Source organism: Gasterosteus aculeatus, chromosome 20, assembly GCF_964276395.1.
Source record: "Gasterosteus aculeatus chromosome 20, fGasAcu3.hap1.1, whole genome shotgun sequence".
In the NCBI taxonomy this organism is placed as follows: Eukaryota; Metazoa; Chordata; class Actinopteri; order Perciformes; family Gasterosteidae; genus Gasterosteus; species Gasterosteus aculeatus.
The window spans coordinates 14352727-14469803 of NC_135707.1; the positions used below are offsets into that span (position 1 = coordinate 14352727).

The 117077-nt window shown below is 45.0% G+C and overlaps 6 protein-coding genes across 8 annotated transcripts; 3 read left to right on the top strand and 3 right to left on the bottom strand.

The window, feature by feature from the left end:
* Positions 1–7031: 7031 nt before the first annotated feature.
* LOC120810671 (eukaryotic translation initiation factor 3 subunit H) lies at positions 7032–49589 on the bottom strand. Its single transcript, XM_040165431.2, has 8 exons — positions 49312–49589; positions 43266–43422; positions 25838–26005; positions 22416–22515; positions 19890–20039; positions 12248–12368; positions 7669–7801; positions 7032–7289 (listed from the first exon to the last, which is right to left on the bottom strand). The coding sequence occupies exons 1-8, from the start codon at positions 49411–49413 to the stop codon at positions 7195–7197; spliced, it is 1026 nt and encodes a 341-aa protein (XP_040021365.1). The 5' UTR covers positions 49414–49589; the 3' UTR covers positions 7032–7194.
* A 321-nt stretch (positions 49590–49910) lies between these two features.
* Positions 49911–58388, bottom strand: LOC120810588 (double-strand-break repair protein rad21 homolog A). Its single transcript, XM_040165253.2, has 14 exons — positions 58054–58388; positions 56530–56720; positions 56088–56217; positions 55684–55783; positions 55456–55562; positions 54516–54713; positions 54305–54430; positions 53909–54034; positions 53287–53510; positions 52542–52695; positions 52302–52447; positions 51783–51962; positions 51441–51524; positions 49911–50881 (listed from the first exon to the last, which is right to left on the bottom strand). Exons 2-14 carry the CDS (start codon positions 56671–56673, stop codon positions 50690–50692), a joined length of 1911 nt encoding a protein of 636 aa, XP_040021187.1. The 5' UTR covers positions 56674–56720; positions 58054–58388; the 3' UTR covers positions 49911–50689.
* Positions 58389–60420: 2032 nt separating this feature from the next.
* On the bottom strand, positions 60421–87411 carry LOC120810156 (exostosin-1b). Its single transcript, XM_040164469.2, has 11 exons — positions 85464–87411; positions 69877–69970; positions 67785–67892; positions 67384–67503; positions 65890–66022; positions 65144–65262; positions 64398–64493; positions 63944–64033; positions 63620–63780; positions 63342–63513; positions 60421–62852 (listed from the first exon to the last, which is right to left on the bottom strand). Exons 1-11 carry the CDS (start codon positions 86411–86413, stop codon positions 62667–62669), a joined length of 2229 nt encoding a protein of 742 aa, XP_040020403.1. The 5' UTR covers positions 86414–87411; the 3' UTR covers positions 60421–62666.
* A 6043-nt stretch (positions 87412–93454) lies between these two features.
* washc5 (WASH complex subunit 5) lies at positions 93455–104643 on the top strand. 3 transcript variants are annotated; one of them, XM_040164466.2, is made up of 29 exons: positions 93455–93640; positions 94247–94482; positions 94706–94851; positions 95060–95144; positions 95253–95353; positions 95805–95997; positions 96208–96360; positions 96480–96593; positions 96825–96996; positions 97164–97291; positions 97892–98021; positions 98333–98445; positions 98973–99139; positions 99338–99413; positions 99676–99786; positions 100237–100377; positions 100872–100952; positions 101109–101210; positions 101503–101682; positions 101791–101915; positions 101991–102153; positions 102325–102427; positions 102509–102588; positions 102707–102810; positions 102975–103104; positions 103222–103318; positions 103434–103587; positions 103735–103822; positions 104096–104643. In XM_040164466.2, exons 2-29 carry the CDS (start codon positions 94297–94299, stop codon positions 104150–104152), a joined length of 3480 nt encoding a protein of 1159 aa, XP_040020400.2. In that variant the 5' UTR covers positions 93455–93640; positions 94247–94296; the 3' UTR covers positions 104153–104643. The 3 variants fall into 3 exon arrangements, with proteins under 3 accessions (XP_040020400.2, XP_040020401.2, XP_040020402.2); XM_040164467.2 differs by having other exon boundaries at positions 93575–93719; XM_040164468.2 differs by having other exon boundaries at positions 93606–93739.
* A 16-nt stretch (positions 104644–104659) lies between these two features.
* Positions 104660–108196, top strand: nsmce2 (NSE2 SUMO ligase component of SMC5/6 complex). Its single transcript, XM_040164472.2, has 6 exons — positions 104660–105122; positions 105619–105731; positions 105982–106135; positions 107010–107098; positions 107217–107323; positions 107794–108196. The coding sequence occupies exons 1-6, from the start codon at positions 105008–105010 to the stop codon at positions 107903–107905; spliced, it is 690 nt and encodes a 229-aa protein (XP_040020406.1). The 5' UTR covers positions 104660–105007; the 3' UTR covers positions 107906–108196.
* Positions 108197–108319: 123 nt separating this feature from the next.
* Positions 108320–112168, top strand: lratd2b (LRAT domain containing 2b). Its single transcript, XM_040164470.2, has 2 exons — positions 108320–110325; positions 110474–112168. The coding sequence occupies exon 2, from the start codon at positions 110669–110671 to the stop codon at positions 111488–111490; it is 822 nt and encodes a 273-aa protein (XP_040020404.1). The 5' UTR covers positions 108320–110325; positions 110474–110668; the 3' UTR covers positions 111491–112168.
* The last annotated feature ends 4909 nt before the right edge of the window (positions 112169–117077 follow it).

Below are 117077 nucleotides of genomic sequence, written 5' to 3' on the forward strand. Positions count from 1 at the left end.
CTGCGAAATACGTTGTCAGACTGACGTAGAAGCATCAAGTGAACTCAGAACACCCCAGAAGAGTCCTTTCAGGTTCCACTCTACCCGGGAACATGAAACCTTCTGGTTCACGACCAAACAATTAAGCTGGGAGACGAATCTTTTATATTTTATGGGTTAAGGCGCATCGTGTATCTCAGTGCCAGAGTGAAAAGCAGGCAGTGGTCAAAGCTTTGTGCCCCCCTGCAGATAGAAGAAAAATAAGGGAAGTTTCAAAGTCCAAGACAAGGTAAAAGGGACGGAGGCAAGTTGAAGTAGAAAACAAAGAAAAACATTAATAATTACAAAGTAAAAGGATGTTCAGTACATTTTTATTAGGTGCTGGTCTTCCGTGAGAATGACTGTGTGTAACAGGCGGGCTACATTAAAGCTGGAAGGAGGAGAAGTTAGTGAATATGTGAACGGAATGTTAAGGTTTACCTGCAAGAGAGAAATATTCAAATGCACATCACTCACTCTCAGGACACGAGCTGAGATCGTGGCGTGGAGTGCATGATTAAACATCAAACCTTCAGGCGGCCATCAGCATTTATCTTAAGATTCACAGCTGGGATATAAGGTGCTCTTTAATTGTCTATTGCAGGTCACAAGCATCTCATCAATCACTGTGCCGGAGGAAACCTGGCACCTTCCATATTAAAAGGGAACAGAAAATCAAGAACTATAATTAATATGATAAGCCGGGCAAATATAAAAGGTGTGTATGAGATGCAATGCTGAATAATTCTGAATAAAAAAAACAGCTGGCACATAAAAACAGCATCAGGAGAAGCTGGAGGTCACAAACAGCACGTGTGCAAGTCTTACTTTTACAAAGCTGGAGAATTATGTTTAACTAAAGGTTTCAGGGTCCTGTTCAAGTAGCAGAGCAACACTATAAGCCTGTGAAGCCCCGAGGTACTGAATCCGTATGAGATCCACTCATATCCTTGTTCTTCGGAGTTTCTACCCCTATGGTTGAATGCACTTATTGTGAGTCGCTTTGGATAAAAGCGTCAGCTAAATGACATGTAATGTAATATCCAGCTGAAGTCACAGACCACACGATTGATATCGGTTTGATCCTGTGTATTCGCAGTAGAAATGTCATAAAACTGGGGCTACAGATGCATTTTTTAAACCTGCAATAACGGATGTTTTTATCCACTTGGGGCAGTGGGAACAAGCTGCAGGAATTCACTGACAAAAAATATGAGTCCCTTTAAAGTTGACATGGGGAACTTGTTATGCCTGTCGACACCCTGCAGACACAGAGCACAATTAGCATTCACACTGGGCTCGTGCTTGTTTCCAAAGTCCAATATTCACCCTCCTTTTAAGCTCTGTATTTGTTTCCATCAGCTCCTGAGCTTGTAAATGCACCATCTGGAGGAAACGATGCTGTTGAAAAGTAAAGTTTAGAAAAACAACAACAACATGCCAAAAGGGGGCTGTGTGGAGCTGAGGAGAGCCGAGTGATCATTCTACTCTATTCATCACTGAGATTGACTCCTTTTTCATTAAAAAAATGTTATTTCAGCCACTATATATTTTAAAAATGAATTATAGCTGCTTCAAATGAGCTGCCAATCTAGAAAATAAATGCATTAGCTTTCCTGTCGCTAACGATACCGATCTGTATGCTTACATATCGGCTATAGAGACCCAGTAGTTGATTAACTTAGCTTGGCATAAAGACAGTTCATCAATTATGTCTAGCTGTAGCTTTATTGTTCACTTTTTATACATTATGTATATTATTGACATACTGAAATATTGGCTTAACAATAGTTGAATAAAATGGACTTCATACAAAAATGTTGATTGTGAGTTGATTTTTTTTAAACTAAGCTAATTGACTTCAGGCTAAACGTCAATATTTATCGTACAGACAAAAGAGTGGGTATTTGTCTTGTCATATAAATCTGAAGTTCTTAAAATGTAAAAAGAGCTAAATATAATACAAGAGTATGCACGATCAAAATTCACATGACAACTTCAGGGACAATTAATAAGAGAAAATATTCATCAAAAAGATCAGGGTACTTATTCCAGTAAAACAAACCTTGAATCACAAACCACAAGCAAACAAATAACCAAGACATTGAATAAAAGAACCCATCTGGACGTGCAAAAACAAGATATCAGAAAAAAAGTATATATATATTCTGTGCAACAGACCGTGCCAAATGAGTGTCAATAGCAGTGAAACAAAGCCCCGCTGAAGATTACATGCAACATGTGATTGATCTTCAGCAGGAGGACATCCACTACATTTTTCTTCCTGGCTGGGGGGGATAAGAGGAGACATAAATGATAGAGTGGGATGACAACAATGCACCTGACCTTGCCTCAAGCCCACGGAGGCAAGTGACAGACAGGGTATCATGCTTCGAAACCCTCCTTGTAAGGCTTCCGTGGCGGCTCGTCGTGGGGATTAAACCAGCCTTATAATGGCCTGTGGGATTTGTGCCTCCGCCGGGTGACAGCCCTCAAGTTGGGTGGCAGGCAGAGACGGACTACAGCTCCAACACGCCACTCGATCTACGCAGTCGCCAATCACAGTGCAGATCAATCGACCTCGATGGAGAGAAAAAGATGCATGAGGAATATATATAGAATTTTAATGGCGGGTAGTGTGTTGTTACGCGGAGGACTGTTTTCACTGGTTGGTTACTTGGACTCTTATGGATAATCCCATAAAGGCTAAATTCCACGTGCCTACCCACACCTCTTTCCCACAACTGCATTTGCCTTCCATTCCTGCCCTTGTTATGGGGATTTGCAAGATTATTTTTCTGCGGGAACTAATTTACATCATCAGCAGCCAGTCCATACAGGATCCACAGTTGCCATGGCAATATCTGTGGCAGAAAAGAGACAAGAGAGCGAAAGAGAGAAAGGAAAAGTAGTCAAAGCTGACAGGAAAATAACTGGTTTCATTAGATTTAGCCAGCTGATTGTTTCCAACACCAATGAAAGGCGACGGACAGAGCTTCTGTTTGCATTTGAGCGGTAATGAATGACTGCTGGGGTCGGGGCTGTGCAGGCCGCACTTCCCGATTAAATGAGACCGAGCGTATATCCCTAATATCTCCCGGCATCCTTCTCGGCAATCTGAAGGTCCAAAAACAAATTCCATAATCCTAATGAAGTTTTTCCTCCTATAGCTTTGCACAAAAGGCCCGGCTGTTTACGCAGGCGAAGCTCTCATCGGGTTCCCGGCTCAGTTCAAACACATAGTTTAGGGTAATCTCTGCAGAAGTGACATCACAGGAAGTGGTACAAAAAATGAATAAAAAGATAATTGGGAGAGCAAATAAAATCAATTTGGAGGAAGCTGTGAAAAGTTGAATCGCTAGTATTACATCAGAAGACCACAGACTGAGCTTTGGCGCCGTGGGGGAAAAAAACAAAATCTTGCCTGGTATTTGAGGATCCTCATTTCCCCCGATTCACAGCAGTCTCACGGTCAATTAAGCAGGACAGTGAGGGGGGGGGAGGGGGCAGCAGTGCAGCTGCTGGTTTCTGCGCGCTTCTTTCTTCCGAGCAGTTTAACATTTCAGAACAAGTAGCACACACGCACAGAGCACATCCAAATGCCATCAATACCTTGAGTCGGAACAAAAGGCTGTCTGGACGTATGCGGGGAAGTGTGTTGCAACAGAGTTCCTCTATTGCATTTAAAAAGCAAGGGCGGCATGGACATCTCATTGACTTCCATTCAATGTCCGCTGACATAAGTTACAAGGTCGTCAGGCCAGAAATGTTCTGTAATCCCGTCTTCAGCACTCGCAAAATAAACAATAGTTATAAGATGATCACACCATGAACAGCATTCTGTAATCTATCAATGAACGTCCAATATGCTGCATTCACATGGTGGTGGAACAAGACACACATACAATACAGAGCACATACACATGTATTAACTTTAAATGTTTTTTTTAACGCGTTGAGGGTTCAGGATCATTCATTTAATGATCCTGAGAAATTATGAGGCGGCTTCCAACTGCACGTGTTGAAAAACACCAGTAAGTATTTTATATGTTGCGCTGGTGTTAACGGCACGAAAACGCCACTTGATTTAAACCTTACACCCCATCTTTCTGCTTCTCATTGGACTGTGATTTCCTGGTTTGACTCGTAAGTAATCCATCCTCCCTATCTGGGCTCAAACAACACAGTCAACAGTTAAATGTCACGATTTATTTAGTGCGAAGGACTGTGCACCTCCAGCCTGTCGCCCTTGAGCCCCGCTGGGACTGCGTGATTCAATCCGAGCCGCTTTCCACTCCAACCAGACGCTGTCACTTGAGATGCGAGCTGAACCGCCGTCACCGCGGCTGCACTCTGCGGTGACCGGCGGCTCCACACAGCGCTCGTGGATCCGTGGAGGGGGCGGGTTACAAATTCCTCGCACGGCCCCGGATCGGGGACACGGGAGGCCTCGGCCCCGGATCGGGGACACGGGAGGCCTCGGCCCCGGATCGGGGTCACGGGAGGCCTCGGCCCCGGATCGGGGACACGGGAGGCCTCGGCCCCGGATCGGGGTCACGGGAGGCCTCGGCCCCGGATCGGGGTCACGGGAGGCCTCGGCCCCGGATCGGGGACACGGGAGGCCTCGGCCCCGGATCGGGGTCACGGGAGGCCTCGGCTCCGGTCGACCCTCAAGGGCAACGTCAGCGCGCGCCGCTTCAGCAGCAACAACACCGGTTCAGCCCAAAGCCGCTCCACCGGCGGAGAGCCAGCCGATAGCTGCCGGAGGGAGAAAAGCCCTGACGTCATCCAACGTGGTCAAATCACAAGCACAGGTGCACACCAGTGCTGTGAAGAAACAGGTGGCGAATGCGAGGAGGCCTCTGTTGGGAGTGAAAGTGTCTCGTAGTTCCAGCCTGTCAGGGACACGTGTTTATGATTCGGAGAAGAAATCATTTCCGGCTCGAGTGTCACCGTTGCAATAAGCGTTCATCATGTTGGTCGACTTGTAATTATTGTTAATGACACGGTGGCGATGACAGGCGGGAGCAATGAGAGTTATTACTCGACGAGGCGATGCTGATGACAAGTTGAATAACATCAGCCCGCCGAACGAGATAATGATGTTTAAGCACAGGTCGAAGGAAGAACAACGCGGCGCACAACAAGATAGAGCCGCGGTGTCATTACTCCGCAGTGACGCGCGGGCCGGCGGCTGGAGGAGAGCCGTCGCTCAGCGTCCTCCCGTCGGGGGAAGTGGACACTGGTGACGAGCTCCGCAAAATGGGCTGATCATCACAAAATACGCTCTCAGATCCAGACGCAAACGTTTGTGATGGGATGAACGGCACAGAACTACCTGAATATCCTCCTTGGGTTCAATATGTTATTGTAGGATAACAAGTAGAAAGGTTATTTCTGTTGTAATTATACTTCAGCTGCGGCTGGTTGACCTTGCTGGTGAGATTTGACTCTTCATGGAAAGGTCAATATCTTATTGTAAGCATAAGCAGGACTAACGCTTTTTTTTTTTGTTAAGGGCAATAGTACTAAAGTTCGCCTCAGGTCAACTAACTTACAATTTAAAAAAAACAGCACACACATGTAGAAGAATCCGGCACTTATAAAAAGACATCCACCAAACATCCACAGCGAATAAGGTCATTGTGACTAGTATGATTATTTAGCATAAATGGGGGAAAACTCTTCCTCAAGCAGAGAAAAGCTATTAAATATGTAAAGTCGTTGCAATGCAAGGTCTGTGAGCTGAGTGGGTACTTGTGGGTGGGCCAAGTGGAGAATCATTATAGCACATAATCATTGGTGGAGCATATTCAGAGCAAAGCCCATATCTGGAGAACGGTTTTCATTCGATGGTGTGTCACTCGGATCACTTGAATAGACCCGTTTTGTACACTACAGGCAAGCGATTCCCATTGGCGTCACTTTCTTATTCTACATGTATTCCCATACAGTCTCTGCCACGGGACGCTTGTCGATTGGGAGGCTGGTTGACAAAGCGCTGTCGGGAGAGCAGATACCAAGTGGATTATTGTGGTTGAAATAACCCCACTAAAGCAAACCAACGAAGCATAAAGGCTTGAGAAGTGAGGCAGCCGACGGGGTTAAGATTACATTAACAGGCAGGTAGAGAATAACATTCATGCTCATTGACGAATCCCTCAGTTTGACTTTCATCATTATTGAACAGATCATAACTGCTCAGGCCGTGCGCGGCCTTCTCTGGTAAGCTGGCGAATACACTAAAACCCGGACCCAGGAATGGATAAATGCAAAAGCAACAGATTAAAAACAACGTTTTTGAAGTAGGTGCACTGATAAACCCCCCCCCACGAATAATGCTTTGTGTGATGTTCTTTAACCAAGGCTCACATTTCTCTCTGTGTGTTTAAACAATTTGTCTCCCATTATCCTCGTGTAAAACACTTCATCTCTAATTGGCATTGACGGAGAAAATATTTAAACAGAATAGATTTTCCACTAAGAGCAGATGACAAATTCAGTGTGTAATTCATTTGACCTCCATTTCATTCTTTAAATGTCGTCTTCACAGCAACAACAAAAATTGAGGTTTCAAGCCAAACTTTAGCAGTGGGAGTGCTAATTGCTGGCATCCTGATCAAACTTATTATTTCAAGAAATAAAAAATAAAAGTTGGTTGACTAGTTGGTGCAGTGAGACATTGTGAGCAGAGTCTCGTCACCATACTTCTCCTGCAGCTCCAATTACAAGTGTATCATTGTTCCCACCACGCAAAGCGACACTTCAGCAAATCCACGAGTAATTGGTTCCACTGGCTTGATGTTTGAACTGCGAGATGAAAAGCACGTAGCAATAAAATGATATGCAAGTAGTGTTGTGTAATTATTTAGTATTTGATGCAAACTGTTTTGTGCATATATGCATACCATTTTTTGTACAGCAAAACACGGTTTACAATCAAAACATGCTGCAATATCCATCAAGATCCAAATTCAGATCAACTGTGAAAACATAACGACACGGGCAGGAAGTGGAGATGTCAGACTTTTATTCAAATCAAATCATCTCCAAAGACAAAGATGGAGCTCGGCATAAAAACAATGAATAAATTCTAAAGAAAAAACAACATGTCTGTTTCCTTTCTCCATCGCCCCTATGGACACCGTTCCCCTCCTTCACCTCGGGTTGTCTCCTCTAGTTGTGGCCTTGGAGAGCCTCTGCCATGAACAGCTTCCCGAGGTTCTGCGAGGTGAATTCCTTCACATTCTGGCAGTAGTTGTTGACTTGCCCTGTTGGAGGGTAGCCGCATGCATCCGCGCGCCCACACAGAAATACACACACACACACACACACACACACGCGAGAGGGGGGGGAGAGGGAGAGAAACGCAGCAAAACATCAAATTAGTGGGGAACAGAGTCAACGTTGGCAATCAGAATGTTGTCAGACGGCGGGGGAGAGCTGAACAGCAGGCGAAGGGGCGGCGGAGCTGGAGATCAAGTCAATAAACTTTGAATTAATGTAATTTCAAGATAATGGCAAAGATAATTACAAAACAGAACCTGAGCTCCTGTGAGGGAGCCGAGGCGGCTGATGGAGTTTGGGGAGGGGGGAGGGCGTCGTGTGTGTGTGTGTGTGTTGTGTGTGTGGGTGAACGTGCGTGCGTACCTGCAATAAGCAGCGTGTCCATGCGCGGTGGAGGCTGAGGGGGCTTGAACATTTTGCTGATGTCCTCTTCGGGCAGCGGGGGCTCGCCCCGGCTCTGCCGCTGGGTGTTCTCCTGCGTGCGCCTCTGCACATACTGGAGGGGGGGAGACACACAGAAAAAGAGGGATGGGACATTAGAGGAGGGCTGCGGGGACAATAAAAGCAAATATAAACTAAATAGCACGGAGATTAGTAATGTGAAATGTAATAGACTGTTGTGCGTTTGGAGAAAAAGGACAGAAAGGGAAAAGGGCGAAGCGAGAGAGGAAAGAAAAAATACAAGAGAAAGCGAAATATTTACTGTAGGAAGTTTTGGAGAGAGAGTAAAGAGAAAGCGAGGAAAAAGGTCTTTAATACCTCAGGAACATGAAGAAATATATTGAGAGATAAAAGAAAAAATAAAGCAGCAGCACATAGTGAGGAGAAAATAAGACAATGGGAACCGTAACAGGGAGGAAGTGAGCCGTAGAGAAACACGGCGATGAAGAGGGGAGAAGCGCTGACAGGGAGACGGAGTGATTTGTGGAGGGCGGGCGCTCGGTAAATCAGACAGGTGGAGATCCTAAAAGCCTCGTTAATTCGGCAGGGTGGAGGAGGGACTGACGGCGCCGACCAGCGGAAGAGGAGGTTGCGGCAGGTGACGAAAAACAGCGTGGGACAACTTGAGCACTCTCAACCACACGCGCCACCTGTGCGGGCGACTGAAGATGACTGAAATTGCTTCAGATAAGCAATAAACAAAAGACGACTGTTTATTCAAATAAAGTTACTTATCCGGTGTTTCTTTTCGTATCTCAGCGTGACTCCGCATAATCAAAAAGTTAATACATGCTAATTCCCCAAAAAAGCAAACAAAACAGTATCGCACTTCCACCTCCTATAAATAAATATACACCTACAATGCCTCAAAAGTGTTTACCTTTCTTCATTAGAAGTCAAAGTAAACAAAGCATTTGCATTGATCTAAATTAATGCAAATAAAACCCCAGTCAATACAGCATCAAGCAGAGGGGCCGCAGACATTTTCCCAAATCTTTTTCAAACTGCTCAGGCTCTGTCGCGTTTTCAACTCTGGGTAGAAAGTCTACCCATCTGGTCCTGGCTGGATTGGAATAGTCCAAAGATTACCTCCTACGGTCCGTTGCTAACTGCTTTCCCGTGGCTTCTGTGGAAAACGTCACAGGGAATCAGACTCCATTTATTCATTCGACCCTCCGCAATCTGCAGGGAAGCGTCCCTGCAGCGTGCTGCTGGAGACACCAGGACTCCTGCAGGGGATGGTGTGTTTTTGGGGGGGAATGGGCGCAGTCCTTTGCTTTAGTATGACGGTTAAAAACCATAAACAATGAGTAGAGCAGTGATTTTCAACCTGAGTGCTGTGGGAAAGGGTCCCATCTCACCTAATCCGTCAAGAGAAATGCGATTTAGTTGCCGCAAATACTTGTCCATCTGAGGCTCGGTAGAAGTAAATGATGCGCAGAAGAGGTTGACGTGAAAAGAACAAGGAGAAATATTTTAGAAGGAAAAATGCGGACTCTAAACTGGACCCCGAGCAAAAAGAAAAAGGAAAAAAAAGGCGAGCTTGAACACTGGATTTACTTCAACTGAAGATGACACCGACCACACCGTTAAACCAGGAAATGTTTCATCTTGTACCTTTTTTGAGTTGTTGGTTTGCATCTTTTTGATGTACAGAAAAGGTTGAGAAATAAAGTCCAGGAGATCTGACTGGGTCCAAAGTACGATCAGTCAACAAACCTCGACATTATCAAAAGCTTATATTAAGCAAAAAATATTTGAACATTCAAATGATTGTGGCAAAGGATTTCTCTATAGAGTAACCCTAAAGAATTCTTTGTAGCACTTTACGGAATCCAAACCGTAAGTATGATCCGTTGACCTTCAAACCCTGGAACCAGAGCACCAGCAATGCAGCCGTTATGTTCCTTACGTAAATCCTAGTCAGTGGTTGCAGTTCAGATTCTGGATCTTTCATGGAGGTAAATCTTAATTTCCACGAGTGTAAATATTTTTAGGAAATTTTAAAAAAGGTGCCGTTTTGAATGTCAAGTACATTCAGTTTGATTCATCAAAACTAAATTATTGAGATTTTTATTTCATGTCCCTATGTGTGAAAGCGGTTGAATCATGAGGTTAACGGGATTAACACGTCGCCCCACACCTAATCTTCTGCAGGTACCGTTTCCATTGATAAGACAAGATGAGAAAGGGTCAATTGAAAACGTAGAAAGAGACATAAATTCCCAGGTACAAAGACAAAGCTGGCCACATACCGGCCCGGCAACCTGCTGTTTGCCAAACGTAGAGCACTATAAATGAAAAACGGAGCCCTCTGAACAATGCACCTCTCTGCAACGTTCTATGATGATTAATCGGGTTCCATTTGTCCAGGAAGCTGCTGGGTCAATAACACAAGATTACATGGAGCAAGTACTGTAGATGTGCGTAATAGAGGCTCCCATTCTTTGTGTGCGCCGTTTGGCCATTGTGCGAAACGCGGTGAAACCATTAAAAGGGGCCGCCTGTGATATTGTGTGTGACGTGTGTGTTTGTGGGGGTTAGGCCTGCGGACGGATGATGAGAAGGTCTGTAGGAGAGGATGATGGATCATAATAGCTGGAGGACGTGTCTCCAAGCATTTGTGTGGGTTCTTTAGTTGCCCCCGTTGTGAATTCCTCGTGTTCGTGCAGCAGACTACTTGTAGTCACAGATGCATGTTTGCTGAAACTCTGTGTGTGTGTGTGTGAGTGTGAGAGAGAGAGAGAGAGAGAGAGAGAGAGAGGACTTAGCCACGGCTGTCAGCGGAGGCCGCGGTGAGTCAGCCTGGATTATCAGACACTTCAGACTCATTTCCACTCCAAAGAACGATGAACGAATAATGTGGTTGTTTGAACGTAGGTGTCTGTTTGTGCGCACGTAGGCGCAGATCAGTGACGAGCAGTGTGCCTCAGCACAGTGTGCGTGTGTGTGTGTGAGGCCCGTCTCATTTGCATAGGTTGGCAAATGTTTATGATGCATCTGGCTGAGGTTACAGTTGCAGATGGTACGTAGCTGACTTCATCTGTGTGTGTGGATTTTTCTGGTGTTTAAGGTGCTCCTGGCCAAGTTTGTGTGTGTGTGTGTGTGTGTTTAGAGTCTTTGGGCACAGAGCATCTGTGTGACTCAACGTGCTGCTGCGGCTTTTAAATGGAGTTAGTGCGGCGTCACACTGGTACAGAGAAAGAATAAAACCAGAGTACTTTCACTTACTCGTTAGAATAATAATAAGCTTTTATAAAAGTCCGTGTGAAACAGCTCTCAGGTGGTTTTTGAAGGTCAGTGTCCGAGCTTGACTATCTAACCTCCTCAACCTACTCTTCTTATGGGTAACGATAAGTAAATGACTATAGCAGAAGTAGCCCTTCTAGGGCTGCAAATTATTATTTCATTGAGCAGAAACAAAAGGCGGCAGGTGATTTTCTGTGGGCGGATGGAAGCACCTGCAGTGAGGAGAGGAATGAGCAACATGACAGATATTTGAGGGTTGGGATTCATAAAGCTCATGTCCCATCAGTGTGTGACATGACAGGAATAACCTTTGAACCCCCGTCTGTGTTTCACACTATCGAGCCGATGGTGGGATCACAGCTTGTATTTCTTCCTTGTTTTGACGATATATATAACGAAGTGATTGGAATCCAAAACTTTGATGCAAACACAAGGAGTAACAATACAATAGACCGGCCATTCAAGTCACTATTGTGATTTTCATCAAATAGGTTTGATAATCTCAAGTTTTGCATTTTTTACACTGCCAAACTGCCCATTTCTGTCCTTGGACAAGGATTTTTTCCCAGATACTTCTACGAGCCCATTCGACAGTTGCAGACTCCGAGCCGGGAAAAAGTTGAGAAAAGTAACTTATAATAAAGAGTTGAGAGTGGAATGCGCTCCTTTTAAGGCAGAAACAGAAGCACAGTTCTTTACAACTCCACCAGCGGGGAAATCAACTGTCGTCCGTAGCAACGGGCCGAGCCGGCCTGCTGCTCTGAATAAGTGTGCATGAACAATGTTACAAGCAGAGAAGCGTCTCTGCATTAATGTGGATTGCTTATTGCCGCCGGTAGATATCGTTTACCTTTGTTTGCTTTGGGTGGTCCTCAGTGGGTACATGTATGTATAAACCTGAAGTACCGTATTTTAATTGGTGTGTGTGTGTGTGTTACCCAGAGCTTGCAGCTTGCCTGCTGCGATACGAGATGCAGTTGGTTGTGTCTACAGCTGAGAGAAATACACCTGCTGCTTTCCTGCTGACTTTGTGTCTGCAAGAGCATCTGTGTGGGAACACCTCTGTGTGTGTGTGTGTGTGTGTGTGTGTGTCCTTTTCCCATGTATACATGCTGGTAAGCTGATGTTTCTGCTGCCGTCTGCGCTTTGTGTCAGTCGGTGGTGTGAGCGCTTCAGTTCATGAAAGCGCGCGCGCGTGCGCGCGTGCGTGCGTGCGTGCGTGCGTGTGTGTGTGTGTGTGCTCGAGAGTTACCTGGTGCTTCTGCTGCTGCTGCTTACTCATGTTGCGACTGTAGGTGTTGTACTTGACAATGTCTTGGCTCATGTCATCCACCCTGTCCATCAGGAGCTGAAGGCTCTTCTCGAGATGATTGCTAAAAGAAATATAGGAAAGAAAGTCAATCCCACGGTCGTGTGCAGCCGCCAGCACTTGTGTTCAGCATTGACATTTGTCCACCCAGCAGCCAGTTAGTTTTTTCTCTTCAATTGAAATCTATTTTAATGTTGCTTTTCAGTCTACACACAATATGCTGCATTTAAATCAAGCATTCATGGAAAAAAGTGGCAGCAAACCACCATCGGGAAAAATAAAGGTTAAAGGTCTCGTCGAACTCCTGGTAGACAGGAACTCTGGGATTTGTGGATTATAAACGGGTTCCAGAGCACTCCGACCCGAGGAGCCTTGCTCTCGTCCCTGGGCTTCATCGCTCCGCTCCGGTATCACATGACTCTTTGCCTCATCTCTTCTCCCAACGGTGCCCGGCGGACAACGCTCAACACAAGTCCTCCAGCACGCCTCTACTCCCATGAGGAGGAGCGCACAATGTCGCACTGCTGCCTTACGGTCAACCTTGACGAGGCTGCGGCGCTCTACTTCAACCCCCCCTCACACTTTCCTCTGAGGAATTGTATGGTTTCGTACGAATGTTTGGGAGCTACATGATGCAGAATGTACTATAAGAAAACAGATTCTTAATGTTTATTTTAATAGCAACTGCACCCGCAAGGACTGCCAGCACTGTGTATATATTGGCTGTGTGTACACTTGAGCTGGTAACTGTTTCTAGTGTGTGTGTGTTTGTTATTTCTATGAATTTTTAGAGGCTGAGGCTAAGCATTTTGGGTCATTTTAGTTGCTTTCCTCTTTGCCGCTAGATTTTTCAATTACCAATTTTATAAACGAATGGCCCTCTCGCTCTCGGCTCCTCACACTCGTCTGTTGCGAAAAAAACAAAAACTGAATATAAATCAGAATTGACCCGAGAAAAACACTCCTTTTTTTGTTTGAGTTTGTTCTTTCATTTCAATGAGACTCTCCCGCTGTTTGAGGTGCCGTTGAACACCAGTCGTCATGGTTTCTTCACGTTGTCGCTATGCTGCTGATAAGGAGAACTTAACTGAATGTCCTCATGTGTCATTTGAAACCTTTACAGGTTCCACATATTTAAAAGGTTTTAAGGGCCCGTATGAGTATGACATGCATACCATTAATTTCACCAGCTATAAATGGTCCCTGGGACTATGAAGATAATGATAGAAATTAAAATACGCAATTGATGGAATTATATAATCCAGGAGTCAAACTTGCTGCCGTACTTCAAAAAAGGTTCTGTATCTCATGCTATTTTTGTTATTAGTACCTACATAGGAACGGCCAGTATTGAAGTGCAGGAAGTGCCAAGAGGTGTGAAGTCATTCATTTTTGAACATGCGTGTGCATAAAATTAAGCATCCATTATCCAAAATATATGCACACTCTGAAGCCACCCATCCTTATCCGTCATCGTCACCTCAGCATTTCGCTGCCATCAAACACCTTCGACTGATAAAAGATAGATAAATGATAATGCTATTTAAATGAACGTACACACACACACACACATACACAAAGTCCATCAAACTCCGCCTCCATAGCCAGAGCAAGTTAACGTAACCACACACACCCAGATCATTTTATGAACATGACCAGCCGTAACAGCGCCCTCATCATGGCCCGGCTCCAGTAGGGGGCGTGGTCAGCCTCGAGGCCGGCCGCTGCCCTGCTACTGCACGATGTCAGGCTCACTTTTGAAAACTGAAATTAAAATAAAAAGAGTGAGACTCCCGGTCCCTCAGTGTAGCCCGCTGAACCGTATTGTATTTTGTCATCAGTCTATCAAGTCAGAGCTGTAAACATGAAATGGCCCAAGACCACATCCTGCCACAGCACTCCCCTGCAGAGTCCCTCTCACTGTGTCAAAATTGATTCTGCCTGACGAAAGCCGTTTAAAACTATTTCCTCGAGCAATATGGTGGCTAATTTGTGTGCTGTGCATTCATAATATATGCTGAGGAAAACATTTAGTCAGAGTGGGATGCTTCCAAACATCTGTCGTTTATGCATGCGTCAAATGCTTCAGCTGTGTGTGTCAGTGCATGAGATTGTGTTGACCAGATTTTAATTTAGAATTTTGGACAGTCTTCCTGAGTCCTTGACACGCTTGGTGATAAGAGGGTGCTGCTGCTAATATTGGTATTACTACCCTTACTGCTGCTCCCCCTAATACAGCTACTACTACTACTACTGCTAATACAACTACTACTGCTGCTGCTAATACAACTACTACTGCTGCAGCTAATACAACTACTACTGCTGCAGCTAATACAACTACTACTACTGCTGCAGCTAATACAACTACTACTACTGCTGCAGCTAATACAACTACTACTACTGCTGCAGCTAATACAACTACTACTACTGCTGCTGCTAATACAACTACTACTACTGCTGCTGCTAATACAACTACTACTGCTGCTGCTAATACAACTACTACTGCTGCTGCTAATACAACTACTACTGCTGCTGCTAATACAACTACTACTACTGCTGCTAATACAACTACTACTGCTGCTAATACAACTACTACTGCTGCTAATACAACTACTACTGCTGCTAATACAACTACTACTGCTGCTGCTGCTAATACAACTACTACTGCTGCTAATACAACTACTACTGCTGCTAATACAACTACTACTGCTGCTAATACAACTACTACTGCTGCTAATACAACTACTACTGCTGCTAATACAACTACTACTGCTGCTAATACAACTACTACTGCTGCTGCTGCTAATACAACTACTACTGCTGCTAATACAACTACTACTGCTGCTAATACAACTACTGCTGCTGCTAATACAACTACTACTACTGCTGCTAATACAACTACTACTGCTGCTAATACAACTACTACTGCTGCTAATACAACTACTGCTGCTGCTAATACAACTACTACTACTGCTGCTGCTGCTAATACAACTACTACTACTGCTGCTGCTGCTAATACAACTACTACTACTACTGCTGCTAATACAACTACTACTACTACTGCTGCTAATACAACTACTACTGCTGCTAATACAACTACTACTGCTGCTAATACAACTACTACTGCTGCTAATACAACTACTACTACTACTGCTGCTAATACAACTACTACTGCTGCTAATACAACTACTACTGCTGCTAATACAACTACTACTGCTGCTAATACAACTACTACTGCTGCTAATACAACTACTACTGCTGCTAATACAACTACTACTGCTGCTAATACAACTACTACTGCTGCTAATACAACTACTACTGCTGCTAATACAACTACTACTGCTGCTAATACAACTACTACTGCTGCTAATACTACTACTACTGCTGCTAATACTACTACTACTGCTGCTAATACAACTACTACTACTACTACTGCTGCTAATACAACTACTACTACTACTACTGCTGCTAATACAACTACTACTACTACTACTGCTGCTAATACAACTACTACTACTACTACTGCTGCTAATACAACTACTACTACTACTACTGCTGCTAATACAACTACTACTACTACTACTGCTGCTAATACAACTACTACTACTACTACTGCTGCTAATACAACTACTACTACTACTACTGCTGCTAATACAACTACTACTACTACTACTGCTGCTAATACAACTACTACTACTACTACTGCTGCTAATACAACTACTACTACTACTACTGCTGCTAATACAACTACTACTACTACTACTGCTGCTAATACAACTACTACTACTACTGCTGCTAATACAACTACTACTACTACTACTAATACAACGAATACTTTCAATCACATTGAGTTTGCACTGCTCTTAACAGTTTCTTTTGAGCTGAACTGGTTGTCAATGCATGTCTAAAAAAGCTCAAATATTAACAGAAAACACTACCGTTTCTAATTGTTGACAAATTGATTGGTAATTCAAAATAGCCAAAAGCACAGTTAAATGTGGTTGGAGAAACCACACGCTGGATACATTGTACACTACTGGTTATAGGCTCAGAATCATTGAATTATTCAGTCAGGTCAGAAAGTCCTCCGATCAACCCTGAATAAAAAAATCAAAGTCTACGGCGGAACTTCCCATCATCCCGTATTCTATTTTAAGGTCAGGTTCAATGCCAGCCAGTGTAGTGTAGTGTAGTGTAGTGTAGTGTGTGTGTGTGTGTGTACAACAGAAGACAAATTCTAAAGTTGAAATGATCAAAAAATTAGCGGTGATTCGGCAAATCGAAAGTTCAGAGTAGAGTTCCTTAAAGCTGACAAGGAAGTGACTTCCATTTTTAGTGCTTTACACTGACGGAGCCTTTTTCACTGACTGACTAAGGCACAATATGGATTTCTGGATTGCTCTAGTAGAATAATGACTTTTTTTAAAAGGACATACATGAGTCTTGAGCCAATTTAAGATTATAGTATTACCTCGCTGAAAATGTAGTGCACAAAAATGATATTTGGCTTAGTCGTGGGACTGACACAAATTCATCATCCCAGTTGCCCTTGATCATTATTTCATTGCCACAAAGACCTGTACAAACACATCATGGATGCTCATAGATGAAGTGAGTGCGTTTAGGATCATTTTTCCAGAATGCATCTCCATCAAGGCAACATTTCTCTTTGTTGCCGAGGTTCCAGTTCTGCCACATTCCCATTACAGCTGCAGCTCGAACAACGCCTCACATTAGTCGTCTTTTCTCCCTGCACTCAACAATGCCCTTCAATTACTGAATACGTATCACAAGGTTAGTCCTGTAGAGCAGGGATCGGTGGACCTATTCTGCCGTCGTCCACGAGTTCTGTGTGCAAGGCCAATTACACCAAGCAGGCAGGAGATGCTGGACTGAGGAGCTGCTCACAGAACAGAAAGCCAATATGAGGTGTAAAGGGGGACTTACTGAAAGCTTTGGCTCACATGACTATAAGCTGCTTTGTAACTTTGCAAATATTCAAGCATTTCAGATGGTTTTTTGGGGGGGGTGGCTAGATGAATGAATTTACATTGGTGCAATCCATCACCACGATCAACATCATCATCTGTGGTAAGAACAACGCTGCGTGCTGGAGTGAAACTGCATTCACTCAGCCTTAGACCCACATGACATTGACAAATGGGCCTGCAGATTGGAAAATGAGACAAAGGGGAAAAACATTAAATAAAACCCATTATGGTTGTCTTTTTTTTGAAGGGGTGGAAATGAGGAGAAAAGGGCGGGGCTGTCAGTAGAAGATGTAGGGAGACAAAACACTACAATCCAATACAAGGACGGAGCCGCGCCGCAATCTGACAACTTCAGGAAACAATTTCATCTTGCCAGACATCCCACCGGCAGTCACGCCGGAAAACCCACGGGGAGAGCCAGGCTGCTTTTGCCCCATTTCGGGTCATATCATGAGCCATGTTTCAACTTCAGAGTAGTCCTTTGCAAAAATGGAACCACATGCAATTTTCTCCTTCGGTCTGTTTGACAATTCTAACAAATGACTGTGCCGGTGCCACACATCCCTCCCAGCGCTGTACATCCGAGCGCTTTTCTAATTCGTGACGACTTTTGTGGTACGGGACACAGATGAGGAGAATCACAACAACTGCTGATGTGCTGCACTGCAGCGTGCGAGTGCTCCGCGAGCTAACGGAGTATAAATCAGCACTTTGAGTCATTACTGTGCTGATTTCTCACACCTGCCCCTGGGAGGCTTCACAGCTGCTGCTCCAATCGCAGCGGTTTATCTCCATAAATGATTGCTGATAAATTCCTGTGAGACCGATGCCGAGAGCCGCTGAGATCTAAATGAGAGTGCCAGCCTGTGAGTTAATATGGTGGGGTGATATTTGGTCATATTGTGCTCATTAGTGATGGAAGACAAAGTTTGATGGCAGGTCCGGTCTTTTGGAGGCAATTGTGAATAGTTATGTTTTGACATTTAGACGTGGCATTTACTGTACCTAGTGTTGCACTCAACACTCCAATCAAACAGCTGATACCAACCAATAAGTTCCTAAAGTAAGATAAGCAGTTGGGAGTCAGATTTTAGTGTGAAGTATGTCCAAACAACAAATACGTGTCGAGGTTTGTTTCATTCCCCTGCGATGCACAATGCAAAACTGTGAAAGACATGATCATGACTGACAACTAACACAATTTGGGATGTCACGATGCAGAACGCCTCGCCCGTCTGGTACCGTAACCCAGGCAGGTTAACATGGGTTCTGAAGGAGTGGGCAGGTGTCATCATCAACAAAGACAATCCAGAGCTATTCCTACTAACAAGGAGCGTCTCTGAAGCCACATGTCGACAAAGTGGACGAAGAAGTCCCTCGTGAGTGCCAGAGACTTTCACTGGGTGACATATTCCTTCAGTGTAGGTCGTGTAATTCAGCTAATTGTTTGTACTTTTCACAGTTTATGACATTGCAGCTCCACAAAATCAGACCCTGCCTTCATTAGTGTTGTCAGCAGTGACAGTGACCCACACATTGTACATCCCTAATGAAAATGGATGAAGTAAACGGTGAAGCAGGTCACCCAATGCAGTAATACGAAAAGGCTACACAAACTATGCCTCATCACTAAGAACAACATCGGGAGATTTAGTCTTTTCATAAGATTTTTGTAATAATATAAGGATAAAAATGTATGGAGGCCCTACTTAGAAGCACTTGAATTTCCAAAAAGGCAATCAGTAAATCAATAAAACCATGGCGGATACGATTAGGCCTAAAACATCTGTAGACCAAGACAAATTCCTTGTATGTTTGACATATTTTGGCAATAAATGTTTCCTAATTCTTTCGATAAATCTACCTTAGAACAGAGCAGAAGACGTGGACTAAAGCCCAGGAGTTACCTAATGTCAAATCAATTTTAATTTAGCACTGGCTTTAACTCATGTCTGTGAAGGCACCCTGTACATTTAGAGTGACATTGTATCGTGTTTGAAGTGCTGTTATTTACATATTTACGCCATTTCCCTTGATTTGATTGTGGCAATATTTTACAAAAAGGAAGATTAGATCCCTCGGGGTCCATTGACAAAATACTGATATGACAGTATTTTTCCTATATTGCTGAGGAGCTTACAAAACAAGTCTGTGTGCTGTCGCAGATTTTGAAAAGGAATCAAATTCAAAGGGATGATAAATTGAATTTTTAGAGATTTAGGTCCTGAGAATGACGCGCTTCCTGCCATTACGATCTTAAAACACATCTCTACAACGGCAATATGTACACGGGAGCTTTGTATTTCAACAACAAACAGAGCAAAGAACCTGGAAATTATAGTCGAGGGAGAAACCAAAAGTTTCTACAGCAGTGAGCGTTTTATCTGCGAGATCCCCCACCCCTTCTCTATTCAATTTACAGAAAGATTTCCTCTACTTTATGCAGGACAGACATTGATAAACCAACTTAATACACCACAACACTATGCAGTCACCTGAGACAAAACATGTTAGAAAATAGTTGTTCCAAAAAGTAAACCAGGTGCACACTTTCCCAACCACAGCTTCTGGCCTAAGGCCTTCCAACGACTGACCTGCTGGAGAGGTTGAGCAGTTCATGCTTGTCGGCCACCGTGGACTTGTCCTCCAGATCCCACATCAGTGCGTTGATGAGGTGGGAGTTTTTGATGATAATTGGCACCTCTTCGAACATATGCTCAAAGCCAATGTTAGCCTTCTTCAAGCTGGAGAGGGAAGAGAAGATGGAAAGGAAGAGATAACTTGAGTTAGAACTTGTCATTTCCCTCCAAAGAAATAGCATCATTATTATTTTTGGACCACATTTGCATTACACACTGCATACAGTCAATGCTTTTAACTAGCAGTAATAATCAAACAAAAAACATATTTCAAAAGGGGATAACTTGTTCTTTCATGCAAAAACTACACATGGGACTCGGCACAAGAGTGAGTGCGAATCCGTGGTGGAAATTAGCCTGTGGCAAGCAAAACCCATTTCAAGACGCAGTGGATCTGAACACATTGTTCATGAACAAAGGCCCGGCGGGGTTAACAGTTGTCTAACCTCCAGCTCCGATGCAACGCCACGCTTTAAACATCTGTTTTGCTGGAGGCAGAGATCTTCTACGGTTTCATTCGCATTGCGTACTTACAATAAGAGGTTGCAAATGGAGCATTGTACCGTAGCCACTTTGCTTGTAGATTTAGGTAAAATGGACCCAACCAAATGAATATTAATAGCCAGGTTACACCTGCTGCATTCCAATATCTGAAGAGGTTGTGATCTGAGAGGATGTCCACAGTGTGCAGCCTGAGCGATGTTACAGCCAGTCGTCTAAATGACTATTTTATGGGCTCTGCTGACAAAACCGCTTCTTTGTCCGGACAAATAGTGAATCTCTTTTTCTCTGACATAGGCCTGTTAACACAAAATGAAACTTCTCAAATAAATAGTATAACCTTGTGCGCAGTGCATGAGCTCCAAACTAGTGTCTGTATACGTCCAACGTCGGCTTGTTAGGGGAATCATTACACTCGGCGCATGGATTCAACATGTGCACGGCATTTGTGTATTGAAAATATCCATGTGATAAATATATGCGTCGCACCATCTGATTTTGATAAGGTCATTCCAAAAAATGACAATCAGCTCAGGCCAACCTTAAGAGGACGCTGTTAAAGGTAGGGGACAATTCTGCCTCGGGCTCTGAGTGGGAGGAAGATGAGGACGGCTAGCAGAAAGTCTACCAGTAAAATGTATAATAATTTACCACGAATACGGTGTGTAATAAATATTGGCACAGCTATCCATCTACAGGTCCTTGAAAATATTTCCTGCAAACGGTGACCTTTTCGAAGGCTTTCAGAGTGGTATGAAAAGTTGTCTATGAGGGGAAACAAGGACACCGCATTGCGGGCAGGACAAAATGGTTAGCCCTACCGGACTTAGACACACTTAATGCCATGCTCTTTCTGAGTCGGGCCCCATCGGACGAAGCCAAAGGTCGACTCCGCAGGCCGACTAATTTGATGCTTCATATTGCGTGCTGAAGTGGAGGCTATTGACCACTGCCTCCGTGGCCCCAGCGGACTTGGAGGGCAGTTCAAAGGGATCGGGCTATTCAGAACTCATCCATCCAGCCTTTCCTTTCAGGAAGGTACACAATATATGTCAGCTTACGTGACATCAAATACACAGACATGAAAGGACTTTCTGTTGTACAAAGTGTTGTGTGAGGGAAATTAAACATTTCTGAAGCTCCGAATCTGAATCCATATTACGGATATCCAGATTTCCTGTCTTTTCATAAAATAATAGCGTTGAGGCAAGATTGTTATGTGGCAATATTTACCTTTCCTGCCCCGCCCTCTCAATTACAGGCTTATTGGGAACACCGATTGGGGCTGTAATAAACCATGTGAACCAAGGAAAAGCTAAAGAAATGAGGGATTCTGATCCTGGGCCAAACACACTGGGCCAATAACAAGAGTCCCTGGCAACAGAGACAAAGGTGGAGAGATACAGAGGAAATGGAAAGGGAAATTAAATGATGCCATAAAATTGTCCCCTCAAGTACACTTAGTGAATTCAAAGATTTATATCGGGAGGCCCTGAACGGACAGCAATGCGATCTCCCCCAGGACGTCTTCCTGATGCCGTTAGCTTGCATATTTTCAGTGCGTGTCTCTCCAAGCGCCCGTTTGTGCATGTGTGAGTTGGCGCACTTTGACTACCCTGAACTGCCTGGGACATCGTCCCCCTCATTACATTTAGCTGCGCTCTGAAAGCAATTACCATAAGCCTCACGGTCAGAAAAAGTGTAATCATGGTACATTTGTTGGACAGGCAAGGACGATCTGATAAATCTTCATCACCACCAGCATCAATCCGCAACTGCTTCTTAATGCCTCCCCTGTGGATGCAAAAGCCTTTATTTTCATTTGATGGATAAGTAGAGTCAAAAAAGAAGCAAACAGGCAAACCCGAACAGCGATGTTAAGACTACCAGGCTATGTGTGCACATATTATAACTAAACCCATGTGTGCATGTTTCCTTCCATCAAGTGTCTTGTTGTGTGATTCGCTGTGAGCTACTCACCACTCAGGTGTGAAATCTTTCTCTTTGCAGATCTCCATGAGTTTGGGGGTGAGCCTGTAGGCCTTGAGGGACAGGGAGCCTTGCGCAGTCTTTATGGGGTCTAGAATGACAAGGAGAGCGATAGAGTTGAAAAACATACTGTACCGCGTCCCCATGGCGAAGGAAGACTCCAGAGAACACAAGCGTCTTGATGAATTGAAGCAAGACTGGTAGCATTTCACAGCAGGAAAACCGAGTCGGAACATCTGTTCACACAACTCAGTCTCATTCATCGGGCGTGTTTTTTTTAAAGGTTTGCTGAGCGTTTGTAAACTGATGTTTGTGTCATTAAACCCGGTCTCCCTTTTTTTTCATCAAAACTTTGGACTCTTATTGGATATTTGTTTAGCATGGAGGCTTGTGAGAATAGCCTGCCAGGTTTTATTTGGGACTCAATCACTTCCATAGAAAATATCCTTGACTAAAAACAACAAGTTGTAGCACTTTAATTGCACTTATAATGGCTATCTATGGGCTGATCTATAGAAAGTTGTAAATCGGCTTATTTGATGAAATTGCACATTGTTAAAACCCACAACATCCTTGGACAATGATTTAAGAGTGAGGAGGATTCCAGAAGCAGAAACTATGTACCTCTGCAACTATACCGTTCCGTGATACTGTGCACACTGAGCTGTGTGGGTTTGCATTTTGCACACCATCATAGGCCAAAGCCACAATCCAGAATGCATGTTGTTCTTACTAAAGTCAAGCAGCGAAGAGTATTTATAACGCACTACATTTGTATTCATGTTTACACATCTCAGAAGTGTAAAGTTACTAATTATTGCAAACATTGAAAGACGTCTAACTGATCAGAGCATCCAGTGTCTTGAGCACAGAAAAGTAAAAAAAGTTCTAGCAGGAGAGGAGCTGCCCTAAAAAGAATCAGGTGAGATCCAGTCTCTCCCCATTAGATAGCTTACTGGTTTTGTTTTGACATTTAACTGGAATTCTTTTCTATCCATTCTACAGCTGGAAAACCCACGTGTCTGTGTAGGCGTCCTAATGTGAGCAGCGAGGAAAGGAGTGGAGGAGCTAGTGGTCCGTCCATCGCAAAATGACATTTACACAGCAGGCTCTACGACATTAAACCAATTCAACCAACTGAATGCAAGTTAAAGTAACACTTAAAAAGACAGCAAAATGTCAAGTTTCTAGAGCGACTCGGAGGAAGGGCTCGGTCGCCCAATTTTATTCCACATCACTTCCACATCCCGACTGAGTCACCAAAACAGCGCGAAGTGAGCGGCGAGCTAATGACTAGCAGAGGAAAACCAAAATCAATTATTTCCCTTTGTCTTTAAAGAGCGATGATGTCAATTCCTCTGAGGGGCTTTGATCCATTAAGCGCTGCATTATTGACTGACACTAACAGGGGGCCTCATTTCGAATGAGAAAGGGCCGACTGCCCGCCTCGTTGGCCAGCTGGCTGGCGGGACCAGATCAGAGGGGTTCAGATGTCTGCTGGTTAAAATTAATCTTTGCCCGTCGAGGATTTGTACAATTTGAGAAGATGACAACCCTGAAGTTTGGAGGCAAAGAACAGGGCCGTGAGGAGTTCCTTCACACCAGCGGTTGCCCACGCTGCTTTGGCTGGCGAGCGACTTTTTAAAAAGCAACCAAGTCATGACAATCTACTTTTTTAAAAGGGGGATTTGGGGTTTCTGCCTCATTCGTGACTGGAAGGAAATGTGGATAAACACTAAGACATTTAAACGGGAGACTGATTTCAGGTCAGTGAGCATCTGACTATATGGCCATCCGCACCTTTCAGTACGTGAGCCTGAAAGGAGGAAGACGCGCCACATTGTGTCGTATACAATATTGGGCATTTAGACCACGACTATATTAGAATGCACTAATATACTGCCTTAGAAGTCAATGAGCAGCAATTGTACGTAGTAGTGAATCAGCACGTATTTAGACACAGAGGAGTTAAATGCAGTGTTTAGCGCTGACAGCTCTTTTTCGCGGTCAGGTCGGTTTTTATATCGTTGTACTTTGAAAGACAGCTTTATCCATCCGGGACGGCATCCGTGGTGCAGCAATTACAGGCAGCTCTTAAAGGTCTTTACTGCTGAGCAGGTGGAGGCACACGATGCCAATACGTGACCTTTTAGTGCCGCGGTTCCCAAACTCAAGAATGCCGCGGCCCACTTTGAAATCTGAAAATCTTTTGCGGCCCACCCAAACCTTTAATCACAACTCTGATCAAAACATAAACTAGGGATGATTAAATGACCGTAAGAATTTAACCGATAAATGTATTAACCGACGATGTATGTTTTGTATACCGTTTTCTCCGGAGCTCATGTGCCGTGTTTTCCGCACAATAAGGCGCACCTTCAATGAATGACCCATTTTAGAACATTTTTCATATATAGCGCGCATCGGATTATAATGCGCATAAGATACTGCAGTCAGGCGTTTGACGTCGAGGCGGGTGGATGGGGGGGGGGGTGTGGAGACGGGGCTTGGTGGTTCAGCTACTGTAAAGAAAAGGGCACCGTCTCTCGCTCTTTAATCTCATGAAGTGCTCGGCAAGAACGAGAAGAACGCTTTGTTTCTCCGACGCGCCCTGAAACAAGCTCCATATCTCACGCGCTTGAGCGCCCGCTCAGCATCTCGCCATCGTAGACCGAGCTTTGGCATGTTTGGCAGAGCGCCTTGAGCGCCGTGTACAACCAGTATGGATCAACCGGTTAACCAATTTATCCATATATATAAGGCGCTCCGGATTATAAGGTGTACTGTCGTTTGAGAAAATGAAAGCTTTTTAAGTGCGCCTTGGAGTGCGGTATATTTACTTTAATACTACAAGAGGGTGCCCCGTTTGACATTGTTTTGTTTGGCGGCGCCTTTTGTTGAATAACGACAGGCGGACAAGAGCAGCAGTTTCGAGCGAGAGCCTTATTGTTTTATTTATCTGTTTGTTTAAATTGACCTCTCGCGGCCCACCTGCAGTACCTGCGCGGCCCACCAGTGGGCCCACACTTTGGGAATCGCTGTTTTAGTGGATACCGTGTTAATCTTGACCCGGTTTCCCTGCCCCGTCGGTGGGACCCTCCAGCTCTCTGGGCCGGACACCACTCTACCAAAGCAACATTGAAACACACGGTTTGTGTTTTTTCAAAAAGGTATTGTAAACCTCGAATTCAAAGACTTTGGCCAAAGCCCGACTTGTTTATGTACTGTGACAATTAGGAATTCCCTTTTCTTCCAGCTATTAACAATGTATTGGATTTACCTGTAGATATTTCGGTGCAGTTATCTTGTGACCTACCAATCTCGTATACAGTTCCTACATTACTTTGACTATGAAGTTGGGCTGAGGGGAAAGAAGTCCAGTTGTTGTCCTCCTTCCGTCCGGGTCAACTTACCATAAATGAGCACGACGGACTCTTCGATGGCGTGCTGATAGCTGAACTGAGAGTCGAGCAGCGCTCGGCTGACAAAGGAGCCATAGTAGGTGGACTGGTACCAGCCCACATGCAGATGGTCAATGTTGACGTGGCGCAGAGAACGCATCATCTCCATCTGGTACTGGACTACAGGCAGAGAGAGGAGTACAAACAGAGGAGTGAGACGGAAAAAGAGAAAGAAAACATTTCATTCAAAATTAAACTTCACTAAAAAAAAAATTGGAGGAATCCGAATATCTGGTCTCCATCTGGAACTGGACATGGTGCAAGAACAGACGGCAGGGAGAAAAACAAAATTCAACAAACAAGTGGTTGAGAATCCTAAAACAAAACCTCAACCTGGACATCATTCACTCTTTCATTCCTTGTGTCAGAAAATATTTCACGACAGAAAAAAAAAAAGAAAAAAAAAAAAAAAATAGATGGATAGACACACAGATGGGCTTTAGCTACTGCAGAAAAGACTCGATACATCACAGGGAGAACCATTTCATTACACCAGACACATCCTGAGGACGGGCAGCCAGAAATACAAGCAACCAAAGCACCAAAGCAAAACAACATCTCCATGCAGGCTAGCTGCAGGACGTTGATAAATCAGGTATTATTGGGCAGCTGTGGTCCCCGAGACCCCAGCCTGTAGAGCACATCCATCTCCTACTGGGGCTGTTAACAAGAACAACATGGAGAGGCGGGAAGCAGACAAACAGAAACCGAGCAAAGAGAATGGCAAGGGGGAGGATAGTGGAGAGAGAGGAAGACGTCCATGTTGCAGAGGGAGGAGGAAGGGGATGAGATGAGGAAGAGGGTGGTGAGGCGTCTAGAAAAAAGGAAGAAGCGGGAATGAGTGAGTGTCAAAAACGTGTTCTTCTCCTCAGGGTCCTCTCTAATTGTCTGAATTTGACCGCTGGGGATGCTGCTATGTAAAGCAGGGCGTGAATTCAGTCAAAATACATCAACGCGTGGTCACCTGAAGCGATCTGACATCTGCAAGTACAGGCGGCACTCACGACAAGAGCAGCCACACACGCAAAACCTACAGGTTTATTTGCATTATCTTATCCAGTCGTTAGCCAGCCTGCCACAAGCACCTCATTTGTTGCGCTGCCTCTGCTGTACTGCAGAGAATAAATTGCACCGGTCTGCCCACATTTACACATTTTTCCCCACCCCCCCAGAGCAGGAGAGCGTCCCGAGGAGACGGGCAACTCCAGACAATCAAACAAGGAACATGTGGATCGGAACATCGATGACGGACGGACAAAGAGGCCTCATTCACGGGCGGTCCTGCCGGGATGGACCGGCTGCACTAGGCCGGCCTTATCTGGCCTTTTTAATCCACGATGGACATTGACAGTGAGATAAAAAGCAAGCAGCCTGGATTCACTGGATAATAGGGTGGAGAGACGGCAAGCAGGGAAAGGCATTCGGGAAGATTGGGTATCATCAGGCGGAAGACACGAGATTGGGGATCGTGTAGAAACTCAGTGACAAACCACCGAGGGAGAGGTGTCACGTGGTGTCACACGTGTGTGTGTGTGTGTGTGTGTGTGTGTGTGTGTGTCTGCAGAGAGTGTGATTGATTGTCAAGCGTAGTAGCAAACCCAATAGAGAATGTGTGTAGACTATAATTTGGAAAGGGGGGCGATTCGTCCCGCAGCTCTCCACTGTATTGTTACCCTACACATTGCAAGAGGGGCGCTTCATTTAGCCACGAGTGCGACTACAAACAGAGTTCACCCGGGCCGTCAAAGGAGGAGGACAGAGCGGGGGCCCAGACTGGAGCTGGGCCAGCGTTTGTGCCATGCAGGGTCAGTGTGTCGGAGAGCAGCTCTGCCTCGGGGAACGCTAGCAGCAGACTTCAGGACACGTAGAGCCCGGTGGAGAGGGGAGGCCTCCTCCCACCTCGCCGCTGTACCGGTCTCTGCTCTTTGATGCCAAATCCGTACCAGTGCTTACCTCTCAAGCTACGCTGGTGCGCGTGCATGCCGCGACGCCCTGTCAATAGCTGGGAAATGGTCCAGAGTGATCCGTCTCCGAAGAGAAAGCTGGAGGATTGACGAGAGGCGCGCGGTCACCGATCGGCTTTCGCGTGTGTCTAATCTAACCGCCAGCTCCCCTCCTGGTTCTTGGTGACCCGCCCGTGGGTGCAGTCTTTATATGCCCAGTCACTGTTTTACATAGTTAGTCATCACTACTTGCATCGACGGCCAAACCGTAGGCTCTGCCATCTTTTCCTCTCCTGTTCCTGTTATCGAGTGCGGAGACAGGAGGAGATGCCAAAGAAATCCAAAGAACTGGGACTCCAGCGAGTTTTCTCTAAGCCAGGAGGTCAACGGGGGGCTGAAAGCTACCAAGCGCCCACCCAAAGAGACAAAGACCGGTTGGCTGAAATGCTGCAGAGACACCAACATAGTTGGTAGTGAAAGAAACTGTTTATTGAGCCAAATGGTTGGGCCAATGCTTGAGCTTCTCCTGAATTACTAATGGATATTTGAATAGCAGTATCTCCAACAGGGATTTGGTCCAAGGCTAGCAGCTAATGCAAACAATTTACTGGCTTTACATCAATATGGTTAACTCTTGCCCATGATCCAAATGTTACTATTTGATATTGTTTTTCACTTCCTATTTCCATCACCAAAATATACATATATTAAACTACTGCATCCTGATACTATCTGTTTATGTTCTGATTACAGCACAAATACAGAACAGAGAGCCTTGTAAAGGACACAAAATCACCTTGTTTGTCCAGCCGCCGTGAAAGGAGACGAGAAGAGATTGAAGATCAACATGAAAGTAACTATGGTCTTGCCAAAAGGTACAAAGGGTGATCTGAATGGTGGCACATGAAGGAACCAGGTTCTCTGCTGGCTTTGAGGTGGAGGTGAAGGGTTTAGCCTCGACTTCAAAACATCTGCTTCGTCCAACTATAGAAGAATCCAGTGCGGTAGCTCACAGATGTCCAAGTTAAAGATAGCAGCGCACTGATGATCAAATTCAGAAGAAATCCTTTTAGTACAAAGCAGGATGTTGACTTGCCGTTCACAAAAATCAGCTAGAAATGTGTGCTTCCTTCCCTCGCCCATTCTTTAAGCACATGAGCAGCCATTATGCGTACTACCTTTGCTATCTGGATCCTTTCCACAATGAGACTTAACAGTCCTAAAAAGAATCCCAGCATGACCACCTCTCTGCATTTTCTATGGAGAGAATCCCCCCCCCCCCCCCCCCAAAACCCATCTTGCTCCCCATTGTTGCATTACCGAGACAGCATTTAACATTCTGTGGACATTAACGCCAGAATAAGCCAGAGAACAGCCAATTTCAGAATATCATCAAGGCACAGAGGTGGGAGCATGCGCCACTGTTTGCTATTCCTCATTCATTTTGGCTGTCCGGCCTCCTCTCCTAAAATCAATCAATCTGGGTCCCGAGGCCAGTCGGGGAATGAGTCTGCCCGTTCCCTTCGTGCGTGTGTGTGAGTGAGTACGGGTGTGGGTGTGCGAGCGAGAAAGAGGAAAGGGAGGGCAGGGGGAGGTGTAAGACAAAGAAAGGAAAGTCTATAAAAAAAATTAAAAAAAAGAAAGAAAATAGTATGGGTAAGCGAGAGAATGGTGAACAGGATGCGATTCTGATTGACTGGAAAAATTTGGGAGAGCAGGACTGTGTTTGTGAACACGAGTGTGTGTGGAAAGCGCAACGTCAAATACAAAGCGTGAGACGTGCGAAGCACGAGGACGCCGTGTATGGCGAGCCGACCATGTGAAGCCAGCATGTGTGTAGGGTAGAGTGGAGGCATCAGCTGAGAGTGGGGTTGTCACGATACCAAAATTATGACTTCGATACTATACCTGCTAAAATATTACAGTACCCGATACTTACGATACCACAAATAGGATACTAGAATATTCATCTGTGATAGTAATAAATAAAAAATCTGTAAGGTTTCCTTTTTTACCAGCCATCGGTTTGACTGCCTGTGGGATAAACAATGCTTAATTTACTGCATATAGAGTTTGATATTTTCACATTGATATTTCTTAATTCATGGAATAATTATCTTTTCTTAACTAAAAATAAAAACAATTGGGTCAAGATCCACCAGCCTGTCGTTCTTTTGAACTCTCTGAAAAGTTCGGGGTGTCTGTCTGAAAGGTGCTTGGCCATATTCGAAGCGTTCCCTCCCTTTGCCTGGGTGGGGTTTAAGCAGGTTTTACCGACGGGTCTGTGTGTGTCTCCCCTTATAACTCGCTGTGAATGACGGCTGCCTGTTGCGCGTGTTAAAGCCTCGCAGTCAATGCGTGCAGGCAGCCTGACAGGGAGCAGAACAGTGAGTGCGCTATGATTGCGTGCTTTTTTTTTTTTTTTTTTAAGTACCTGTACTAATTTTTTTTTTATAGTTTTCAACGTCAGGGTACCGTGGTAACTTTCTAGTACCGGTACACCGTGCGACACTAGCTGGGAGATGAACGCATCACCCTGGGCAATAAGGTGAAGCGTCATAATCAGGCAAGACCAGTGTGTGATTGGGAGAGCACGTCTTACCAATGAAGCGGACAGATAGTCTATTCTCTAATGTTCAATGACACGAGAGGTGAACTGCATCAGACCTCGCATGCTGCTGCAGGCCACAACACGTCAGCGGGCGCAGCGGGATGCGTGCGAGTTAGTTTGTGTCTGAACGTGAAGAGCTGTGAGTCACAGCACATTGTAATCAACACCTCGACTGGCTGCCTGGAAATAAGTAGGCACGAGTCTATGCTTTTAATCTACTTATTAGAGAGGAAGTGGAGCAGATGAATTTAATTTCAAAAAGCTTAAAATGAAGTTTGACGGTCCAATCAGACCTCGATCCAAAAATGAAACCATAATATTTTTCTTAAAAATACCCTTTTAGTTGCAATTAAAAAAAAGGGTAGAATAATAAACTCTTTAAAAAGGTTTGGTTTCCGAACAGAAAAGTACAGCTGCTATCTGAGCAGCGCAAGTGTTCAGCATGGAAAAATCCACACGGGTTTGCTTTCTCACCTCGCATACAAAATACATTTTGACTTTGCATTGACCCATCAATTTCCTCACAAAGTCCACATTGAAAAACACAAAACAATGTCCATTCTGATGATTGATGGGAGTGCTGGCGTCGCAGGCTGCGCTGAATGACCAATTCCCCATATGTTGCCAGCGGTGCTCCGTGGCGACAGCGAAGCGTGCTCATCTTGGCATGTCATAAATACTTGAGAGCAGAGAGGAAAAACGAAAAATCCGAAAAAGGATCCGGCGCATTAAAGTCTAAAGCCACCATCGCCATAGAAGCGTGTAGTTTTCATCCAACCCTCAGGACGGCGACTTACTTAATGAGTCCACGTTCTCGACCGATGAGGGACAAACAGACCCAGAGCGGTGCACTGAGACATAAGCAGAAAGTGGTTCACACCATCCCCCACTTATACATGCATTTTTATTCCTCACTTTGCTTCAAAAAGGTCTGTCACAATCCTGTTAAGTATTCTACAAAGCGCCTCTAGCCAGACTTTCCGCCTTTGTACAACAATACATCTGGTATTGTCGAGTTTGGAGAACAAAGTCAATCTTGACGATGGAAGGCCTTGAGAGGAGCTGCCCGTTGTGCCTCGTTGTTCCACGTCTGCTTGACGGTTTACCCAGCCCCCCGCTAACATTGCTACTCCTCCAAGTCACTAAATAAGAGCGCAGAATACCTGATGAAATTATTGCATTTTCCTCCTCTGCAGAGTCCCTTCACTATGGCCCGCAGGCCGGACCTGGTCCGTTGGGCGTTTTGATCCGGCCCACCGAGTATTATGAATTATAAATTATAGTAACGACCGCTGTAACTCTTCTCCGTTCCCGACTTGAGTTTCCCAAAGCTCGATGATGGCAAAAGACCAGCATTGATGTTTCTTAACTCAAGTCGGGAACGGAGAAGCGTTACAGCGGTATTTACGTGCCGTGCGGCAGAAGATGCTTTCTGCAGCGCATCAGGCTGCGAGTCCAGCTGCTGCTGTCTGCGCTGCTCACCTGTGTTGAGAATTGCCACAACAAAGCTGACACCAAACTATCATGCACTGGGGAAAAAAGGGGGACCAACAACATTGTTCCCACTGAAATGCAATGTAATGTAAAGTTCACTTTACTTTTTAGTTATTGGCTTTTACTTATAATTTATATTTGTTGACATAAACACTGTCTATCCATCTGATACCGGCCGGCCCGTCAGTCAAATTTTAACAGTCAAGGTGGCCCCTGAGCTAAAAAGTTTGCCTACCCCTGCCCTAAACTGACCCCGCTCCACCCCCCCGGATGGTTTGTTACACTGAAACGTCCTGAAGGCAGCTCCTGGAATAAGTTTGGAATAGAGCAGGCACCTTCAAAATATATTGACAGATTGTTCGTTCACTCACCAATGAAACTCTTCCCAAAGCCAGACGGGCAAGAAGTGTAAGAAGCATAAAGCAAAGCCTCACTGCGGCCATTGTCGCTCGGTCATCTTCGTAGATGCGACCTACCCATCTCCCTACATCTGCCAGTAGCTCCTCACAATACGCTGATTGATCCGGTCACTGACTGGCTGCTCATCTGACTAACATTACACGGAGGCTGAAAAGACGGATCATCACACGCTGTGTGATCCAGTGGCTCGCCAGTGACATTTGCGAGAATCCCGCTAACGTGACGGGTAAGCAAAATCCCATTTAAAAAAACAGATAGTAGAACCATGCATGTCCAGAGGTTATTATAGTGCAGACCTGGGACTGTTGAACAATGGTACAAAAGGAAAAAATATTAAATAAATTATGTTTAAATAAATGTACATCAACTTTGGACGTGTGGGGTTCATTTACCGTGTTCAATACGGACAGAACCGACCGGTTGTGCTGCTGAAGGTGCCATCGAGTTCATGTAGATACATTATGTGCATGACAACACAGTGGCAAGATTAAGAGGTCTACCACTCAACATCATTATGAAAGAGGAGAGACAGAAATAGAGCGGCGAAGAGGAGCTAAAGAGAGTGGAAAGGAGAACGCTACATGGAAGGCGTCAGCAGGTCTTTCATCGGTACATTTCCTCTTTGAGCAAACTCTAGCTAACAGTGTGAGAGAAAGAAGTAGAAAGCTAATATTTAGCTACAGTTTCCAACCAAGTTTTCATTTAGGGATATTTATATGTAGATTGTACAGGCATATGCAAATAAAAATAAAATTCCTTGCTAATTATTCTTCGCATGTTCATACAGACATGCCGCATCTCGCACACACCTGTCAAACGGCGCCATTTTCAAGCACATGCTTTCCTTTTTCTCCTAAAGTTCTGTTGAGGGTCAGCGGGCGCCGATGTGCAGAGCAGACAACCCGTCCTGCTGTCACGGCACTTTGTCCGTACCGCGCGCTCATCGCTCAGAGCGAGGGAACCGTGATGAATGCGCCGGTTGTCGAGGAGTAAATGGCGGTATCGAGTTGTGGTCTGTTCCGGGGCGTCGGGAGAGATACGAGGCTAATTGTCACAAGCGAGGCTATAATGGGATGTGCGCGCCTGTTTGTGCCTGCGTCCGTGTGTTTGTGCGAGCGCACCCATGTTCCACCTGGCACAGTGGATTAGGTGCAATTAATCTTAGTTAAGCAAAGCCCGCGGGGAGCTGCCTGCCTCACACGCCCACGCACAGAAACGCACGAGCGGGGTGACGGCAGAGAAGCGGCTGCTTTGTTTACGTAGACGGGGAGATACCGTGGGGATACGGCCTGTGTCCATTTGCTCACATATCCTAATGAGTCTTTGAGTGGGAGGAAAAACTAAATCCACCTGATCTCCGGGCAAATACTAGTTAAAGGTTACTCGTTATTTCAATATCTTTTCAAATGATTTATAGGATGAAACAGTAGTTACATGCTATTACACTTGTCAGAAACATGCCAGGTAAGTGTGGTGAAAGGTCACATACGAGTTCTTGAGACTCTCGCAATATGCACCTCAACAAATTCTCCCCCGGCAGTAAGTACATGAAATTTGACCTCCGTAGTTCACCTACCCTAAGCATTCTACCATTCTGGGTCTTGAAGGACACATCAATATAGTTTAATGTTGCGTTACATAACTAGTTTCTGGGTGCAAACCATTCATCCATGAACCCCCCCCGACCCACTCAAGGAAACACTGCCCCACCAACTCCTTCTGGCAGGACTGCTGCAAAGCCTGGGAGCCGGCCGTTTAAAACGCTTCAGTATGTCAGTCACCGAGTGATGAAGTTACACAACTGGTGGAAGTGAGTGACGATGGAACGCTGACGGCCGCTTCCAAAAGAGACGGCCTCTGGTTTCATTTACGGGCAAGCTGGTCAACAAATCGCGCGGAGCCATAATGAAGCAAACTATGTCTGCTCTGCTTAACAGAGTGACATTAATAACATTTAAGAGGATTTATCTAGAACACATTGCTAAAAATAGCATGATTATGTTATGGAGTTCATTGAATTAGAGCAGCCCTAAATGATGGTTCTGAACCAAAGATAATATACCCATGCTTATAACATCTCACATGTGGTTGACTTACAACTCAGCAATAAGCCCACTTTGTAAATAATACAGAGATTGCACTAAAAAAAAAAAAACTTCGGGGAGAAGGGGGGCAGCAGTAGAGTGAGTTCGGCTACTAACACCCAATTTATCCTAATTTGCAATTGGGTTGAATAATTATGAGTGCAACTGTATATCATGCATCATTCTCAATCAGGCAATTGCCTCATTGGGAGAGGCACAAAAGAAAGTTTTGATGTGCGACTGTAAAACGCCAAAACATTAGTACGTTATTGAGAAAGATGCTCAGATTTTTGAAGAAAGTAAAATGACATTTCTTCGCCATAAACAATATTAAGGATCTGAGCAACTACACAATAGAAGCCTCCTCACAAACAGACCACAAACCGTCAGAATGGGCAACTGCACATACCAACCCCCCCATCCTGACCACAGGAGCTCCGCAGGGCAGCGTGCTCAGCCCGGCCCTTTTCTGGTGTAGTAGGACTGATCTCAGACAACGAGGAGGTGGTCAAGTGGTGTTCTGACAATAACTTAGTCTCCCAGGAAGACCTGTTCCTGGGAATCCACATCACAAAGGATCTCAAATGGGCCATCAACACCTCCCACATGGTGAAGAAAGCTCAACAGAGGGTCCTTCTTCTTGAGGAAAATCAAGAGAGCCAAACTGACCTCTAAAGCTCATGGTCAACTTCGACAGGAGGACCATGCGGTCAATTCTCTGCCACCGTGCGATACACCAGCCGCACAGCAGAGAACTGGCGGGACCCGGCCTGGGTAGTCAAAATCGCCCAGAGGATCATAAGCGGAAAATGTGAGCAACTGGTTTTAATAACAGTTCCTTGCCAAGATAGAGGTTACAAGTAGGAATTAAACCCTGATAATTGCTTTTGGTGTTCAGTTGCCTCCTACAGTGGCAGAGATACCATTTGTTCATCCCGCTGTACTCTGGTCAGCATTCGTCATGAACATGGTTACCAACCTTCCCTCTTTACCCTGTTTATTCCTCAACATTTCCCTGAGTCTCTTAGACGCTTACCTTTGCCGTCCATCTTTTTCCCCACTTCAAACGTCAGCCCCTTTCTTCAAACCTGCCATCATCGTCTCATTGTTCACTCCTTACCTTTCACCCCCTCCCCCCCCTACACAGCCCACCCGGATTAGCAGCAGTGTGTAGGAATAGCATTCTGACCCTCCCGCACACCAGATTTAATGTGGGGCAGAATCGTAATGAGACAAAAGGAGCAGATGAATAAAACAGTGGCACGGATGGCGACGGTGACGGCCCCCGGGGGACACACGCTCTTGATATATTACACCGGGTGAGCATTCTGAAGCAGGAGAGGCCCCGCTCGCTGCTAACAGCCAGTCTCTGGTCTGCTCCATAGTGAGAGAGACAGCTCAGATAGAGAGAGGGGGGAACGGCAGAGGGGCAAAGAGAAAAAGACAAGGAGTGGGAATCTTTTAAAGCCGGGGTCAGTAGAAGGTCGAATCGGTATCTGGACATATAACCAGGAATAATAGAAGAATCATTCAATTGTCGCTTGCCGCTTTTCTAGCCACACCGAACGGAATGATACAGGTCTTCTATGTTCAGAGACTACCTATTAAGAAAATCAGTCACATGAAGCGCCACTACGAGACAGAGCAAAAATCTTTTGGATAAACGCAACTACTCACATCGGAAATGAAGGCAGAGAAATATAAAACCAGGAGGTAAATGTGATCACAATCTTAATGCATTCAATCACTGGCCAACAATGCTAACAGACACGAGCAGAGCTGAAACAAGTGGTTTTGACTACCACACATAAAGTCCCTGCCCACAAATGACAGATATTGGAAGACAAGAAGAATATAATGTGACTTTTTTGGGAGAACACCTTAATTAACTGAATATAAAAATTTCCAAATTGAAGTACTTTAAAGAGAAACATTTTTCAGAAGCGCTTATATGCATTTCTTTTTTAACAACAGAAAAATGTATTATTAAATTATGTATTATTTATCGTTTGAAAATCAGAAATACATTTTGTTGAGATTATTGAATTGAACAGTCAGTTGTTGGCTACATACGGAGGTTAATACAATAATGCTGGGCAAGTTTAATACATACCACAAGTTGTAAGTTTGTGATGTGCTCTCTCTCTCTCGCTCTCTCCTCATCAATGCACATCACTAATTCAGCTTCTTCCCCAGAGTTTTTGTGCTTTCTCGCCTCGCAGGTTTCCGTAGACTCTGGACCCGCCTCGGCCCTACTGACACCTGCCGCTTCGAACACCATCATTATTCCCACTTACTGTTACCGTCAACATTAATGCGCATCACTAATTTTGTTTCAGTCCGGACCCTGTTCCTGCCGCGGCCCTGCTGACAACTGCTGCTGCTACCATCCTTATTATGATAAATATTAAATCACATTACTGACACATTACAGACTTTGCTTCTTTCCTGCAGTCTTTGTGCGTTCCCTCCCCACAGGTTACTGTGGACGATGGGAAATTCTCTACATTGTTGAATTTAAATTGAATACTCTGGTTTTAGAGCGTGGGCGAAGATCACAATGCATATCAGTGAATATCACTGAAGCACAGTTTAGTTGTGTGAGAACTCGCCATAGACAGAGACATTTAGGTATTCAAATAAACTGCCCTCTAGAGACGTGCTTTAACCAAGCCTTGTGATCCACATCAAAAAGAAAATGCCCTTGTTAGAAATCTTGAACAAAACACCAAAATGTTGGTTCAACTATTTTGGAATTGTATACAGTATAATAATTATTTTTTTAAACACCCTGCTAGAGCGTTGGCACAAGTTAACTCTCGACAAAGCAGTTTGGACCGGGGTTTCTGTGATACATCGCAAGGGGAAAGTTAGCGGGCTTATGAATAATAAAGGGGGGAGAATGGATAAAAAGGGAAGGCAAGGACACGGCAATCCTCGAAAATCTCAGGAGGAGGAGATTATTCAGAGGGGAAGTCAGGGACCATCGGATGGATGAGGACAGATGAAAAGCCACAAGAATCTGAGGCAACGCTGCTGTAGTTTTACTGCCAGTCAAAGCAAAGTTAGCGCTCCCCCCCCCAGAGTGTAAACGCCCGACGTTAATCAACGGTCTCATCCTAAATTGGCGTATGCCACGTAGATATTTCTCACAAGGACAGGAAGCAAAGCCATTTAAAAATGTCTGGAACACGTGACACATTTTAGTTACGTGTCTAGCCAGCAAATAAAGTCTGACTAGCACGGCTAGGCTCAACATTGCATTAGAAAAAAAGGAAACAATAGTTAAATTTGGGTTTATGCTACAGTTTCAAACTGAAACACAGAAAGTTGGATCCTAACATAAATAGCCGGCTGAAGAATGACAAGGACAAGTGGAGCAGTGATTGAGGCCTATTCATGGTGCTTGGTTGCAGAATTTGCTGTGTCATTTACTTTTGCACCGAATGTCACTTTCAAAGACCTCAGGCCAAGTACTTACTTAGTACTTATTAAAATATCACCAAATTCAAGTACTCGTATGAGAACTATTAAAAGAGGAGTACTCACCTCGCTCGGTCAAAGGCATAAAGAGACCGCTTCACCAAACACTCGCTACTGTCGCACACGTTAGCCGGATACAGACCACTCTTTTACTACCTGCATCCACACAAATACGCTTTATGTTTTTAAAAATTTAAAAATACATATTTCTTTTGCCGTTTATAACCAGCATCCTCAACACTGTGGCCTTTTAGAAGCACTAAGGAAGCGGGGGGGTTGAAGAGTGTGGAGCACTTCTGTTGTGCTTTGCGCTTTCCCTTCGAACAAACAAGTAGTATCGTGTAATTGCAGGCCTTTTCAAATTAAAGTGTGTAGTTAGAGTGTCCACTTGTAGTACTGGCATGCGTGCATTAAAATGCATGTCTACATTGTAGCGCCATCAGCCCCCTTTTAGTATGCAACACACTCGTAAAAGGTGAGGCTTTTTCGAACATGCAGACAGACCAATGAAACTAAAATTGAACTCTTTGGCCACAATCACAGAATGTATGGCTGGAAGGGACACCTTGAAAACTGTTCAACGTTGCATTTGATTTACTACACTTGAGTTATGTGGCAGTCAGGGGAATAAAAGGTATATTTCTCACAGTACATTTTGACTACTGACGGCATGTTAGGGGTAAAAAAAGAACATTGACGACTGCTCTGCTCCCAGTAAACCCCACCAGTTGAGAGAAACACCAAAATATGGAGTAATGTCAGAAAGTTTGACAAGTCAAAGATTTGTTTTGAGAAATGTTAAATTAGTTACATTTGACCATTTTTTTATTTTGCTTGCTAAACAAAAATTGCATTTTCTTCCAGCACACATTAGCTAATTAAGAGTAAAGACGACAAATTAGCATAAACGTGTAATCGTCACGTGGTTGTTAATACCACAACTCTTCCCACACAGGTAGCGCACTATTCAGTTGGCTTATATGGTGAGATAAATGGTGAAAATAAAATTAATTTCATCCTAAAAACTAGCGATTAGGACCATCAATTAATCTTTTTTCTTTACCGAGGTAATAAATCAAGTGAGAAGTAGGGTGACTTTTTCATTAACTTAAACACAATCGACCCTTCTTTTTGTGCCCCCCCTGCTGGCCTTCAGAGTTCATGCAAGTCTATGGCACCTGTGCAATAGATTAACATTTAAGACCCCAAGGTGGCCACCTGATGCACACACAAGGCATTGCAGATAAATTCAACACATTTTGGTACGGTCCTCAAAGGTTTTTACAACAGCTCTATTGCAATTGCCAAATGTGTAGTTACAGCAAATACTGATCTTATATTAACAGTCTGTGTACCTAATTAGAGTTCTTAATTGATACCAAATCCTGAAAAGGGTAAAAAAAATAATAAAGCCATTTTGAAGGACTCGTTCTAGTTTTTCCTTTTAATGCTCGCAATGTTTTTTTCTTTCTTACAGCCCAACAAAATCCCTTCAATCTCAAGTTGTGGGGCTAATTGTTTTGCAGAGTAATTCAAACAGTAGCAGAGGAGATGGCATGAAAAACAAATGCACTGAAAAGAGGGTGCCAATCAGCAAATTCAACCTCATTAGGGACCACGGGTTGTTTACACATGGAGACTTCCCAATGCTCCTTTCAATTAAGCCTGTTGTCGGGCCTGGAACATCTACAGCGTTGTGATGTGTTGTCAGTTCAACTGTCCAAAGGAAAACGTTAAGAGATGACCATCATGCGTCGTCTGAGGCGCCCACCCGCAAAAAACACATCCAATTACTGAAATCAGGACACTGGCTCGGTTGTTCCACTGGCGGAACTTAATGCACAATGTGAAGCCTGATGGAAGACAGGGGGCTCCATTAGCACACGTACCACCCATGCAAACCAAGCGGGTTTGGGAAGTGATTTGGAGTGAAAGGATGTAAAGTTGGAGGGAAAGTGAAGACGCTGTGGAGGTCTTAACGCTGGCTATGCCTGTCACATCAAAGATGTTTTATTGTATATTCATAATGTATAAATTGTACTATGACCTATTTTGATTTAGTTTGCAGGTATGACGTACACTGAATTAAACTACTCGTAGCCTCTAATCATTTATTATCGTCAATTGTCTCCTAAGTACGGCTGTCAAATAAGTAGACAATTAAAACGAACGCTTCATTTGCAAAGGGATAATTACCCCGACAGAACATCGGCTCAACGCTAAAAACCGTTCTCTTTCAAAGCATTCGGCTTTAGAAATCCTCCAATGGTCGTGGAAGAGACAGACGGAAATAATGGGGGTATTTCTTCAACAGCGAGGTGCAGAACTGAGGGAGAAGGAGATGAAAGGAGAGGGATGGAGAAAAGTACGGGAGGAAGGAAGCACAGCGAGTGATAGCACAGGAGGATCATGGGAAATGGACATTGAGAATGGCAACTTTCCTTCCTGCAGTGAGTTACAGAAAAGGTGGAGGAGGAAGCAGAGGAGGGATGAAAAGACCATCTACCATCAGGATACCTCGTCTTGCTGCTGGAAACTAGCGACACAGGCTTGAATATTAAAAGGGATTAAGCAAAAGTTGTGCTGAGGAGCGGTTACGTTGATACAATCACTTCTTAAGCATTGAACGGGAAACCACTTTATGTGTTTCACACAGTAGGGGTCTGGATTATCTTTATTTAGTTCAGCACAACTCCATTGTTATATTGGGTGTTGATTTGTTTAAAAACAGATCATTGGTTTTGTGCCCTGACAAATGTCATTAATGTTTTCCAAACTTCTTTAATAAAGTGTGGTCAAATGGTCGTTTTTTGGGAGACAAGGACATGTCAGACATGGGGGTCAAATGTAACCAAACTATGGCTGAGCCGAATGCTTCCACTTACCCAGGGTTTCCCCAACCATTATATCAGGAGGCCAAGAAGGTGTCATTTAATTTAATTAAAAAAATTTAAAATAAATTGCCCTTTACGCACAGCAGTTCCTCCTCAACACGCGCGCATATATATGTGTGTATGCGTCTGCCCAAAGCGACTACTTCCCATCACGTCCTGATGTCATATCACCTCGTGTTGATATCCATGTAGCTATGGGAACCATAGCCAAAGTTAAAACCGTAATACCTCTGCTCTGTGTGATCGCTCACGTCCCAACAGAAGAAGAGGGCCGACGCACGTTATTACGACGCTACTTGTGTGCCGCAGAAAAGCGCCACACGTCTCTCCCAATACATTGTGTTAACGATACAAGGACGAGGCATTTAAGGACAGGGGAAGTAGCAGGCGTGAGCGTAGGTTTTATCTGGGCGGACTCTGCTGAGCGCGCTTCATGACCCCTCCCTCCTCTCCATCTCTCCCCCTCCTGCTCTCATATTGGTCACATTTGTTGCCACGGACCATCCTTCAAGTACAGCACCACACTGGCACCTGTTGATGAGATGGCAGCATAGCAGACATGCTCGCACACAAGTCACACAACTGCCCATCTTTCCTTAAGAGGACGAGTCATTCTGCACAGACACAGATGTATCCGCACATGCAGATGTGCCTGATTGGAGGTGAATCCCACTGTCCCACACAAGCTTCATCTAGGGGTGTAGCGATTAACTGATTTGTATCAGAAAGTCGGTATGGCGGTGAGAAATACGGCTACACTGAAGCAAAAACAGAGTCAGTCCACATGAGACGGTCATCAAAAAGCAATGAAAGCGTCAAAAACTAATTTGGTCCAATATTCTCCTGTGCCTCTAGAGAGTACAAGAGTGTGCGGTTGGTGTGACCGTCTCTCTCGCTCGCTCCTCTCCTGCAGCTTCTCACATATCCACTCCAGGCCGTTCACTGGCAGAAAGAAAGGTAGTGCGGTGCCGAGTAATGAAGTGCTGATTGGAACATTACAGACAGAACTCCCGGACCAAGGCAGGTGGGAGCTGCGACTCCCGGTTTCGAAAGGCAATGCTGAATGAAAATACTGGATTTAGGCAGAGGATACTGACCCTGATATTCTTAGTCTGCCGCTGAAAGGAATGCCATGACTCCTCCCATGTTGTTCTCCCCCTGGTGGTTGGTATGTAGCAGGGCACGCATTTTAAACGTCAATATTGCTGTCGATCATGCTCATTTAATTGTGGCAACCAAAATTGGGATGGCCACCGAAATTCAATTAATTGCGCAGCCCTAAGAGGAACTTTGTTGCAGTTCTATCAACTTGGTCAACTAATTGACTGGATCTGTCACTCGGTGTCAGTTAACACAACAAGCCGGGGCCCTCCCAAACTGACAGACGGAGCTGCTCCTGACAATAACCGCCATAAGCCGCCGTTGGCCTTCGTGTACGGTGCAGAATTTCGGGAGGTTGCTCATTAGCTGTGGCGCCCGTTAGAGCGGTGGTTCTCTCAGTTTCCTCCATTTCCCCGCACATGCTCACCGTGCCATCCTTCAGTCTGGCTGGTATTAGATATTGTTGCACTAACAAGGAGCGGATGACAAGGCTTGACAAGGGAAGAGCCGAGGTCAGAGGACATGGTATCCTTTGATATGAAAGCTGACGGGAGGCGGAGAAAAATAAAGCACATGTGCGAAAAATAAATAAATAACCAAATCAAAGGCCAGTGCAGGTTTGTACCGCCTGCCTGGCAAGCAAACAATGGAGGCACTCCATCCCTGCACCGCTGCCCTGACACATCGACCCCGACACCGGCAGTGCAGCACACCCGGCAGACAGTCGGCTTAGTTAAAAGTTGCCGTGCCTCGGGACATTTGCCGCACACGCAGACATTCAAAAAGTTGTTGATGTGACTTTATCTCGGCTGCTGGCCTCGGCGGTCTGTCCTTTCTTTACAGTTCGTGGAAATCTAATGGACTAACAATGGTGATCTGCCTCTGAAACATTGTCATTATTTTGCTGCCTATCGGACTTTCGGATCAGTCCGTTTGGTTGCATTTCATGACCAGATGTTTTTTGTGAATGAATTAGTCGGCTCAGTGCCAGGACCTCATTTTCAGCTGACCGGTAAAGGATATTCAAATTAAATAATACCAACAAACTACAGGGTTCCAACAAGCAGTACATTTTCCAGGAGTGTTCCATCTCAACATCTTGCAGTATTCAACGTAACTTGAATGATCATGTAGAATGTGGCAGCATATTGACCAAATCAATTGAGAAACAAGGCAGGACCCGAGCCCCTTTGTTAGTGAATCATTCAGGTATCGTTATCATCTGCAAGTTTCCCCTCGGTTAAAAACTGCAGGGGTGAAATGTCCTAAATGTACCAGCCCGCATAGTCCCTGCAGCCACTGCAGACAGGCTCTATTGCATTTATCCAGGGGAACGCTGCCCTCATTTACCTTCATCAAAGTCTGCATCGTCCTCGGTGTGCTGGGGAAAGGGGAAGCAGTTGGTGATCTCCAGCCGGTCCTCCACCACCAGGCCCAGCAGGACGCCCTGGACCACCTCGCTGCCCTGGCCCTCTTCCTGGTAGTGCTTGATTATCTTCAGCACCACCTGTGAAAAACAGCGGGAGCGCCATCAATACCTCATCAACACTCCTTTCAATATCCAGGTCATGACAAATGATTCCCCTTTCTGAGCCAGGGCTTATTTATTTATCACGAACAGCCTCACTTCTTATTGTATTTTAGGTTTTTTTGATTTATGTTTTCCAATTCATTGGTGCCTCTGCTCGTCATGTTTATTTTTCTTTTCCATCGCTCCCACATTCAGAATTGCAGTATTTCCATGGTTTTTGACACATTGTATTTTCATCACATGACAATAAAATAAACAATTTCAATGAATATCAACAGGAAAAGAAGACATTTCAATTTTTAGAAACATATTTGTATAATAATTCTATTGTGAGTTTACATCCCTCACTACACACTGTAACAGTGACTTCAGGCCAAAGTAAATATCAACCACAGGACATTCGCTGGCAGTAAGTGGTGATCAAATTGCAATGCAGTGCATTCCGTAGGATACAGATCCTTCCACCTTTTGCAGCAGACAAAATGTGTGACTGGGACACGGCTTCCAAGTCACGTCAGATCTGGTTTGTCTGTACTGTACATAGTTGAGGTGGTGAATATATAGAATATACGTCAAGCCTGGTGGGCTTCTGTCAGTAGCTCACCCAGATTGACAGTGTGTCCTAGCAGAACCGGCCGTGTCAGTCAACCACTGCCGAGGGAAAGACCCACTAAAGGCATGAAGCCTGGAGGCCGTCACACACACACGTCAAATGTTAAATTACATTGAACCACAGTGGCTAGAGCATCGCCATGTCTTTACACTAAAGGGGGGGAGGACATTCAAATGGCAGCACAGGAGAGAGCAAAAACCTGAAACGTAACAAAAATGCAACCCACGTAGAGTAGGAGGGTGTATTTGGAGCTGTAGCCTGAAATCCCACAGCACCCTGCCTCATCTGGACCGGGTGTCCATGCATCATCGTATGCATTTAATATTTAATGCCAGATATAAATGGGCCAATAGGACATGCCTCCACATGATTGAAGAGCTGGTTTATGCTCCACTGCTGCACCACGGACAGCAGGGACAGCAGGGACACACACACACACAAACAATCATGGGAAATCTTGACCAGGCAAAACAGCCGAGGCAATGAGTAGAGAAGAATAAGGCAGAGCGTCTAAATGGACAGGAAGAGGACGAGGGGCTCAACCCACCGTGTGGTGCGGCAGAGCATAAATCTCACGGATAACCGCGTGGGCAGGTCACAGCCAGCGGCATTAATAACACACACACACACACGCAGACGTGCACGCAGTCCCGGGGCCATGCTCACAACAAAACAGCTCAAGCATGCACACACACACACACACACACGCATGCATCAGTCTTGGGAGATGATTTATTTCAATGAAGTGCTGGACCTGTCATGCAACAAGTAAAAGGGGGGTGACGAGGGGGCGCAGTGGGTAGAAAAACAAATCTCATTCCCAGCCTTTGCTTCTCCAACTGAGGGGAGGACAGTCTGACCAATAGGCTGGGGGGGGGTGGAGGGGGGGCAGCAAAACAGACTTTCTAGTCCTCCACCAGCGAGAGATGAGAGCACAGAAACACTGTGCTTTTAGCCATTGAACTGTTGGCAATCTGCTGGTGTGTGTGTGTGTGTGTGTGTGAGGATAAGGAGGGGGGAGAGAGACGGGACCATTGGCTAAAAACAACTCCAAGAAAGTCAAATAAATAACGCTATGCTAATTCCAGCACAGCTTTAAGACAAGTCCTGAATCTACGCCGTCTGCGCTGAACATGGAAGGAAAAAAAAGGTGGGGAGGAAGAAAGAAAGGAAGGTGGGATCGGAGGTGTCGGTGGATTTGTCAAGTTGGCTTCCTGGTGATGCTGAGTAAATGCCATAAGGCATTTGAAGCAAAGCCTGTAAAGCTCTACGTTTGTGCGAACCTGGATCCGCACGCACGCACCAACGCTCCCCAGCAATGTTCTTTTCTTCTCACCCCATCGCTTGCTCTCTTTATCTCCATCTCTCGCACTCAAACAAATCCACACCATTTGTATTGATCTAGCTCACCAGAAGCTAGCCCAGTGAGCTCACCTCGTGCAGAGAGGCCGAAGATGGATATACGGGCCGCGCGTTATAAATCAACAGGCTTAAAATTGAATTTTGCAAAATCAATCGCGGAGCCAAATCCCCTGTTGGCTGCCTTTAATTCTCATCATAAATCTTCTCTCTCTCGCTCACAAAAGGGGCTCATCTTCCCGCCACAACGGGGCTCAACTCATGAGAAAGTACGGCAAGAGAGACGAGCCTTTAATTACTTTTATTTTAGCGGTGTGGAAGGAGAGGTCTTAGTTTAGATTTAATATTCTCTTCATAGTGCCTTTCTTCCCATCCATTTCCAGTAACATCTGTCTCGGACGGAGACGATTTCACACCGATTAACAAACCTCTGGTGGAGTATTATGGCGTAGCGTAAAAGGAACCCGGACCAACGGCCCTTTGCTCGGTGTAACGGGAGGGAATCCGCTCCTTACAGACTTGTGAGCGGGGTTCCCTGCACTTGAGCATTATATGTCACGGTCATATCAAGGTCCTCTTTCCTCCCTGAGAAGCTTAGCCGCCCCCCAGCTTTACTCCCATAGCTCACTCAGGTCAGAGAGAATTCAACAGCATTGTTGTTCGGTGTCCACGGCGCAGTGAAGGAAGCCAATCGGAGCCCATAGAAACGTTTCTTCGACAGCAACTCTGACGAGAAGACAAACTCCATCCTAGATTTGGAAACTACTTTCCAGAGATAAAAGGTTCGCCGTGGCTCGGGCCGGATTAAGCCGTGGTCAAAAGACCACCGCAGAGAACCAGATAATTAATAAAGACTATTTGGAACACAGGATGAGCACAAGAGCTCACAAAAGGACGGGTGTGTTGTGTTTGTGTGTTGCATTGGCATATGGCATGCATTGTGCGTCACTGGCTGAATGGTGCATAATGCATACCGTATGCCAATGAGACACAAACACATGTCATAACAGAGAGACACCTTTCCTTCAACTGTCTGGATCAAAATGAGGTCACACACTTTAAACAATGGAGATTCAAACTGCTGCAAATGAAACTCCACGGTGCTTATTAAATTAAATCTGAATCAATTCAAATCCCATCGTGAATAAAATAATATGAAAAGAGCATTTAGTGTTCAACCTTTTAGGGAAAACGTCAGACATTATTCAATGCGACTCAAAATCTTCAGCTGACGTCTGTAAGGTTGAGGACCGGAGCCGTTTGGGGAGAGACGCATTGATCCAACCCTTTCAGTTCCTATTCCAGCGCTCACTTACAAAGACGTGGGCCTCAGTGTGTGGAAAAGACTGGCATCATCCATTTAAGGTTACAGCAACACATGTTTCAGAGTAGAATGCTCATCGCCTGATGACGGGTCGTCCCGTCTGCCGCCATCGGGCCGGTTCAACCGACAAGAGCAACGGCAGTAAAACAAAAGAAGAGGCCACCTGGATGTCTTGTTGTACGTTGCGTTGCCAGTGAGAACGAGAGGAGCAGTACGAGACTCAACAGGACGCGTTTCTGTGGGAGCGCAGAGAATCCGTCGTCTATTTAGGCACCGCAGGCAGCAGGAATGGTACCAAAACATTGCTCACACTAATTGCAGTCGTATTAGAGCTCAGGGTACCATTTCGTCGGGCCACGTCAGAATTGTTGTGGGAAGCAGTCCGAGACTAACGGCAGCCGCCCTGTCAACAACCAACCAGAGGCGTTACTGCAACGCGGGGAAGGAAACAAATGAGAGTGCAGAGAGTTTGAACGACAGCGCTTGCTCACAGGTGTTCCGTGAAGATAAAAATAAGAATTCAAAATCTTGCTTGTGCTACTCATTAACCGCTACTCAATTTCATTCGCAGCAATCATTACTTGAGCAACGTTAACTGTTCTCGCATGGAACAGTGGCCAGCGGGGAATCAGATTGCCGCTATAATCATTCCTCAATGATGTGTTTGTTTGTTTCATGAAAACCAAGTCGCTCGGCCTGTTGTAGCGTTGTACAATTAGTTCCATGAGGGGTGATGATCAAGGATCAAAACAACCCTCGCTGACAGCAAAACCACCGGGACGATCACATACCAAGTAAATATAAACTGTAGTTTCTGCATCACGAAGCAGCGATAGGAGAAATACAACCAAAGTCAGAAACTCTCCTGAGCAGATGGGAACATGTGGCTCAAACTGGGGTTCCTGATGAGCGCAGGCTGAAGGACCGCAGACAAGTGGAATCGCCTCGAGGGGGGGGGGGGGGGGGGGGGGTACTGTTCTGGCAAAGTGCTGGGGGGCAAATAACAAATCTAAGGGAAACGTCTGACATTGCTAAAAGTATTTTTTTACGCAACTAATTTCTTACACATCTTCAGCCATTTTTCGTCACTCCAGAGCCTTCAAACCCCAATGTGAAAATGCTGCAAAAAAGGTGGTTTCATAATTCGTGGCGTGTGAATAAGACTCGGCACTCCCGTGCTCCCGTGGCAACAGCAAACCTCTTCAAAAAGTGAGGAGGCAATTCGGTTCCCGACAGCGGTGTCAACACCATCAGTGGGCGACCCTCCAGCAGCACCGGTGACAGACGGGTGTCTGCGCACTCAGGTAAACTCCACCCGAAACTGACCCCTTTCCTTCAAACCGTCCCAACCCAAATGGTCACACACACAGGTTTTCTATTTCAAAGCCAGCCGCGAGTGGAAAGAATGGTTTGGTTGATAAGGCTGAGAAAGCTCATTAAGGAGTCTAAATAATACACATTGAGGTGAAATATTTAGATCTGAAATTGGGGCCTGAGACTCCAGGGCGATGTTAATGAGCAGAGTAAAACGGAAGGCGGCAGCTGGCACGTCCAAGCCCTGCAAATGTGTGCAGGCACACGAAGCAAATGAGCCGCTTGGTCCAGGGCGGCGTTGGGCGAGAGGGTGGAGAACACCAGAAGCGGCCGGTGAAGCAAGTTTGTCCTCTGCTGCTTGTACTGAGGTACTGCAGAACACGAAATAAATACTAAAAAACGTTTGGGTCAGATGAAATTAAACACTATCTACTTAGAGAGCAACAGCACACAATCGACAAGGGTTTTAAAAGACCCAAGATTTGAAAATGGTGTAAACAAATTCCAAAACTATGCTATAAGAGGGCCTCTATACCCAGCATGGTTCATTATTATTATTATTATTATTATATCACATTAATGAAGATCAGCAGGGAGTAGATGTCACTCCAGACTATTGGATGGGGATCACGTACCTAATTTATGGTTATATTAAGTTACTATAATCAATATTTTTGTTGTTGGACCAGATAAGTCATTCCTAACAACGATAATCAGTCGAAAAGCCCAATTCAAACTCAATAGGTGGCAACAGCACGACTGATCAGTGATCAAATTAAATATTACATCACTACAGTATAAAGGACGTCTAAAAACCTGACCACCATGCTATCGATTCTGACGCCTGAAATTGCTCCTACTTCACATTGTTCGTTTTTTAGACAGAAATCAGACGTATGTGAGAGGGAAGCAAGAATCAGCATCATTAGCCTCTGGTCCTTCCAGACAACGCGCAGGGACAGCCCTCGTTCCACACGTTTAGCATCGGCTAACGATAACGTAAAACGGTTAGCATAGCATTAGCCGTTACACCGGTCAATACAGCGTGTGTTTAATTAACACAACATACAATTCAAGCATCCGCCACGATGACAAAGCACAATACACGTTACAAAACACTCGTTTAGACTTTATCTGACCGCCATGACGATGCTCACACTGTAGCTAGCATGCGCCTCTGCTAGCTAACACTCGCAACCGGTCTCCGGGCCGTCCGGCTCCGGCATCTGATACATCACGCGGGAGGAAGACTTACCAATCCTTCAATCTGGATCTGTTTGACAGGAGAGTCCAACGTGCCGCTGGTAGAAGCGACCGCGGGGGTAACAGCTGGAACAGACTCTTTACGTGAAGCCATCTCTACAGCGCACGCGGAAAGGGGGAGGAAAGAGTTCAGTGACGAACGTTTCCGGTAAAGACGCGTTTGCTTTCCTGTCCGTAGAGAAACAAGGTCTAAATCGAGATGGCCTCTTCAGTTCCAAGCAGTAAATAAGCAGCAGCAATCTCTCCAGTGGTTTGGCGGTGTAATAAGGGTGCTTGGTTTAAAATCCAATTGACATAGCACAACAATAATCATATATATATGTATATATATATATAAAAAAAAATCACAAACACACATACTAAAACATACTGTGTGTATAGTATTCTACTGTAGCGTAACATTTATAACTACTGCCCTTTCCTAAAGTAACACTAAAGTTACCTGTACGGGTAAGTCAATAGGTGAGTTTTTATATTATAAAATTCTCCCCTAATTTGACTTTCATCTTCATATCCTTTCTGAAAACCCATTAATAAAGAGCCCTTAGAATGGATAATTTAATAAGAGCACTATGAATGAGTAACATCCAATTACCAAGTACTTAAAACACTTTATTTCAAATCTTTACAGATGTATCACAACTAGAGGTTACCTGAAGACTAAAAAGGTGGGATACTGAACTTAATTGTAACAAGTACATTACCTAGTTACATAATGCAAAAAGGTAAATAAGCATACAAGTAGGAAGGTACAAAAAAAAAAAAAATCACAAAACTGTATTGTTAAAACTGCTGGAATTATACATCTGAAACGTGATTTTTAATACAGGGTATAAGTCCCCACTGTTTTGACAGAGTCACCATTTTTGTTTATCATAAAAGAACAAGTGCAACAAGGAGAAGATGAGAGGTCACACTTCTGAGCAATAAAACAGTACCTTTCCAGAACATGTACAGTCAATATAGGATTCCTTGTGAAAATACAGGGCTCTTTATCTTAAAATCTGCAATGATTCAGGTGTGAGGGCCAATGGTATGAGACTAGTGAAATAAGCAGACACATTTAATTTATAAAACAAAAGAAAAGCTTACAAATCAGTGACTGAAAAAGGGTTGTTTTATAAATATACTTGTTAAAACATTCGTCCTCCCTGCGTATCAACCAAATGAATACTGCATGATTCCACCGGTAGTACAGTGAAATGAGCTTTTCTTTTTTTAAAGTTTCAAACCCATACCCTCCTACTCCCTCCCCTTACCCAGACAAAAATGGGACAGGGAAACACAAAATAAAAAAGGCAAAAATTTGAGTTGCGTAATTAAAAAAGTATGTTTGTTGCAAGCGAAGTGCTTGTCTGTTCTTCCGATGTCTAAATGAGGTGGAATCTTGGTCCAGCAGTGGCAACGATGTCGCTGTAGGGCTCAGTCTGGGTGACCTCGATGGCTTGCTGCTTCTTGAGCACGAGAAAACTGTAAAACTTGGCAGCTGCCTGCTTCTTGTTGTTGTTCCGGCACAATTCAAGCAGGCTAACAGAGTCTGCGCCGGTCTTTGCCATGACGCGCTACAGGGACAGAAGCACAGGAGTCAGTTTAAAATTATTTTAAACATTTAAATTTCTTTAAAAAATTGTGATACTCAACAATTTACTTCATACTATGTAGATTGATACAATCTACATATACTAATCCCCCTGAATCCTCACTTCAGACCCACTAGAGTTGTGATACTGCAGGGACCCTTTCCGCTGCCTATACTATTATTCTGCCGTGTTGCTAGCAGGCTCTCTGCCCGCGAGCATTGAGCCGTTGGGCTGCACCTGAGTGTGTAACCACCAGCCACCAAGCCCCTTAGTCCGCCCCTCTTCCTGTTGAGGCTCACAGACCACACAGGTCTGGTGCAGCAGGAGGAGGCGTGCATTGGGCTGCATTTATTCAACCCCTTCCCATAGGTTTTGGAGGAGTTACTATGTGCATTTGAACGCTCAACTCCTCCCACGTACAGCTTTATTCTCACCAATGCCGATCCCTCCCAGGGCCTGAGAGTCTCTGGAATTTTGTTTTATGCGCAAATCTTTCCATTCATAATTTCAGGAATTTCAGAAAAGTAACTTTTTTTGGTACCTGGAGACCGTGCAGCATCTGCTGGGTTCTCTTGTTCCATCTCTTCTCCTCCTGGTCCTGGTCTCCGGTCTGACCGTCCTGGTCCTGAGAACAGTCATCAGCATCAGCCGGCTCAAATCTCAACACTCACACAATGAACTAAACGTCACCACAGAACGGGATGTTCTACAAACTGCACACGCCTGCAATAACTTTGCTTACCCCTTTTCACTTACTTTCCAGTAGTTTTTTTTACATCGGTTTGGGAACTTATTAACCAAACTGACGAGATGCATCCCTAGCCAGCCATCAAGACTACTACCAATGATACAGTATCAGAGAAAGCAGTGATTTCCCCCTTACCTCCTCTTCCTCGCTGTCATCCTTCTTGTCTTTGCTCTTTTCACTGAGCAGGTCAAGCTCGGGGACGAGCTGGGTGAGGTTGAGGCTGCTCTCCTCTGGGGGCAGATCCACCTGATGTACGTCTAACCTCTGAGACAAGACCGAGCGGTCGGCCACATGCTGCGGCTCCAAGGCTGCCATCTGACATGGGGACAAAGTTCAGACAAAGTAATTACGCTTTGTGTCGCTCCCAGTTCATCTGTGAGCATTTTCACAGGTTTACTGAAAATAAAAGCACCTGGAATTTAAACTGGATTACACATGATTAATGTGACCTCATTGACATTAAATAAATCAAATCTGGTTTAAAGGGCATGTACTTGAATCAAGGGGCGGTATTTGTCATGAAATCGGTTTTAAATGTGTAAGCACTGAAATAAAAAAACATTTGGGGCCTTTAAACATTACTTTATATACTATGCAACGCCCACACCAAGTGCCAAGAAAAGCAAAAATAAAATGTAGCTGACGAGCACTCACAGGAAGGATGGGCTCTTTGTCTATGGTCTTGCGTTTGACCCCGCGGGGGGTGGATGGGGGAGGCATGACGGTCTCGTCCAGAGTCGTCCTACTGCCCTCCATGGCAGAGGCTGCTAACATGCTGGGCTCCTCCATGATGGTCTGGCCTGAGGGAGATTGTTAATAAAAATGATTTTTTTTTAAAAAAGGGTGGGGGTTAGGCGCTGGTTATGAGCGCCCCTCTTATCCAAGCGGACTCACCGATTACGTCTCTGTGCTGACTCATGACCTCCTCTCTTGGCACCTCTGGGTTCTCCAGCTCTTTGAGGAACTCGTCGAGACTGTCTGCGTCGCCACCCTTCCTCCTCTTCCTCAGCTCGTCTGGCACCAGAGGCGTCAAGCAGCGCGTGAACATCTGATATCGAAAAAGTCAACCGTTAAACTCGGGCAGAAGTTTTATTGAATGAAAGAAAAAGTCACAATTTTTAAAACCCAGGGAAGAAGGTATCTGTGCATCTTGTTGGACTAACAGAGTTCTAGTGACACATCACTCACACACAAGGATCATTCCCGGAGACTGTTTTACCACTTTTCCTCATTAATGATGCATTATCCATCTTCACCTTTAATTAGGAGTTCCCTGATTAGCTCTGTGCCCCACAGCAATAAGTGCGATCCAGGCATAACCAGTAGAGTGTTAGGAAGGCCGAGGCCAGACAAAGAGGTTTGCTAAATCATGCAGTATTCTAGAGGGGAAACGTGTAGGTTTGAGAGGACAGAAGATCCAGACGAAAACCAATCACTTCTACTCTCCCATTAAAAAGCGCCTGGGTTTGCCCTACTTGGAGTCAGACAGCCGGCCCGGCTCGCTCAATGCCGTTCGCAAAGTGGGAATACGGCTTGTGAAGGATTTCAAACCGGCATTAATAGGTTGTCAAAAATGTAATATGTGTACAAATGTATTCACAAATGCCTGCATGCATGATTCCAAACAAGAATACGTCACCTTGAGCAGCCTGACATTCCAAAGAGGCTGAGCAGGCAGAGAGAAAAGCTTCTCCACTCCGCCGGTCTCCTTCCACATCATGAGCTTCTTGGTGGGGGGGGCAAGGTCCAGGGTGGTGACAATGTCAGAGTAGTCGGACAGCTGAGCCCTGATGGTCTTACTGTCCAATTCCTTCACGCTGTCAACAATCAGCTTCCTCTTACGCTTCGCCTTGGTCTCTTTCACTGCAGAATAAAGTAAAATACTTAATTCCTCGGCTTTTCTCCATCCTTAAAAGGGTAACGTTTCAGCACACTGTAAACAATGCTCCACTTAAGGGATCTGTAGGTCAATTGTCTAAAGATTCTGCAAATGAATTCATTTGAAACAGTGCTTGCAACTGCTGACCACAACTAGATGTAGCTCCCGGGGGAGAAAATGTAGAGCAAATTCTCCAATACATGACAAAGATGGTCTCACCATGAAATTGGCTGATATATAATCACATCAGCCAATTTGACCCTCCAATATACACATTAAAAAAAAGGAATAGTTTAACAAATAATGAATAATAAAATGTATAGAATGTTACAAATATTAAAGCATTTTTAGCCATCTCGACAGAGCTGAAGGCGGGTCTTACCAGTGATGTCAATGGGCTCCAGGGCAAAGGCCTCCTCCTCATTGTGAACCAGTGTGGTCTGTTCCGTCTGGTCAGCCATTGCTGGCAGAGGCTCTGCCGGGCCGGAGTCTGGGCTGTCAGGACCCGCTAAAGACACGAAAGACACATTCGTCGTCAACAGGGATCCAGTCTCGCTCCCACTACGGGGGAGAGGGTGTGAGGGTGGGCGGGGCCACGGAGCTGGCAGCCCTAGCCTCCAAGCAAAAAGGCATGCTTGCGTCTGAGTGCATGTCCGACAAGCAGCCCCTCAATCAACTGAATGTACTTTATTGAAACATAGCACCTATTAAACAAACTGTATATTCTGTTTCACACGCTCTGCAATAAGTGAAGAGAAAACAGCCCAACTTCACTTACGTGACTGGAGGTTGTCAAAATCGTCATCATCGTCTCCATGGTCCGGTGGCATCATGACGCTTGCAGTGATGGCTGGAGGGTCGTCAAAAATACCTCCTCCGTCATCAGAGCTCAGTAGCTTATCAACTGGGAAATAATTGGGATTAGCTATTAATAACTTTACCATAAAGAGTAAAGAGAACAACTCAAACAGTAACCTGATGTGGCTCACCCAGCATTCCCCCATCACTGTTGCCCATGGAGGCATCCCCAAAGTCATCATACTCCATGTGGTTGGATTTGTCAGGGAGGTTGGCTGGGCCAGGCTCCGCCTCCAGCAAAAGGTTAGAGGCCGTGGCACCGTGCATGATATCCTCCTCAAATGTGCTGGCCTCGCGCATCATTTCTCGTTCATCCATACCAAAGTCAGCTGAAGAGTACAGGACATGGATGTTATGAAAATATGAACAGGGGAAGTCGGTTTTGTTGTACCATCCTAAATTATGTGCCATTATTATTGAAATTTGCAATTATCGCCTCGTACATATTTAGATGTATGATGCACCATTGTAAACCACATGATACATTTGTGCTGGGCAATAAGTAAAAACACTTTAAAGTAATTTGCGACTTTTTAAAAGCAGTATTCCCTGCATGCAGTAGCAGTTAATATATGTATTGTAAATCACAACTTAAACAATTATGTAATCAAATAAAATATGATACCAAAGCTACGTGCAACTGCTAGCACATTGAGGTTATACCTACTTTGTTAGAGCAATGTTTGGTTTATTTTCTGAAGAGGTACCAGAATAAAACATGGTTCTGTTATCAGGGAGCAGCTTAACAGTCAGGACCCGGGGGGGATTCATGTGAGGGGAACAACCGCATGGCTGGCTTACCCAAATAAAGAGTGACAATCAAAAGCAGCTTGTTTTCACATCTTGTCTGTATTTAAAGAACAAGCCAGTAGTGGTTATAAATAACTTTGCGTCTATCAACCCACCCACTGAAAGACTTAAATTGGTAATGTTCACGCAAAAGTTTGCAAGTTTTCTCCGCCAGTCAATTTCTGTTCATATGAATCACTGCAGCAGTCTTAGGCCCGCCTCCAAGTGCTCTCATTGGTTGAGACACATGCCCATCCCCGATATTTACATAGAGTGTCCTACCAAAGTCGTTGTCCTGCAACAGGCTGAGGTTGCCAACATCTTCCCTCATTGTGATCTCTTCTACTCTGCTCTGGTTTAGGGTGAACTGCTGGGCCACATCTATGTCACTGTTAGCAAAAATAAAATTAATAAATGAAAAAAATCTAGGATTAGTACAACAGCGGGTACTTAAATCACACAAACCAAAATTGGTGAATGAAATCTGAACTGTAGTTGAATTTAACTTACTCCAAATCAGGAAGTGGCTGGTCAAAGTCATGGAACTCTTCAGGTAAAGTGATGGCGTTGTACGCCGCCTCTCGGTTTTCCTCAGGGAGATCCACAACACCTGGACAGAGAAAAAAGTTCTAATATTGTTATAACAGACACATGTCCTCCGTGATCAAACTCCTCAAAGTCAGTGTGGGAAAATCAATCACACATTCAACTGCAGTTCATCTTTACAGTCTTGTATAACTGCTGGTTAAAGTGGTTAAAAAAAACGCGCCCCAGTGTCTTTAGAAACAAGGTTTCTTTCCAACTTTAACCTTGTTTCTAAAGGCACAAAGATGTTCCGTTTTGCCATCAGCCTGAATGCAGTAATGCCTTTCTTCCAGATTAGAGAAAGCACTTTGCTCATCTGTTCTTCTTACCTGGCCTAAAAGCCATTTTGATCTTGATGAAGGCTTCATTACAGTCGGCCAGCAGGTATTTGGCCTTCCTATGGTAGATTCTCACCACCCCTAGGAGCAGGTGACCAGACGTACGCAACGCCATCTTCACCTAAGAAAAAGGGGGGGAAATGGGAAAATTAAACAAAGACCAGGCACGTTGTGAGGGTACATTTGCTTTGCTCAAAAACAACACTGAATGGTATCAGCATATATCAACATTGTACAGGAACGAGGTACTTTGAAAGAGGTCCTTGCAAACACACTGGAGGGCAACCGTTGTATGAAGGCAATCCAATTTGTTGATGGAGCATTAACGCTGCTGTAACTAGTCTCCATTCATTCTTCTTTGTCTTTGGTAGAATATTCTTTTGAAAATGAATTAATTTTAATAATTGGGAGGCAAAAAATGTTGTCTCGTTACCTTCGGTGAGATGATGCTCTCCACGCTGCTCTCAAGGTTGCATTCAAACACATGAGCCTTGGTCAGCTTCTTGTCCCAGTGGGCCGCTAGCCAGATCTTGGCCAGCGGCCCACGTTTGCTGAGGACAAAGTGGGCGTAGAACATTGCCCTGGTTGCCCTGGCTCACACACTCACACTGTGGTATGGTTCACCTGAGGAGGGAGGGGGTATAAACACATCAGTGATTAGGAGGGAGATGCATTTCCAAAACAATGAGGAGAAACGAAAGAAAAGAATAATCAAAATGCTCAAGACATGTTCAGGATGAGCAGATTGACTGCTGAACAGAACCAATGCGTAGCGATTACAAACATGTGGATCCTATTAGCTGTTATAACGATCAATTCTTATTGTGCTCATAATGCCATTAGGGAGGCAGTTAACAGCAATTGTGTGATAAACCGATCACAAGAACCAAGTCACCACGACTGGTTTTCAAAAATGCAGATGAACTTGGCTGGTGGAGGAAGTCCAAATCAAAAGGTCCCTCGAATAAGCAAAGCAAATCGGGGGGAAAAATAGAGTCATCGATTTATTGAGACCAAGGTAGCCAACATGGTATTAGCTATTAGTAAGTAATGGTAGTATCTGAAGAGGTGGTTACGGTTTCATGGGCGCCTGGTTACACTTGTTACGGGAGAGTTGTGCGCTCTCTCTCTGTCTCTCTCTCTCGATGTAACGTTACGGGTTTGATTGAAACGAATGTTAGGTAGTCTCTTGTTGGATCATTAACTTAGGTTAACTAACTTAACTAGCGTGTGATCAGGTATCATCTGGCTCCCGCAAAGCACATATTTTGCCCCTGGTTGTTCTGAATATGGTCAAAGCTAACTTGAAACGTTATGTAAGATGTAACTCTAAATCACGACACAGCGTAGTATTTAGAGGGATATAATACAATTTTAAATCAAAACAAGCTTTTTCCCCAGACAAAACATTGGAATTGCACATGTAACAGCTAGTATAAAACACGTAAGCAATAATCTAGACATATGAATAATCACTTCATAACTCGCGCAAACAGATTTTTTTGTTAAAAGAGACGTGTGTGTGGTTATGTAACGTTAGACACGTAAGTTAAGTTAATACGGTGTAATGCGTTAAGAGCGCCAAGGGTTGGTCAACGCCAGGAAATAGTCGGCGCCATCAAGTGGGATGAACTAAAACTAGCCGCCAGCTAACTACAAAACGAGAAAGGAAACCATTCATACGGGTTTTATTTAATTAATCTTACGTTAAAACAACGGACAAAAACACAGCTCGCATGTGAAAAAAACCCAGAAAGCGCGCCGGAACAAGGCGCCAATGAAACACTGGCGTTACTCATACTTTTCCCCTCATTCAGCACAACTGTATCGTTAGCAGGTGGCTAACGGCTCCCTGTACAGTGAAGGCCGCAGCGGACCCACACAAACGTGCATGCTTATCTCGGCCCGCAGAACACACATAACCTCGCGTAAATATTCCCGCTGCAAACACACTTACCGGCTGCTCCCCCTTTACAGTGAAATTATAATGGCTATGTGAATCCTCCCAGCGAATTATCCCCTGTTGTACTCATTAAAACAGCCAAGATGGCGCCAGTCGCCTTCCTCCCGCTCACCGCTGTCCTTTTAAAATCGGCAGGATGTTTACAGTCAAAAATGGCGGAGGAGGAGTCTGCGGAGTGTGAGGGGCCGACGCAGGCAGACAGCCCGCTGTTCGCACCGAGCGCAGATAGGGGGCGCTGTGGCCCAGTGCTCAATGCCCACCGGAGACACGGACGGTGCTTGACATGTGATCAATACTAATAATGGTCACACGCTGTGTTCCCTCACACGTAGTAACAAATTAGTCACCTGACTCACCTTTTGTCTGTCGGAACTGCTTTTGTTAGAAAAATATTTTTATTTTTCGCAGGGTTCACTTCCAACAAAGGTTGCACGCGGCTGTTGTGCTCATGGTATTGCGTTTTTGTGGATGTGAATGTGACGGACAGGTGTCCCATCTGTCAGCTAATGTTTTGAAAGACAGCAGATCCAGATGTTGGAAGCTCCGGTTATGACCCACAGCCAGCACATCACCAGACCACGCACACCTTTATCACAGCAGACGTTCTGACATGTCATCAGTGGAATTGCAGATTGCATCTGAGGCCCCTGAACTATTGTGCATGCTACACTTAAATAGAACATCAACATGCCCACCAGAAAAACAAATTCAAACAGATACACAGGTGAGGAGAATCCCAGAGAGACTGAACTGAATCATCTACAGTCAAATATGCATCTGCAGTAGAAGAAGTGCTGCCAGTTGACCATGTTTATGGTGCAGCAGCAGCAGCAGCGCTCCCTGTTAGTGTGTAAATAAAGGTCTCGTTATCTGCATGGTGTGAGAATTTACTCATCAAATCCTTTCAGTCCTATTCAATAAAGCAACATGCATTGCTAGATATCTGCAGTGACGGTACAGATGATAAAACAAGGTAAACTCCCAAGGCACTTGAGCGGCGTGATAATCATCACAATGGCAGGATGATAACACAGACGCATGTATGGCTTCGAGGGAAGAACTAATTCACTTCATGTATTTGAATCCGTGCCGATATGCTCAGAAGTCAATCACATCATCGTTATCACACACATTTTAGCATTGCACAGACTCAACGGCTCATTGTTAGATAAATGAATTATTGATCTGAGCTTAACTATTAAACTCCAGAATTGAAAGATAGCAAAGGCAAGAGGGACAATAATGACTTTTTAAAATGGTGTTTAATTAAAAGCTGGGTGGAGCTTTTACAACGTGTTGCCGATTCATGATAAATCAAGTTATTTTTCCCTATCAGACATCTACACAGCCTGAGACAAAGCAGTCACTTCAGCACGGATGCTTCTCTGCATTAAATGAACCACTGCGTCGACGCACCACGGGGTGAGTCACAAAGCCCCGGACATCTGATTCTCTCTATGCAGCTAAAGTGTATCATTTGTGTAGTACAGCTGTATGGAGTAAAACAGGCTGCGGTTTGGATGCGCTGAAGCATTCTTGTACATATGTGGGCTGGAAGACGCAATGCACATGTATCCAAATGAAGGTCGATTGAAGTCACATTCCCATGAAATCAATCGCTTTGACTAAAATTGCCATAATATGCTCATGTTTGTTTAGTGTAGGAAAAGTAGGAAAGAATGGGCATTTGCTCCAATTTCTTCAAGTATTGAAACTTTTCTCCTTGGTTTACAACAAAACACATTTATTTCCGGTCACCATGCAAACAAAAAGCCTGTAAAACATTTGGATCTCTTGGGGATTCTTTCTGATTCGGTTCTTAGACCATCCAGGGTGGACGTGGTCTTGGAGTGATGTCCAAATGGTTTTCCTTTGGTGTGTTACTGTATAATCCAGCTCCAAAATACCGCACAGCTTTTTGTTTCATGAGTTTTGCCCAGTTTAGTGTCCATCTCCGAGTGTGTGTGCGTTTTGGGGGTTTCTCTCTTGTAGCTTGGTTGGCAGCTCTCGTGCACCATGGGATCATCCTGGAAAGATGCTGTTATTTATGCAGCGTGTCTAAACCGATCATTCTGACACAGATTTATGTAAACACAGCAGTTTCCTGGCATAGGAAAAGGAGTGCACGTGCATGCACACGCACAGCCGAAGGTATTATTTAGTTTGGCTCTCTCAGAGGGAACACTACATAAACCCCAACATGCAAAATATGTTTGGGGAAGCCTGAGAACGGGCTGCCAGTCGGAAAGGACGAGGGATCGCAACGTAGCTCTTTTGCAGCGCAGATTTGTAGTTCTAATACCGGACATTACAGATATAAAATGGTCAGAAAATATACATACAAAAGAAAGGCAATTCATATCAAATATTTTAATTGATTTATTTTTGTTTTTATAAAATTATTTTACAAAATTGTGATTCATTTCCCTCCATCTTTCCATTTTAATTTCTATAAAATTAGGTCTGCGGTTACAGAAGAGGGAAGGAAGCAGGCAGAGATTCAGTCGGGACTCAATCCTGTCTGATAAATACTGTGTGCGATTGAATGAAGTGAAAGAAATGAAATGTATTATTATACTTATGACAACCATATGATTCAAGGCAGTAGTGTAAAAACTGAAGAAAACAGAAAAGGCGGGAATGTCATTATCCGATCTGTGGAGGAGTCTCAGTAGCATTTCAGTGTTGAATACAATCATTTGGGGAACCATTATGTTTTACTCGATATCGATAAAGAAAAGAATAAACTATCAAATGAAAACAGGGATGCGTTTCTTGCACAAGGTAGATGGGGGAAAATAAAATATTTAGAAAAGGGTACTTCTGAAGGCACATCAATATATAACCCTGTGGGCCTGTGAGACGACACAGAAGAGATATCTTAAATATTGCACCAGGTTCATTTCTGAAATACGGTTCTGTTTACGACCATTGAGCTGTCTGGATAGCGGTTTAGTAATACTAGGATTGTTCCGTTTGCTTTCAACATGTGAAAAAACACCATGCAGCCCCGGACTTTCACACATACACCATTTCTTGCCCCCCCCCAGTCTTTCTCGTCTCGTTTATACAGACAGGAAAAGTTCCTTGGAATTCATGGTATTCCTTCAATTAGCTAAGAAAATATGAAAGCTAAATCACAGATGACCGATTGGCACACGTTACAGTGAAGATGTAGCTTACCAAAATGACCTAAATGATTCATCGTCCTCCAAAATGTGTGGCGGTGTGGGGGCAGGTGTGGTCCGCTGTCTCCAGAAATGTTGCTGGCTTTACAGCAATAATCCAGCGACAGATGTACTCAGAGTTAGAGACGAAGGGTCAACATTTTCAGATATGTTTGAGTGACAGAAAAAAATGACTCATGGTTTATGAAACCAACCGAAATATTTTCAGTCAATAAACCTTGTGATCCATCTGGAAAATTAAATTAAAATCGTTTGCGTTCCGGCGACTCGTGCATCTTCCATGTACATATTTGCAGTTAGATACAATTATCAGATTGAGAAAACAAACAGAAAATGTTGACATTTATAAATATAAACATGGAACCAACTTTCACATCCTGGTCTGACACTTTGTCTTTATACCGTGTCCAAAGCCCAGTAGAGATGAAGGAACATGATAACCAGAGACACAAAATTGGCTTTCTGCAAAATGTACTCATGAAGAAATACGACAAATGCAATTAATTAAAAACTTGCAACCTGCAAATGTCTTCCCTGTGCCTTTTAACAGTATCAGAATTTGTGGGAAAATTCCTGCCAATTTGTTAAGAAGATAAAGAAGTCGAGTTAGTCCGATGCCAACACTTGCTGAAAGCTCAAGTCAGTGGACGACATGAATTTAGTCTGTGGCATAAAGACGATGGTCGACCGAGCCCAAAACGATCACATCGGTTCCCTCTTCAAAGGGACCCCGGGCCGGTTGGACGAGAAAGCTCAGCCTCCCCAAACCAAGGCAGCTGGTGTCCCTTAGACCAGCACAATATTGAAGAATGGCACCTCATGATTATTTTGTTTGTCGATTGAATACAAATAAGTCTTCATTTTAGTTTGGCAAGGAATCAAGAAAGATGCTGACTTGAAGAACTTACTAAGAGAACCATTATCCCATCAATTATACAGCCAGTCGCGAGAAAACAAACACAAAAGGTGCTCCTTCTGCACAATGACTTTCCCGCACTCCCAGACCCAAACGCCGTTCGATAAACCCGAGGCACTGTGACCATCAAATGGATGATCAGAACTCATTTCTGTGGTGGAGAGGGTCGTCATTGTCCTCTCTGCCCACCTGCTATTGGTTTTAATCAAGACGATATAGGGGGAGAAGTGCTGGCCATTCATTCACCGAGTACAAAACAATCGTCATGATCATCAATAATATTCCATCAGAGAGACTTTCAGCGACCTGCGTGCACAGAGCAGGACACACCGCACAGAGACCAGCGGCCTGCTGGTGAGCTCATGCAGGCGGTACTCGTGTGAGTAAGGGGAAATCTGTTCCAGTTTCCGGTCCTCCTCGGGGGGGGGACACAACCCATGTGCTCTATCGTCTGCGCCGTGTCCAGAGAGAGGGGGGGGGGGGTTGGGGGTGCTTCGGAGGGGTTATAGTCTCTCAATGTCCCTGTACTTCTTGCGCAGTATGGACACCTGGTCTTTGAACAGTACCGGGTCCAGCCTCATCTGAGAATGGACGAGGGGCATGGTGCCAAACCAGCTGGCAAACTTGTTCATACAAGTCTGACGCTGGGCAAAATGGTCCGGGTCAGCCCAGCGGGACGCCCGGGAGCTCTGGAGGCGGGAGTGAAAAGGAGACAGACAGAGGGGAAGAAGAGAAAGAAAGAGGGGAAGAGAAATAGAAACAGATAAAAAAAAATGTTTAAAAGATGAATAATCCACCACCAATTATTGACCTTTTAGGGCCGGTTGTAAATATTCATGAGTTTATTTAAATTGAAGGTCACATTGCAGGAATCACCCAAAACATTTAAATTTCAGTTCACAAATGACAGATTTAACAGTTTAACAGCTAACATTATTAAGCTTTAAGTGGTGCGTTACGCCATAAAGGCACGCAGCTTCTACAGTAACCAGGAAAGGCCGCCCTCTGTTCAGCACTGAGTTAGAGAAGCAACCAGAATTTGTGAAAGAGAAACCTTGTGCTCTATGTTTAAATGAGCAACAAGTGCCATATCATCTCTTTTAAATAGTGCCATCAATAATGCCTAACAGGCATAACGTATAATCAACTAGTGTCGCAGCACAGATATTCTGCCTCACCTGTCCCATCATGGTCTCCTTGTATTGTTTCTTCTGGGTGACCTTGATGGGTGGTAGTTTAGACACAGAGGACACCAGGAAATTCATCAGGATGTCCTCGCAGTTTGACATCTGGTCCACCATGCTCTTCAGACTGGCGGGAAGGTAGGTGGTGTACAAATAGTGGTAGTATCTAAGGGTGAACAGAAAAGGAGAGAGAAAAGCGTTTGCGTGCTGCAATTAACTGGAACCGAATGGCAGCGGGGAGCGAAGCGAAACACATCACAGAGCGGCAGTACTTGTGATAGATGGCGGCCCCGGTCAGCACCATGGAGTAGTCGTTGGTCCATTTGGAAGTGTAGCCCCACCGCTCCTTGCTGCCATCCCAGAAGTGGCTGCGGGCCGGGTAACCGACGATGCGGTCTGGGAAACTAAGCCACACCGTGAAGGCAAAGTCCACCTGGACCGAGTTCAGAGAGGAGCAAAAGAGACGGAAAGACGACACATGAGGCCAGAAAACCACATACATCATAGTGACTCATCGATAATTAATAAGCTCTGGTGTGTGTGTGTGTTTACTGGATAAAAAATGGAAAAAAATGTAAACATTCGGGCAGTCGGACCTCTGTGGTGGAGAGCACGGTGTCCTCGTCCAGACTCAGTACGGCATCGGTGGGAATCGTGTCGTAGGGCAGGAAACGACTGCTTATCACCTGGCATACAAAACATGCAAAACACAGACGCTCAAGCAAAGTGGGACAAGTTGCTGAAAGGAACTTTCACCGTGCAGCTCGAAGACAACCAGCAGCGGATGAACGGGGCGCGCGTGTGAGCACAAGCGGGGTCCATCTGCCTGACAAGCAGCGCTACCGATGACTCAAGGTGCTGCATCAGCAGCGGAGCCACGTCGTTTACGCCACGCAAGCTGACCGGACACCAACGAGGGCCAAAATTCAGCACTTCACTAATCTTACATCTTGATGAGAATGATTTATTGTATCATTTTCAACTGAAGAGTGTTGAACACGAGTTTGGTGAGTGAGAGACGCGTTCCGGGCTTTGTGGTCATTTCTCTACCTTGTTTTCTCCTTCTATAACAATGACAGGAACTGAGGTGACAGGCCAGCGGTGCTTGGCAGGAAGAGGCTTGTCACAGTTCCACACAACGATCACCTGCACAGAGGGGAAAATAGGTAAAGATTAGTCATCACAACATCTTCATACCATGTTAGTACACTCGATGGGAGCTACACTAGAAATGGTGTGATAATGATTCACAATCCATCTCTGGCTTCTAAATATATGTACAGATCAAACCACCACAATGAGGCCCCTTTTTTCTAATTCAAAGCCCTCTATTTTATTTAGTCCCTACTTATGTGGAAGACGTCGTCTTTCTACTGCAGGACTATTTTCAGAAACCGTCACACCGCCTACAGTTCTATGACAGCGACAAACTGCATCGCTGTTGATGTTAAAACAAAAAGCGCTGTCACCTTCATGCTGGCCAAGCCGTTTTAAACCCAGAAAAAACTGGTTTATGGTGGATCTGCTAAATGCCAGTGGTACATACGTTTATTGCAGATTCAAACCACTGGTGCTACAACATAAGAGAGACCTTGTAGTGGAAATTCAAATGAGAGTGAACCCAATCACTTGATGAATTCACTGAAAAATGACTGTTATAGTGTCATTATAGTATCTGTAGAGTGAGGAGTGTCACACCGGTGAGGTGATGAGCCTGAGCAGTGACACCGGCACACAAACGGCCCGTTGCCTTTCTTGCTGAGCCCACTTTTCTGTTGTGTGGGTGTTTTAATTACCTGAGCACAGTACTGGGATTTGGCCACAGCCACGAGGAGCTTCATGACCGGCTGGGACTGGGAGACCAGTGGGCTGACCACGTGAACGATGGCCGTGAACTTGGTATACGGCTTAACACCTGAGAACAGCCGGGAAGAGACAGTGGTGAGGTTTCAAACACGCAAACGAACGATCATCGGATTGGAGTTCGCTCACATTGCAGCATCACTCCAGAGACCACAACCGACCCCCCCCCGCTGGTTCTATGTTGGCGTGTCATCACAGCGGTTTGGCATCAGTCATTCCTGTTCCAGTGTAAAATGTGTGAACTGCACAGAGTAGAATATGATCTGTAAGTGACACCTCTTTGATAGCTTAGGAGTCTTAGTTGGGGATTGTTTACTTTACTTATACAGTGCAACTGAACAGGTCTAATTAGACTGGTAAAGGAAAAGGTGCCGCTGGAGCAAATCCCAACGTCAACAATAAGCCCCAAGTGGAGCCAATTAACCGCGCACAAATAACACACAGCAGGTCTAATTGGTGAGCTTCTCTGCGATGAATCGGAAATGGATAAAAGAGAAACTTAATCACTTGACGCCATGTCAGATCACGAGTCTACGAGTATTCAACAGCTGTCACGCGCCAGCTGTTCCAGCTGTTGGAAGATGTTCCGCCCCGAATGCAAATCAGTCCATCGGAGTTTAACAAGCGCCATGAACAGGCTTTTCTCAGCATACAGAATTTGCAGGAGCGATGGACTGACCGAGCTTGGCGTAGTAGAAGGGGAAGTCCCCCAGGTACGTCGAGTACTGGGGCAGCGTGAACAGGCCTCCAGGCAGACTGTTCCACATGAGGTTACTCCTCGAGGTGTGCCGCAGTACCCGGTCCTGGATGATCTGCATGGACAGAACAGGGGAGGAGAGTCACATTTAGGTGTTCGCTGAAGAGCGATCACTTGATTGCAGTTGATGAGCATCAAAGATTGCCGAGATTGAGTGTTAACATTAGTAAGGATATTAACAGTGAGCCAAGCTCTTAGATTTCAATTTACTTAAGTCTTCAGAAGCAGATCCTCTGGCACCCAAACAAATGACGCTTGCCACTATGCTAAAGAATAGAATTTAACGGTAGCATCACTTAAGCTGTTCCATAAGCCCGATTGAAATGTAGACGTTTAGTTGGTTGTTGTTGAACTAGTACCCTACGAAGCAATGTCAAAGAAAACCGTGATGAGACACTGAGCATTCTCAAAAGCATGAAGTAGCTGTTGGTAACAATCTGGAGCCAAAGCACCGACATCGCTGCAGCCTCGTACGAACGTCGTGTTTCGGAGCAGGGTTCAGATACTGAGCGTGTAAACAGATCGAAGATCAGCTTCTTCGGGGTGCAACTTTACCCTGCTGATCCCAGCCCTGCCTTCTAGTGTGCTGACTTCCTACTTCTGGGCACGAGGCCTCTGTAACACCATCTGAGGACAACAACTAATGGCCAACAAGTAGTCACGTATGGATGTCACCGAAACATAGCTGTGCTTTTCCTGTTATAGTAAAGATTCAAACACGTACTAAACTAAATTAACATAAGCTAGAAGCACAATTCAGATAGATTTTTCATCTCTACATTCTGTTAGACTACCGTGCCCAAAAGCAAGACTTTGAATGCAGTGAGACTTAACTACCCTACACATCCCGCCCAGCTCTCATCTTTGCTTGTTTGTAATTCTAACCCAACAGCAGCAGAAGCAGGAAGCATACAGATGAAGGAAATCTGACAGAAACAAACTACTGCCATGAACGAGGTCCGGGCCACAGAAAGAATCAGGCTCAAAAAAAACATAACAGCGGGGTTTGGCGACATATCATTCCTCTCGGGGTCCAGTGTGGAACAGATCCATTGTGGACGTTGTGTCTGCAACTACACTGTCTGCACGTTGTGAAACACAAAGTCAATAACTGAGATGAACAGAACTAAGAGACTCAAAATTGTGTAAAAAAAAAATAAAAAAACAACAACAATGGATTGATGCCATATTTTGATTTGTATGCTCAGGAGAATTTATGTGCGATCAAGCATAGTTGTTTACTAACAGCTGAGAAAAGCAGAATCCCAGCAGCAACATCTGACATTTCCACAAAACAGATGGTAGTGTAGTGACACCTGATTTGAAGGATGTACATACATAATTTACACAACAAAAAATGACAAACAAGCTATTCATATGTGTGCACTTGTATTTTATGTTCAAACATGAGTGTACCTCCAGGGTGGTCAGTACGATCTTCTCCACAGAGTTGAAATAAGCCTCCCAGAGGAACTGGGTCTGGTGCCTCAGAGACAGGATCTTATCCTGGTGAATGGAGCGCACTGTTGAGGGGATCTGCCAAAGTCAGAAACACACGTCAGCAAATTCATCCCCCAAACCAAAGCACAGCAAAGAGACAGAACTACACAGGCTACGCCGCTTTTACCAACAAAATGCCTCGCCTGCCCCCGCCTCAATAGTTATCGCGGATGTCATGTGGAGTAAATCTGTGATGCTGCCAAGAGGAGCTTTAGGAGACAGCGGTTCAAATTCACAAATCAGGACCAAACTAGGAGGGAAAGTTCATGAAAATAGGACAATTTAGAGGGGGGTGGGGGGGGGTGTACTGTAGCTACCTGTAATAGCAGCCTTTCATCTCCAATCACGGCTGCCGTATTCCAGTCGATGATCTCTGAGAAGGGCAGCTCCCAGCCGTTACTCAGCATCACCGGCACACAAGCTGCCTGTAAGAGTAAGACACAACATGGCGCGCACACACACACACACAATAGCCGGTGTTAATGAGATTAATTGTCTGAGAAAAGCTGCTTTGCAGAATGCATTGTGATGCTCAAGACTGGTACAGTTGTGCACGGTAAAGATGCAAACACACACGAGCAGGAAATAATGAATAAATAAATTCACAGAGATGGAGAAGTTGGATCAAAGCCCCAGTGTCACGACCCATGTGACGTTAGTCTTAAAATATTGAAATGCAAAGGGAAGTTGCATATTTAACAAAAAGGGGCAAATATCTACCAAAATATTCCCATAACCGACCGCACTGCAGCAGTACCTTGATGACTAGACAGGTAGTGCGGCTCCTTAGATGATCCATAAATGATCATTATGTTCATTGGAAAGGATGATACTTGAATATTTAACCACTCCATCTGAAAGATTCATGAAATTGCAGAGTGTATCCATGTTGAAGAGTGTCCATGAGAATGTGTGTGAAAATGTTTGTGCTGTAAATTTAAGTCTGTGTGTGTGAGAGTTGAATAGTGCAGCGTCCTGCCTGCAGTGCCCGGCCCTAATCTCCTCGTTGTCATTAGCTAAGGCAGCAATCTGCTGAAACGCTGCCCTGCTTTGGCTACCTATCCGCTTACACACAATTAATAAAACTCACTGCTAAGAGCTTCCCACGTTTTTAAAAACACTCTTGCGTAACAGAGAATCTCAGCGGAAATCTGGGACCTACTGCTCGTCCCGGCAACTGCGTCGCACAAGCCGCTGCTCCGACTACATATGTCATCTCCTCCCCAGCGACCCGGCTCGAGCTCAATCACGTGGAAGCCTCCCCTCTCGACCATCACGCCGCTCCCCATCGGGCCTGCTGGAATACTCATTGAGGCGACGTAACTAATGCTGCACACAAATGCTCAAAGTGTCTGTGGCGAGCATAAGGCGGAGTGAAGAGACACAACCTCTGCATTTTGGCTCCACTGCTTCATTCATCAGTGCGCTGTGGGACCCGACTCCCCACTGGTGTAATTATTTGTCCAATCCAGTAAATAAAGAGTCACTGCCCGTCATCGACTGTGAACTCATAAGTCTGACTCTTTCTCTCCTGCTGTTAGGAGACTGCTGCTTGCAGAACTTGACATTACGCCATTACTTTGGTTGCTGTGTGCAGACAAGAAAAGGGTATTTACGATGCTTTTTCGCTCTTTCTCTTTGGTGTTAACAATTGCTGTCTAAACACGGTTTGAAGCTGCAACCCAAGTGGCCTGTAACTTTAATGGTAGGATTTTAAATCTTATGTGGCAATAGTTCTTCTGATGAAAAGTAGCAAGTACGCATATAACGCATGTCATTTTTCTCTCGGAGGAGGGACGATGTTTATTTTTTGAAATGCAGTCTATATAAACCCATTCTATAACTATGGTCCAATCCTTACTAAAGAGCGGTCACTAAAAAGGCACCAACGTGCCAACCAAAAAAAATTGCGAGTGGAAATATGGTCGGGGGAGCAGTGAAGACACGGAGTCACAGGCAACCGTATCAACACTGGCTGCATATTAACAAGATGACTGGCAGTGGGTGAAAAAGAGCTACTGGAAGTAACCCGGCACTTTTTCCCTTTTCAACCACCGATCAATGGCTTTATTGTTTGCTCAGCACAGCTTCAAGGCTGACGGACTGGAAGGTTTTCTTGGACCAGCTCAGCTTGCGTTCGGCCATTATGCTTGGCTGCCACAACCAACCTTGCTATAGATCATATAAATAAGATTTAAGATAGAGAAACATCATGAGAACGGCCGCACAAGGATCAATGTCGGTCTCCCTTCAATTTGGGGTTTATTTGTGTCCAAAAGGTCGGCTACAACACCACATAAAACGGATCAAACTGCAGGCTTTCTAATTCCAGCGTATTTGTACCTGCGGTGTTGCACCCACTGACAAATCCCATCCTTGAGGAGCGACATCCGTATGGGAGTCACTTACCTGCAACGCCTCCAGGAAGCGGAAAGAACCCAGTCGTCGTCCTCGCGGTACCAGGCAGAAGGTGGAGTTGTACAGCATCTCTCTGTAGTCGTACCTGTCGGACGGCAGCAAAGAGGAGACGACATTAGGAACTCATATGGAGAGAATAAGAGCAGTCACAGACGGGAACACGGTCCGTTCACCGGTGGATTAGTTCATAAAGCTTTAACCAGATGTCACGGCCAGTACGAGGCCCGCGTTTCCAATAAACATTCGAAGTGAAGCAGCAGGGGACACCCCAAAAAAACCCACGATGGAATACCTGGAAAGCAGCAGAAGTACTCTGAAGAAAAAACCCGTCACTTTGATCTCCACTCCTGTCTCTCCCCCCCTGCAGCACCGATCATCTATATACCTGTTGCCCTCTCACTGGCGCATCTCAACGTCTCCTCCTGCATCCAATCTACGCCTCAGTCAGCACTTGCTTGGATTACGCAGCTGCTTGGAATTCCTTCGGTGTCGATCTGTGTGAGCGTATCTGTGCTACCTGGTTGTCATGCATTGGTTTCCATTTGAAAAAGGCTGAAAGTAAAGAACACAGGGATTCGCAGTTGATGCAGCACCCCCATAGTACAATACAATATGAGGTAGGACACTTCCATGCTACAATTCGTGTGCAATGATCTGAAACACATTCTTAGCCACGTGTTTGGAAGTATCCGCCTCCACAAAGAGAAGCTCAATTGTAACCCCAATGTTTTAGGAGACTACTGCAGGCACGAGGAAAGTCAACCGCTGCTGAGAAGCATGCGTGTGCTACACAAAAGTATCGGAGTTCCGATGCTAACTAGTCGTTCCATCTATAGCTCCCGTCATTCAGGAGGGAGGGGGGGGGGGGTCGCAGGACGCCACGCCAGCTGGAAATAAAGTCCTCAATAGCTTTCAAAACAAATAGCCGGTCTGTATGATTACACAGAGCGACACAACGCTGACACTCTCAAACACAGCACTCTGGAGGTGTTTTGGCAGCACGGAGCTGTTGGAACGAAGAGACCAACCGGGCCAAAACATCGAAAGCACCGACTGGAGGGAAAAGCACTCTGGTATTTTGTTGGTATGTTTTTTGAGGTAAATGGGTGTGTGACTGCTGAACGTTCGCCTGGTTGATAAGCGCATCAGCGCTTTTCATAACCCTCTTATTCTCTGTATGGCCTCAGGAGCACATTCTGTCAGGCCCCATCAACAGTTACACACTCATCACCCAACCCAAAGTCCTGCTCTCCTGCTGTCCCTCAGAACACAGCTGAAGACACAGCTCAACTATCAACTGCAGTGATAATGTAATATCTATCTGGATAATCCCGCTTTAGACAACATGCAGCAAAAAAAAAAGAATCAGCAGCCATTAAAAGCATTAAAGCTACAGTAAAGCTTAATGCCATCGACAGTAATGAACTGTAATGCATCAGAAATCCATTACCCACGAGCACACATTAGCAGGCTGAAGTAAAGAATACCAACGATTAGGTCGGATCTGTGCGTCCATTATCAAACAACCATCTCATTCACAGATACGACGTTAAGCACGACAGACAAATAATCCCACCGGAGGCACAAAACAACTGACCCTTTTTCCAGGCCTATAAAACACCAGTGGGAGTCCAAATCTGGAACCGGCTGGGTGTAAATCTGCCCTCCCCTCAGTTTCTTCTTCAGTGCAAACTGAGAAGACCAGATATTCGTCTCCCTGCGTACCTCCACTCTCCTCCAGTCTTCCAGATGGCTGCCGGTGGGGAGGAGCCGCCTCCCGGTGAGTTACCGCATGTCACCGGAGATGTTAAGGATGAGCGTTCAGAAAAATATCGCCTCCATGAAAACCAGACTCCCGACTCCCGGTGTTTCTGCTTTACCGCCCCCCCCTCCTGGAACTCAGGCATGTGGACTAGATGTTCAACTGATTGTTCTCATTAGCAAAACGTCTTACCCTGCACGTCACTCCGATGTCAGTAACTAACTCGACATGATAGGAGGTAAATCCGGCCCAGTCCCACATTCCACACTTGGAAACGGAGCCATTTCATGCACATTATTATGAATGAGATTCAACCACTCCATGAAAAGAAAGGTGCACAGGGATTCCTAGAGCTTACCAAATTCAGTTTGAATGTGTCAACTTGATAAACAACCAGAAGCCATGTATTCTCCTGCAGCGCTGCACACACTACTGCAGGAGAGAACGCGTGTGGTGGGCGCGTTCACTGAGGAGTTGACCTCAACCAAATGTTCCGAGTGGATATTTCTTGAGCGTGCAGTTGCTCTCGGTTAGAAACGACCATCATCTAGAAGCAAGTTATTTGAGTGAGAGAGCGAAAGAGAAACATAAGTGGAGTGGAGTCCAATTCTCCACCGAATGAGCATTAGTGTACGAGTCATTGCTTGTTACAGATTGATTTCTTGAAGAATTGGTTGTTTTGAATTACAACCAAATAAAAGGTTGGCAAACAGCTAAATTCTATTTATCACTTGTTTTTATTTCTCTAGGTCTCCCATCAGTAGGAGCAATCCCCTTTAGTTTTCAATCCTGGAGATGTACAGCCATGTTTTATGCTCCAAACTAATTTATTCAAGGATTAATACAAAGAAAACAAAAATTCTATAATACTGCAAGGGAACCCAGTATGATTCACCCAGTACGTTTCACTAAAGGACTAAAAAGAACAACAGGAAGAGAGCTGCGTCCAAAAGAAAAAAGATCAACCAGTCTCCTAGCAACAAGAATGAATAGTGTGAAAAATAAATGCATGGCTCACTCCGTCAAGTGCCTGTGGAGACTCGGAAGAAGAGCCGTGAGAAAGTGTTTCTCTCATAATCTGCGTGGACCACACGCATGTACGACACAACAACTCGCAGAGAGCAGCACTCAAAGGGAGGAATTGCTTCAGCTGCCTGTGTGCAGATCGGACTCTTGTGTCGAGTGTCTGTGCATCGTTTCCTCGGTGGTTATTGTAATTCAACAAATGCAACATACAGTAAGCTGGACTCATTCATTGTACAAGTGAAAATAAGCCAAAGACAGTGAGTAAATCATGATCTCTGAAAGCTCCGCCGCGCCCTAATGTATTACACATTCTTCTGTACCGCGGTGGAAAGAGGCCGAAGTGGTTTGAATTAGACATAATGCGTCGAAATGTTCACTTAAATAATCCAAATAACCGTTTCCCGTTTGATTTAAAACATGCTGCCTCCCGTGCACTCAGCTCGGCCACAGGAAGAATCTTTAACAACTGGGAATTCCCAAAAGGGGAAAGGTAGATGGAAACTCTGCCACCATCGCGCTCTCTCGCACAGACTTCTCATCTCATTTTCTGCTTCCTCTTCTCAGTCACTTTCCAGCCAAGCTGATGGGCAGTTGACTGTTGCCAAGACTTTAAGCCGGAGGAATTTCAGAGCCGAGAGGCACCGAGGAAAAGTGATGAGAAAGGACGAAACAAAATAGGAAAAAAAAGCAGCGGTTGACAATCGCGTGCTGTATCCGATCACACACACACAGCCAGAGCCACCCATGGCAAGAATGTCACACACACACACACACACACACACACACACAACCCAAACACACAGATAAAGCCTTGGTTTGATCTCGACACGCATCAGAGTGACTTCAATAGCCGAGACGCTGCCAGGACCTCTTAGACCGGGCGGCTTTCTTTCCCCTGACAAGGCGGCGCACCGAGAGCTAAACATGTGCAGAGTGACAGGGAAAGCTGGCGCGCTTTACTCATGGAGCATCCAACGAAAAAAAAAAAAGATGGGACATTAATGCACTTCCACATCGGCTTCACTTTTCAGAACAGGAGGTCGCTGCGTTGAAAAAGACACAGTTTTCAGGCAGATCGGGGGTTAATGATCCCCCCACATACTTGTGTTTGACAGGGTTCATTGGCCGATTTATATTAGGCAGCTTACCGGTGTCTAGTGCAGAAAGAGTGCGTCAGAAAACATCAGACGCCACCAGCGGTTTTATTGCACCAGGAGGGAACTGGTACGCTGATTAAAGCGAGAACTCGTGAAATTGTGTGTGCGCGAATTGAAATTTTGCTGTGATGAGTAACGCACAAGAACTTTGAGAAAGGACCATTTAGTGGACAGATAATCTATGAGACTTACTTAACCGAAGCCACGGAGCTTAAAACGCTCCCGAGAACGGGCGCGCTGTACGAATGAGACGCTCTCTTGCATTTAATGGCGTAGTTGTTCCTGACTGTTTTACTCGCAGCCATGATAGATGAACAACATTTCTTTAAGCAGCGGAGCCACATATCATTGCCTCTAGCAGGAATGGGACAGGAAAAAGAAAAACGGATGGCAGCAGAGCTTAAGGGAAAAGAACATTATAATGAATAAAAACAACTAGATTGGATTACACAAGCTGGGCTGTGTCATGACACCCAGAGGCCGAATTTGCAGAAGTAATCATACTGCCTAACCTCTCTCTTCATATTTGGTTTTCTAGATGTGAATGGAAATGTATTAGTAAAGCCGGTATGTGGTGGAATATCCGGTAGTCTTATTTACAGGGCCACCTAAAATGAAAATAAAGTCTTGAGATGCTACTACAGATATTATGGTTATTTATAACTTATGAGAAAATATGAGGCATGAGTAAAATAGAGGAAGTTGATAATCACTTAAATCCTCTGAACAATATTGGTTGAAATGAGCGGCAACAAATGGGACCATGGTTTACTTAAAAGAAATAAACCAGATAAGACTATTACGACACACAGTACAACTTCTCCCAATGAAAGTAGCTGGCTATATTAGCTCGATAAAATGCTAAATCTAGTGTGAAAGCTACCACCATCAGGCCTTCATACAAAACGATTAGCCTGTAAAAGCCTACAGTTTTGTATTTGATTATAGTTGTGATGTTCACTAAAACAAAGGTTTTTGTTTTTGACCATGGGATGGGATTTTCATTTTACACACGAGTACAGTGCTGTTACACTTCATAAGAAGTAGGCTCTTGACAGCGGTGTAAGAGCTAACATCGCTCGCTACCATCTCCAGCCAACGGATCAGATATTAATAACAAGACTTTTAGAAAAACAAAGCATTCGATTTTCTCCTCAAGGCAGCGTTGGCTCAGGCGTCTTCCTCTAATGAGTTCAAAGACAGCTTTATAAAACATTTACAGACTCACAGGAGGGGGTCTCAAGCTCTACCATGGTGCTACATGACCCCCAGGTTAATTCACCTAATTACCAGGCTTCGAATCTTCTATCACACTTCTTTTTCTTGCTCCCCTTCCCTGTATCCATCCATCTTAAGCCCTCTCTTACGAGCACGAAAAACATGCTGACCAAAACACACGGATTCATCAACTTCCATCAAGAAATGTTTGTTCTAGGGCTGCAACTAACGATTATTTTGACAATCGATTAATCGGTCGATTATTTCTTTGATTAATCGATGAATCGGATTTTTTTTAAACGGCATTAAAAAGCTTTAATTTCCAACCCTTTATTCTAAAACAGAACCTCAAATTCATCAGAACTAGTTCTCTATACTACACTCACAAACACATCCGCATGTTCACTTGAACCATATTCATTAAATTATTACCATCATTGTAGTGGAAGTTAAGTAAATGCATACAGCTAAAAAACAACCAAGTGCTATGAGATGAATTTGAAATGGCATTTGTAAATAAATGCATTAGAGGCTTCTTAGTTGATTTAATGGATCACCATGTGTCTCCCTTTGCAGGCATAACATCAACTACCGTATAACCCACAGTATATGCGCAAGCGCACTGGACTACCATATAGGACAGCATTAAAAAGTACAACACACACAAATATATTTGTCAACAATAACCGATATGGGACAAAGCACAAAATATCAGACAACCCATTGAAAAATGAATTGTCCAAAAGAGGCGTAAATAAAAACGGCTGCTCTTTCCTCTACGTCAGCTCGGCGCCTTTATTTTTATTTTTGCTCCGCACGCATCTCCGCAACTCATTGAGTGACGTAATAATCGCGCGACACAACGAACCGATAATGAAATTCGTTGCCAACGCTTTTAATAATCGATTTTAATCGATTCGTTGTTGCAGCCCTAGTTTGTTCCATTAAATCAGCTCGCCATTGGCTTGATGAAGTTGATGAGATGCTATGAAGTGCTCAGCAGATACTGAAAAGAAAACAACAACAAAAAACAGCACAAGGGAGTGTTGGAGATAATAAAATGACTGCTGGTAATGGAACAGCCATCAGCGCTGAGAATGTCAAGGCGGGGTTGTGAGGTCGGGCAAGAAAAACACTTCAGTCGGGCAGTTTGGGGGTCACGCTAGTTGACTCCACTGGGCGGGGAGGGACCTGCGAATGAGTGTGGAGCGGTTTGTGTTTGCATTGAGGTGTTTCCAACCAGGACGTTGGGTCGGAGCGATGCTTTCGCAGCACAAGCCCCCGGGGAACAAAGGGATCGTCTAGAGCGGACAAACAAACATTTCTTGGACGACGTGTCTCGTGGTAAAAAGCCCACCAATATAAATGGATGAAGAAAGTCACAGTAAGCATCTCTCGTCCAGAACAAAAACATGAAGGTTGAGCAGATTCATCCGAGCGGGGTCAGAGAGAGATAAGCCCAGGTCAGGAATGTCTGATCTGGATGGTGGGAGAGATATACGGATGTGAGAAGGCGGATAGGACGAGGGGGACAGAGGGATTGAATGACAAGGAAGGTGAAGAGTGAAGCACAGGGAAACAGAGATACGAGCGATGAACGGATGAGGCGTGTGAAACGACGGAAACTGGGAGAACAACAGAGGCTGGGCGGATGGAAACAAAGTCTCTACGGATTCACAAAATGGGACGCCGTCACAACTGAATTTTCTATCAACGTACCATCAAATGGACTTGTGAACCGCGTCTGACCTGCTTCATCCCATCGGGTAGAGAGAGATTTAGATAAAGCCCCTGGATGGCGATGCCCGTTTTGAAGCATTTGATGTGGAGGATCGTATACGAGTAAACGGCAATGGGAATGTGTTCAGGGCCGAGGGTGTATTCACATACAGGAAGTGGGAAATAGCCTAAGATGTGATTCATGCTTCTTTGAGCTCAATGAAAACCATCTGACCGTGTTTGAGTGCAACATTTCTTCAGGTTAAAGTAGCTCATGAGGAAACGAATGTGCAAAACCAATGCAGTATGTTTGGACAAAATTGGGGTTCAATGGATATGTTGAAACTTAAAGCCTAGATACCATATAAGGTATGTGGGGGTCGTGTTAGTGAACCAACCCTAAAAAAAAAAAAAAATTTAAAAAGAAGAGCGCTAGCCAACCTGCTGATGACGGAAAGCTGCAAATGCACTGGGAGGAGAATGGCTTTCAGCCCGAAAAAGCAGCGCCTTCATTCTGCCCTCACCAAGTCAAGCCGCCCAAAACAAAGTGTAAACACAGTCTTTTTGCTCTGAAGAGGCAAAAGATGATTACACTCACAATTAAGAGACCACAGTAAAGAGAAGCCCTGCTGCCTCAGCGACGGAAAAGAGATTACAGGGTGGCGGTAGGACTAATGATGATATGGATGGGAGAAAAAACTGCAGTTTATCCCAGAGGATACACAAAATTGCAGGAACTATGAGAAATGCGCGGCACTTAGCTAAAGCATTGCCAGTGCACTTCCTCGTGAAAGATGGAGATGGAATGCCTCATTTGGTTCAAATTGCTTGCTGCTGACAAAAAGAGAAAAAAAAAAAAAAAAAAAGTATTGAGACATCAACATCCAGAAAGGCCTTCTATATGTCTCCATGTCAGTCAAGTAGCACATTGCTCTTCTACTTCCTGGTTACTAGGGCAGTCAAAGGATTTAAGAATCCACAAGTTGACGAGTACAACGAACATGATATTCAATACAGCCGCACGTACTAACAGCAGCCTTACCGCCCACTCACCAGACTCGTACCACACGTGACCAGAACTGGTACCACCGTCAAAAGGTTTCCTCTCCGTTATAATGGTAGGGGAACCGCTGGGACACGCTGAGGCTTATATTAAACGGAGGGTCAAGCTTTGCCATGTCACTGCCTGCGACCCCTTAGGTTTAAATCCATTTCATAAATCCTCACCCACAAGTGCAATGACCCTGTGGGGAGGGGGGTGGGGAATCTAATCCCACAATGGAGCCATGATACACCATAAGCAGACACCGACCCATCTACGGGCTCACTGACAACACAAGAGTCCCTGCTGAATGCTCCTCTATGGGCTGACTTTTACACAGCGTAATAATGTGGCTGTCAGATTTTTTTTAAATGGGTTTTTAAAATGTAGTTTAGAGCAGCAAGCAGACTGTCATTACCAAAACATGGCACTTAACACCAAAACAATATCGGTGCGTGAATATGGATTTGTGAGAACAGAAAATTGCGACGCCTTTGCACGACGCAGGATGGTAAATGGGTGATACGGTCTCCCATTAAAGCACTCAAGGTCAGATGGAGGGCAAGATGGCAATTACCGTGGAACACTTTTTAGAGGCCAGGTCATGCACACCCCACCTGTTACACATTAGCACCGTGCACAGGATGCGGAGTTGCAGCAGTTTATGTACGGTCATGCTTTATTTGTCCAGAGGCTGTAAACAGCTGCCACAATTATTCATATGCTCGGCTCAATCTACACAATGGGACCCATTTCTTCATTTTGCATCATCTGGGAGGAGTCATTTATTTTTTTTAGACAAGCTGACAAGAACGAGCATTTGGACAAAAACAACTGACTATTAGGACCGGTGGCCCTCCGGACGGATGGGAACAGTCTCCTCAAGAACCTCTCGGTGCCACGACAAGTCGCAGGTTAACTGGGTCTCAGGGAGGAATGCGCTGCACAGCGAGACCCTCCGAGGCAGCTGCATTCCTCCGTGTGCGCTCAGACAGAACAAGGCCTCGCCATCTGTTAATCAATCCCCACAGCCAGCAGTGCCGCGGGCCGGTAATTAGTTTAAACAGCAGGAAAGATCAAAGACAAAGCTTCCAGGCCAGCCCTCTGGTTGTGACCTCACAAGGGAGTGGTGACCGACTTCATGCGCGAGGGAAAGCAAAAGTGCGTTGCGCCTCGCCGACAAAGCACAACAATTATCGTTGAGACGAGTTCAGTCTGACTTACTTGCACTAACTTGCCAATTTGATAAAACGTTTTGTAAAGCCAGTCTAAACGCCCCCCCGTAAAATGTTAAAGACAAGAACCAGGTGGATAACGCCGTGATTTCAGACTGAAGAGTTCAGACTGTCACGTACTGAAGGTTATTGCCATGCGCGCTTGAGCTTCCCTTCTACTCAGAGTGCAGATTAAAGCCCTTATCTGACAAAGTGGAGTCCAAAGAGGACAGCAAGAGAGCATATCTGCGTGTGTGTCTGTGCCAGTTTTATCTGGTGATCCAAGTCAGTACCCGGCCAAGCCCCACAACATGGTGGCTGGTAATTTCTCCGTGCTGCCAAGTGTGGCTTCACGGGCAGACAGTGGTGCACATCCAAAGAACCTTTGAGAAGATCAACCGGCCTCACGTTGCTCATCAGAGCGAGTCCCCTCCGCTCTCCAAATCTTAATGTATTACTGTACTGTAATCCCCCAGCCTCCATTCCAGACAGCTACACATGAATTATCTATATGGAAAGAAAAAAAACGCTGAACGCCCGTGTGCTAAGCAGGTCTCTTACCATTGACTGAGGAATTAAAATCACACAGCATTTGGGTGGTCTTGAATTTAAAGTGCTGCTTGATTATGCGTGTAGCTCTCACAACATATTTAATTGTACGTGAGGGATAATTGAGTAAGCCGCGGTCAACCGCAGCGGGCAACATATCAGGGTTTGAAAGTGTCGTGACTTGTGTACCACGCAAACACTGGCTCGCCGAAATCATCGGCCGCTCCCATAAAGTTACATACTTCTCCAGTGGCGAGCTGGATGGCCATCAAATATTAACATGGAATTCATTATTAATACGTTTATCACTGTCTGGTCTAGTTCTTTTTATATCCATGGATGGGACCATAGCATGCCGAATAAAACGGCCGATGGTCTAACAGCAGCTTTAACCGTTGGAAAAACACACACATGGAAGAAGGAACTGAATGATGTTGGGAAAACTCCCTCCAATCAGGCCAAAGTATCATGACACCATCCGAAAATGCACTTTAAATCAATGAGTCACGATCCTTCACAATGGTCACCCGGGTCACCTCAAAGTGCGGCCTGTGTTTCATTAGCATACGTGTTTCACTAGGGTCCACACCCTCAGATCCACGCGGTTCACTGCCATCACCCATTCCTCCGGCCCGGCTGGTTCCAATCCGCCGGGGAGCAAGGAAACTGGAGCGTGCGGCGCCTCAGTGATGACAGAAATAAGAGTGCCGGGCCGCGCTCTGCGTCTGGCACGTGCCTATCCTTATCCCACTCTCGCATTCCAGGAAGACTATGTCACCTGCACGTCTGCCAAGTCCGAGACGAACACCATCCAGTCCGGACGGCAGAGAGAGGCGTGGCACGCCAATGCCCTCCGTCCCTCCGCTGAAGGGAAGCAAAGCAATTGAATCGGAGAAGTAAGAAAGGCCCTTAAAGCACCGTCTGAAGAGCAGCAGGGGACGATGGCTGCATTAATAACGCTACAAGTAGGCAGATTTAGATGTCTTATATTAGGCCGTACCGGCTCGTAACGAGGCGCTGGCCAAGAGGTGAAGTCAAGGGCAATGTAGAGCGAGCTGCTGCGTAAGCACTGGTCGTGATTATTGAGTGATGAGACGTGGACATTGATGGTAATGCCCTCTGCTCACCCTGACCTCCCCCTCTATAAATCCTGGCGGTAATAAATGAGATGGTGAGTGGATTGTATGCTTCTGGAAAACTGTTCACTTTAGTAGTTTAGAGGATTAAGGAGACATGTGATGATGCCACGGAACCATTAGCACATTTTGTTCCTGACGAACCTTTGAAACATAAAAGAAACCCTTTAAACTAAATTGTAGTGTTCGAAGTTCATAGGATTCAGACAACATGCACAGCGTCTCTTCTTGACCAGTGGTCACCTAAGGTCAAGTGTTGAGAGTGAACATTAGGAGCTCTAAATCAGCAGGTTGGTTTTCATGCAGGGTCGGGCTCAGCCTGGCTATAAAATCAATACAAATGCTGCCTGTGTGATCGTAGTGCCAGTTGCTTATCCGCTTTCCAGAGTCTCTCTCCGCCAGCTGGGCCTCATCTGTATCCTTTAGCCCTTTCCTCCCTTAACACAACGCCAAGGACCATCAGAGCAAATACATCCCATCTTACACGATCAGCCAGACGCTGCACTGTGCATTTCCGACTCAAGTTTGATATGTAGTTTGCTCCAGAGGCAGAACCCTCCAAACATCAAACTATTAAAAAAACTACTTTGGAAAGTCGGAGAACCAACAACAGCCTCATATTGTGTCTTTATAAAAAAATGTGACAGTTCCGGTGTGAAATCCGTAGACAGTTTGGATTAAACTGACAAAGTTATGTATTAGAGATACATATTGCTAAAAGCAATAAGCCACTTGGGTTTTGTTTACTCCGCACAAAGTCGTTTGCAGGACCCTCGTGTGCACGGTAATTCTGAAGGCCTTCACTTTCATTCAGAAACTGGACAAACACAACACGTCTGAAGTGGAAAACACAGACCAGTGTTTCCCCTACTGAAAACTTGGCACATAAACGGACACTTGCGGACACTTGCACCAGCAGACGGCGACAACTGTAACCCCCCCCTGCTCCTCGCCCGTCGGCTGGCCCGCGTGCTAACTTAAGGGAAACACTGCGGACCATTCCGAGAAGGATCGTGTGGTCACATAAATGAAATTGCTAGGCCTGCGTCAACAGAGTGCAATCATATAATCCGCGTGCAGAGGTTTGTGGTTAACCAGCCTCCCCTTGGCTGCGGCTGCAGCACTCGGGGGCCGGCTGTCCGTGGCTGACTGGGAGTGCCCGAGTCGCAGAGGACTGCAGCTGTTCATAAACAGGCGATACAAGCGCAACCGCTGCATCTCGTTTTTAAAATAACAATAACAATTAGAATGAGAAGATAAAAATATCACAGGAGGCGTTGGGCCGCTGCTTAGCAAAAAGCTCCGCTACGTGGGGAGTTTCAGGGCTCCGTCTCCATCGCAAAGCATCGCTCTCATGCTCTGGTTTGAATGATCATGGGACAACGGGGTCTCTTAACTCTACCCATAATAAACAAACAAGCAAGGAAAGAAATGAATATTTCAACTAAAAGCACGAAGACGTTTTTTATTGCGCAATAACTCAACTCACAGACATCTTTTCAACGTAGGAGCCGTGTGGGGCCCCACAGGGCCGTCATTATGTGACTCTGGCCAAACACGGCCTGCAGTCTCAGCAATGTGTACGGTGGGCAAACAAGAAGCAGCAGCAGTCCCTGACAGAGCTTTCTGACTCGCGGTTCAGAATTTTATGAATCAGATATTGGGTGGGTTCTTTTCTATCGTGTTTGTTACAGAGCAAACGACAATGAACTAAAGACTCCAATGCAACACAAACCGGTCACGCAGTGCACTTTGCAGCTTTTTAGTCGGACATACGTACACGTACATACACGTAACTTTCCCTCTCGCATACACGTACGCAGGTGTCCACAATCATTTGCTTGTTCATCTGCCACTTTTTTGGAAAGTACAAAAACAAAAGTGCAAATGTCCCACTTAAGAGTCACTGTGCAGGAACTCACAGATCGTGCAGACCCCTCCTACTCCCAATTATCGTTCTCCCCGAGCGCTGCAAAGCCTGCATCCAGTTGGCGAGCAGCCCTGTGCCAGGGTCTTTGGCCAACGCCGAGGATTAAAACCCTGCGATGCTATAAATACACCGAGCAGACCAGCACCCAGCCAGCTCCTGCACTCACCTCGTTACTGGTGGACGTCCGGCACGACCTCTCCGTCCTTTGTCTGCTGCTCTCCGTTTTTTTTTTTTCTTTGTCACACTCGCGGCCCTTTCCCCTCATCTTCCTGCCCCCCCCTCCAACTCACTTTCAGCTGGTCTCCCACTCCTACGCGTCCCTCAGCTTTCACTCCATCCATCTTGCACTCTCTCGCTTGGCAGGGCCTCTTAATTGGAAACAAGCTGTGAAGGGGCTTTCAGTTTGAGGTTAAAATTGCATCTGACCTGCCTCCTGCTGGGACTTTTCTTCTCTCCTTTGGCTGCATTACACACTTGTACACACTGGAGGCCGAGTGCTGATGTACGGAGGAGTGGGATAAACAGGGAGGAAAAAGAAGCCAGGTGGAGACATGCTGTAGTCAACTTGCAACAACACAAACACGTGGAATACAACGCGACATTTTGTTTTTCCTCCAACAACAACATGCTCCATCAATCCAGATAATTAAAGTGTGATATGTACAAAAGGAACAAGGACATAGTGAAGACATTTTTGCCACATACCGGGCAGAAACAAATGCCGGCTCTCAATATGGCCCATACAGTTTTAGTTGGTTGTAATCAGCAACATCCCCGCTACATGCCATCCGCCCTGCACATCCAACCTTTTAGCCCTCAAAAGAACATGCAGGATTAGAGAAAAGGATTTACGAATATGATGAAATGAGCAAAAATACACTAGAATTGCAACCAAACTAAATCAATCAACCAGACGTCCGGTGCAAAGCAGTGTTCAAATGAAACAGATGGTTTTCCTTCAAAACAGACAACACATGTGCACACGCAGCATGTCAAAAACCCATGCACATTCCAAGGCAATATCCGGAGAATAGCGTCTCAGCACACAAAAATGACACGGCCATCACACGGCAATTATAATGAGAGGCTGCATTCAGTCTGTCACAACTTCCTCGTTGCCAGTGGGAGAGGATGAGAGGGATTTGTGGCACAAAAGGGCCACAGCAACGATTACTTCCACCCAGTTAGACCACAGACTGTACTGTCTGACCCATGGGGCTGTACGACACAACTCACCAGTGTACACGGCGACCTGCATCGAGAGCGCCGTACCACCAACAGTTTGTGTGCATTGGAGGGAAAGCTCAGCTACATTTTGGATCTTCAGAAACAATCTTTAAATTATGACTCAGTGTTGCTCTTGAATCACTGAGATGGAAATTCCCAAAACATTTGGGGCCAACGGGATCATAACGCGAGCAGGATCTGATCAAGGAGTGAAATGTGTTGCAGCACGATGAAGACCCGCCGCAGATCGGCCTAGATAAGTGTTCACATTTGAAAATCGCGAGACACGCGGAGCCTGTTTCTATGCTACTTCCTCACAGGAGGATTAATGTTCCTCTGGGTTATGACTTTGATCCCACCCTGGCAGAGAGAGGCAAAGAGGGAGCAGATAACTCGTCATTCTGCCGAGCCACGTGACCCGATGGCTACCTGCACAGGCACACACAGCAAAATCCCCCCAAATTAAAAACGCGGAACCGTTTCACGATTTGCAGTCCCTCCGTCTCGGTGTAATCTAGGCAACCACAATAACAACCACATGACAAGGCGGGATGGGGGGTTGCAACAGGGCACCAAGCAACAGAGGGGTCAAGGAGGACACAAGTTGGGGCCAAAGCATTCCTGGCTCACGCTGTTGGGTTTGTTTGGGAAATGACTGAGCAAACAGGGGCCAGAGTGGCTTCCCCTCGCTGGCACCAGCGCTTTGTCCCCGATAATCCAGAGAGCCACAGTGAAACACCCAGTGCCACACAGTCACCAGAAACAACACAGCACAGCCTGGTGGGGGGAGGGAGGGGGATGCAAAATGAATCCCACCGGCCGACACAGGGAGACAGGCACCAGTCTGCTTGTCACTTTCGGGCGGAGAACCCCGCGTGGCTTAACGGTAGAAGCGGGCGATGAGCAGGGAGGAACCTTGTGAGGTGATGGAGCTGTGCGACGTCTCCTTTTATACCCTTTTCTGTCATGTTAAAAATTTGGGCAAAATAGCCATCAGCCATCTGTGAGCATCACGATAACCGAGTGTCTGCAATTTTCCTATTGACATTTTCTGTCGGAGAGGACTCGTAAGGCGCCGACAGGCAGGGAGGTGGAAATGTCGAGAGAAAGAGAGAGAAGAGATTTACTCGCTGCTGGATAGCAGGCTGTCGACAGACATCACTTGAATTACCTGAATACTGGGGCTGACCTTTAGGAAGACGTGCTCATCTGTGCTTCGTCACGTGTTATTTGAGAAAGTCATGTGATATAATGACGATTGAAAAGCAACTTGGACAGTCCTCAGACAGAGCTGCATTCATACCCAATAGTCTCACGGTAACGCTGACAAAGTATGCGCATGATACACCAGACTTTATGCTCCGGTCTCAAGTTACACAGCTGTGAACAAGAACATGGAAGCAGAATTACAACAGCAATAAGGTAAGATACCGCTGTGTGGTTTTACTGTGGTATCCGGTGGTTACAGCGCCCACTTTAACAACTCTAAGATCCAATCCGAGGAGGAAAAACGTGATAAATCATCATAAAACACGGCCAACCCATTAAGACCAGATGACCGAGATACTCTTGCTGTGCAACAACCCGATAGTACTTACTTGTCATACTCGGCGTTGTCTCTATCGCAGCGTGCATCCTTGTGCTTCTGCCAGTCCTTCCCGTGCTTACAGGTGGTCAGGAGGACCACATCCTCAGAGTTATGGACGTGATATAAAGCATTCCTAGTGTCTGAACCGATTCCGGTCAGGTAGCGCTTCCCCTTGAAAACGAGCACGTACTTCCTGTAAGGGGGGATGGTGTTGTGTTTCAAGTAGCCCCTCTCCCCTCCGGTCCTGGGGTGTTCTTTAGAGAACAGAGGGATGGAAACGTCGAAGCCGGGCCTAAAGTTCTCGGTGCTGATGCTGGCCTTGGCCAGCATGGCGAGGCCGATGTCCAGGCCGAGGTCTTCTGTGTAGTCCGGCCAGGTGCCAGAGTACAAGTTGAAGATGATGTGGTTTCTGCCCCCATTCCACTGATGGAGGCTCTGGACTTTAGCTTTCAGGTTGTGCACGTATTGGGGGGAAAGCTGGTCCCGGTCCAGAGTGTCCAAACTCAGGACAAACAGGCACGCCTGTCCCGGGTCGGGCGTGTAGAACATGGATCCCTCAATAGAGGACAAGATGTTCTGATAGCTCTCCGACATCTTCTCTCCTTTCTGCTGGGGGTACACGTAAACTTTAAATCCATTCTTCTCGCACAGGGTGAAGTTGAAGCAGGAGTCCATTCTGCAGCGCTTCCCGCCGTACAGCCCCGAGTTCGCGTCCCTGTTGCCCCTGGGAGACGCGTGTTCATCGGGGTCGTCGCTCCAGTCTTGCTCCCAGCGCCTGAAGGGCTGCAGGGAGCCCGGGAAGTGACGCCACCGCGCCCCGGGACGGTGCCCGGCGACGCCGCGGTCATCACGCCGGCCGGGACCCCGGGCCAGCGGGACTTGTATCCCCCCGAAACAAAACACCAGAATGAGACACGCGCCGGCGGAGAACAGAGTTAAGTAGCGTTTTTTGGCCTGCATGTGTCCTACGAACGGAGGTAAGATGTCCGGCGACGAATCCGAGGTGCGCGCGGGTTTTGGTTTCACCACCTCCTGCGGGAGCGCTCCGCCATCTTCCCACGGGCTGCAACGGCTGCGCGCTCGCTTCTCCCACCTTCTGCTTCAGATGCCTTTCACAAGTCCGGGAACTGATCCAAAGCATGTGGGCGATTTGTGGTGTTTGTCCGCCTCGCCCCCCTCGTCAATAGTTGCGAACTGACTACCTGGCAGTCACTTTCTCCTTTGACGAGGGCGACTCGATCCACTTGGAAATGGGGATCTAACGTGAAAGTGCCCCCCCCCCACTGTCCTTTGTATAACCACCAAGACTTTGCCCACAGAGTCCCGGTGTTTATGTTTAGATTCTAGTGAGCGGAAACAACATTGCCCACTTGAGTAAGTTGCTAACTTACGGCTGTAAGTTACGGCTGTGGTGTGTCCCCGACTTGTTGCCTCGGCAGTTTAACTATTGTCCCTTGTGGAGATTAGCAACCGAGCGGGCACCGCGGACGCGAACATTCAACGTACCCGGCTCGAGACAACTCCACGGCTCTTCCACTTAATGCGACGACGGGTAAAAACATCATTACAAGTGTTCGCACAAATCTGTACAGCTCAATCCGATTCAGCTAGCTAGCGAGCTAACAGTGCGGCTAATTTCTGAAAACATTCCCAGTTAGCCTGTTAGCTAAGCGGCTGCATCAAAACAGCGTCAACGCTGGTTTGGAAGTAAAGTCAGGCGGGCACTCCGTCTCCTTCCTCTCGGACAAGGTCTCCTCATTCGCCCACGGCGGGTTCTTCGCTCTCCCCACGCAACCGGCGGGCTATTGTCTCCCTTATCGTCTCCCGTAGTGTGAGGCGTTCAAGTCAATCACAGAAAACAAGCGCTTGCTGTGGGGAGCAGGACGGCGGTCCCAGCAGAGCAGAGTGCTGATGATGATGAGGTGACGTTCTTCCACGGCGCTAGGTGCGTTTCCATTGGCTGACGTCACATCCGAGGCGGGCGGGGCTTCCGATGAACCCATTCACATCCAGAGAGGAGAGAAGGCCCCGCACTGATTGTGCCGCGGTTGAGATTTGCGGTTCGCCTGCTGAACGTCGTCAGGCGCTGTGAAAAGTCGAGAATTGTTGAATTAATTCCAATTCGTGTCAAATGATTTCGACAGTAAGTAACGTGTGTGTCCGTTGTTTTTAGCTTCAGGTCATATCACATGATCTTCATTAGCAGATGGAGTTTGCACAAACGTGTCTAGCAATACGTTTTTCTTTCAGAACTTAATGACTTCTCGTGCATGTTGCCATTGATGATGTCTAATCGTTTTAGAATAAACTCTGAAATAAATAGCATTTATAACATTTATCATCCAAAATACTCTTGGGTTGTTATAAACAAATTCAGCAAATGCCCAACATACAAATTTAGGCTATATTTAATTTCTGTTTATTTTTTACTGTTGTTCATTTAAGGTAGGCGTGTGTATAGTAAAAGAAAACCTTCTCTTAGGAGAAATAAGCAACAAGAGAAACAAACAATTTTCAGTCTAAAAAGAAAAAACTATAACTAAAAAACTCAGGGTAAGAATGAGTTTGCTCGGAGAGGAATTGCACCCGTGGATGAGGACCAGCAGGACAATGGCACCACAGTGCATTGGCCTGCGCTGTTCTGGCATCTGAGCCCCGGTGTGTTTTCACAGCTGCTGTGGTCTGAAAGACTAGACGTGATTTTGCAGAAGCGAGGGAAAGAGCCAGGAGGAATGTGAAGCCGCGTTCCTCCGGAGCTGTGGACCAGCTATCTGCACCGCCTCGGCTCCCCACGGACCACTGATCAAAGACGGGGAGGCATATGACGGCCATCTCCTCGTTGTCTTCCTCCTCCCTTTCTCTCCATCTCCCCTCGCTCACCCCATTTCTGCCTTTTCCCTCTCTCACTCTCCATCATCCCCTCTGGTGCTCTGTGACATTCTTTCCACCTCTTTTCTCTTTCATCCCTTTAACTAATTTACGATGGGGTCGGGGGGGAAGGAGGGACGGTGAGTGATGTGAGTAGATGGATGTTCCTCAATTTTTGCCACTACGATGATCACATGCGCTTTGCTTATATGTCAATTTTTATTCATGCTCTTTAAAGCGGTCCATCCATGCGTCGTTGGGACGGCCCTTCCCTTTGACATTTTTTTTTTTTCACTTCCCGTTAGCTTATTTGCAAACCCACAAATGAGAGCCTAATGACAAATCAACAAAAACGTAGTATCCGTGAAAGAAATCCAATCTGATGCGTTCTGCTTTTGTCTATCTCATCCACAGCTTAATGGGAGCGCTGAGATGCTTTCTCCCTGCTGTTACATTGTGCATTGCTGAGCTGAGCACTGGCCAGATTCAGAGCAGCGGGGTGACTTAGCCAGAGCAGCACTCCCACTGTGTGATACACGCAACCGTGCCAATATCTAATTTGGCTGCACTCAGGTCAGCATAGTTCTCCCAGCCAGCCGGCCCGAGCAACTACACAGCCAAATGGAGATGTACTAGTACATTTTGAGGTCATTCGTTTTTGTTAATATTCGTGATGCCATACAGATTTTCAAAATTTTTACAAGAAGGTTTGCAGACATATGCACGATCATACACATGCAGACACACACGTTTTGGGTGGATGTGTGAATGCTATGAATGTGTGGCTATTTCGTGCAGCACAGCCTTGGAGGCGGTAATTCAATGTCTTCTCCTGAGTCCTGCCCGAGACTTACGGCCTTGGTAAGGAGCTTCATCCGTCTTTATGGACGCTGAAATGCACAAATCAAATCCTGGTGCATCAGGACCAGCAGCGAAATGAAAAGTTCATGGGACAAATGTAATTGTCTGTGTCTTGGTAGGTTCAACCTCAAGGATCTAATTGGAGAGCTACTTGTTATATTGCACATTGCCACCGTTCCTTTTCTTTTGTTTGGATGTTTTCTTTTCAGTCACAGTACTCTGGCCTCAAAAAGAGATTTTTGTAAAGGAACTTTATGATATTTGGGAAAATATGAAAAAGGAAGATCAATACCACTCCCAAATGTTTGCATCAGATACTAAGTTGGACCTGCAGGTTAGCTTAGCTGTACCAATCAGCTTAACTCAGCCAACCCCTGTAAAACTTTGTTTAACGTAATCAGCGTACGGATCACGTTAAATAGATTATTCTATTCTGTTGCGTTACAATAGACCCCGGCCATGTGTTTCTCCCCCATGATTCCAGCTGTTGTGAAGCTGACCAGCTTCTGGCTTCTGCTTCACACAGTTGCATAATCAGGAATTATACCATGCGCTAAATCAAATGTACATCGTCAATCATTATATAGCGCAGGGTGGCACACAGGCAGTACACAAGAAGCAACCAAACGATGCAAAAACATAAGCGCATACATGTAATGCAGCTTTAGAAGCCGCATCATCAGGCCCGAATATTCACATAAAGGAAGTATTTTGAATTCTTGACTCTATTGGTTTTTGAAAGTCTGCCACCGTTCCCAGCATTAATTTCTGTGACGGGCCACGGTCATAAGGACCTGTCACATAAAATTGAGTAGCAGCCCTTAAAAGCTCCCACCCTATTATGACCCCGTTAAATCCTTTTTGGAAATGAAACGACTGCAGAGAAATCCTTAAGCAGAAAGTGATGCAGAGCGTTTTGACCATTCGCTTTATTGGCATCCAATAGTTTGTGAACATGTGGATTCATTGCAATCACAATCTTTTGTTTCCACTGACATCAGTCACATCCAAAAGCAACAGAGATATCTCTCAATTTACCGATGTTTAAAATGTAAAGTTATTCATAATCCGAACTGTGTCCCAACAGTCTACGGGGGATGAAAGTGCTGTGCTGATCAATGACATGAGCCTATTCCTCGTTCCTATTTTTCTTCATCTTCTACTCTTTTTGTACCTGTATAAAAAAAACCCTGAGTGAGTAGGCACATTTGTGCGTGCACACAACATGCTCACCACTGTGTGCATGGCAACGAGTGAGTGTGTGTGTGTGTGTGTGTGTTGGAACAACTCAATCACAGAGCAGAGATCTGCTTCAATTACACATGCAATAACTTTTAGGTCTCCATAGGCCCAGAAACCATTTGTATGCTAATAGATATGGCAGCAGTAATGACCTGCAATAAAAAATCTGCTGCTTGATCACATCTGATATCAGAACATCACCGTAATCAGTCTCTTCTATTTGTCCCAAAACCACTTGTTGGATTGGAAACTGCCTCTTGCGTGGCCGATGGAACAACCCTCCTCCTGGCCTTTGCTCCTCTCTGTGCTGCGTGTGAAAGAGTCGTGTTTGTGTCTTAGCTCTGTGTTCCTGGCTGGGAATTCAAAGCGGACACATTTGTTAATGGGGTAAAGTCAAGTCAGTTTAATTAACATGGGCCAAAATAATAAATATATCTTCGATAGCATTCATTTCTGACTGACTTGGCCCTGTTTTGTTCGTGGGTCTGTCCACCGCTGTAGTCTAGACTGAGCCGTTGTGTAATGTGAAGAGACACGACATTTGGTACACATTTGTGGTTTCCTCAGGTCATTTATAAACCGACCTGAAAAACCAGTGACTTGCTTAACATCAGCATGTTGTGTCGTCATTATCAGCATGTTGGCATGCTGTTGTCAGCATTTAGCATAATAAGGTTCTGTGGGGGGAAACAAAAATCGTGTGTGACCATTTATTCCTCCTTTGGTTGTGTATCATATAAATGTTCATATTCATGATATACTGCTCAGCATGAAAGAGCTTCATTAAATTCACATAACAATATCAAAAGGAAACACAACAAAGTTAATCACGTTAACGTTATTAAGCACCAGCCTCACATGGCAGCTAATTTTAGCGGTAATTAGATTTGATACGTGCCCGGGAAATATTTGCTGAGGCAGGTGGGCAGCGTGTGCATCCGGTCGTATTCCAATGAGAGGAGCCCTCCGCCTGCAGCTCTCACTTCAAGGGCCCGAAAAAAAAGATCAATGAGGAGGAATAGCAGTGGGACTGGACTACAAATTGAGCGGCTTTTAATCACCTCACACGGTTCACAGCGGTGTGAAAGTTCTTGCCATGAAGTTTTAATCACTAGCCAAGCTAAAAGGAGTCAGCTTGCTGCTAATAAAAGGGCACACAGAGCCTGAGGTGACGCATGTACACGGGCGTGACCTCGCTAATGCATTCACACCATCTTTACCGTACGTTTCACACACACACAGGACTTTAATGCATCCGATTATAGCGGCAGAATAATGATCATCACCTCCCGTTTACAAACCCCAGAGTCACCCTTTCTTGAGGATTTGTCAGCACATTAAGAAGCTCACATGTAAGAGGCAATCATCATTTGTCAGCCAATTTAATGAATAGACCCGAGCCAACAGAGAGCAGCCGCCAGCCTTGTGAGTCGATGCTCCTAATGGCTTCAGACGTCAGGGTCATTTGGTCAGTCTGTAGTCGATGGTTAAATGAAAACGAGGTGCGTTATCGCTCTTTGGGATAGGATTGCACCGTTGCCACCTGCGTGCCTTTGATTCATCACAAACGATACAGTATTTCACAACGGAAGCCATTCTCTAATTAAAGTCTCCTAAGACCAATCAGGAAAAGAGAAAACCCCCTGCGGCGCCACAAGGTTAATAAAATAAGACCTCATTAGCGAAAGCTTCTCTTGATGCTTCCCAGGAAGCCCGTACCGCTGACCCAGGTGTCGCTGAGAATGTGACCTTGGCGTGATGGTAAACGGGTCATAAATCCAGCGGCCACAGAGACCCAGTGTGTGGTTTGTAGACAGTCGGGTCAATGAGGAGACGAGAATCCGAATTGCACCCGTCTGTCTTTCTCCCTCGTCCTCCCTCACTATAAAATGCATTGCAATAATGGCGCTCCGGTGGCACGGCGAGATAAGAAGCCCGTTATTCAGGAGGTAAAACGCAGCTCACCGTGTCGTATGTCACACCCTCCCGGCCTCCCGGTTCCGTAGGAGTCAAAAGGTATTTGCCACGTGAACGTTGAAGGATGAGGACGGACCATCTTTCACGGCACACTGAGACATCAACCGGTTCGGGATTGTGATGAAAGCTCGCTGTGCCGCACAGGTCAAACCAACAGCTCTCCCCATACAACTGTTATTAACCTCCGGCTCACACGGCTTCAAGGAAGTGCCTGCCAGCACGTCAGACATATTGCCAATAAAAGTCCAATTCAATCAGAATTTGAAGGAAACATGGGGGCTTGAGCTTATTCTCTGGGTTGACCAAAGCCTGGCTGTCAGTATCTGTAGCCCCGTCAGACACAGTGGGACGGGTCACTCCAGCACTTACAGCACAAACCAAGGTTCACTATTGAGATAGATTTGGATTGATTTTCACTGTAGATAAATAGATCATTTATTGATCCTGCAAGGGGATATTTTTGGGAAGGCCCATTGCCGGACCGCAATGTAAACAAAACGTTGAAGAAAAAGAAGAAAAAAAACAGAAAGGAAAAAGTGATAATAAAACTCAAAATTAAAACATACGCAGAGGAGCTGCTGCAACAGGCATCACGCATTTGCCACGGGTGAAGATGAACAATGAGCGGTTGCTGTTTAACGCTACAGTTGTGTGGGTGGACTGAAAGATACAAGATGTTATGTGTCTTAGTCTCTCTATGGTTTCACAATGTGTTGCTTTAATTCCAGTCCAGGCTTAGTCTCACTCCTCGGCCTCCCCAAATCACTGCATCCTTGGAGGCATAATTCTGCACTGAAGCTCACCCAGCAGTCAGAGAGAGGAACTGAACTGTTGTAGTGGGTCTCTGTCGCCATCTAGTGACGTATGTACTCGTTTTAGGAGTTGGCTGTCCGAGTGAAGGAATACCCACTGAACTCAACTCACCCATTTTGTCTGAGGAATGACATTTTATGAGTTTTTGGATTGATATGATATAAATATAGTTACATTTAATATTAAAATGAATGAATTTGGCACTAACTGGGTCCCTGGACAGGGTTGTGTTAGACAGCAAATAAAACTAGAGTGTAAAACACCGATGTGAAAAATAAGAAAATATATACTTTAGTGGTGGAAGTCAAAGAGTTGGCCATACAACCGCCCCCGTCGGGCGCGCAGGGTGAGAAGAATCAAACACACCCACCGGAGGAGTCATGTGGTTGGTCATGAGGAAGTAAACGGAAGAGAAGATCTGAAGAGGCAAGTCTTCTTGCAACTGTGTCGGGCTTTATCCTGTTTTTCACTTAGCTGTATAAAAAGAAAATTAAAGAAAGAAAAGGTTCCGTTTAACTACGATACGTACGCATTGTTTCATGTATTTCTAGTGTCGTTAGCAACCTTTAAGGCTAATCAAAGTAGCTAGCAGGCTATGCTAGCGTTAGCATGACCATATAATAACTTCACTCACGTCCATCCATTTAATCAAAGAGTACGTCTGTTAAGAGCTAAACGGGTATTGCCCGTGTGTTTGGGTATTGTGAAGCATTTCCGTATTGAAACGTCACTGACAGACATGCGAGGAGTACGTGTATTAATGCATCAAAGTCCTTGGAAACACATTTCGTGGTATATTCCATGCGAGAAAACCCTCATTGGCATGCAAAGCGATATACGCGATATTAATTAACGTTTGCTCATCAAAAGTCATAATAATGCAATAAACTATTACCTGAACCACTTCAAGCCAGAACCACCTCAAAGAAACGGATGAAACTAATCTGTCGAGATGAGAAGCTCTTGAATTGCTGTTGAATTAAACTACTTTCTGTTTTCAAACCTCCTACCTTTCTTGTTTCCTCCTCACAGGTGGCTGTTTGGTGCATCCTCCTCTTCCTCTTCCTCCTCCTCCGGACGCCATGGTGGACTTCTTGGCGGAGAACAACCTGTGTGGCCAGGCCGTCCTCGGGATAGTTTCTAGAGGAAATGCCATCATTGCCGAGCTCTTGCGCCTCTCCGACTTCATCCCGGCAGTTTTCAGGCTGAAGGACAAGAGTGACCAGCAGAAATATGGAGACATCATTTGTGACTTCAGCTACTTTAAGGTATGGATTTGATCAGGCCAGGCGTTCTGGGCCTTAGATAGAGACATTTTGACAATTAGACATATTTTTTCATTTGTAATAACCCGTCCATCCGCATTGGCTATAAAGGGCTGCTGTGTGTTCAGGAAATAATTGTCTAGTTTTGCATTTAATTTTAACCGTGTCACGTTTTTTAGGAACTATTTGTATCGTGTCCTGTTTCAAGATGTTGCTTCCCCTGCAGGGCCCGGAGTATTACGAGGCGAAGCTGGAAGCCAAACCGGAGCTTCAGGACCTGGATGAAGAGTTTCGAGAGAACAACATTGAGATTCTGTCGAGGTTCTATCTGGCTTTCGAGAGTGTTCACAAATATATAGTGGATCTTAACAGGTAAGCCAAGACTAATCTTCTTGGGGTTTTTTTAATATCAAATTCAGTTCAGTAGATTTTAGAGTAATAATGTTTTGAGCTATCCAATCGAAATAAACAACAAAAACAGTCTGTGACCTTGTTTCAAACCTCCTTCCTCTTCCTCCCCCTTTTTAATTCGCAACACCACATTACAATATGTTATCATTTCATTTCCCCTGTCCTTTAGATATTTGGATGACCTACATGAGGGTGTTTACATCCAGCAGACTCTGGAGACTGTACTTCTAAATGAGGATGGAAAACAGCTTTTAGTAAGTAACACATATTCAAATTAGTTTTAAATTGTTTTAACATTGCAGGAACAAGCTTTCATGTTGCAGATATCTGTGGTGAGTTCATCTGTGTTTTTCTCCTCCCAGTGTGAGGCTCTCTATCTTTATGGAGTCATGTTGCTGGTTATTGACCAAAAGATCGAAGGAGAGGTCAGAGAGAGGATGCTTGTTTCCTACTATAGATACAGGTACGCTTTTGACACACACACACACACACGTATTCACAACATTGCCTCGGTGGCGGCTCAATTCACTTTCTTGCTGTGAGGCAAAGTTGAGTCACTTTACATGACCCACACGTAGATTTGCTTAAAATATCAGGCAGCATGAACATAGATGGTGCCTGATCTCTGCCTCCCAGTTTAAAATCAACTCTTTATATCATTGAAATGGTATTTCCTTTTTGCTCTGTTTTCAGCCATTATCTTACGTCCCAAAATGTCTTTATTTCTTTGTAATTATAACTACTAAATGTCCATTAAAGTAACCGCGGTGCTGGGTGTGCAGAAGATACACACAAAATTGCAATTTGAATTTTAAAATTGATAACGAGTGGCATGGAACTTTTTTCCTCGATTGGCTCCGTCCAAATGTTAAGTCGTTTAAAGTTTTTAAAATCTGTTTTCACACCTTCTTCAGCGCTGCCCGCTCTTCGGGCGACTCCAACCTGGATGACATCTGCAAGCTCCTGCGCAGCACCGGCTACTCCAGTCAGCCTGCTGCCAAACGGCCGGCCAACTACCCGGAGAGCTACTTCCAGAGAGTCCCCGTCAGTTCCACCTTTACTAGCATGGTGATCGGGAGGCTGCGCTCGGACGACATATACAACCAAGTGAGGAACATTTGGCCCAGCATCATTTGCAACTTTTGATCAAATTAAATAAATACATTTTTATTTGGAAATTCCAAATTAAAGTTATGTTTTTGTAAAATTTGAGTCAACTTTTTTTTTATAAGACTGATAGAAGTGTTTTAGAAACTTTGTGTTTTAGATCGTGTGAAACGTCTAAAGTAGAAGCACTTTTCCCTCCCTGTCCATCAGGTGTCTGCGTACCCTCTACCGGAGCATCGGAGCACAGCGCTGGCCAACCAGGCAGCCATGCTCTATGTGTGCCTCTACTTCAGCCCCTCTATACTGCACACCCAGCAGGCCAAGATGAGGGAGATAGTGGACAAGTACTTCCCTGACAACTGGGTGAGACAGTTGGTCCTTGGTCGGATTGCGCACTGCACTAACCCGCGCCGATGTCATGCCAGTGGAGGAGCCATGCCTGTGCCATGTGCGGATTGTATTGAAGTGCTGTGTCTCCTCAGGTTATCAGTATCTACATGGGGATCACGGTGAACCTTGTGGAGGCCTGGGAACCATACAAAGCAGCCAAGACTGCTCTCAACTACACCCTTGACTCTGCCAACATCAAAGAGCAGGTATTCAGAAAGTAGATCGGCTTATATGTCGCACAGCCTTCAGCATCGCTCAAAGAGTCTTAAAGAACTCTGTATAGCAGCAGCAGCAGGAAGAACAGGAGGGATCCACATAATCCTCTGCAGATGTTGCCACGCTTCCTAAAGGCCTCTTGTAGCAGTGAATGAGTGATTATTTTATCATCCAAGATGACCGATTTTAAGCATATGTCCCCATCATTGCTGTGTGATTAGGCCTCTCGATATGCAGCTAGCATGGAGAGCCTGAGGCCGCAAGTGCAGCAGCTGCTAAAAGAAGGTTTCCTCAGGGAGGAGATCATCCTGGACAACATTCCCAAGCTACTCAACTGCCTGAGGGACTGCAATGTCACTATCCGCTGGCTGATGCTGCACTCGGCAGAGTCCGGTGAGAATGTCGGGCAGATTTTTCCTTCAGGACCATAATGTTGCCCAGAGTAGAACATGTATATGTATTCGTACAGCACTTTGTCCGGACTTCGTGACCATAAGATCTTTATAAAAATAGGCCTCTAATTGAAAATTAGTTTACTAAAATAAATTATTCTCTTACAGCCTATGACCAGAACAACAAGCGACTGCGTCAGATCAAAGACCAGGTTCTCAACGACTCCAAGTACAAGGCCAAGGCGCTGTTCCAGCTGCTGCTGGACACTGCTCAGTTTGAGTTCACCCTCAAAGAGGTAAGCGTCTCTCCAATGGGGAATGATGATGGGGAAAAATTAAGCAACCGGGAGCAAATTGTCACTAATTGTATTGAAGAGGTGAAACGACCCCGTGTCCATCCTCCTTTGTTGAAGGCACGACGAGTAGGACGTTCTTAGAAGAAAAACATGAACAGGTGACAGATTGTAAGCACTCAAGAGGAGGGACGCAGCGGCAACAAAAGCAAAACAGAAATAGGTGATGCGCCGAGGGGACAAAGCGGGTCCTTGGAGAGAATCTGGAGCTGACTTTCACCGCGGCCCTCGTAGGGAGGGGGGGGTGGAGGGGGGGGGGGCAACTTTAAATCTGCATCCACAGATCCTACTCATTGTGGTTTCAAACTGCTGTAAAACACTGCGAGTCCGTCTCCTTTCCCCGGCAGAGAGATGCTGTGAAATGAAATGCAGAAGAACTCCGCTCCAACTGCGTTTGTCTCTCCTCTGTTGTCTATTATCATAGAAAACATATGGCCAGCCAGTCCATCATTAGGAGAGGACACAAATGTAATGTTCTCATTACACACCTCATCTGACTAATCCCTTCACATCGGCTGAGCGTCTGTGCTGTCCCTCTTCCAGATGTTCAAGCAGATGCTGTCGGAGAAGCAGATCAAATGGGAGAGCTTCCAGAAGGAGGGCTCGGAGAGAATGACCGAGCTGGCTGAAGTCTTTTCCGGCGTCAAACCTCTTACCAGGGTGGAGAAAAATGGTGAGTTTCACTCACTCAGGATGCATAAGGTTTAGTACCCACTAAAACTCTGCTCTGACTGGATTGTTTCAGTGTCGGAACACAAATGCTTAAATCAGTCAAAGCTTGAAGCTGTGAAGAGAAAAATGTCGAGGCAGGGAAACACACACACACACACACACACACAGGGGGGGGACAGGCGGATTCAATTTGCATCAGTCATACTTCTGTTGTTGTGACTCTAGCTCTTTTAGAGACTTCTTTCATTTTCCTTTTTTTTTTACCACCCATTGTCTCTCTCTTGCGCCACACACCTGTGTTCCCGCTCACAGAAAACTTGCAGGCCTGGTTCAGAGAAATCTCCAAGCAGATTGAGTCTTTAAACTATGAGGACTCCACGGCTGCCGGGAGGAAGACGGTTCAGCTCATACAGGCTCTCGTTGAGGTGAGCGAGATAAAGAGCTTTCACTCTGGCGTCACAGGTTAACATAATGCTGATAGTGCTTATCGTCAACTGAAAAGTCATTGAAGTCTTTTAACCTTGTATTTTGAATTTGATAACATTATGTGAATAATTTTTAAAACAGCGATGAATGCAAACGATAGTAAAGGTGGCAAAATGTAAAACCATGGGTTAAAAATGCAATGTAAGTCGCTTTGGATAAAAAGCATCAGCTAACGTATGAGATGAAACGCATATAAATAGCATTTACATAATATAACTCTTGGCAGGGTGGATTGTAATGCCCTAATTTGAAAATTTGAAAATGTAAACATTGTTATGTTTATGCTTATTGCCATCAATAATCCAGTCCTGCTTGTGAGCCAGCACCACGTTGTAACCACAAGCCACACATTGAACACCAATGGAGAAATATTTCTTTTAACCGCCCAAATATCAGATTTCCAGCTGAGTGCCTCCAACCCTCGGAAGCAGATGTGTGACTGCAGTGATGTTTGTCTGGTCCTCAGGTCCAGGAGTTCCACCAGTTGGAGTCAAACCTACAGGTTTGTCAGTTCCTGGCTGACACCAGGAAGTTTCTGCACCAAATGATCCGCACCATCAATATCAAAGAAGAAGTCCTCATTACTATGCAGATAGTTGGAGACCTGTCCTACGCATGGCAGATAATTGACAGGTATGTCTAAGCAGTTCAGTTAAAAGCTCCTCAACAACATACAGGTTGTAACGGATGTGTCCATCACATCGTCAGTCAAAGACAATGAATCCGTCTGCTCACCTTCCTAAATGAACCGTAAAGAAGAACACCGTGTTGCATTTTTTTATCTTCGGAACAATTCACCTGTTTCTTTTCTGCCGCATGTTTCATTGGCAGCTTCACATTGATTATGCAGGAGAGCATTCGAGTCAACCCGTCCATGGTCACCAAACTGAGAGCCACATTTCTGAAGGTCAGGCTCATTTGCACATGCTCACGCTAAGACAACTCCGGAATCAGGAACATTTATTACCAAAATATGTCAGACATACAAGGAATTTGACTTGGTGGTTGGTGCATAACATCAGACAGTAGGACAATAGACAACACAGATAAGACAACATAGTGCAACAGGAACCTAAATTAAAAATTACAGTTAAATATAAATAAAGTGCACCAGCAAACAGAAAATAAATTCAAATAATGCCCTTTTGTTTGTGCGTGTGTGTGACCAGCTGGCCTCTGCTTTGGACCTCCCGTTGCTGCGGATCAACCAGGCCAACAGCGCTGACCTGCTGAGTGTTTCACAGTTCTACTCTGGAGAGTTGGTAGCTTATGTCAGAAAGGTACAGTGAAATAAAGCCCTGTTCCCACCAATGATCCCACAAAGGAAGCTCTTGCGTGTTAAGGTTTTTGCAGGGAGGAGGTCAGCCTTTGGCGAGTACAAATGAACTGTTTCATAACGATTTCTGGCCTCTGCATGCTGTAAATGATTGTGATGGCTGCAGAAACACCTGCATGACTAATGTTTCTACTAGCATCTGGTTTTGGCAAATCTTGTCCCAAAACAGCAATTTAGTGGACGTCTACGCGATTAACTTCTGGTTCAGTCGACCATAACCTATGTTAGTTTATGATAGACGATTGGTTCCCACAAGATTTCTCATCCACAGCACCGTGCGCCATCTGCTTTTGAAGCCCAGTCTCGACTCTTCTCACTTGAAGGCACTCCTCAGAGGTATGAGGTTATAGATTAGCCGGTGCTCACTTTGGTTGTTTTATCTTGTTGTTTCCAGGTGCTGCAGATTATTCCAGAGAGCATGTTTACCTCTTTGGCCAAGATCATCAAGCTTCAGATCCATGACATCATGGAGGTTCCCACACGGCTAGACAAGGACAAGCTAAAGGACTACGCCCAGCTCGGGGCTCGCTATGAAGTAAAGCAGCTGTTGACTTGACAATGTGCCTTTGGCTCCTGGAGTGTGCTTCACAATGTCATTGAAGTCATGAAAAAGCTTACTTGAATATTAGATTAGCACCAAAGATTCAACATTGGGGCTGTTGTAATTCTCAGCTTTATCAAACTAGAAGCTTTTGATGTGAACACAAATCAGAAAAAAATCTTCGAGTTTTACTTCAACCTCATTCATTTTAATTGTGTTAGACTGATGTTTACAATTTTACAATTTTGTCATATGCCAAGAAAATCAAACATGATTATTATAGTTGAAGATTTCAGTAGAGTTTCTAAATTAAAATGAAACAACATGGAACATTTCTATTTAAGCGGGCTAGGTACACTGTCTGCTGGCATTCATCTCTCCACGTACAAGTTGAAGTAGAGCATTCTGAGCTCATTCTAATACTCTGGCAGGTCGTACTTACTTAATCAACTGGATTCTCTCCGTCCTTCTAATTCTTCTGATTGCAGGTGGCAAAACTCACGCATGACATCTCCATTTTCACCGAGGGGATCCTGATGATGAAGACGACTCTGGTCGGGATCATTAAGGTGGATGATGCGATGCAGTTATTTGGACTTAGCATTATGATAAAACCGTAAAATGAAATTAGTTTTGGTTACAGCATGCGCAGATATGGTCGCTACGTCAGCCGCAGTGCAGTTGAATGAGAGGTCACTGGTGAATTGTACTTTACCAACACACAGGTGGATCCCAAGCAGCTTCTAGAGGACGGCATCAGGAAGGAGCTGGTGAAGAGGGTGGCTTATGCTCTCCACAAAGGATTGATCTTCAACCTCAAGGCTAAGGTCAGTCTTCAGATCTGCCACTTGTTGTTCTCTTCAATACTTATACATATTTTACAGTGGGCTACCCAGATTTTGCCATTTATTTTCAAGTCAATGAATTATTCATAGAACCGAAGAGGTTTCTCAAGGACAGCAGCCAAAAAAAATCACAGTTAGCAGTTACATTTTACATCTTTTTATTGGCTCAGTGTTATGTACTTTCTTTACGACCCTGTGTCCTTGACCCCTCGAAGGACACCAGCAGTGAAAAATGAAAACGATGAGACTAAACAAGAATCTTCCACACTCTCAGTCTAGTGAGCTGATGCCCAAGCTGAAGGAAATGGGGGCCACCATGGATGGGTTCTACAGGTCGTTTGAGTACATCCAGGACTACGTCAGCATCTACGGCCTTAAAATCTGGCAGGAGGAAGTGTCCCGTATCATCAACTACAACGTGGAGCAGGAATGCAACAGCTTCCTCAGGACCAAGGTCAGGCTCCACACACTAGCATGCTCTGTGCGGGTTTCTGGCCAGTGCATCAATAGTCAATAAGGAACGGGGAGTCGATTCATCGGCTCTGTCCTCGCTTCCAATCAGATCCAGGACTGGCAGAGTGTGCACCAGTCCACCCACATTCCCATCCCAAAGTTTCCCTCCGTGGATGAGTCTGCCACCTTCATCGGGCGTCTGTGCAGAGAGATCCTCCGCATCACGGATCCCAAGTTAGTCTCCTCAAATATTAGAAGAATAACTGTAGATGTATGTGCGAACTCACTAAACGGCGATCCTTTCCACAGGGTTACGTGCTACATCGAACAGATGAACACCTGGTACGACCTGAGGAGCCACCACGAGGTTACGAACAACAGGCTGTTCTCTGAGATCCAGAACACTCTGGGTACTTTTGGCCTCAATGGACTAGACCGCCTGCTCTGCTTCATGATCGTCAAGGAACTTCAGGTAATTAGCATATGAGGATATATTCAGGCTGTGCAACAAAGCTAACCAAAGGCTGTCATTGGTGACAAAGAAATGAATGAATCCAGGTCTGTATGGGCTTTTTCAATGTATTCACTAAGCATACAGTACCTGAATATCTTTGCAAGGCTAACAACGTGTTTCTCCCATTAGAACTTCCTGATATGGATTCAGAGGACAATCCTGAAGGACAAAGCTGTGGTGGATGTTTTCAAAGCCATGCTGGGTGCTGTCAACCCAATCCAGGGTATTGTGGGTAGGTATTCGCTTATGAAATCCTTCAACAGGCCAGCATCGTTTTCCCTTTTAAGGAGATTTTTTTTTTTTTGTGCAACAGGTAATAGCAGCAAAGTGTACGCTAACGCTGTGGCCAAAACCCAGAAGATCTGGGGTGCATACCTGGAGGCCATCATGAAGGTACTGGGCCATGGTATTCCCTAATGGTGTGGATAGAAATTACTTATTTATTTCTCTCATTTACATGTTCATCCCGTATTTTCATGCCACTCCATATGCAAATGTTGCTTTCTTGTAGGTTGGTCAGATGCAGATTCTCAGACAGCAGATTGCTAATGAGCTAAACTACTCCTGCAAGTTTGACTCCAAACACCTGGCTGCTGCCCTGGAAAACCTCAACAAGTCAGTCTCACAACTTTATTCCAACCATTTTTATGCAAAGTACTAGTAGTATATCAATAACTGTTAGATTTAAGACAAAAAAACATGAATGTAAGCAGAAGTACTACTACATGTGTTGAATACCTTCATCTATCCTACATCAACTGTTACTGTTCCTTTTCCAGGTCTCTGCTGGCCGACATTGAAGCCCACTACCAGGATCCATCCCTGCCTTACCCCAAAGAGGACAACACTCTTCTGTACGATATCACTGCCCACCTGGAGGCCGCCGGCATTCACAACCCACTCAACAAGGTGTGCAGATGACGGGTGTTGGTTCCCAAACGATGTTATTAATGTTCCACAAATAATTATAGTTCTTTTTTTTAGAAAGTGCTCTGACCATCTTCCCTCCATCTGTGTTTCTCACAGATCTACATCACCACAAAGCGCCTGCCGTACTTTCCCATCATCAACTTCCTGTTTGTCATCGCTCAGCTGCCTAAACTTCAGTACAACAAAAACCAAGGCACGTTTATTTTCTTCTTGTTATAATAGTAAATAAATGGTGTGGTGCATTTTACAGTCTGAAGGCCAGACTTGGTAACCCTAAATCATGTAAATGTCCTCTCAATTCTTCCCAGGAATGACCTGCAAAAAAGCCACGGATCCCGTTGACTGGCCTCCGCTGGTGCTCGGCATGCTCACCCTGCTCAAGCAGTTTCACTCAAGATACACACAACAGTTCTTGTCCCTCATTGGACAGTTCATCCGCTCAATCATGGAGCAGTGCACCAGGTAACAAAACAGACTTGACAGAATTTGTTTCTGTGGGTGGTTTAAAACATTGCTTCTGTTTGCTTGATCATACTTTTTACTTTTAAGAAATCTCATCCTGTTATGGCTTTATGAAACTCACGTTCGAGTTTGCATTTGACCCCTTAGTCAAAAGATTCCTGACATGCCTTCTGATGTGGTGGGAGCTCTGATGTTCCTGGAAGACTATGTGAAGTACACCAAACTGTCCCGCAAGGTAGGCCAACTTTGACTGTACTATGTCTAGTAGGGTTGTCAAAATGTGTTAAATTACATCAATTAACATCAACAGGGGGTAGCTTTGATTTCTGATGATTCTACCCTTTATAATGTTTAACAGATGTATTTTTATATTGTACTGTGTAATACCTTTAAGCTGTGAGGAACAGTTTAGTATTAAGCACCGTGCCCTGAATAAGAGTAGACGTGTTTTGAGCATTTTTACGTACTGTAGGACAGTAACATTCTACTTCTTTTCTGTATTCTTAAGGTGGCCGAAGCCCATGTGCCCAGTTTCATTTTTGATGAGTTCAGAACAATACTGTGAAGATCTGGAAGAAGCGTTTCATCATTTTGCTTTTGTTGCCATAGTTCTTTTTTTTTTACAGGGCAGACATTTTGACTTGTCACATTAGGAAAAGCATAGGTGTGTTACTAATAACATTAACAATTGCGTCATGTGTGCCAGTAAGCCATCACAGTGTGACTGAGCCGGCATGGACAATATTTTGACCCTAAAAGTGAAGCAGCAAAACAAAGTTATGTCTTTATTCATTTAATTATGTACAGACTGTGCTTCAATGTTTACCATAAAAAAAGATGGTTTGCTTACATGATTACTTGATTTCATTGACCATTAATGTCTTAATGCACTTATAATATAGTGTGTGTGTGTGTGTGTGTTGTGTGTGTAATATATATATATATATATATATATAATTTACCATATCTACACATTTTAAATAGCCTACGTTTGTATCATCATGTTGTGCCATTTCTAAATAATGTAATATTAGTAATAAATACGACTGTTCATTATGTATTGTGTTGTTTCTCTTTCGTTTGGTCAAGGCTTTTATTTTGAAAAGGACAACGAGCTTTGAAGTCAGGTCTTAGCGTTAGCTTCTGTTGTCGTTTTTCGCGGGGTTGTTTTTCATGCATTCCCCCTTTTAGTTATCTTTTGCAAGAAGCTATTGTAACACAAACTGTCACCAAGAAGACATCGTTACTTTACATTCATTCAGGACGTAGCGGTTAGCTCGTCAATTAACGTCTGCTAGCTAGGTTTAGCAGACCGGAAGCAGGGACGTAACGTAAACGTTAGCAAGCTAGGCTAACGTAACGTAGCTTAACTTTGGGTTGCCAGTAGTTCGTCCGTTGTCTCGGTGGACAAAACGTGTCGATGTCTCTTAGCGGCGTTCACGGAGCGCTGTCTAATCTGAAGTTATGTCAGGCCGACATCGGGACAGGAATGGAGATAGTGACAGATGTTGCTTTGGACCTGGCGGAGGCGCAGGGTAACGATCACACACGGTCGCATGAGTTTACCTTAACGTTAATAATGGCCTACTGACCCCCAACATGTATTTTTGATTGATTAACTTTGTTTCCAGCCGTGCAAATGAAAAGTACATAAAGTGACCGTACTTTTGAGAAAGTGTACGTTACTTAACGTTACGTTACCATTCCATTTGATGCTAACTGCCCCATAACAGTTTCAGATGAAGTTCATGTAATTTTGAACCCACTGACGTTACATTTACAAACGCAACCCATAATGAGGTTAGACGATGGGATGCATCAGTATAGATCAAACCAACTGTTGTAAGTAGTTACATTTACCTTCCCGTGGACCAGCTACGACACATGTTAATGCATCAATCAATAATAATAAACCTGTATTATAGCACATTTGCATGTGCCAATCTTCTAAAGTATATCCACGTTTGATAAACCTGTTGCTAATACACGCGTACTGATGCCACGTTTCTAGTAAATGATCTGTTGTTACAGATGAAGGGGGGATTGCAGGCATCAAGGAGATTGAGGCCATGGTTCTGGAGTGTGCCAAACTGGACAGAGAAATAAACTGCTTTGTTGACATTGTGCAACAAGTCACTGCAGAGGTGAGACACACTGAGCCTCTAAACACATAAATGGAAAACAAGCTTTCCCATTATATTAAATTAAAGGCTCAGCTTCGAGATCCATTACTGGGATGAGGGTCCGGATGTACGAAAAGTGCACATAGACGAGCTCTGGCTGCACCGTGTCCATGCAGGTTGCTTTCGAGTGGCAGGTTCTTAATGTCAGGGTTTTAGTTTTAGATGTCAGGGAAAACACTGAAGTCAACTAATTGTAATCTGGTTTCTGTAGGTCAGCACACAGCAGCCTGAGACCATGGTCGACCTGTCTGCCAAAGTGAGGGAGCAGTTCACAGAGAAACTGGCCACACTCTCTGACGCCGAGCTGCACAATCACCAGAAGGTAGTGGCCTTCAAGGAAAGCATCAAGAACTCTGTCAACCAAGGTACGGCCCGGAACGATAGGAGACATAACCTGCATGTATGCAGCGAATATCAGACTGATCATAGCCGCGCTGACATGAGGATTTCTCAGCTAAGCAGAGGGAAATCTTGGTATATGTCCTTTTTTTATTTTGCATTAAGTGAAATCTTAACGTACAAATCCCTTTGTTCACTGTTGATTAATGAACTTTTCCTGTCCCCCTGTAGCTGTAGTTTTCCGGCTTTTTAATTGTTGTTCTTATTATACCGCTTATTATAAACATAGCCAGACTGAAACAAGGCCAAATGCTGAGGTTGTCTATAACAATGTGATTTCCCCCGTCTGGCTTATTCCCAATAGTTCCATTGTGGGAGAAAACATACTTTGCCATGTCTGATTATATGAGATAAATATAGTGTCAACATATTGTTCTGAGTTCTGTGAAGCCCTGACCCATTAACCATCATGTTTGTTCACTGAAAGAGGGCCCAATCACCAAGTGTCCTATGGAAATAATGGGGGGGGGGGATTGCTTCATGTGTGTGTCTGGGTGTGTTGGATATCTGTGCCTGCGTGAGCAGATGGGATGTTTGTGTGTGTTTGTCTTACACGCATACATACATCTTTTAGGTTATGTGTGCTACTGGAAATGTATACGTCTTACACCAAAGTAAGAGCCTGTGATTGGAGGTAAAGTGTGTGTGTGTGTTTAGCATTTGATTGGATTCCGAATCTGCCCTGAATTTATTACCACTTAGGTGGGATATGTTTCTTCATTCCATAAATATAGTTTCAGCCAAATCTATCTCCTGCCACCTTGCCATGGATCCAGTACATCACTTATAGCTGTGAGTGGATATTTGGAAGCTCACTGTCAACAACGTGTGTGTTTTCAGCCAACCAAGAGTCAGCGGAGACCACAGAGGAGGATGAAGACATCCGTGTCACGCAGAGCCAAGTCAACTTCACCTGCCCACTCACACAGGTAGACCACTCCAGCCGGCTACTCTGTTACTTTACCAATTTAAATATTCCAGTGGAAGGATTTCTCTTGTTTCCAAACATTTTCATGTGATTATAACCGCTGGGACTCTGTGCTGAAGGTGGAAATGGTGAAGCCGATGAAGAACAAGAAGTGTAACCACCACTATGATGAAGACGCCATAATGAGCCTCATCAAAACCAAACAAAAGCAGAAAAAGAAGTGCCGGTAAGACGCTCTCCCTCGTTGTTAGGAAGTTGAGTCGGGTTTCGCAGCAGTCAACAACTCTGCGTGCGGTCTGCCTTCATTCATATCTTCTTTATTGTGCTGCTTTGATGTTGGAATTCATTTAAATGTGGCTACTCCTAAAGGAATTCTGAAACCCCGGTGCCGGCTTATGTTGTTGTCGAAGACACATGCTATTGTCTTGACTGTGGTCACCACACACACACACACACACACACACACACACACACACACACACACCTCACATGCACATTTATAGCAGCAATGCTCAGAGGGGCCGTTTTGGGATTCAGTTGTATGTAAATGCTGTTGTGCTTGTAACTTTATCCTCATTCTCCCTGAACGTCATCACAGAGATGTTTTTATCTTGCGCTGGCTGACGTTTGTGTGACTTGGTGTATATTGTGTTTCTGTGCTCAGAAAGCCTTTAAAACGATCTGTCTGCCCTCTAGCTGCCCTGTGGTGGGCTGTGGGAACGCAGACGTGAAACAGTCGGATCTGATTCCCGACCAGATCCTGAGGAGAAGGATCCAGAGCCAAAAGAGACACAGCAACCCCATGTAGTGCTGTTTTCTTTTCAGGGGACAGAATTGTTCATAAAAGAACCTGTGCCATGAAGAAATTGTATTTTAAGACGGAATATGTTGTTCACCTTATTTCTAAGGCAATTATTTTCATCGGTATTCAGATGAAACCAGCTGTTAACTAAATATTGCTGGTGTTGGTGAGAATTGAAAATGTTCTTTTCGGATCTTTGTACCTAAACTCCTTTTTCTGGAATTTATAATTTAATAAGTGATTTAAGCTTTTTTTGTACTCTTGTTGTATGTAAATAAAAGCTGCAGACTATCTTAACACTGTGCAGTAAGTTGATCAAACCACAAGAGAGCAGTGTCTGCATGAGGACACGTATTACATGCTAAACTAAGTCATGTTCCATGTCTGTATTATAAACTCTCAGCTCCAGATATGATTGAAGGGTCTCTGAGTTGAGCTACTACAGAAAGTGATTAGTCTTCAGGTCATTCAACATCTATTCAAATTGTAAATGTTGAAATCTGAATGTGATGCTTCATCATCCTTAAAATAACAGTATATCATAATTGAAGTAAAAACTAAAGTCGGATTTTAGAGACACTAAATCAATTCCCTCAAAGAAAATCGTTTTTCAAATGAGCCATAAACCAAACATTCTCACACATCTGCAGGAATGCACTTTGCGCTTATGTGATTAAGTCTCTCCATCCATCACGCTCCCGTTCCTTGTAAAGGTTCTTTGTTCATGGAAGAAACAAACAAAAGGCTGTTGAGATAAAACTAGGTGAAGCTAATCTTTTAATAACCTTACATCACGCATTTTCAAAAAAACGTCTTAATTGCTCAGGCGTACGTCACGCAGCGCTAAGAGCATTTAGCACATGAAGATATTAACTGGCAACAAATGATCCAGAGTGCTGATTCATTCACGTCTCCACTCACCTTCCTTTGGAATAAACACTCTGCCAAAGCTAATTGTGTTTACTGCACAACATGTGAAGTCACAGGTAATTTAACAACAACAGTTCCATTTGTGGAGAGTCGCACATCTCAGGCAGAGACATTAAGCTCTCTTCGGAGAGAAGGCAGAGCTGTAGACGTCCTCAGAAACTCCACCACAATGTTGTACAGACATTCAGCAACAACCAACCCAATCAATTCTCCATAGACGTTTGCTTTGTTCTGTTTGATCTGACATTCACATGCATCTGTTCAAAAGCCCACAGAAGTATGTTTAACGGCTGGTTGTCACCGGGTTGAAAGCTCAGGTGTTCATTGTAAAGAGAAGCAGTGCTGACTTTCACTGAGCGGTCTGGGCTTCAGGGAGCGTGTTGACTTGCTGTCAGAAACATTGTTGATGGTAATTGGCAACTTTTGTGTTCTTTCTACAATGACAAGTTAAGATTTATGCTGTTAACTTAGAATACGTTTAATTTAGGCAGAACGAAATAGTGCAGAAAGCATATTTTATATACTAAATCTATATATTTGATAGTATATCTCTTTTCTTAATGACGCAACCTCAAGTCAAGCGAGCATTGCTACTGAATAACATTTTTGAATTTGGAATAAGAAAATAATTCCAAAGGCTATAAACGTTTTGGGGCGCTTACACCTGTTTTCAAGAATGACATGAAAACACATTTTGTTAATCCAAAGATATGGATGCATTGTCCAGATGTTTTGGACTGTTGATGGTTATGATCCCCTTTGAAAACCACTGCACTGAAATCACGTTGACACAGTGTGCGTGTGTGAACCCCATTTCATTGTAATCTAATATTGAGGTTGTCGTTTTTAATTATGTATCTCTACAGAAACTCATACCTTGGTATTATAGGTTACAAAAAACATATATGCATTTCTGTTTTATTTTCATCCTCTCCACTAAACACATACAACATAATAAACCATATCCTTCCAATGAATGAATGATTGATCAACAATGAAGAATTTTACTTCGACAAACTCCTTGACATTACTGCATTATAATTACATGTCCTAATATATCAGAATATAATCTATGTATCTCCTAGTTGAGATGTTTCTGAAGTGTGAAGCACGCAAACGGGGGAAATAAAGGCGCACTGTCCCTTTAAGTGAGATCGCCTCCCCGCAGCCCTCCGGTCTCGGCTCACTTGTTCACTGCAACACTACAGCGGCGGTTCATCCTCCAGACACACGGACTGTGAAACGCAGCCGAACCCCGGGAAGGAGCGTCTGACATCCGGCTGTTGTTTCTTTTTTCTTTTTCTTTTTAACCGACAGGAGCGCGAGGAAGCTGCCCGTCTGCTCTCCGCAGAGTTCTCGCGGTGGACTCCAGGTGAACCGGACCCACGTCGGAGTACAGCGGACCAACACCTGACGCGGCAGCATGAGTGGAGAAGAAGGTGGTGTCAAACAGCACTTGGGCGGTGTGTTAAGTAGACGTAGCACTGGTTAAATCGGTGAGTAGTGCGTGGAAACTGTGAACCAACAGGTGTGTCGGGTCACACCTGTTGGGATTGGCTGCATAGTTCGTTCAACTTTCGGATCGGCTCGTGCTTCGAATTCTTTTTTTTCTTAATGAGCCTCGTATTTTCTGTTCCTGTACAGGACGAGGGCGGCGCAGTCGGTGTTCTTTGGGGAACATCCACGGCCGGGGATGGATTATTGGTGTGCGTCTTCACGGCTTTGGGTTTAGTCGAGACGCGGCGCAACCGCGCGCCTTCCTTCCGCCTCTCGTAGCGCAGGTGGATCCTGTTCCTGTGTTCATCTCACCCCCCCCCGAAGCATCCACCTGCCACCCTTATGGGTAACCAGGTGGAGAAACTAACTCATTTGAATTACGCAGAGGTGCCGACGTCTGATCCAAATGGGTTCGACCCGGACGACGACGGACCGCGCATCGGCGTCTCCTACATTTTCTCCAACGACGACGACGACCAGGACGACAACTTGGACCGCTTTTCGCCGGACGCCCGCGTGGCCAACCACGAGGAGAAGCCCTTCGACCCCGAGGACGTGCTGCCGTGCGCGATTTACTACCGAGACGAGTGCGTCTTCGAGACGAACCCCGCGGCCGCGACTCACTCTGCGGAAAGTCTCCTGAACAAGTGCCGGCCGGGGGACCTGCTGGAGTTCCTGGCCACCGGGCAGTACCCCCACTGGGCCGTGTACGTGGGGGACTTCCAGGTGGTGCACATGCACAGGGCCGAGATCAAGAACAACTTCTTAACCGATGTGAGCCAGGGCAAGCAAGGCCGGATAGTGAACGGCCTCTACAGGTACCGCGCGCTCCCGCCGGAGGTGATCGTGCGCAACGCGGTGGACCACGTCGGCTCCAGAGACCGAGAGCTCTACTGGAGGAACTCCGAGTGCTTCGCCGCCTGGTGCCGGTTTGGCAAACGGGAGTTTAAAATCGGAGGGGAGATCAGGATAGGAAAGCAGCCGTACAGGTTGAAGTTGCTCTTTTCGGAGAAGAAGAGTCACGTCCTGGAGTTTCAGAGCCTGGAGGACGTGATCATGGAGAAGAGGAGGAACGATCAGATTGGCAAAGGTGCCGTGACGCAAGAGATGGCCAACCACTTGAACGCGACGCACGAGGACAAAGAGGAGCACGTTGTCAACTGACTGGATGCTCTCTTAAGAAAAAAAAGAAATAGTGTTGCTGAGGGAGCATTCGTCTCCAAACCAAACCCAACCATAACAAGGAGTAATACATGTAACATTTGGTTCCTCCACAATGAGAGGAAGGGCCCTGATATCCAGGGTGACACTTGCTTGACCCCCACGTGCATAAGCAAAGCGGATCACAAGGGTCAAAATAAAAATCCCCAAAAGTTTGATTTCCTCGGGGCAAATTGGAAGTGGCAAATGTTTTCCCTCCTCTTTAGAAAATATTTTTTACGCACTTAACCTCGAGATTAATTGACTTGTTATGATGGATATATTTGCTTTGGCGCTGCACCTGCAGTCCAATCGTCTGGGGATGAAATCAGAATAGAATTACAATAATTAACCTTCTAATCCAATGAATCATTGCACACACTTCTCCGTACTTGTGCCAGACGAGGGTGCTGAAAGCGACCTGCTCCCGTACAACTCAGGTGATGGGGATCGGGACCGATTGAACGAGAGACGAATACTTGAGCAAAGCTTTCATTGTCGTTTTACATCCAATCATCAGCTTTACCCACATGTACGACTGCACGTTGACTGATTCACCCATTTCAACAGTTTATTTTTTTGAAAAAGAAAAAGGTGTTTGTATAAAGGAATATGAAAATAAATATATATTTGAAAGGTTAAGTTTTTCTTTTCTGGAAAAAAAATGGTTGCAACTTTATGTTAATAAATGTGGTCAAATCTGTCATCTTAAAGAAGTTTCTATATAATGAAAACCTCTTATTAAGCCTTTTGTTTCACTACACCGACTCTGAGAGCAGCAACAGCACTACTTCACAGCCCCGAGGGGCCACAGCTCAACCAGTGAGATCCCAGCTTTCTGTTTGTTGTGGGGTGGAGAGGGTTGGCTGCCCGACAGTTAAAGCATTGGATGCTGCCAGCTCTGAACTAAACGTTTGCCTGCCAGCAGCAGCTCCCCAAACCACTTAAACATCACGTTTGTTAACTTATGTTAAGTTGAGCTGTTGAGTTCTGGAAATTTAGCTTTGTTTACATCTCTGCTGACTGTAGATAAAGTCATTTTTGATAGTTTAGCCGCAGGCTAATAATGATCCTCGACCACGTTTGCCTTTCTCTCCTCCTCCAGTTACAGCATTGAATTACATTTTGGTTAAAAGTACCTTTCTTTTTCTTTTTTGTCTGCCAAATTACATCCTATCCACAGCATGAGAATGGATAATATATACAGTATGTTATCAAATTCCACTTTATATAACTTAATAAGATTAACATTGTGACAAAGAAACAGGCCAGGAATAATATATCTGATTGCAGCACGTAACAGATGCAAAATTGATGTATCGATGACATTTTAAATGGCGTTACAACAAAAGCCGGCGAAACACTTAACAGTACTTTCACATACGGAGGCTGCAACGGAAATTACAGCAGGCTCTGAGGTCGTTTTGAACTGTGAGGTATCTTGCTTTTCCTCTTCTGTGTTTCAGAGGAAGCTGATGACTCGCCCATAGCCAGCCATGAGATACATTTCCTGTTTACCTTCCTCTGGTAATATTTGCATGGAGATAATACTCTCGTCATTTTGCTGCAGGTGAGGTCCCACTGGACCCAAAGAAGAGCTGCCGGATACATTAGCATTTCTTCAATCCTCCAAGGTCCACCACAGTGATGACATCTAAATAGTGTGTGAATGGGAGGCACATTTATGATATTCAATCCACAGTTCAGCAGCAACACAATCCAAAGAGCATTTTTCACATTTCATAATGTTAAAGCAGCTGCCAGTAGATTTGCGTAAAGTAATAGTGAATATTAACTCACATTTTTCATTAGTTGAGACAAAGCATTATTCAATTTAGTTGTCTCTCAACAGGTTTGTGCGCTTTCTGTGATTTCCTGAGCTATAAAAAAACTGATATACAATAACACGGAGAAGAAAGAAAAAAGGCATCAAGCTGTGAGTTGAATTCATATAAATCTGAGTAAGGTTTTATTGTGCAGCTCGTCTGTTAGTCACCTCTCACAGCTGCCCTGTGGAGTTTCATGAGCACAAAGCCTCTGTTTGCTTTTAGTGTTGCTCACCAAAATACCAAGTGTGTTCCTCTGAGGCCCCGCATACCTGTCGAATGTATTTTTCCTCATAAAACATTTGCAGTTGTCTCCTTCACTGCCGTTTTTAACAGACTGTGTTAACATACATTACATTACATGTCATTTAGCTGACGCTTTTATCCAAAGCGACATCAACTGTTGATCAGCAGAACAGAGAGAAACTGAACCAATGTGGAAAACTCCACAGGTTATCTTTTATTTAGCTCGTATCAGATTCAGTCCAGTAGCCTGAGAAGCCTGAGTCGGTGCATTCCTGATTAAGCTCCAGCGCCTCAAGGAAAAAGCCCACCGGTGGGTTCTGCAGCCAAACTCGATTAGATGCGACTCGCCAGAGTGGGAGATGTCTTTTTTTTCCGGCGAAACCAGGGGAGGCTTTGGGTTCGACATATCGGCGCACTCACGTCAGCCTCTTGGCCGGTGAGTCTGTCGGGTTTCTTGTGGTGGATTGGAGGAAAGCCCACAGCCTTCAGGCAGAACTGGCAACGTTGGAGAGGTTGGGGACAAGCCAGAGCCTAAAGCGAACCCATCCCGTGTTTACAAAATGTCATTATGGAACAACGACTTCCCACACGCAAACAAGTCTGAACTTCAGAGGAGATTCTATCCGACAGGCCGACAGGAAGTGGGGGGTGTATGCTGACGTTTTTTGGACGTGGCCTAAAGCCAACGAGTGATTGTTATCCATGTGGGACAAACGACGGGGACCTGAAAGAGGGTTAGTATGAGCAACATGACCATTGCAGGCTACGTGCACAGCTACTTAGAATATGAATCTCACCTTGGGGATTTGAACAGATTATCAGCTTGATTTGCTAATCCAACAGCATCTACGAGGTTTTCGCCAATAGGATTCCTCTTCAAGCAACAAAGACAATGATTATCAATGGCCGTTGGGAAAGAGAGTACACTAAGATAAGATTGAAGAAAGATGGATAGAACCGTTATTTTTTTTTATCCACATTGTGGCACTTCTGATTAACAGCAGAGCCGTCCTCTACTACTCACCGGTCGTTTCATCGGTTAACTGCAAAAAATAAACATGAACTTGTGCCCTCAGCTAAAGAGACACCCGATGCACACGGGGTTAGCGTGCTGCAGGGTTTTTGTTCGTCATGCTTTATTTCACTGCCCACTCACCTGAGTCATGTTTATGCTTGTGTTTGGAGAGAGAGTTCCATTTCCTGTGAAATTAGAGAGCGTAATGAGACTCCAAAATGAACTGCACTGCATTCATGAGCCAGTATTGATCCACAGCGCTGCAACTGGCGCAACCTTTTTTTCTTTCTTCCACATTGTAAACTTTACTTTCTGCAGCGTCCACCTACATTTGGTTGATCATTATATGGGGCTCGCTGTTGGACTCGGATTGAACTGTTTGCTGTAGGTTTTGGACTGTGATTCTTTCTTGTGTGGGATGACTGTTTGTTTTCTCCATTTCTTTCCATTTCAAGTCCACTTCTTCCCAGTTCCATAGCATTCTACAACATTCTCATAACCTACTTTTGCACTACTTGTGCTGCACCTGCTACTTTTCAACTGCACAATTAAATGTAGCTTGTGTGCTACCATGCAGACACACAACGTAACTTCCTTCTTTCTGCGGTTTCTTTCACTGTCCTTGACACATGTGGTTTGGTAGGATGGAGCGGATTGTGAAAGCCACAGTTAACAGCTTGGAATGGGGAAGTGCTGAGCTTGGGTTTGAATAAATTAAGAAATTGTGAATTTCTTTAAGGAAATAACGAAAGTAACGTGGATACCAACGAAGCAAGTCAGGCCGGGCGAAGAAACGACAAGACATCCCGTGCAAGGCTGGCTTTGTGAGACAATCTGAGAATGTCTTTGGTTTGATCGTTGGGACGAGAGTAGGAGCGTATCATTTGAGCACGTCAGAACTTTGAGTCGGCCCCTCGTTTGCAGTTCGAGCTGTCGTGTTCGGTCAGCATGGGCTGTCTGGTTTACAAAAGCAGAGCCAGACACCAAGATAGGGCCTGCGGGAAGCTTCAATAAACCGACCCTGTGTCTCTGGATGGTGATGCATGCATGAATGAACGGATAAAAGAAAGGAAAAGAGGGGCGGGAGGCTTGAGTTAAAACCTGGCAGAGAGAATGAGAACAGAGATCACGGTGGTTATTAAACCCCTTATACTTCAACTGAGATGTGACTGAGATTTGTTGCCTTCAAGCCCTCTGACCTGTGTGTCACCGCTATTATTTATGGCTGATTCAATAGCTGTCAGCGTTCGCCTTATCCTTAGTCATCCTCCTCAGTTATCCTCAGTCATCACAGACAATGTATACATATACAATCATGCACACATATGTTTTGTGTTATTTACATTAGTAAAGTAGTCCCAGAGTTTTGTAAAAGTGTCAGGTTTTTGATAAGATTTTGCTGCACCTGGCAGCAAGAGTCATAATCCCCCGACAGTAGCATTTTCTTTTTGGTAAATCAATAATTGACCCTCGATCAAATTAGAGCTTATCTTCGTTCTCGCTCTTTAATTTAAATTCCACACGGAGCAGCTTGTTCTTATGCTCTTCACCAATATTAATAGTTTAAGAAATCAGGTGAGTAGTTTTGCTGAACCATTCGTCCTGGACTCACTCTTTCCTTTTATGCCTTTTTGCTCATATTCTATGTTTCAAGTAGTTGTTTGTAAATATATTCATATTTTAAGTAGTTTCAGTTGACACACGGTGACTAACCCTAACCCATGACTCAAACTTTGATTACATCTGCCTTTTGTGCTAACTGCTGTTCGTTGTATCTATTGAATTGCAGCTATTAGATCTGTTCCTCCTGCACGTCACTCAGAAAGAGAAGTAGTGGAGCAAGAACTGTTACGAAAAACACGACTGACATGAGAGTCATGGTCATTATCCAGCCTCTGGAGAAGTCCACAGCAGCCTGAAGAAATGAGGTGTTTGGCTTTCCTGTCTGTACGCCAAATATAAACAGGGAAACAGCTGATTGTCAGGAGGCGTTTTTATAACCTTCCGACGTGGCCAGCGTAGCTGTTGTCTCCCCGTTTCCAGTCTTTATGCAAAGCTAATGCACGACTGGAAGATTACTGGCAGATTTCAAATGTGCTTAACCGTTGATTAAACAGGACTAGTTCCTGTCCAGAGACACACACTGCAGTACCAAAGCAAACAGAAAGGCAGAGTTAAGCATTGAACCACTGATCCATCATTCTGCAAGAGGATGGCTGGTCCATGTTCAGGCTGTGACTGCTGAAGCAGAAAGGAAAATGTCTACACGTCGTTTGAACTGGGTTACGCAACTTGGCATTTCGTATGTTTGAAGAACATGTTCATGTTTCTCCGCTGTGCAAATACGGGGGAGGGGACTTTCATGCATATCGGATATAACGCCCACCGCCATGCTGACGTCACAAAACCTCACCAGCCTGGGCCCTGATTTCCGTTTCCTGCTGAGGAGCATCCCGTCATCCTT

Excerpts from the sequence above, each read along its gene's own strand:
- LOC120810671 (XM_040165431.2), bottom strand. The coding sequence starts at position 49,413 with ATGGCTTCACGTAAAGAGTCTGTTCCAGCTGTTACCCCCGCGGTCGCT. Across the intron at positions 22,516-25,837 it reads GTCCGTCGTGCTCATTTATG|ACCCCATAAAGACTGCGCAA; the intron begins GTAAGTTGACCC and ends TTGTCATTCTAG. Across the intron at positions 7,290-7,668 it reads GGACACGCTGCTTATTGCAG|GGCAAGTCAACAACTACTGC; the intron begins GTACGCACGCAC and ends ACCCTCCAACAG.
- LOC120810588 (XM_040165253.2), bottom strand. The coding sequence starts at position 56,673 with ATGTTCTACGCCCACTTTGTCCTCAGCAAACGTGGGCCGCTGGCCAAG. Across the intron at positions 54,431-54,515 it reads CAGTGATGGGGGAATGCTGG|TTGATAAGCTACTGAGCTCT; the intron begins GTGAGCCACATC and ends ATTATTTCCCAG. Across the intron at positions 51,963-52,301 it reads ACAAAGAGCCCATCCTTCCT|ATGGCAGCCTTGGAGCCGCA; the intron begins GTGAGTGCTCGT and ends TCCCCATGTCAG.
- LOC120810156 (XM_040164469.2), bottom strand. The coding sequence starts at position 86,413 with ATGCAGGCCAAAAAACGCTACTTAACTCTGTTCTCCGCCGGCGCGTGT. Across the intron at positions 66,023-67,383 it reads TCGTACTGACCACCCTGGAG|ATCATCCAGGACCGGGTACT; the intron begins GTACACTCATGT and ends CTGTCCATGCAG. Across the intron at positions 65,263-65,889 it reads CTTCTACTACGCCAAGCTCG|GTGTTAAGCCGTATACCAAG; the intron begins GTCAGTCCATCG and ends GGCTGTTCTCAG.
- washc5 (XM_040164466.2), top strand. The coding sequence starts at position 94,297 with ATGGTGGACTTCTTGGCGGAGAACAACCTGTGTGGCCAGGCCGTCCTC. Across the intron at positions 100,378-100,871 it reads AGCTCGGGGCTCGCTATGAA|GTGGCAAAACTCACGCATGA; the intron begins GTAAAGCAGCTG and ends TTCTGATTGCAG. Across the intron at positions 102,154-102,324 it reads TGATCGTCAAGGAACTTCAG|AACTTCCTGATATGGATTCA; the intron begins GTAATTAGCATA and ends TTCTCCCATTAG.
- nsmce2 (XM_040164472.2), top strand. The coding sequence starts at position 105,008 with ATGTCTCTTAGCGGCGTTCACGGAGCGCTGTCTAATCTGAAGTTATGT. Across the intron at positions 107,099-107,216 it reads TCACCTGCCCACTCACACAG|GTGGAAATGGTGAAGCCGAT; the intron begins GTAGACCACTCC and ends TCTGTGCTGAAG. Across the intron at positions 107,324-107,793 it reads AAGCAGAAAAAGAAGTGCCG|CTGCCCTGTGGTGGGCTGTG; the intron begins GTAAGACGCTCT and ends TCTGCCCTCTAG.
- lratd2b (XM_040164470.2), top strand. The coding sequence starts at position 110,669 with ATGGGTAACCAGGTGGAGAAACTAACTCATTTGAATTACGCAGAGGTG.